This window comes from Ciconia boyciana, chromosome 3 (genome assembly GCF_034638445.1).
Source record: "Ciconia boyciana chromosome 3, ASM3463844v1, whole genome shotgun sequence".
In the NCBI taxonomy this organism is placed as follows: Eukaryota; Metazoa; Chordata; class Aves; order Ciconiiformes; family Ciconiidae; genus Ciconia; species Ciconia boyciana.
Window position 1 is genome coordinate 57821550 of NC_132936.1, and position 144179 is coordinate 57965728.

Here is a 144179-nt window from a genome sequence, read left to right on the forward strand (position 1 = left end):
TGGCAGCTATATATGAGACTTACTGGGCACTGTAAAGGAGGATGAGAATAATCTGTTATTTTCACATGTAGCATCAGTTATTAATAATGAAATGGTGCTTTAACACCCCAAAGATGCATCAGTGAAAGAAAATAGCTGGAAAAGAGGCCTGAGACATCTTGCTAGCTGAAGGTCTAAGATTCTTTTCTAAGGAAACCTGTTTTTTTGCAAGCTGAGTAATTTCAGACAAAGGAACAATGTGTGCGCTCGCACCAGTTTCCCTGGCCAGCTACAGCTTCTTTGCTGAGAGTTTACAGAGGGGCCCTGTCAGCTTTTTGTCTACACTTCTTTCCCCAGCTCTGCTCCTTGCCAGAGGCTTGGAGCTGAGAAGGTCTCTGTTCTCAGGTTCTGCAGTTCTCATATACCATTTCCGGAGGTAGTTTAATGTTTTATATTACTCTTTCGAATAAGACAAGTAAAAACTTCCTCTACACTTGTGATTATTATAGTTTTCAAAGTTTATATCAAAGGCAGCAAGCAAGATGCCTTTAGAACCATTTCAGAAATTTTAAAATTTTAATCTTGCATTTCCCATCCTTGAACTTTTACTGACAATGTGATTTGGTCTTTCACCTGCCTTCACCAAAAATGCTAGTCAAGCATACAGAAAGTTGTCATGTTACTTGGATAACTGATTCCTTAGATCAGGCCAGTTGAACTGCAGGAATTTTTGGCTGTCTTTTTTGTCTGCTGGAATTTTCTGTTTTTCTTCTGGAGTAGCTTAGTTTCTATTAAATTAAAAAGAGCTCTAATGCTCCTTGTTGTCTCTACTTTGTTTCTCTCAGTGTTCATCATCTGTTGATGATGAACATGTTCATCAGTTTCATCAGAAGCTGTTCAAAGAAACTTCTGTTTCTTATTAAGGTTTCCTGAGACACTTGCAAATTAATTAGGCAGTGTAATTTCTCCTTGTGTATCTCAAATCCTGATTGTTATTTTGACAATTTTTTACAGAACCTATGTTGTTCTTCAAATACCTTTGAAGAAAAGCATAGAATAATTTTATAGTTAGACATATCAGGACAGGTTCTCTAAAACAGGGGAAATAGGGCTTATGGACATCTTGCCTGTCTTCTTCTCCCAGGAGGCTTTTCTTTTTGATTTAGCCCTAAGATGTGATTTAAGTTGGACAGCTGAAATGCTTTAAATCAGCTGCCTCATTTAAATGCCATACTCTGGAAATCCTGACAACGTTCAAAAGACAGTCTTTTTGGCCTGAAAGCTAGCACGTAATATTTTATTTGTTGGCCCAGTAAAAGGTATTGCATTATCTACCTTGTCAGTAGATCCTGACATTCATAGTGCTTGGCCCTTACCCTAGGACACATAAAACCCTCTTGATAAATTACTTATGAAAAGGCTGTGTAGATAACAGGCACAACGACAGTAGCATATCTCTCTTCCCTACCTCATTTGAACAGGAGAGACAGTGTGTTTAGTTTGTCCAGGGATGTTTCAGAACAATTATAGTAATTGCATCTGGTAGTAGACTTGTGGCTTTGCAGAACTATAGCGATGTTGTAAAATAGCATTCATTATTTTCTATCTTCAGTCTCCTGCAATGGCCCCCTCCTCTTCCCACCAAGAAGAATACCACTGAGGTAATAGCTTTTATATCTGTTTTTGTATCTGTTAAGGAGTTAGCCCTTAAAGTGCACATCGGATCAGCTCTTTTATGTGCATATTAGCTTCCCACGGAATGTGAAGACCAAGTCAGGGATTCAGCATTGTCCAGACTGTGTTTTCAAAGCCATTCCTTGATACCTGGAGTTTCAAGATGGGAACCTTGTCCTAAAAGTCAGCTCAAGCGAAACAGAGGTTTCTACAGGAGAGTAGAGCTTGGCCATGAGGAAGACAGAGCTCACCGGCTGCTGGGCCAATGCAAGGCAGGAACATTCTGCACTGGTGATGGGCAGGGCTTACTGCTCAGCACCATTCACTAAGAAAAACCCAAATCTCAGGCCCCACTAAAATAAAACATCATGCAGCCATTCCTCTGGAAAATGGATGAAAGAGTGGACACAGTTTATGCAGCTGATGGTCTATAAATTCAGGGACTGAAAAATGCTTGGATGCTACAGTGAACTGTATTTCTACAGGTCCGTGGAGGAGATGTAGTTTCAGTATAGGCTTAAGAATCTATGTAGATTCAAACTGATATATGGAACTACTCTATGCTCATCCCTGAAGATTTACACCCTAACCAGCAAAGTCTGAGGTATAGAATGATAAGAAAGAAAATTCATTAGCTGCTGAGAAACCATGCATTTCAATAGGTTACAGAGAATTGATCTTGTAGGGAAAAAAAATCTACCTTCTTAAATCGCTCAGGTTTTTAAGGATAGGTATGGATGACAAACTTGTTTTTCAGAAGTCACTAATATTCTAGGTGAAATATTTATAACCTGTTTTGTGGGTTTTTTTTCTGAAGAGGTTCTTGTTCCTTTTTCCCCCTCTACATATTTTAATTAAACAAGTGAAAATGGGGTAGAACAACTTTAAAACTATTCTTGTGTCCACAGAGATTGACTGAATAGGAATGTTGTGGGCTTTCTTGGGTTGGAAATGCAAAAAAGAGATTATTCTTTTAGTACCCAAATGTTCATTTAAATGACATGATTCAGTCTATAAAATATGGCAAGAGCTGTATAAACAATTCATACATACTAAAGTTCTACAGTATTGAGTGTTAGGAAGAAGTTTTTATAAGGGAACTTGGGGTTGAAAGAAATGGGAATTAATGAAAAGTGGTACTCAGAAAACATGTCAGGGTGAATTCATATAACAATGATGTGAAATAGTCTGATTGGGTCCTACAGAAACCTTGATGACCTTTCAAAGAATCTCTGATCAAATTCAGCTTTGTAGGTTGGAAAGTGATGCTCCTTAAAAAGGAAATCTGTAATCTATGAGGGAAACCATTTGAGTACAGAAGAAAGGTTGTATTTAGATTGTGACTTTCCTTTTGTCTTCTCTTTCTGGTCTTTCAGGCCTTGCTCAATCACTGTGCAAGGATGCAGAATGAATCAGAACACAGTCATTTATATTTCATTTGAATGCAGGTAGTACATTTTGTGCTAGAGCCTTGGATTTACCTCTGACAGTGGAAGATAACTTTGGGAGTACTGCGCAGAAAGTGCAAGCCTGTAATAAGTAAAGATTATAAAATATTCTTCCGCTTGCCTCATTTCTTCAGTCCAACTAGCTGCCTATCTGTTCTCCACCTCTTGTAAATGGCAGGGAGGGTCTCAGCTGATCTCTAAGAGAGAAGTAAAATATTAGCTATTACTCCTCTTTACTTGGTGCAAGAAATGTTCTAGGGATAATTCCTATATGTTGTTTAATAGACCAAAATGTTAGGGAGGAATGTTTCTTGCAGAAAGTTTTGTCAGAAGAAAAGTCCTTAATTGTACTACATAAAATGCCTCTTTCTGGTAAGCTGCTGGGAAATTATTTTTTTTTAAATATATGCTGTCATCTGCAATGTCAGATAACAAGAATGGTTCATTTTTTTTGCTCAAAGCTTTGTAAGACCTCTTTTTTTTTCCTGGAAATAATACCTTTGCACTTATCTGAAAGGCCTTTGCATTAATTTAGTCTCATAACTTTCTTACAAGACAGAAACGTATTAGCCTTCTGTCATGGATAGAAGTGGGTTTCAATGTATTTTAAGTAACTTCTATCAGGTCATATATGGAGTCACTGCAGAGTCACCATGATGCAAGATATTCTGAACATATTCTTTTCTCTTCATCTGTTGTGCCTGTTCTCACATACAGACCATATTGCCCCCCAGGAGCATGGAGACAGATATATCAGTGGGAAGCTTTGTCTTCTAATAAGTGGTAGATAAAATTTTGAAAAATATGTATTAAATGGGGCAGTTTGCTTCACTGTGAAGGATGAAAGGAGGAAGATGATATTTCTGCCCTTTAGAGCAACCAAACAAAACGTTTGGCATAGCAGGAATCCTATGACTAATTAAAACCAATGATCATTCATATAAGACAGTTTTCTTTTCATGAAAGAAAGAAAATAACAAAAGAATGGAAGAATGAAAGAACAAACTTAGGAGTGTAGTCCAACCTTTCTGATACATGAGTAGGAATAAAAATAGGATATGCGTAAAATGAGTGCTCTTCTCATGGAGAATTTCTGTTAGTGTTTGGGTTAAAAAAAGGGTTGCAGTTTGGGCAATGATTTCCATTTTATGCTATTACATTTAAGAGTTGCATGTTGAAGCTCTCCTCTTGCAAGTTCATGTATCATGTATCATGTTCATGTATCATGTTAATTTTTTAAATAAATTTAAAAAAACAGGCTCCACCTGCAAAATGCATTTGGGGATGAGAATGAGTGATGGTAGGTTATCAGTTCACTGTGCTAGTGGTTCCCTCCTGTGCTAGCACAGGCATGGTCCATGGATGCAAGAGCAGGAATCTATCAATGAAGATAGTGAGATGTCCACAACTGAGCACACTGAAAATCTGGAAAGGGTTTAATAAAGAAATCAGGCAATTTTAGCTCTTGGAGAAAGAGAAAAGAAAAAAACAAAAAAAAAGAAGAAAAAACCCAGCAACAAAAAACCACTAAAGACTCCACTTTAGTGAGAGATCTAAGAAACCCAGTCAACTTAGTGCTTACTTTAATTTAAAGCAACTTAAAAGGTGAATTGATTACAGTACAGAGCTACCTAGCGATTGGGATTTCTGAAAGTGAAGAGCTTATTAAATAGCAGAAAAATGCAAACCACTAAAGAAAGGCTGAGTTCAACCACATATGTTTCCGTAAGTATGAATATACTGCTAGTTTTCACTTTTCTTAAGGATGCCAAATAAATATGGCCATCAAGCAGCATGACAATCCTTTAATACTTGAGCCTTAAATCAAGATTTAGATATAGATCAAATAGAAGTTATTGGTTGGGTGAGGTGTGTGGCCTACGTTATGGAGGAAGTCAGTACTTGATCATGAATTATTTGTTTGGCCTGAAGATTTGTGACTTTTCTGTAAAAGCAGTTTTGTTATTAGTGCTTTAATGCATATTTCCAAGGAAAACAGCTTTTCCCTTTAATCCTCAATTTATCTACAGCTAGGTTTGTTCAGAGCATTTATGTTGTCCTTTTTGGAATGCTCCCAATTGAACACTTACGTCTTAATTCCCTCAAAATCATCTGTCCATCTCATTAGCACTTTTGAAGGTAGGAGTGTATTCTGTGTATCACTAGATGGATTTGGGATAGATTGGGGATCAAGTTGCATGGCTCTTTGACTATGTAGCAGTTTGGTTTTGGGGTCAGAGATGAGGAAAGGTCCCCACAGAGCAGTAAAGAGACAAGTAAACAGTTGCCTGAATGTCCAGAACCGGTGTATTTTCCCTGACCAGATGTTTGCAGGGTATTTGATGCCACATATACTACTTTGATCTTGGGCAGCAGTAAGCAGATCTTTCTTACTGGGCTTATTAACTTTTGTTGGCCAGATGTGAAGGTAAATGTGTTGTAGTCCAGCTCTTTGCTATCACCGTGGAATAGAACGGGAACATTGTGGATGGCTGGACTGTGTAATCACTACACAGAGCATATAGACTGACAAGCGATGTTAACACAGGACCTGTTGTCCTCTTATTCCACATTTTGTCCATACAGATACAGATACGTGTCTGTTTGTCAGTGACTAAACAGGACAAGACCATATCCTTTCATTGATGTATTTATTATTCAGCTGCAACAATAAAAATGGAGACCAGGTGACTGCAGACAGTTTTCTGTTGAAGTGGGTTTGTGTCATACCCAGTGTCTAGGGTTTCATCTTAGCAAGTACATTGCCACATTTCTATACGCAGCTAGTATGTGTCTGTCCATCAGTGGAGTCAATGGAGGCCTGGCAGTTCACAGATTAAGTGACAGCTAAAAGACATGGTCTCTATCATCATTTAATTTAGCTCCTGATGGATGAGGTTTGGCCAGTTTTCCTTTCATTCCAAGATGAAAATCTTTTAACCACACTTCAAATAGAAGAAAGCTACTCACTTTGTTTTTGACAGAAAACCCAGCAGAGAAGAATAATTTTTGCAGTGGTAAGAACAAAACAATCTGTGCCATCTTTACTCACCCTAGTAAGATTAATTTCTTGCAGATCTATGCATTACACATCCAGTGGCTGAGTATCAGTTCCGAAGGAAACTAGAAGCAATGAGTAAGTCAGCTTCATTTCTTTACAATGCTAGCATCATTTGGGTTTATAGTACCCTCGTTAGCTAAATCAGAAATGCCACATAAGTCTAAAGTTATGACATCTCTTCCCCTGGAAACAGGAGGAAATCACTTGTTTTTATAATGAAATATCATTTGCCACATGGGCTGTGCTTTCTAGATGTGGCCTGAAACAATTTTCATAGCGGTTAAAATCTCCTGTATTTATTGAGTGTAAGGGAACTAAAGGCCAAATGCACTACGTCTTTTCAGCTGAATTCAATTTGTGATTCTAGAATGGAGACTAGGCTTTTACTAATAAAGCTTGTAGTAAGGCTAAGAACAGAAAAGATAAGCCCTTTGCTCTTTTTGCTACTAATTTCTGGGACTGAAATGTGAAGTCTGAACTTTTGCAAAGGTGCAGAGCAGCACTTTAGGATTTCTTGAATAGCCTATTCTTCTCAATGGGCTTTTAAAAATCCTGTTCTGAGTATTTTTCAAATTGTAGCCTATTTCAGCTTTTATCTAGCACTTCTACCTTTACTCCACGCTAACTCTCATCGTGATAGCCAGAGACTGTCTGCATTATATATCTGTGTTTCAGAGGAAGGCAGATGGAATTTTTTTTGCTTTGTTTTTTTACCTAAGGCTTCACATCTTTTATTAGAATACCAAGGCATTTACTTGCTTGAACATACTTGTATGTTCACATTGCTTATTGCTAAAACCAGGGTTCAAGTTTAATCCTCATTGCAGTCCTAGGAGCAGATCCTCGTATGGGTTAATTTTTGTAGTTGCCAGAAATTTTGATGAAGCACTGACCACTTTATGTCAACAGAGCATTGTCTCTGCTCAGATTTAATGTTCCATCCATCTTGCTGGGAGTTTTCTCATCTCTTCTTGAAGGAAAAAGGGAGTTATAGGAAAGAGACAATATCCTCTCTAACTGTAAATCATTGTAGGATTGATTTTGGAGGGAGGAGGAGATTGGGAGACAAAGGTATAATGGTTTATAAGAGTTGAGATATCTGGCCATAATAGGCAGACGAAATAGGAATTCATTGCAGTACAGTACCATATATTCCTTCTCTCAGGAAAGATCTTTCTCACACAAAGGTGGCATCTATACGAGTTTGTAATGCGTCCAGACTGCATGCACTGCAGTGGGTGAGGAAACTGTGGGGAGGAATTGCACTTAGCCCTACCCACCGCCTGTGTTCTGCCCACAAATTTGGCCCTGTGAGGACAGTGGGAGCTCAATTCACTAGAAAATGCCAATGAGCTGAATTAAAGTCAGGAAAGGGTGATTTCCTCAGGAAAGTGTGCTAGACTGAACAGAAAGGCATCAGTATTCAGTATGAGATGATAAGAGGTTTAAAAGATGTAGTATAACCACCACTGCCAGGAGACAGCATAGGAGAATCATTCCTTGTCTGCTGCTGTAGAATAGAAATTACGTTGTCCCAAAAGGCTGTATAGAAATAGAACTTTGTATTTGTGCTTTGTGCTTTATAAAAAGTTGTGATACTTGGAGATTGCTGAACCAAAAGTTTCTTTTTGTTTCTTTTTTTTTTTTTTTTTTTAATACCTATCTGAGGAAGTGGGAGAAGTTTTAGTATAGCAATATTTGCTAACAGGAGTTGTTGAAGGTGTCAGCATACTGTAATGCCTAGAGCAGGAAGCAGCAACTTAAACAGCCTCAGGGAAGGCTTTTAAATGGGCTCCAGGATACCCAATAGGCTCTGTTTTGAGGGTTGCTTTTGATTTTACTGACGTTAAAGAAAGAAAAGAATGAAGGGAAATATTTTATCAGCAAAGGTCTTTCTGAGTTGACCTTATAAATGTCTTACTCTCCAGTCTCTGCTGAATGAATAGCGAGATCAACACTGTCAGTTGTGATGCATGCAAAAATAAATAACAAAATGTGAAAGAGAAACAGTTTTCAGTAGTTTAGTTGAGTATTATGAAAGTTACAGAATTATATGAGGCATGTAGAAATCTGCACTGTTTCTTGGAAGGAGAAACATAGGCCGGGAGCCTATTTCATTAGGTCTGTTTTTACTCTGACTAGCTTTTAAGAGTACAACAGCGTAGCATTTGAAACCCACAGTCACCTCATAATGCTGTGCTACTATGGAATATCACTTTTGCATAGGTGATGTAGACTGAGGTGACCATTGCTCACTGGCAAAGGTCAGGAAAGGTCTCAGCTATGAAATTTGGACCCTGAAATGGTAGTTCATAAAGTTTTTTAAATGTCTGGGAGTCTTTTTAGTTTTGCATAGAATCAGCTCGTATAATGAGATAAACATGGAGCCATAATTTAGCTTCATTGTTATTACAAAAATAAATCAGAACTTACTTAACAATAATGAAAAAAGGCATGATTTCTTATTCTTCCTAGGATGCTAAAAATGTATAGAAATTTTCACTTTTAACTTCTGTTAGAATTGAGGAGGAGGGGAAATTTTCACATTTTTGAGACTTTTACCCATGTATTGTAAAGATTTCTGCATGCACTCATGATGTTCAGAATCATAACTTTTATTTACAGAAATGTCACCTTTCTGTATATTTGGTAAAGACCAGTTTGATTCTGAGTGAGGGTAAGGAGGGTTGATCTAGTGAGAGTCAGTTATGTTCACAGCAAATAATAGACAAGTTGTAAATGAAACCTCCCTGGAGAGTGGCATCAGTTCTTACATGGACAGGGAAAGCAATATGAACAGTTCCTTATTTTCCTCATCTGCCTTTTTAGCGGTCTGTGTTAGTTTTGCAATACCAAATCAATTCATCAGGAGTGATATTCTGCAAAAAGAGTCTCATTGCCTATCAATCATGCACTAAAAAACCTATTGTTCAAGATCACAATGTCAGGCAAAATAGACATATTCTATTTTGCTCCTATCTCAAAGGCTGAGCTTCTGATGATGACTCTTACTTTCTTAAAAAGGATTATGTTTCAGGTATTTCTGGACGCACAGAGAAACATCCTAAGTACCTCAAAGAGGCTAAGGCACCAAGTCACTCTCTATCAGTTGAAGAATGATCAATTCTTGTAATCTACAGGAACCAAATGTCAATTTTCCCTGACACACTGCACATCCAGCATTGATTTATTGCTCACGGAGTCCCTTTTCTTTCTCACTGCTGCTATTAGATTACCAGGCATCCTCACAGAAGAGTAGACCATTTTATTCCACATAATGGTGTGTAGTAAACTCAGGTAGGATGACATTAAAAAGCTGGGGATGAACTAACCATCTGGGACCTTCAAAATTCCAACGCTTGGCGGAGCTGACCTTGGTCTGGGTGCAGGTATGGCATGCTAATGTCTGACTCAGAGCTTAGGACTGAATTAGAGTTAATCATTGCAGGCAGCATTGCAAGGCAGAGAGAACAAACAGCGACATTCAAATAAAGCAAAATAAATTTGTGCTAAATAGGGAAGGATTGAATGAGTGGCTCTTTTTTTTATTATTTTGCAATGAAAAATTTGGGTTTGTTACTGACCTATTGCTAAAGCCAGTATCACTAAAGTGGAACTGGAATATTAATAACCTAAGTATTTATTTCTGATGATTCAGGCTTAACGCACCTTTAATTCAATTTATTGGAACAAGTGCTTTGCTTTTCTTGGAAAGGTGAAACAATGTTGATAATGATCCATTGCTAATTTAGAGATTGCATTTTTGTAACAATCAATGCAATTAGTGAAGGCTGCTTGGATAGTTTGAAGCAAAATGTAATGTTAGAGCTTTGAAATGTTTTCTGTAATCGTTTTACATGTGTCACTCTTAGCAGGCTGCTAAAATAAGACAGTGGTAACAGTAGGATGATTGTTCCTTTTTGTTAATTTTCTCAATGCTTTCCCTACAGCCAGTACTGCCAGTAGTATTTAAAAAAAAAAAAAAGAGTCGACAAAGGGAAACCAAAATTATCTTTATTTTTTCCACTTTATTGCTGAGCATGTGAATGATATGCCACTAAATCTTACCTTTTACATACAAATAAAGGTGGAAAAACAAGAAGTGAATTATTGATGCTGTTGAAGTTGATGGGAAAACTACTCTGACTTTATCAGAGGCCTGTGTGAACTCAGAATGAACTCTAAATGGCTGAACGTTCAGTTCTGGCAGTAGCCACTGAAAGCACGGCTGGCTGGCTGATATACCTCAGCATCTCACTAGTGACTATTCACTTGCCTGTAACTTGCAGTCACGGCTTAGATAACAACAGTGGTAGGGTAATGAGCTTGGATAGGATCTGCTCCAGAGGAGGTATATCCCCCTCATTTGCTATTTGTGTGGGGACAGTGGGGGAGGGAAAGCAGAAGAAAACAGGGACGAATTGAAACCTTCTTCTGAATTTTCTTTTTCTAAGCGGAAAGAAGGTATATAGGTGCTTAATGAGTGATGGTAGATTCCTTTTGGGGTCTAACACAAGACTCTGTTTGTGTTCAAGAATATAACTGGGGAAGTTTTTCCACTGCTCCGATATCTGTGGGAAAAGAGAAAAAATTGCTAGGAATATTGCTAATGCAAAGGAGCTTCTGTTCTCATTAAAATCCCCCCCATGCTGGCATATAGTGCAATTTGCTGTTACTCAGTTGTATTTCAATACCTGACATGATTCATCAACAGGGAAAGAATCCTCCTGAACCATAATCACTGGGCTATGGCAACGGATGGTGGTAATGACTCCTGCAGGCTGTGTTTGTAGACAGCATTAAGGGCTGCTGTGGTGTACCCAGTATTGCTTTGCTTAAGACAGAAGAGTTCGTACCAGTAAGATACCTTTAAAACAGAAGAACTGGTATCCATTAAGATACCCTTTGTAAGATACTTCTGTTTTTTCTAGACCAGATGCCAACCAACCTCAGTGACAAGGTGCATCCACCTGTGAAATACCTGTTTGGTTAAGATTAAACTTTGTTGCTTGCTGGGTGTTTTGTGAAACAGAAATACCAGTGGCACATCTGCTTTCCAGGTACTCTTTGGTCAGGGAAATCAAATGTTGCCAGATGTCATTAACTGCTGGTGGGCTGGGAAAGATTTTAGCTTTGGGAATCTACATTCTTCCATGACAATATAAATGATAATAAATACATGCGTAATACTGATAGATGTTATAGTGAACTATTAATCTATTTTAAAAAATGTGTAAAGGAAAGCAACCTCCAAAATGTGTGAAGAAAACCTTTAAGTTCCTGTTTACAGCATGGTGAGAAGGAGAGAGCTTGGGCTGGAGGCAGAAGTACACTTAAGTGTATTCTGCTGATGTAGCAACATTGTTAACCAAAAAGTCCCAAACCTAGTTTTACTTGTCCAAACAGTATAGTACACAGGTATGGATAGGCATTTCAGGAAGAGAGGAATATTATAACCTGAAAAGAACCAAATTCAAACACATATTAATAAAGTTGACATAGATATTTATAATGAGTAGTTGAGGCAATATTATATATAGAGATCCTTTTAATGAATCAGTTATACAGAACAAATTTTCAGCTGCCCTGTAACAAGCATGTGTACCAGTCATCAATAAGGTGTGCTGAAGTTGTCAGAAACCAGCTCAGAGGAAACATAATTTTGAATCGTTAAGGATGTCAAATGACAATCCTGGGATGATAACAAAAACCTTGAAAGTATACGCACGGGACCACAGAGAGGCCCTCAGACTATAAACACAGATGACTACTTATTGATCAGTCTGGATGCAACCTGGAGAGAAACTGGTCTTAGAGCATAGCAAAAACCATATTGTTTGGCTTACCTGTGCTGACTGAAGGCACTAGTGAGGCCGAGGTGTGTATCCTGAAGAATGTTGAAAACAGGAATCTCCTGCTGAAAGAAACTGTATATTGTGAAAAATGGTAAGGCAAACCAGCAAATTTCTGTTAAATCTTTTGCCAAGTACTGTATGCAGGGTTCAGGTAGCTTAATCATGCATAGCATTGTGTATCAGCCTGTGAAAATTTACTATAACTCATTATATAGGTGCAAGTGTCTTTCTTTAGACTGTTTTTGCAAGTCTGCAAGTCAAATTGCTGGGTTCACTGTTACCATATTTCAGAAATGAACATGCAGAATTGGTCAGTCTGATATCCTGTACTGTACTAATACACATGCAAGTACCATCACTAAAGAAAATTCTAGCTGGGTATTCTGTTAAGGTTTGGTTGATTACGTTTTGATCAATTAGTTTGGTTATATGCCTTTGAGGACTGGGTATTAAATCTGAATGCAACAGGACTTTGGGAAGGGCTTCAGGGTTCAAAATTTCAGTCTGTATACACTGTCATAGACATTTTTTTCTCTCTAGGTTTGGAAATAATGCCTCTTAATATAGCCACTGTGGCAAATCCTGATAGTTATCTGTTCCGCTGATCACGCATTACAATTTGGTTTATCCTTTCAAGGGGGATAGAATAAATGAGATTTTCCACAGCTGAATTCTTAAATTGTCATAAGCTGAACATAGGTATAGTTTGTCCATTGATGATGCTGCAAAAATGGTGAAAGTCTCATCACACCATTCATCAGTATACCAGGAAAGTAACCATCTGAAAGGATGGGAATGAGGTAAATGTTATCTGTTTTTAAAAAACAGTTACATTATTTACTCCACTGTTACAAAAATGGGGAAAATACCAGAAATAGTTGTTCATTTTCCTAAGTGGAAGACAAGCAAAGAAGCTGTAACATCTAAAGACAAAGTTAGTATCTTATTTCCTCCTAAAGTATGGGGAAAAGGTGATTAGCAATATCAGAAAAAACGACATTGCGGTGGGTTGACCTTGGCCAGCTGCCAGACCCCCATCCAGCTGTTCTTTCACTCCCTCTCCTCAACAGGACGGGGGAGAAAATACGATGAAAAAGCTCGTGGGTGGAGATAAGGGCAGGGAGATCACTCACCAATTACTCTCATGGGCAAAACAGACTGAACTTGAGGAAAATTAATTTATTGCCAGTTAAAAATAGAGTAGCATGGTGAGAAACAAAGGTAAAATGAAAACATCTTCCCCCCACCCCACTTCTTCCCTGGCCCAACTTCACTCCTTCCTTCAATCCTTTGTTCCCAACTCCTCTACCTCCTCACACCATGAGTGATGAGTTTTCCCTCGCTCCTCACTGCTGGGCAGTGTTTTGCCCTTCCTTACACACGCTTTCCCTGAGGTGCCTCCATCTTGGCTGCTGGGCCCAGCCGTGCTCCGCGGTGGGTTGGCTGGAGTCGGCTGGAACCGGCTGTGTCCGGCACGGGGCAGCCCTGCAGCCCCCCGCCGGTACCTGGGCACCTGCACCCGGTACACACAGGAAAGGGATGTTGGAAGGAACAAAAAAAATGAAAACAAGAACTTTTAGCATATGCTGGAGAAGAGGGGAGGAAAAAGCAGGCAGAAAGAAACTGTAGTATTCATTTATATGGATATCCAGAAGGGATGGCCAAAATATTCTCACTGCTTTGTTCTCGGTGTGGTTTCCACGGCAGGCTGCTGGAGTACCTTCCTTGCTGCTTTCCGATTTTTAAAACATTAGCTTTGAATGCAAAATGTCGAGTTCAGTTTTGGCAAAGGTTCAGAAAGACATTTTATAAAAAAACTAAGGACTTTTATGTTTCAAACGATCTGCTGGAAACTCAGCAGGGTTGAACCCATGTTGGAAACGGCATATGCTGTCATGGAGCCCCTTGCAAATTGGGGCCTCACCCAGCCTGCAGCTCTGCACGCTCCTGCCTGGCTCCTGGAGATTAAGCAGAAAAAGAATGAGTAGAAATACTACTCAAATAAGTGTTTATCTAAGTGCTAATATAATTTTGGGTGGGTCATTAGTTATAAAGCTTATGTCAGAGAACTCTGGCCTGTAATGAATTAATCTCTACTGCTTTAAATTTCTTTAAGGTATTCATAAGCCTACTGCAGCCCTGGTGTTATTGGGCAAACTGAGCTTGAGGGAAACTGAAGCAATACAAATGAGGATCAGTGTAATGTGCACAAGCAGTATGGAAAAAGAGGTAAAGTTGAAAAAGTAATCATAGTAAACACAGGAAGAGTGTTATCAGTGGCCTTAGGTTGTGAAAAAACAGGTCCTTAGAGTTTCTTTAGAAATGTTATACATGTAGTGGTAGTAGCTGGTATAAATTTCTTTTGCTGACCTCTTTTGTGCACAAGGCAGGCAGGCTGAGATTACACCCAAGAGTTAGGTATTATATGGTAAAGATTTAGGAATTATGGAAGAGCCAGGTGTAAATTTTAGAGTTTTAGTAAATCTAGAAGGGTTGGATTTGGTTTGGAGATCTCCCTATCTGAAATTTCAGAGGCTGAAGTGTCTACAGCAGTGAGATCAGCAATGATCTTTACAATATCAAAGGCAGATTAACCAAAAGATTCATAGGTAGTTGGGTCCTAATTCTTTTGGTATTGTGGGAAATGGCCTATATTATAATATCACAATCATAAAGTATAAATACCTTTCTCCTACTGGCATTAGACTTAAAGTCATATCAGAAGAGAAAGAAAAAAATCACTATCTATCACCGTTTTTATTTATTCTTGGTGGTTTAAGGGCTTTTAGTTTGTTTGTTTTCTTTCACTTCTTCCCTGTCCAATTAACTTTTGGTGTTTACTGGGAAACTTAAGAAATCAAGATAATTTACAATTCTTCTGTAATTCCTCTTTTGCGAACATCTCATCTGTATCAGGTTCTAAGACTGGTGTTTTGCTTTCAGTCTAACATACAGCAAGGAACATGTTCCCTATCAAATTGGGCATGGGCTTAATCCCTACGTTTTTGTGAGTGAAGGTGGTTAATTTTTTTTCCAGTCTGAAGTCCTTCTCTTTGATGAATGGCCTATGCTGCTTAAGAGCTTTTGTACCTTTCATCTCTAGACCAGGTGGAGTGCTGCATTGCTGCATTTCAGCACAGATTTTCTCTGACAGTGTTCCCTATTCACAAAGAAATAAATAGCTCTTGCAGAGTCACAGAAAAGCAGAGTGGAGAGATGGGGTTAGTCACAATTTGAAAATAGTCAGAAAGAAAGCAGTCTCCTGAATGAATGCTTTCCTACTGTATGTGGCTAATTAAAATCCATTACTGCTTTCTGCTTTGCAAAAAGCAGTTGAGAGATTATCGGTGGCTTGTGGATAAAGCCTGAAGAAGATCGTATTGAAAAGCAGTGAACTATTTGCAGCTAGACATTGGACGGTAATGTGTCAGTGATGTGTATCTGAGACTGACTGTGAATGACCAAAATTTTTGAAAGAAACTGAGCAAATTCTTAGGACACACACCCATAGCTGGCAGTGGAACATCTAAACACCAGTTTTAAAGCCTTAGATCCTTCTAAAGATGTGAGAAACATCTTTAGAAGGATCTAAGTACATATGGCAATTTGAATGCCTATACAAAGAATTGGATGCCAAGTATTAAGTTCCCCAAACTTTGACACAAGTATGTTTCTTTAAGCTAATTCCCAGGATCTGTTATCTGTTGTAGTGCTCTTGGAATACCTTTACCTAAACAAATGCTTAGAGCTTGGACCTCCAGCTGGTATTTTTTAATTGTTTTTTGATTGAAAAACCTGGAACTATTTAAGCACTTCCCTATAATAAGAAGGTGTTTAGAGCTTGCAGTTTCTCAGTGAGAGTGGAACTGGCTGGGCTGACATGGAGATGTGCAGTTATGTGCTAACTCAAAGCTGATCACTCTTGCCTGGAAGTTGTATGGACATAGCATGGGGACATGTGCATTCATGTCTCTAAAAGGCTTCCCAACCTGGACTGGGCTGTGCCTTGTTAGCTTACAGCCTGGGCAACCTTATAACACCTTATCTGGTGTTACAAGATGAGTACTTTCTTGTTTGCTTCTGATGAGGTTGCCAGCATTTCCAGAGCAGTCAGGTTGGGAGGGTGGGAAGAGCTTGAGATCAAGTAAGCCAAGCAGGGTTTTTAAAATACCTGCTGTGAGTTTATGGAAAACCCTTCCCTGTAAGATGTTTCAAAAGAGCTGCCTAAGCTCTTCCCCTGTAAGATGTTTCAAAAGAGCTGCCATACACTGGCAGTTTTAACAAAATGGTTCTGTCAAGAAATTGTTAGCTGTGTAAACACAGGGCAGTATTGCACAGAGGACACCATTCTGCAGTAGGGTGAGAGCTCTGTTGATTTCATATACCCTTGGGGCTGATTTTTGTTGCAAGGAGATGATACTTTCATATCTATCGGAACTGCAATTTTAAACTCAGATGGTCTCTGTTGTGCTCTGATTATTTTATGAAGGGCCTTGCTTTCCAGCTCCATGCTGGCATACTAATTTGATAGTTATTTCTTTTCTAATTTCTTAGTCTCAGACCTAATGTTTACACTCCCTCTAATTGTTTTTTATTATTACATTTACTGTTTTAAATTCTGGTTTCTCTCCATACCTTAAGTAGCTTGCTGCCAGTTGCAGCATCTTTGCTACACCACTGTGCACACAGTGTTCACTGTCTGCATTTGCATAATGAACTAATCTTTGTTGGCTGATTACTTTGTGGAAAGAATTTAACATTTAACTGATAATAATTGCAATCTATCAAACTGCACAGTCACCTCACAAATTATCACTATGTTTGCTAAAACTTCTGCTGAATTTTATGAGCTCTCACTCTCCATATTGACACCTGACTAGAAACTTAACCTAACATTCAGCTCTACCAGAAGAAAGCCTGGGCTCTTATCAGGTCAGTTGCTCTGGAATTAATAAAAGCAAGAGATTTCTCAAAAAAACCCCTGTTCTTTGTCAAAGGTAATGACATATCTTAATATAATGTTAGTTTGAGGCCAACAGAGAAAAGTATGTACTTTTCCAAGCTACTGTTTTAAATTGACTGCCCTGCCTTGTTCACTGAGCTTATAATTCTAAGATTTTCTTTGCAAGCAGAACACCTAAAGCTTTACTTTCTTCAGCCAGATTAAATAACTCTGAAGTTACATATTAACTTAACCATCACATCTAGCCTAAATTCCTCGATCTACCTTTCTGCAGAAAAGATTTAGCAAGCCTTAGCATGGCTTTCTGTATTCACAGATGAAACTTTTGAAGTTGAATTTACAAATAGCCTAATCTAATATCAGTGAAATTATCACTGGGACTAAATAAAACACAGATATGTCAACATTGGCCTCTACTACATGGCAGAGTGGCAGGGTGGCAGTTTTTCTAAAGTGATAAAGTGCAGCTAGGTCCCTTGGCCTTTGTGAGCAGCACATTCTTTTTGTGACTTTGACTTTTTCATAAACATAAACCATGAGACTGATACTGTAATTCAAAGAATTCTTCATACCTTCCTGTCCCATGTCCTGAAATGTTTTGAAATTGCAATAGAAACTGCTAGTACAAATACTAAGGAGGAGGCTCTTTCCTGAAGATCTTGCAGGAGCTAAGGTGGAGAGGGACCGAGTATTATTCTCCGTGTTGTACAGCTGTGGATCTGCAGCATGGAGAACTTGTGATTTGCATACCATTGCCCATGGGGAGGGACGTGGAGTGAGGAACTAAATGCAACTCTTTGTCTTGAGCGTCTGCTGACAAAAGACCTTTGAAGACATATATGTAGAGCTTCCTATATTGCTCATACTTTTAAGTAAGTAACACTCAGTTAGAGATTATATTTAGAGCATTCATTTCAGGGCAAGCTTCCAGACAGATTTCTGTCAGGAGCTGTGAAAACTTTTAAGCGCTAGCAGGCTGTGCAAAGCCTTGTGCAAGGAGCCTCTGGCTGCAGCCAGGGAAGCTGGAGAAAGGCTAAACCTGGCTGATGAAACTAGGTTTAATCAAAACCATCATGCGTTGACTGTATTGTCATTAACCTGGAATTTGCAAGTAATGGTTCAAGTACCCCTTTATAGTTACTAGTTTGAGTGCACCCTTCTGCTTGAAGATCACAAACCCTTTAAAATGAATTCCTGATCTTATGTTATTGCAGTCATTGTATAACTTTGCTATTGGTTTTTAAAAAAGTGTAAGTAAGTGGTGGGTATACAAGGACCTTAGGGATAGACACTGGAAACTGTGGTAGATAGTGGAGGAAAAGGACAGGTCAATCAGCAAGCTGAAGTAAAAGCTATGTGCCAAAGAAAATTTACTGTGGGTCTCAGCTGGGATTTTCCCAAAGGAAAACATTTGCTGTCTTGTAGGTGCCGAGCTTGTTTTCTCAGTTAGAATAGGAGAGAACATTTGTCTTTTTCTAGTTTATTGCCCATTCATATCTTCCAAAAGGCTCATTTGGAAGACCAGGTTCTGACATTTACCTTCTCTGCTCTTTAAAGTCAAGTCAAACTGGCTGCTTACAATCCAGACCATGGTATACCATAAAGTATGTTAATGTATTTCTTTAAATCTTTCAAACTTCTTCTTCAATAGCTGAAATTTATAGTAGGAATACTTTCATGGGGGGGGACACAAAGTATTCTTACACTGGAGTTTTGACAGTTTCATCTTCTCTACTGTAACAAATAACAGTTTCACTGTGCATGACACAAGTGGAGGAGAGATTTTTCTGTGTGTGCACTCATGTTACAGGTTCAGCCTGCAACCCTAATGGGGCTGCCACTCCCCATCCGAGCATCTAGAAAACAACCCCTACAAAATAAGAAGATGTCCTTCTGCTGTTTTAACGGTATAAACCAGCTAGTGGAAGGATCTGGTAAGAATTAGAGTGGTGCAAGGAGTGGGAGTATTTCATATAGGAACAGGAATTATAGAAGGTCGCAGGCTGTTAGGTTTTTCTAGCTGTGTGTAAGAGCATGTCTTGTGAGTTCTTCATGACTCTTGTTCTCCAAGGAGTGTTATATTTGAAATAATTCCTTGTTATTTTGGGGGGCAGTGCTGACAGAGAGGGGGGCTATTTTTATGGGAGACATTTAACAGGGTTTCCTTCTCTGAAAAGAATCACTGTGCTTTTGGAAAATATTTGATGAAATCTGATGCCAAAATTTTGTTGTGGCAAACAATTCCATTATTATTCACAATAGAGAATGAGCTAGCAGCTTGCAGATGGAAGATGATACTGTTTTCCTCAGCATAGCATGTTAGTATTGCATGATGTTGTCAATGGCTTTTTGAAACTCTAGCCTCACAGCTGAAAAGCAGCTGGCACTAAGAACAGCCATGGTGGTAGTCTGCAGCAGCATTGCAGAATAAATCCAGAACAGTGGTTGTTAAGTGCTACACTGAGATTCTGCCATTCCTGCAGTTCAGGATGTTTTGGAAGCTTCAAGTCTACTGCATGTTGAAGGTGAAGGCAATTATTCAGGATATAAAATTAGTTTCTCTAAGGGAGAAAGCTGTTTGGCTCCAAGTGATTTGGCTGAAAATTATTAACTTTAATTTTCATGGGAGTCTGAAAGGGTTGGGGTATCTAGAGGCCATGGTTTGCCCTCACCTCCAGGATCTGTACAAAATGAATTTCCTATGAGTATCTGAATGACTCCAAAGTGATTTAGACAGATGGTCTAACTGGCTTCATGGGTCTATAATTTCCCTCAGAAGGAATGCCTTGCCAAAATTGTATTTGTTCCAAACCTTGGTTTCCTATTTTCTAGCAGGAGGCTTTTCTTTGTTGATTTAGAGCTGGAGAAAAATAACATTATAACTAAACACCATCCTGAATCAAAATGGGGAATAAGTTCTTTTGGACCTGAAAGCTTTACCTAGACGGTCCATGACACAAATTGTGACAGTATACCACATTGTTCACACCAGTGGGTTTTACAAACCAAGAAGAGGTTGATCTGAAAAAAATACTTGTAATTTGACTTCTAAGTGAAAACTGTGCTGCAGGAGGTAGTCTTGATAACTCCAGAAAATGTACCTTATCTAAACCATCAAGAATTTGGAGGAGAGGGAAGTTCAAATAGATGAATGCAAATATGACGAAATGGGCACAGTGATTTTTTTTCATCACTTTTACTGCTTTGCTTGAAATGTCGTCTTCTACTCTAGAGAAATTGATTTTGTTATTAGGCTCCTTCCCCTTTCAATTAATGTCCATTTTATCAGAATGGCGAGACCATCAGCCTCCTGGTTTTATTAGGAATAGTGCTTTCTTTCAGCAGTGACCTCACCTGCAGCCATGGTGCAAAGGAATGCTGCAGTGTAAATGGATTGTTGTGTTGGCTTATGAATGTCTGTATTGATTTAAAGCAACATTTTAAAAGTTGAGCCCATTTTAAAAGCAGCTGATTCCCACATCATGGATGAATCTGATACCATGATAGGCTTTGAGTTAGAGCACAGGAAATACCAAGAGCAGATGAAATCTTTTGAAAGAGTAAACACTGATTTATTTCAAATGGTTAATTTCCCTTGGAGTTTTTATTTTTGTTGTGTTTGTTTCTTTAAAAATCTAGCACAAAAAAGCCTGCTTTCCCCATTCATCATTCTAAGTGAATTTCATGTATTCTCCTTTTCTCATTCTATTTCTGAGGAGGAAACTGACCTGATGAAATATTAGTCAAGTGTCAGTTCCCAATTTAACCCCATCTAAACTAATTTTTCAAACCATGTTGATACCTCCCTATGCACCACTGCATTTGTATGCTAAGCTTTAAGACCTTTTTTTTTGTGATGAAACAGAATCAAACAGCATCATGCTCTGGAGCTGTGGGGCTTTTTAATTTACTGGTGGTTTGGCATCAGAGGAACAGGGAAGGTGGTTTTTCCCTGATATTCTGCTGAGTATACAAAACTTTTTGAACCAGTTCTTGTTAGGTGAAGTAATAAAACTGGTACCTCGTTCATGATCTGAAATGAAAAGATTTGTTCTGCTTTAGCGTAGATTTTGAACAAAAGTGAAATCTGAAAGGACATGGTCTGTGTATCTGGAAATAGCATTTTAAATGATTGGAAACTAGGTTGAATAATCTAGCTTTGAAGTAAGAGTCATACCTCTGTCTCCTTATATGTGATCAGTTAATAAACAAAATGCCAGAGGTGTCATGAATATACTCCACCGATTTGCAGAAGCAGTACAAACATTGCAGCTCTCCAAATGACTTCCTTACAGGAAATAAATGATAGTTACTTCTTCTGACACAAATACAATGTTATATTTCAAACAAGTTTTGATTTTCTGTCTGCTCAAACTAGTTAAAATGTATCTTTAGTTCTAGTCCAATGTGGTATATGAGTATATATTATAATTTGAAAGGGAAAATGTGTGCTGTCATTACCATCTATTCTTAACTTCTTTATCTAGATTTTTTGCTGTTCTACGTCAGATTTGTCCATCTCTAACTCCTTGTGTTGGTTTTGTTTGGGTTTTTTTGTTATGATTTGCCTAAAATGCATCAAATGCGACCGTATGGGATTCTTTTGGATAGCAAACTTACTTGTCTTTGTCACTGTCCTTTCATAACAAAGTCCTTCGTGTTGTAAACATGATGTTTTGCCTCTGTTGAGATATATGACCTGGCAGTTGGCTGTATTAAAATGCATGCATTCTAATTAGCCTGCTTCAGCAACTGACCCAGATCAATCTCCACCACTTACTTATCTCAGTCTTTATTTACCTCTCCATCAGTTTTGTGGTCATCTGGAAATGTTCTGAGAGAGGGTGTTATAATTTCTCCCACATCACTGGTTTTGTTGCAGTTTCTGCTGGTGCAATTCCTGTTACATGTTCTTGCCCTGGTGCATGGATAAGCCTGGTGAACCTGCCCGTTTCCTTAGGAAATGCAGCCTAAAGTCATTGCTTTCAGTGGTTGGTTTTCAGTAACGATCGCTGATAATGTACCTTTTTTCTGAAATGTTGTGAGACTCTCTGGGTTTCCTTCCCTGGAAAGCTGCTGCTGTAACTCACTAGTGAGTGAGGGACCTGCTGTAATCTGAGCATTGCTTTTAGTAGGGACAGAGAACGCGCATATCCTGAAACTCTACCAGTGCTAACTCCATTCTTCTTGCCAAATTTCTTGCCATCCTTGAAGCATCATTCCTGTGTCAGAAATGCAAATGATTGAATTGAGTACATGTGCACTGCTACTACCTGGACAAGCAATAAAGGATGATTCTCATGCTGGAGGTGATGAAATGCAGAAAGGTTGGCAACGAAGCATTGTGTCACTACTGTGCATTATGTGACACCATAGCTTTGCCTGTAGTCTGGCATTTTCTAATTTCCTTCTGAATGTCAACTCAGCAGTGCTTCTGCTTTTATTCTGTATTGTGATCTCTTGTTATTAATGATAGCATGTAATACTGAAATTCAGCCTATTTACTGCGATCTTTTAATGTTACTCAAACTTAGCTCCTTTTGAAATCTATGGAATATTGCTATGGATTAGCTAGAAGTTACTTTAAGACAACACAAAATGGTTTAGAGAAGCTGAGACTGTTTATCTGTTGACTTAGTGATTGAGTTGGACATGTTAAAACAGTGGAAAACAGTTTAGAGTGTAACTATTTAACTTTGATCTATTTTTTCCTACCAGATCTAAAGGACTTTTTTTAACCTTTTAGTTGCTTCCACTGCCAGTATTTCTCTTGTTGCATGAACACTATATATGGTAATGAGGAAACTGTTCTACCTGCAGAACTGTCGTTTTTACAAAAGCAAGTAAGCATTACTTGTATTTTTTCAGATAGGTACTCAAAGTGTTCGGAAGTAAAATAACTTGGCAAAATGCAACATGGCAGACAGGAACAGGTGAAAAATGCTTTTGCAGATTACTCATTTTATCCCAAAAGGCTGAGTCATGCTGCAGAGGCTGCTGAAGGAGGTGGCCTGGAAACTGCATGTCTTTTAGGGATAACACAGATGTTTCTATTCAGCATGGCATCCCAGCTGATGGTTAGAGGGATGCAACAGACAGGCAGAGGCAGCAGTGCTTAGCTCCCAGTAGGAGACTGGGTCAGGACTGCTGACAGCTTATTTGGGGGGTCATGTCTTCCTACAACTGGTTTCTCAATTTTTCCAAGTTGGGGCATTATTTAGTGGCTTTGGGGTTTTTTTGTTTTGTTTTGTTTTCCCCATTATGTTTATTTTAAATCATGTTTAGTTACACATTTTAGGTACAAGCAAGGAAACCCTTATCCTTCAGTGCTGGGACTGTCACTGGGGATTGGGAACAATGAGACAGCTGAAAATAAGAGGGGAAAAGCCTAAGAGAGGTAAATACAATCAAGATGGAAAGCTGGGAAAAAGAAACTGGAAGGGGCAACCAGAAAAATACAAGTAGGTTTAGAGATAGAAAATGTCTACATCTCAGTAGACTTTAGTTCCCTAAAAGAAAACGGGGAGCTGAGTGAAGGGAGAAATTTATATATAAGCCAGCAAAGCTGGATGAGGGAGTCTTCAAACCAGAGCTAATACAGCATGTGAGCATGTCTTCAGATATCTGTTGCTAAAATGGTCATTAGTTTTTAGACTGTCATTGATCCAAAGAAGATGCCATTGGTTTTCCTGACTACCATGACTTCAAGCTCTGTTTGAGTCTACCTGTAACATGTGTCAATGTCCTGTTTCTGTCACAGGGCACAATGGAATTTTGTATTATTATCAAGTATTAAGATTTAGCATTTACATAGAATTTTCATGCACTAAATGTTGTACAAATATTCTCTAATTAATCATCTCAGCACCTACATGGATGGTATGAAATTGTAGCTATTTTGCAGATGGGGAAACTGCAGCTGATTGAATTGCTGGAGGCAATGCAAAAAGCGCTTTTGTCAGTAGCAGCACTTGGTACTCAGGATGTTTGCTTTATATTTGTATTCGACTCATCTTCCCGATTATTGTGTACTGTACCTCTTTGCATTGATTTGATGCAATATTGATGAAAGCCGTTGATATTAAGGGTCAGCTCTGCAGTGCCTCTCTCTTCTTTGTTGGGGGATGACGGATACAATGTGGCTGCTATTTAGATGGCAAGACTCCCTGGGTTACTCCAATGCCTAACACAAGAGCTCATTTTCCTGACAAATATCCGCTGCTGATAAAGGAATTGATGGCTTCATAAAAATGCATTCTTCATTTGTAGCTTAATCAACCATGGTCTCTCTAAAAATGCATAGAATGTCTAGAAACACATATATAGTAGTGTTCTAGTGTTATTCACCATCTGGATGTTTGTCATTTGGTTATTTTGAGATATACACCAAAATAGTTATTTTAAAAAAAGAGACTGCTATTAAGGTTAAAAGAACAGATTTTACGGGAGTCTTAGCATTCTTTGACCCTGGTGTCAGGCAAATACTTGGTTCCATTAGTTGTTGTCATAATTCTTTCCTCATACTTGCCAGCCTCTTTTATTAATGCGGGTGAGCCAATACAGTTCACAAAAGCCGAAAAATATTTAAAACATTTTTTTTTTCTAGATAGGAGAAAAAGCTAAACCCATGAACTTATGAAATGCAGAGTCAGGAAAACAGAAATTAGTGGCAAAACCTTTGTCAGCGTTCACTCTTAGGTTGCATATGATTACAGAAATTTCACTGCAGGTTCTACTGTATTTTATAATTTGAATTTGCATATGTGCTCATACATTCATTTTATCTAGTGAAGTTGTTTTTCAAGAACTTTGCAGTAATGTTTAGTTTGTCTCACAGAAATGTGGCAATGATATTGAGTAAGTCTAAATTCAACACCTGTGGTTTCTGTTGGACTTCTAAAACATTTATTATATCACAAATTCTAATCAAAATATTTTGAGATTCCAGACTTTCTGTAAAGAAAATGTTATTGCAGGTGTTGATAAAACATAATATTTTCCCCGCTTCTTTAACTAAATGAGGAACTACTTAATGCTTAACTTTCACTATGTAACATCATCTGGTAATGTTGCCTACATAACTAGGACGCATTTGGGGAATTTATACTGCTTAGTTACTAAAGTAGCTACAGCAGGGACTTGACCAATTACGCTGGCTACTTATACATCACAGTGTAAAGACTTCTTCCTATAAGAATACAGATGATAAGTAACTTCTTGCTAGAGAAGCTGAATCTTGTTTCATTTGATAAAGAAGCAATGTCATTGGAAACATCAAGGTACTAAGGGCCTGATATTACAAGCTACAGGGCAATTTTCCAACTTTCTATGCAAAATAATTACCAAGACCAAAAATCTCTTTAAAGTTAACTGCAGGAACCGGGCATTCACTCTAAATTGAAGTAGTGCAACAATTACTTTGGCTGAAATGAAACTGAAATCCTAAGAAAGGACAGATCTCCTAATAAAAGGATACATTCAGTATTTGCCTTTTAGAAACTCTGGGTGGTTGAACGAAGACGCACAAATTTCAAGAAACTTCAGAATTATTGATGCAAATTTACCCAGGGAAAATTAGTATCTCAGAGTGAGAACAGGTTTATTGTCCAAGACTAAGCCAAAAATAATTTTGTTTTCAAAAAGCTGTTTGATAGGAACTTGATACTGATGACACTAGAGAACCTCTTATACTCTCAAAGTAATAACCTAGTATTTGCTGTTTTCTATGGAGTAGAACTTCTACTTCATCCAATTGCAAAGCCTATTTAGATGCCACCACTGAACATGCCATTAGTGAGTGACACTAGGTTCCAACACAGGACCTGAAATGGAAGTTAAGGCAGTTTCATGGAAAGACTTTGTAAATCCAGGTGCTGGATAAGTCTTGATCAAGGCTGGGCTAGATGAGAGCATGGGTGTGTTAAGTCTGAGTTTTTGAAAGATTTTTTTTCAAGGAACACAGTTTGAAAATATGCATTAATAAAGGGCATGTGTAGGGGAGAGAAGGGGGGGGGCTGTCTAGAGACAAAGCCTTCTAAGCAAAATCTCCACTAAAGCCATTACTTCCTTTCTTCCATTAAGTCAACTTTCACCTAAGATTTGCCTTCTGACTGCAATACTTCTGAAAACAGACTGCTTCCCATGTCTAAGACAGGAAGAGAAAATGACAGTCACTGCCTAAGCTGCTGCTAGTGAGCCAATTCACAATACATGAGTAGGATTACTTGGTAGGTTTCTTCACAGCACCCAAAAGGAGCTATGTACCAGTTTCAGAACGTATCCAGAGGTCCCTTGGGCCTTTTAATGTAAAACTTTACCATGCACCATAGAATTCTTAAGAGATAACCCAGAAAAAGACAACATCTGTGAAATAATTACAAAAAGACAAACCCAGCCTTCAGACCAAAGTCAGAGATCATCAGTCAAAACTACCTATATGGATGTATATTATAAAACATCAGTACTGTTACTCTGAGTGGAAGGCTGTGGGGCCAGTATGCAACAAATGCCAGTTCTGCACCTAGTGCAGCACAGGAGAAAAAGCAGGCAAGTGTGTCTCACTTAATGGATGGATGCTACTGCTCTGAAATGCTCCCAAAAGTTTTGCTCCAAGGCAGTCTCTAAGCCTTGTAGGCTGAGCTAATCCCACTGTCTGAACTCTTTCAACCTTCTTGATACTCAGACAGTGAACCTGGGCAACTCACGAGACAGAGCTTCAAGCCATAAAGTTCTATTGGTGAGGTAGTATATAAGAAACAGATGGAAGTCCACATCACTATAATGCCTCTTGTAGCAAAAACAAAAAAAAATAGGGTAGAATAGAGGTTGTGACAAATGGGACTTAGTGCATCTACTGAGAGAATACCTTTAAGCACAGATGAAAAGCCCTGAACAGAAGAGGCCAACAAAATACAGAAATGAGAAAAAAAAAATAATCTGCAAAATGAAAAGAACAAGCAATCTACAAATACTATGGGGGGTGCATGAGGGGGACAGGAGAGGAAGCTTGGCTGGCAATGGGTAGGATGTACTAAACAGACCATGCTTTTTCTCCTCTTCCATTTCCAGACATTAGTATAAGAAATTCAAAAATAAATTTTAATAACTGTTCTAATTTTAGATTTTCTTTCCATGTGACTATGAATTTCTGCAGTTAGTAAGCTATCATCTTAAATGTCTACTTTTCATCTAACCTCGTGGGTATTGTAACAGTTACATTTCGACTTGATATTTTCTTTTTTGGAAATTTTGATGCAGATCTGATTGGCTGTATGAAAAATATTAAATGGACACAGGATAATACCTTGTCATTTTCCATCTACATTCTTTGATTACTTGCAAATACTGAAGGAAGCCCTACTGCTTGCAAATAACTATCATTTTATTTGCCATAATTCAAATCAAATACAAAGGCATTTATTAATTTTTGACAAGCCGACTGTAGTATTCATTTTAGGAATATGTTGTCATCTAATTGAGTATTATTTATTGAGTCAACATCATGCCCAGTGCGTTGAAATTTGAATTCAAAACCAACTATTAATTGATGCACAAATATATATTGATTTCTTAAATAATATTTAACAATGATATAACATAATATGGAAAAGAAAGCTGCTAGAATGTTTCCTCAGCTGCCTACTGACCGTTTCCTAAAACCTATCCTTACAGCAAATGGGATGCAGCGCTCCTCAAGAAAACCATGTTTCTTTTGAAACTGGGAATTTCAGTCAACTTCAACAATGGTGAAATTTCACCTACGCTGCACTGGTGTTAGAAAATACCTAGCAGCCTTAATTCTTGCTTTTCATTGATAATGAAAGGCAAGCACAGATGAAGCTTCTTATTAGTTTTCCTGTCTGAATGAAACCAGAATCTTTAAAAATGATCATTTTCCAGAGATATGAATAGCAGGCCGCTCAAGGACTTCTCATTCACCTATACAGGCAGAGAGTGTACAAATGTTACAAACAGATATTTTATGACATAAAATGATTTATTTTATTTAAAAAAAAAGACAGGAATATCAGTCTTTTTTCATTGCATGTATCTAAACACCCCATTTTCTCAACCTTATCCACAAAGTCAGAACAGCTGTGTACAGGGAATTTGTTTTTCATTCGTTGACTTTTCATGCATATGAATACACACTAGCAGTCGTTTCTAAGAAAAATCACTTTGTCAGGCCCTAGCAAAATATGAAGGTTTTAGGACTGTGCTACAAGGAGATGACAATAGTGCAATGAGTTGGGAACAGGTTCAAGGCTTTATAAGGAAGACTTGTGTTCTAAGGAAGACACTTCAGCATCCTACAGGTGGGTTCTGAAGCTGCCTTCTGCTAACTGAAAATGAGGCTGCATATATAGCCGGTCTGGTAAAATGTGGTATTTTAGGTCATCAAACTTAGATTTTCCTTTTGCAAAAACTATAATCTGAAAACCCTCCTTATTTATTTTACAGTATGTACATTTACAGAGCATGACTTATTTTAGGTGAGATTGATATATCAATCAATCAGCATCCTTTTAAAGGATGTAACCAAAACTGGAAAATAAAGTGCTTGTTTGCTTCATCTATGTATTCTGCACTCTTATGTTCCTCATGTCTTTCAGCAGCATAGGTCTGTAGATCGCCTCCAAGCTTTCCATGTATTCTAAATAATCACTCACTCGAAATCCATGGAGTGCTTCTTCCTACACAAATACACACAGAAAACATTTATTAGCTAGGAAAAAAAGATGCACAACTCAAATTTAATGAATTCCAAGCTTCTAAAGATAGCTCATTTTGTTCTGCTTGTCACAGCCTGGGTGTTTAAAATACACACATTTTATTACATTTCATTTAGAAATAAAGAATTGGTACTATCTGCTTCCAGACAGTTCTTTCTAATTACAGTCTTGGTAACAAAAAGCTTTTTCAGGTGGATGTTGTTCATCTCATTTTTGGAGAACATGCCATATGAAGATTTTTAAGGAAAACAAAGTAAGTTTTAAGAAGGCAAAGCTAAGTACTAAAATATTCCTTTAAAAGATTTCTATACCAGCACATGGCATGCTAAAAGTTTGTTAATGTGGCTTTTATATCCAACTAGATTCTTAATAAAACCAGGAGAGTAACAGTAGATACTTGTTTTTAAAATCAATTATAAAGAAAGATCTTTATGAAGTGCTTAAATAAAAACAGAATAAACACTTCTGCACCACCACAAATGATTAATTCTTACTAATTCCAAAACATAGAGTAGAAGAAGGTGCCCTCAGGAAAAAGAAACAAACAGGCCATGTTCCTTCTCATGGCTACTATATTAGAGGAAGAGGGAGGATGCACTGCAGAAAGCAGGATCCTGAAGAACAGTCTAGGTAAAATGGGTGAATTTGTTGCTGCTTTGAACTGGAACAACTTGTGTGCCCACCATCTACTAATCAGTATTACTACTGTTGGCAGCATGTGCTGCAAAAAGCCCTGTGGAGCCAGACAGTCCTTGTGGACACGCTGTATCTGCTGGTGTATTGAGTGTGCATCTCTGCTAAGTAGAATTCTCCTGAGAACATCTACTCAGGCTTGGAAGGCTGCACTTTGGCATCTGAACAGGAATTCAAGATGGTCTTTATATTTCTCCTCCCCTACTCACAAGTGAAAGCAAAGGCACGCTTTTACCTTCCAAGTTGCTCTTCATGCACTGTGAGAAGGTTGACTATACAGTGGAAAAGAAAACTGTCTCCAATAGAGAACTGTAATAGGTATTTAACTCTTCTTTTTTTTTTTTTTTTTAAGCAGTCAAATCCTATATTCATTGAATGTGTGCATGTATTAAAGCATTGGTCAACAACTTAGGTGTCAATAATATGGCCCATACTCACAGAACATAAATTGAAGAGTAGCTAAATTACTGCTAGAAGAGACTGACATACTGGCCTACATGTGCTATTACAACAAGTCACAAACCCTGTAGCCCCAGTTTCTCTATTTTATCCAAATGAAACCAAGATAGTCAAGATGGGTTTACTGAGGTGGCAGGTTACAGTATTCTTGGTTCACATATGGAAATTACAAAGCTATCCACCTTCATCCTTCCATGAAAGGATTAATAAAAGACCAAGCAATAAATTTAAAATTCAGTTAATGCTGAAACTTCAAGATATCTCAAAGGGATCATAACTGTTAGTAACCCATCTCGGCCAACACAAAGAACCAGAAAAAGGGAAAAAATATTCATGGACAATTTGTTACTTCTTCTTTCCCCTTGGCACAGAGGAAAGGTAAATTATAGAGTAGTTGAAGATGATCTCTTTCACAGGTGGTCATCTGTTTTTTATCACTAGAAGGATACATTGAAAGGGTGAATGTTTTACTTATTTTAAGTGCTAGGCATAATGTAATCTGAATTGGCAGCAAAGTTGTCTCCAACTTCTTTTTTTGTGTGCAAATGAAAGTATATTTATATTTTAAGAAGAAAATGTAATAGCTAGCTGGAACTACTTATTAGATAATACCAACAAAGGCGTATTGTTGTCAAATCATCATTTTTTCATTACAGATACAAAACATGTTAGAAGCTTAGAAACAGAAAGCACTATCGGTTCTTGGAAGGAAAACAGACAGCAGGACTTGTTCGTATAGCAAATGACCGTTGCTAGTATGAAGTTCAAGATATGACATTACATTAAAAAATATAAAATGAATACTCAAAGGTTGTAGGTGTGTTGGTTTTTTTTTTAACTTGGATTATGTTCTCAGAATAGGTTATACTTCCACTTTTAAGAGAACTGCTCCACTACAGTAATGCAAATTTGTGAATGTTGTGCTGAGAAATAGGCTAAAACTTGAAACTGAATTTGGTTATTTCAATAAAAGGGCAGCTGCCTAATGCCTTTGCAAGTATTAAACCCAAATAACCTCACACGATGCCCATAATATAGCTAAAATTTAATGAATACAATGACAGAATAATTTTTTTTCTTTAGATGAATTAAGAGCCATCAAAAGCAAGAGTACAGTTTAAGTATGCTATTAACTCCTCTTTTTCTACAGTAGTCACTCAATGAATTGTAAGTACTTCAGTAGTGCATTAATATACAGTATTTCTCAATAATTTAACAGTACTATGTCAAATCTTTGGCCTGTTTGTTTATACTGTAGGTGACAATACACAAACTCTCTCTTCTATAATTTACAAAAACTATCCCAATAATGCCATCAAGATGAAGTAGTTTTTAAGCCACATTGACCAAAACCAGGTCAAACAAAACAATTCACTCATTAGACTGTGTACCAAACATTTTCAAGGAAAATGATTGAGCTGACATATTATTCATATTTAAGAATATGTATGTGGGATGCAAACTAGTCAGAAGACTATTGTTGTTAGGACAGACTAAGATGCAGATATATGGCTCTCAAAAGAATTTTGACTGGAGGGAAAAAAAAAAAGATCAGAGAAAAAAGCAAAAATGCCTCTGGGAAGAAGAGTCAAGTATTTGTATCTATTCATGACTGTATTTATAGCTAAGCTGTTTCCTGCAAAAAGTATCCAATAACCAAACATAATTTATAATACGGCAAAGAATATGAAATTGTGAGGCTGGTTGTATAGAAACTGCCTTCTGTTCAAAATAACAGCTCACTGAGCTTTGTGCCACATCTCTTCAAGTTTCAGTAGGAGACCACTGTGTAAACACACCTTTCTGGAGAACATCTAGTTTAATGAGATTGGGGCCACATAGACAGAACTGAATCAAATGCCCTAATGACTTAATGTGGCTATTTACTTTGCTTACAAAGGGAACTGATCAGAACAAAATGCGGGAAAGCTATTCTCTGGAAAATACTATACCACAATTTCCTGCCGGGAAGTAAATAAAATTAAAGTATTATTTCACTCACTTAAAATCAATAACTGAAATTCAGTAAGAGCTTCAGATTAAGTAACATACATATTTTTAGTATTGAGAGCTTTGCTTCCCTTCAGCAATTGAAAAATTAAAAAAGAAACCCTTACTTTAAGAAAAAGCTGGAGATCTTGGGCTTCAGTGTGCTTCAGGATGTCTTGCTGTAGGTGTCTGAACACAGAAATACACATATATATTTGATAATCTGGACCAAGGAAAATACATATAGCAATGTAGTGACAGATCTCACTCCAGTCCATGTAATTCCAGAAACACTGAGTTATCCATTGCAGACAAATCTAGATGAGAATGAAATTATATATAATTAAATTGCTGTAGACATTCAGCCATAATTGATCAGCTTTATCTCTTAAATTTTCTCTACTACAGACCCTTTTTTCTATAACATTACCCTACTTATGAAAATAAAAGGGATAAAGTACAAAAGAAGCCAAGAATCACTATTTTTTTAAATCACAGCCTCTGAATAGACTTTCCAGTGAGTTCTGCTAAACATAACACCCTGCATTCGTGAAGCTCACTTATTTGAGTACATTCTGGCAGTTCCTGAGGTTGAGAAATAAAACTCAAAGTCCAATGAAAGCGAAGGTGTTTTTTTAAAGATTTTTTTTTAATGTGGCCTAAAGGGTAATGAGGGCGATGAAGGTGTGTTTAATGTGGATTTTCCTTTAAATTGAAGTAGCTCTTTGCCTTATAAATGAATGTTAGGCCCTTCCCTAAGACACGTTTTCATTTAATGAAGTGGGCATGGAACACACTTACCAACTTCTTTTTCCAGTTCTAAATCACAATGTATTAAGATGTGTACAGCACATTTCATTTAGTTCTAGACCACAAATCTTCTGCTAATCAGTGCTTAAAGTGTTTAAAAATATGCAGCAGCAGAAGTAACAAGATTCTAATTAGATGACAGCAGCCATACTCTGGCATTAAATCTGTTTTCAGGTATTTATTGATGCACACAAGCACTTAAATACATCAGAGTTGTTTTCACAGTTCAGGGTTTGTTTGTTTTTAATCCTGCAGTAGAACTGCAAAATCACACAGAAGATACAGTGGCACCCACCAGTGGCATTTCAGTAACACATTAAATTAAAAAAAAAAATCCTCAAACTAAAAACCTTGTCAGCAATTTAGAACAATAACTCCTCTATCATGAATTGAGTGCAAACAATAAAAAACCCATACAGTATAACTTACACAAGAATAGTTGAGGAAGGAGTGACTGTCCCCGTGTGTTTTCCCACCCCAAAACAGGAACCTTACTATAAGCACCTCATTCCTATGCTGAGATAAATTCCCTCATCTGCCAATCTTCTCTCCTCAAAGACCAAAACCCAAGCTATTTGAAGCAATATCTGTACCACACTGGCATCTGCCCCCATTAAGAAGTCTCTTAAGCTGCAGATCTTGTGGCAAAAAGGAATTTTGAAGGCATAAGATGAAAAATTTTTAATATATATTTTTCATATAAAATTAATTTTGCTCTAATATCACCTGAACTGCTTCCTATTACACACCTATCCCAAACAACTCATTTCACTCCTACTGAAAATTCAGAAAATTATTCCAGGGAACAACACATTCTATTTATTTGTAACGATAAATCTGAGGTTTTACTACATATTCTTTTATCAAGTTTTCGCCATGAACATGCAATGGAAAGTCATCCGCTGCAGTACACTGTCATTATTCTACCAAAGTCAGTTGCCTTCTATTTTCAGATGCTCTAAGTCACTATGCATTCAATACTATCTCTTACCCCCGGTGTCATAACCACCACACAAGTGCTGTATAGAAAACCCATGGTAGTTCCTGAACATTCTTGATTTTGTGGATTTAAGTCAAAAAGTTGATGATACTTTGATACACTTTCATCAGTTACCTGGGATGAAGTGAAACCAGCCATGTGGAAGGCTGAAAAGACAAGTGGCAACTCAGCTTTCAGCAACATTTCAATGTGGTGAGCACTGCAAAAATAGACTGGATGGATGCCAGATTCCACTGTGGTAACAGGCAGGTGCATCTGATTAACAACAACATCATCAACAACAACAAAATTGAGGAAAAACATTACAGACTACAAAAATGTGTTATTTTAAAATACGTTGCTGAGAACGTTATATAAAAATATACACGTTTACTTGTAAGATAAGTCATCCCAGTTATTTTAGACACAGGAAACAGAATAAACAAAAAAGCTGGTACTACCATTGGGAAAAACATGTAGTTAAACTAAAGAAAATTAAAAGTTAGAAACTGTTATTAAATATATCCTGACTATTCCTGTGCATTAGCAATCTAGTTCTTTATTGCAAGTAAGCTTTAATTGTCAAAACAAGGATGGAGAAACCATTGTGATATTTTAACCAAAGAACAGAAGGAAAAGACAACCAATTTCTGTTGGATTTTTTTTTCCTCATTTATTGGTGGATAGAGTGAAACTTCTATGGTATTTGAAGTTGTTTTCTGTGTGCATGTTTCTTTGCAGTATGCGTGGCTGGTATGAGTGAAATTCTATTTTGTGCAGCAAAAGCAACAGAGATTTTATCAGTATGGAAAGGTCTGGATATCAGTGCCTGGTTTCAAGGTAAAGAATCCTTGGCTTTGTGCTAGAAGGTCAAGATACTTCCTTTGGAATTTTCCTCCTTCCTGAGGTAGGTTCCATCACAATCCAATGGCTGAATAATTCCTCATTCACGTTTTGACATTTTATTTTAGTTTACATTGCGGTAGTTATGCAAATAGGTTAATTATTGAATTTTCTCTTTGTGTTTTTAAGATGTATTATGAAAGATAAATCATTTAGGTATTGAACATCAGAGAATGAACATTAGCACTGCAGCAACCTGCCTGCAATGCTGGCTAGTTCTTGTATGGAAGACAACAGTGAAGTTCTCAGAGCTGACGGTGCTCAGCACGATTATATTCACACAATGGAGAAAAATTTCATTGTGCTGGAACAACCTCAGGGCCAGACTCAGTGCTGTGAGTGGACCAATACAGTCACTTCTGGTGACAAGACAGATCAATTCATATTAATACAGAAGCCTGCATGCAGAAGAGGTACGGAATCTAATCTGTGCTTCTTATACCCCAGAGTTCTCTAGTAAAAGTTACAGTTATTTCATAGTTTATGTTCAAAACTTTCAAGACAACGTGACAATGTACAAAGTCAAACTGGAAGTGTTTTATTTTAAATAGATGGAATCACCCCTAATGAAAGACTGAAATTACATTTCCTATACTACAAACTTGATCCAAAATACTAATAATTTAAAATTGTCAAGCATCAGGTATTTGGCCAGTAATAATTTTTAAAATTATTATTATTTAGTTTTACTAAAAAAATCAAAAGGATGGACTTGTACACTGTAATAATAAAAAAAAGGTCATTCAACAGTATTGCAGCCTTCACACAGAATTTAATGCCACTAACAAAATTTATTTTACTGACAGCTTTAAAATTCAGTAACATTGCCTTTACTATCAGTCCACCTGTTATTTCACTACTTTTAAACAACCATCTGAGCACATGTTAAATCTATATTTTTCTGAGAGAATTTTTCAGGGTCACATATTCAGTTAGAGGGCTTTAATGAAAACTTAATGCATTAAAACAACCCACCCAAAACTAAGAAAATCGATAAAGTCTCCTTTAGAAACTTTCAAAGTTGCCTTTCAGAAATAAACAGCATTTAAATTCTTACAGATATATGCAGTCTCGGTAGCCAGAGAAACGCTGAAACAAGAAGACGTGAAAATCGCTGAAGAAACGCCAGTGTCTTCTCCCCGTCCCCTGACATCATGAGGAAGACAGAAGACGCAAACCAGTCGTAGCCAGCATAGCGCTCCTGCAAGCAGCCTGCGTGAGAAGGTTAAGGAACTCGGGCAGAGATCTCCTCCTCACTGCCCTGCAGGAACCGCGGCCCTCCTCCTCCCCAGGCCCATGCACACAGAGGCAAGAGCTGGTCTGTTAGAGATGGCATGAGGGGAATATAGCTGCACAGACGGCAGCTTCTTGAGGCATGGATGCCTCTCAAACTGAATTAAGAGAAACGATTTAAGCTATTTTCCCTATACACTATTTTTTTTCCAGTCCATAAGTAGTCAAGCCAAATCAACAAAAGTAAACAAAAACCAAGTAAATGCAAAAAAACTCTCACCAAAACAAGTGTGCTTATAGTACAAGAAAGGAGAATGGTGGAGGAGAAAAACAGGAGTTGTGAAGATTACAGAAAAGAGACAAAGTAAAAGAAAAGCTGTAAAAAAGAGATTAAGCATATTCTGACTAATATACCTGAAGTGTATTTTAATAGTGATATGCAAGTCTAATACCTGAAGAATATAGCAAAGCTTGTTGGAAAGGGGTATCTGTTTTATTTTTAAAAAAAGTTCCACAGTAGATCTAAAAGGGTCAGAAGTCAAAACATTCCTGTTGATCAGATTACAGCCACATATCATCACATGGGCAATACCATTAACACTGTTAGTATTGTGGGAGTACCACAAATACTCATTAATGCTCAAGGCTGCATTGCTGCAGACTCTTTATCACATACAGAAAGATGTGATCCTACTCCAGAACAGTTTATGACAAAAATGAACGAGACTTGCAATTTTAACAAAGTATGGGAACAAAAGGGTGCAAACTTTCTTGAGTGCATTGGGTGTGCATTTGAACTTAATGAAATTTCAAAGTAAAAGTGCTGCTTTTTTTTTTTTTTCTTTCAGTACATATTACACACCTACGCCACCATCTAAAGCCCAAACTGAGAGTTCAAATTCCACTGGCATTTTTAGGCAATATAATTTATGCCATCAAGAAAGGATACAAAGTGAGGATACCACAGTTCTTTGCTGTTGTTTCAGAAATTTCTCACAATTCATTAACACGAAGCACAGCCCATTTTCAGCATGTCCTTTCAGCAAGTTTAGATATTTTCCATATCTAGCACAAAAAGTTAAAAACCAAAACTGTTTAAAGGTTAAATATTTTTTTTAATTCCTAAAAAGCAAGAACTCATATTTAATAGGCCTGTGAAAGTTAAGCTGTCATAGCATTGTTCATCACAAACACTATGTTGTAGAAGTACACATAAATGGTTTAATAAAACCTATTGTGCTTTACCTAGGAAGGATACACACCAAACCTCTGCTACTCAGTGTAACAATTCCTCACCTAAATTCCTTTTAGTTCAGCTTTAGAGACTGTGGCGGGGAGGAGCAAGTACTCTAACACATACAACTCATTTTCTTCACATACATTATTTAGAATTCCATCTAAGTATATTGTATGTGTAATTATTAGCACCAGAATTCAAATATTATTGCTAACAATCTAAATGCTAACAAACTAAAGATAACAATCTGTGGAAGTACAGACACATTAGCTTTTCCTTCATCACAGCTCTGCATATTACCAGCCAAATAAAATGTTTAAATAGCATATAACTAAGCTTAGCTAAACAGAACCATTTAGAGAAGTAATGTGAGGAAAAAATAGACACATAACTAAGGATAATGTAATTTTATGGTAAATCTTACTAACAAGTTACAATTAGCCTTTACAACAAAAAAGGATAATAACCTACATAATCTGTAAAGATAATTTAATTATTTACTAATACCTTTTTCATTGTCAAAGTTAGAATTCGTTTTCTTAAAGATGATCTTTAGATTTAAATGGTATAAAACATTGAGTTGGTGGATTAAATATCATTAAAGTCATCCCAGGAAAATCAAACAAATCCTAGAAATACACTAGGGAAATATTTTAATACCATGTACCTGACTGTCATTTCAACACCAAGCTGCTGCACAGATGAAAGGCTTTCATTCTTCACATCTGCATCCATGGCTAAAATGCAAGAAAAAAATATAACAAAGTATTACGATAAATATGATTTTAACCGAATACTAATGTAAAGCTTCTTTAAGTATGAATATCAATTCTGGAGAACTGTTTCTTGTTTGAAATGAGTTTAGTAGTGTTTACAAAGGATGCATCAAGAACCTGCATTCTTCATATACGTTTATTTTTTGATTAAGAACACTTTCTTTATATGGAAATCTTCACTGTTAGTATGGTCATCATTAGCTTTACAGCACGATGTAAACAAAAAACATCTATTTCAGTCCCACTTCTTAGTAGAGCTTTATCCTTTCTGGCCAAGAAAGCAGCATTTTCTGATCTACCTTCTTCCATTCCAGTGGCCTTAAGTCTCCTAGCGTAAACCCAACTTTATTAACACAAATTCTATTTTGATACGAATCACAGAAAACTTTGTAACTGATGGATTTAAAAAATCCTGTATTTCTATGCATTGTTCTTTCACACAGTAATATATACCCCATTTTCTGCATTTGTTAAAGTTAAAAATCCAAGTTAGACAAATTGATAAACCATGAATTAAAGCAACCTCTGTTGTAATATTTTCGCAAAATTTTAAATTCTAAATACAATTAAAAATAGGGCATTGTTTCTCTCGTGTACATATATCATCTAAGACAACTATACCTCAGAAAAAAATTACAGTCCAATAATATTATGAGTTACAAAGCTGAGGGCTTAAACCTTTAATATAATTCTTTCAAAGTGGTACTTAAAAAACAACAACAAACAAAACAAATAAATATAAAAAATCCCTAACAACTGACATAATTTGTTAAAAATGTAAATAACACATATATGGCAGCAGAAGTTAAAATATATTCAATGTATATGTGATAAATGTAAAAATCTGATTAAGCAGATCACACAGTAACTTGATATGTTTTTCTATATCCTTCTCAGACAGATAGAGAAATCAAACTGAAGGATTCCTTGGCTACCCATTCAGGTAAATACTCTGTGTTCCTGGTAAGCAAACAGGGACTAAGGTATTAAAGATGAAATATTTACAGTTTAAGGGAGGAAATGCCTCTGATTAGGAAGAAAAGTTAAAGAAAAAAAATTAAGTACTCTGCTCATATGAGATGAAGTAGGTTGAAATTTTCATGAAGAATACAATACAGCAAAATTACACTCGACAATGAAGAGTAAAATTCAGCAGAGGAAGTACAGTAAGAAAAAAACCCCGTTCTGTATTGTAACTTTAATAGAGGACAATGATCTAAGTGTTAGGATCATGAGAAATTAACCTTGTACTTTTGACAAATAAATACATTTATACATAAGAAAAATCAACTGGTCTTTGAGTAAAACGAATTTACTCAATAATCTGAAGGGACTGAAATAGGAAACCCACTTCAGAGAGGTTTTTTAGCCAAAGAACAGAAGTTCAAATATCTTTTGCATAGCATACCAGCAACACAATGTTTGGAATAATACATATAAAATCACAAGGCATTTCAGTTAAAAACCCAGATGAGTGAAACAGCTCATAATCTTTTACAGCTCCTGTTCCAAGTTACCTGTTTACTCAAGCTGCAATCACCATACTAAATCAATTCATTTTCAGGTTCCTGTGTGCAACTGTGAAGGCAAGAGGCATACTTATATCCTAGAAACCAGGGGGAATTTGAATGAATTGGCTATGACTAATGGCTCATTCAGTCCTGACATGACCATATTTAATGGCAGGAGAGAGGCAAACAGTATCACAACCTCTAAGCCACAAGAAAGCCCTGCCTCCATTTTGAGGTGGATCCTCCTGTGGGTGGCAATACAGGAGCTGGTATCCAAGTCCAGCAAGGGTGTAATGAGGAACAGCTGTATCACAACCCACGATCTGAGCCCATTTTCCATTCTGTAACAGTTTACAGCAAGTACTGAATGCTTATTTCCCATTAACATTAAAAGAACACAACTGATTTCATTGATTCTCATTGCCTTTTCTTCTCTGTTGTAATAATTTCTTAGATGCTGAAAAGAGTTTCCTCCTTATCAGTTTTCCTTTTGGTATTTTCCCCTGTACTGTGAAAGAAGATAAAATTAACATAGAGTTTGGATTGAATAACAATTCTATACCACATAGTACCTCATCAAGGCAAAAACTCTTGCTTTTGTACACCACTGTATTTGATATAAACATAGCTCCATACACTAGACAGTCAAGTTGCTGCCAGTCCACAACTCACAATGGGAACACACAAACTGTGGTTCTTTGTCCTGGGCCAAAAGTTTTAATTTTCCATTTTGTTTACCAGTTAATAGACTGGGAAGACTAGGCTTTAGAAAACTATAAAGTCATTTAGAATACACAAAGGACCACTTCCCACTGATTAAAAACTGGACCTAGAAACCTTAAATGCCCTGTTAAGCTTAGAAAATTGTTATTAACAGTAAGTGGAATATTGAAATACTTCATATTGCAAACCATGGATAAAAGTTGACTAGTAAGCTTGCAGGAGTATGTCATGACTGTACTATCGTAATGATGCTCATACCTCTGATTTAATACACTGAATTTAATTTTCTACAAAACTCATTTGACAGATATTTATCAGTACACCTGATATAACTAACTGTCTTGAAACACAATGGGTTTCATAACAAAAGGCATCGACAGATCAATTTTCTAAATAAGAATGCCGTTTATCCTCAAACAAAGGACAGAACACCTCTCTGAACTGTGAATTAGATAACAACATGATACAGCACTGTGGCTATTATTAAATGGAATGAACAATATGCTTTGGCAGCTTCCTTTTTATTTATCTAATAAAAAAAAAAATCTATGTTGAACCCTTCTTTTCTACCCTTCTTTCTTTAAAAACATAAACCACTGTAAAACAGAAATTAAGCCAAAATTAAACTAGTGACTTGAAGGCTATCAGAATTCTCTAGGAGCTGATTTACAATTAAAAAAAAAAATATTATAATAGAAAGTTGACTTTATCTCTCATTCTAAAATGCATAAAAAACCCCACAGCAGTAAGTATGTACCATTTTTAAGTGTAAATGATACATATTTTTTTAGCCTTTTTTAGCCATGCTACTGCTCTTTATATTAGCAACCTACCATACACATTTCAATAAGCTAATCCTAAGAAATATTGGTATGCCTACTCTCAAATCTTTTTTGAAATCCACTATTTAACACAATCTTGTTCATTCAAAAGAGAAAATGCTTTCTTTGAAACACCAAGGACTGTAAACTATTAATGGTCAGTGACAACTTTAAAGAAAAAAAAGAACACTACATGTGAAAAATTTTAGAATATTATCTTTTTCTACAATAAAGAAGTATTTCTTTTTATGACTTGGTAATCTTCCTCTTGTTTCAAACCCTTCTACCTCTAAATCAGATTCAGTGTTCCACAGAGAACCAGAAAGAGAGAATTAGGACCTCTCCTGCTTGAGTGGGGGGAGCAGTGAGTGTAGGGAGCAGGGAAAAAAAAGGCAAAGAGAGCTCTTTGAGCAACTTTTCCCACCTGGTTCCGTTAGCCTAAATCTGGGATTCCTAGGCAAGGCATGCTTCACTGCCATTGCCTATCTTGTCTTCATCTTTAAAGTGAAGTAATCCTGTGCATCCTGGATAGACCCAGATGCAAATCAGGCGATCATGGGGAGAGGTGGGGATTAACTTCTGCTTACAAGCCCTTTCCTTATTTATTTATTTATCTATTTATTGCAGAACAAAACCTAGTGATGGAAAGGAATTTGAAGGTTTTCATCTTCTGTCAGTAGGAAAAGATGGGCTGATTGCCTTCTGTGGTTTTTATCTTCCAGGTCTTCCTGCAAAACTGTGAGCAATCGTAAATGTCAAAAGGGATTAGGGGGAATGGGAAGAACAGGATGAAGGCAAGACAGGGAGCAATTCTTTAAGCAATCTTAGTGGTTCCTTGCTTCGAGGTCATGACTGATCATTTGTACTAACTCTGATCGTGCCCATTTCAAGCATCTCAATGGGCAGTACTTCTCAAAATGTTTTGTAGCATTCAGGAGCACAAAAACAGACATCCTATAAGGCATGATTTGCAAAGGCAATTACATATTACTATTAAACTCAATCTACAGCTACAAACACTTCAGAGTAAGTTAACTGGCACACACAGTCCAGTAGTATTCTTCCTGATCACACTAGACTTCAATCAACTTTACAACTCATTTGAAAGATTGCCTTCTTATTCATTCTCCCTCTTACCATGAAGAAGCTTTTATGTGTTTAAGTCAGAAAATGGGCTACACTGCATTCATACTGAAATTACAGGATACCAAGCTGAAACAGTTTTATGGCATATTTCATACAACTTGTATAGTCTTTAGGTAATAATTAGTTTATTACCCTGTTTAACTGCTGTTACCCCAAAGAAACTACTGGCTTCCTTTTTGTGTTAAGTGAAGAAAATAACTAAAGCTGTTGCTCACGTTATTGATTTAGCTTTTACACTTGCTGGTGCCCAGGCCAAATGTTTTTATGGCTACATAAATAATCTTTGCAAAATGTTAACAAATGTTAAATTTTAACTTCAGTGATGGTAAGTAAGATTGGTTTTCTTCGTATGGATGGAAAATACTTTTGATTCAAAGGAACCATGTAAGTAACAATACTGCAAACAGCTGAAAATCCCATGATGGCCAGAGTCACCTGCATAATTCCTGAATTCAAAAATCTTTAAAATATGTAGTTATGTTCGCTATGAGATCTCTAGTCCTTGGCTTTGTCCATATAAACTGAAATTGTGAAACTCACAAAATCTTTTTTTTTTTTTTTAACAAAAAAGCATGTTTTTTACTTACTCTTCAACACGTACCTAAACATTGACACTGTCAGTGGGTAGGTGCCCAAGCAGTCAGTATAGAACTTCATGTTTTGTCAGTACCTATCATCTCTCTTTCTGATGTCCTTATGAAAGTTTTCTCTTTTAAAATGTTATTTGGAGTTGGGGCAGAGGAGAAGTCATACGTTTCTCACTATATTCTCTTCTGCCATTTTGCTACCACTTTTTGATGGTGTAATCTCTTCCACCAGGCTACTCATTGAGAGCACTTCTGACAGTCTGAATCTCATATTCATTGTTTGAATTGTCTATAAAAAAATCCCATTTCAAAGAAAAGTACTATTATTGTTGGATTTGAACTGTGAATGGAGACAATGTAAACAAGATCCAAGAATAATTGTTGGAGAATGTTGCTGGCTTCTCATCAGAGCTAGGTAATCTCATGTGCAATTCCACCTTGACCATTGAAAGTATGTTATGTCATCAGTACGCTTGTCATAACAACACAAGATCAAAATATTCATATCTAGAACTTCTTCTTTATGTATTGGTCATCACAAACATTCAAGCTATTTTTGGCAGCAACATCGTTAAGAATGAACCACATTTTCAGTCCAGTTACATATAAACTGGCAAAGGGCAAAATGCATTTTGCTAACAGCATCTTTAAAGTGGGCACTCATCTTTTGGGGTTGTAGTCCTGTATTTCTCATTTGCTACTCCGTCTGATCAGTCTATATTGATAGCTTCCCATTGGTGTTTTTACATTTCTCAGGTAATTACCCGATCCACCTGACCCTTAGAAGATTAAGAGCTCATTAAATGGTAGAAAGTTCCTATGAGATTTTGTTCAGACAGAGAACTAAGCCTCATCTAGAGAAGGAACACACCATGACATTTGAGTTTTACGGCCAAGACCTGAAATCCCTGAGGTTCTGTCCCTTTGGCAGTACATGGCAGAGCTATTTCAGAGACAAAATCCGGTAGAAATAGAGAACTCAACTGCAAGGTCATCTGCACAACCAGAGCTACCTAAAAAATCAGTTGATCCTGAAAGGCTGTAGCATTCCCAAGTTTGGGCAGTCTGCAACACATGGTGGAGATCAATTAAGAAGTCCAAACACCAACATATTAGATGACTCTGCAAGTGGAATTCTTTGAGACATGGGTTTGTTGGAACCTTGAGAAAGCATACATTTCCACAAAGCATTTATGTTGCAATGAACTGGAATTTGCCAACAGGAAGAGCAAGTGGCTATTTTAGGAACTTCATATCCCTAATGGGTAATGCCTATTCTACTACTACAGCAAATTTCAGTTTCTTGCCATCCTATTGCCTATTACAGCTAGACATCAATGATTTGGTTTTCATTGTTTTGGGTTTTTTTAATAATAAAGAAAAATAAAAGCGAACTAGAAAGTATTAATTCTGGGAAAGGGATAGACAGAGTTCATTAACATTTAACATACATGTTGTATGTTATCTTACTCATTTGAATCCACATTACAGCAGTATCATTTGTGCTAGCAGAAAGTAAACTTCAAGTAAGATTTGTGTTACTGTTTATAATTAAACACTGCAACTGCATAGTGGTTTATCAGACATTTTTCCCTCTCTCTTATCTTGAAAATGGTAACAGCCTAAACTAATTTGATTTTTCCATATTTGCAAATTTTATAATAGACTGAAATCCTGAGGGATTCTACAGCAGATGGATGACTGTGTTATTCTAATTACAACTACCTACGGGTTCAGAAAGATGTCATTTTTTAAGATAATCAATTTCTCATTTCAAGAAACATGATAAACACTGAATATCTATGCATTGTACTGAATCCACTTTCATAAAAATTGTGGCTTCTCTTCATTAAAATTAAATAACTATTAGAAACTGTTTTTCAGTTCCTCAGACCCAAATTTATTCAAGAGAATGGCGGACACACGCAATTGCCAAGTGCATGTTTGGCTTACTTAGATGTGCAGCTAGAAAGATGCATCTGGAATATAGTTTACCTTCTAACAACTCATTAGCTTTACCCAATTCAGAAAAATGTCTCTACTGTAATAGTAGTTTTAGGATTTAGCTTAGATAGTGCTTACACATACGTACATGGAAAAGATACTGTGAAATAACATGGCATTCAATAATTAATTGTTCTCCTTGCAGAAATTCCAATGCTTCACACACATCAGCAGAAAACCCTGAGAAACGTATACAAATCTGATCAATCATTATTCAATCAGTAAGAAACCTAATTTTAAGTAAGTAAGGTCTGACAAAGATTTGAGCGTATTTTATTTGTCCCTTCTGTACATAGGAAGAGTAATACAGGCTTGGGTTCTCAAAGCACATTCCCTATCTTCATAGGAATGCCACACTGTATGTTTTATCATGTAAAAAAGAGCCTGAAATGAGTGTAAATTTAGCTATACAACTGATTCTTATAATCAAGCCCTTTTACTGTTCCAGAGTGGATTATGATCATAGATTCAATTTTAGAGCCAGATTTTTGTTTCACTTTCATGTCAATCAGCATGAATTTATTGGTCTAAACTAGTTTCCCTGGACAACACTCTTTGCTACATCTGTTTGAAAAAGGTGCTACGAAATTTTAGTAACTATTTTCCTATAAAACTTAAAAGAAACCCTTGATGAAACATATGCTGTTTGCCTGAGCAACACTCTTTCCTGGACTGGAGAACTCTTCACAAAAAGAGTCTGTGATAATGGTGTTGAGACAGGGAAAGAAAGCATTAAGACAACACCAGCCCTTTGCCTACATTTCACATCAGTTTCTTACCACCACACTACTGACTATCTTTGAGAAGGCTTCTCACTCTCCCATTTCCAAGCTTGTTTTCATTAAAGCACATGGAGTATCAAAAGCATTTGCAAATGAAAATTGTTCATTAGCCAACCCTTTAAATTTTGGGGCTTTTATTTGAGAACTGAAGAGGCAAACTTATCCAGAATTAATGTCCAGTAGTGCCTGTATAAGACTGAATGAAAAAAATATTCAGAAAGTACAAAAAGGAATGTTATACAGACGGGGTTGGTTTATCATGGAAAGAAAATCTGTCAAGCTCAAGAAAATCAAGAATTGAGGCTTTTACTATGTTATTTTGTTTTGTTTCTGTACCTATTCTTTGGGATTTTCTGTTCGAAATATCTAATTTAATGTATGCAATTGTCACAGGATTTTAAATCCCTGTGTTACTACAAAGTTGGCATTAAATTTTAGATAAATAATGTAATGTTTTTGCCACCTCCACCTAATCGATGGTTCATGATGAAATCAATAAAGTAGAAGATCCAGGTTGAACCTTCCTGAACATGTTTTAAATCCTAGCTTTGAACAAAAGCTTGAGAAGAGTGGATTGAAACTAAGGTACTTGACATCTAAGTGAAGAGAGTATGGACTACTGCTTCCCTTCATTAGAGTTCTTCCACACTGGATGGAAGCAATTAGCTGTTATGATTAAGAAACAGCAGGATGCTGTCTTTGCTGGGCAAGGCATCCACTTGGAGGATGCACAGTTAGATGTCTGTTCCTCCTCTAGTTAGTTTTTGCCTTAATTCAAACCAAGCGGGTTTTCCTGTTTTTCTAACAGGAAACACTAAGATAACCTTGAAAAGTTAGGTCTGCAGGCTATACTGTTCTCCAAAGAATGCAAGATAGGCATTCCCCACGACAGAAAAGAAAACTTCACCTGGGCCTTTCATATCATTGGAGAATGTGTGATACTTTGAACTGCGACCTAAAAAGAGAGATGTACCAAGAAGAGCAAGAGGGGCAGTCTAGGTGTCAAATAAATCATTTACATCATGAAGATGTTATGTAGGCTTTTAAAGGAACCATCAAAATCATAACTTGAATTGGGAAGTGTCAGAAATATGTAAATAGCAAGTCGTATGAGTCCATGAAAAGATTTTTATTGCTCATTATGCCTCCTGAGAAGTTGAAAAGTAAATGATAAACTGATGCAGGACAACAAAAAAACCTTTAAGGATCTTGTAAGGAAACATAAAATAGTGACAGAAAGAATTGTCACTTCAGCAACTCCCTTCATTAAGCAAAAAGAGAGATTCTCAAATAAAATTAAGAGTATTCCATTAGCAAGCTTTCAGAAGGTAAAGGCCACTACATAAAAGAAAGAGATCCTCTAAATTACTAAAGGGGTTTTATGCTTTGAAACTTCAAAGGCAAGTCTGAAGTCTCCAAGGACACTATATTTGCATCCTATGGATATGAGAATAAAATATCAGTATAAATAACAGACTCTCCCCAAAGCAGGCTCGGTTCTCCAGAGCTAGTGGCAGAATAAGTACTCTAAATGACTGAACTACAACCGAAAAGTCCTGGACAGATAGTAAAGAATGAAAGTGCATTTTCCGGCAGATACTATCAATGCTTCCAAATCTTCTAATTTTGCAAGTGCTCCAAAATATTAAAATGTATTACTTTACATTCAGAATAAATTAACTTTACCATTCATCCTTTATTCTTGTCTGTAAGCACAACATCTGTACAAAACTAACACTCAGGTTACTCTGCCAACAATAGCAGTTCTTTAATACATATCCTTTAATGCAATATAAATTGCATACCTTTGGGTTGATTATATATTATGGGGCTTTCAAAAGGTGAGCCAGATTGCTTACACCATCTTAAATGTTTATGCCACCAGCTTTGCAAATCATTCTATAACAGGTGTCAACAAATACTTTGAATCATACCCTCACCTGTTCTGCACCTCCATCTTTCCATTACACATACAGAAATGTGAAAGCCCATCACTAATAATTATCTGTACTGTTTACTCAAGCACATCATCTTTTGCTCCAAAGTGAGGTATTTCCCACCAGTTAAATAATGAATTTCTGAGCTGTTAAAGAATGTTTTAAACAACCCCCAAAATGCTACAGATATAATTAAAAGGAAGGTAATTTAAATATGAAGAGGCTGCATGGCAATAAATTATTAGGAAACTGACCTTTATAGTTTCCCGTGCTGAAATAACAATCCAGACGGCTTTCTGAAAGATGTGACACGAACTTTTCAATTAATTCTGCCAAAACTGCAAAAAGTAAAAGCCCATTAAAACATTAGAGGCAATGAACAAAATGTGGAACTACATTACCTAACAAAATGACAATATGTGAGAAACTAAAACTATTTGAATTCCTGCATGTTTATTCATGTTTTTATGGGGGAACAATTCAAAGCATGCATTGTGCTTTTGCATTCCTAACACCATTCCTAACTTAAATTAAATTTTAATAGCTTTACTGAGAATATATTCAGTGTAAACAGAAAGAGAATCCCGTATTATCTTTATATCCTCCAAGGATTACTTCAGAATTTGTTACATGGTTTCAATATGAAATGAAAATTAACTATAATTAAACTACACTATCTTACCCCATTTGTCTGTGAATGTAGACAGGGAAAAAAAAAAAAAAAACAAAACACCAACCCCCACAGAACAAAAAACCTACACCACTCCAAAATGATGCTAGCAAAAGTAAATGAAGTTCTAAGGGCTGTTTCCAAAAAAAAAACCAAACCAAAACCAAAAAACACCTATGCCATCACAAGATAAAAATTATTCACTTAAAATTAAGCATTTTTAAGGAGCATTTCCTTTGGGAAATTCTGTATTTTATGGTGACCATAATGTCCTTATTCAGTTCTTGCCATGGAACTTTGAGTCTGCAGATACTGCATAGATAAGTCAGATGCTGGCATCTGGTCACTATGTAGGAAATCGCACCTCCCACCTTAACAGGATGTTAGCCAGGAAGTTAGCGAGAGTTGTCTCAATGACAAATCATTAGCAAAAACTGTTCCTGATTCCTCGGTTCTGCAAGTTTGAGGCTACTGCAACTGAGCACACTGCCACCTTACGGGTTTAAACACAGGATACAAGGAAGCCTTTACCCATACTGCATGGAGGAAGCCCATATTGAGATAAGCCATATTAAGAATTTAAGATAGCAACAATGAACATTTTTTAATAAGTAAATGCTATCCTAAAACAGCTGGTGTTATCATGATAAACAGAATGTAAAGAATAGTAATATAACCTTCTTTTCATAATAATGCAAAGCAAGGAAGTGTATTTAGAGAGTAACGAGTGCTGCTACCCATGGGGTTTCCTGTTTTAAGACTGCATGTTACAATTTTCTTGGCAGCCCCTCAATTTAATAGCACTGAAGCTTCAGCCCCTGGTCCCCCATTCCTGCATATAACTCCATGCACCCACAGGTGGTTTTGCTGGTTTTAGACCAAATAATTCCACTGCACCATTTTAACAGATAGCCGTACAAATTTGTAGCAGCACAAGTAAGGCAGAACAATCTGTGGTGGAGGTGGTAATGGAGAAAGCTAGAAAACTCTTGAACTAGCCTTGCTGGCAGGAAAACTAACACAGGAGACCTCAGTGCAAGGTCTTTTGTGTGTGAGGAGGAGGACAAAGAGAACCTCCACCCACAGTCTGATGCTTGTTATGCCAGAAAAATAATGAAGAAAAAGACATCATAAAGACAATTAACAAATCATAAAGACAATTAACTCTTCTTCCAACCATTTTAAGCTAACATATATTAAATCATGATTTTTTAACTTGATTAGTTGTCTAAAACTTTCACAGAAATTCAGTTACACTGAATGAGTCCAGAAAAAGTTTTTAAAAGGTTGAGTTTTGGTAATACTATGTTGATGGGTAGGACAAAGGGGAAAAAAAGTTTCACTGCAACAGCTAAACACGGATTTACAGTTAGAGTAGCCAACTCCAACAGTTACAAAATTAACTTTGCATTGCAAAGGCCTACTAAATCAAAACAAAAAAATTACATGTGTAATTTATATTCTTATGCATTTTTATGCAGAGAAGAAACTGCTAATTAAACATAATATAGCTATTTTTAATAATAGTTAATAAACCACATGGGGCTAGAAAAAGCAATTTATTTTATAGAAGAGTAACAGTTTATTCATTTTGTGAGAATAAACAGAATAAACAATCTCACTAATCTTCACTAATATGCTTATTGGAACTTGGTCCACAAACAATATAACAAATATTTGTGTAAAATGAGAGAAGGTGTCTATACGTGGAGCTGTAGACAGTAAAAAGCAGAAATTAAGCTTAAAATTTGTAACTAGCTAGATGTTTACTGCATGACTATCAGTATTGTGATTACTGAAATATGCCATACTATAATAACAAACAGGAACTATGTTCAAAAGATTAAAATACCACATAATTCAGAAAATTTAAAACTAAGTCAGAACATTGTACATTTCTTCCCTTTTTGTTGGAAGGTATCCACACGCTTGACCTAGCAGTCGAATATTTCAGCTCAGTGCTTTTGAGTTAATGGGACAAGTGACAGCTCAACTGCTAAGCAGTTTTTGAAACTCAAGCACTAAATTGATTTCCACCATTTGAAAGTATTTATCTAAGTGCCTATCAGGATCTTTGAAAAGCTTTTAATCAAGCTTGAGAGAGGAAGACACACATAAGAGTTTATCAAAACAAATTTGGCAAATACACAAATAGAGGGTTTTCACAGGACATTGTCTCTTCCAAAAGAATGCTCGTGTGAAATGAGAAGTAGTTATTTTCATTTTTGTCTTTTAATACTAAATCATTTAGCTGCCATGTGGACACTCCCTGAAAATCTTTATAAAGGTGGAAACTGGCTCAGTGATTTTTCATTTAACTGGAAAAGTAGACAAAAGAAATTTAGGAAAGTTCATTGTATAGTACAGCCGGTATTGTAAAAGCACACATTCGCATGCAGAGGTTATGTTCAGAGATAGAGATTAGTGTTGTGGCCTACCAACTCAGTGAATATGTTGATTTTCTTAAATTACGGTAGCTTGGCTATATTAACATGGATGTTTTTAAGAGACTGGCAATTACCTCATGCAAATTTAATCCACACATCCAAAATAAAGAAAATTTTACTTTACGAGTGTGTAATTATATACACAATAAATGAAAGGGGGTTAAAATGCCGTAAACAATTGCAGTATGCTCGTAAAACAGCTGAATTTCTGCACGATGGGTTTTTTTCCTTGAAGAACTAATGTATAAAAGGAAGGTAACTGAAATAGCTTCTGAACTGCATAAGAACACTGATTAAAAAAATTCATGTGATTAAAACTGTTTTAATAGGTAACCACCATGAGAGGTTATCTAATTCCTACTCTGAAAGTTTTAAGCCAAAAAGGTCAAAAACTGTGAAAAGCATCAGATTTTTTTAGATCCTCTAAGGTAACTAGTGTTACTGGATCATATTCTATACCAACTCACAGATGCTTCAGAGCAGTTTAAAAGAAAAAGAACTTTCTTAAGAGTTAACAGTAGTCCTACTTGACTTGTGTTAGAGGTTAAAAATTCAAGAGTGAAAACCTTGGACAGCTGACTACTTTGTAAGGAGTAGTGTTAGAAATTTTCAACTCCATCAACCGTACTTCAGTTTAACAAATCTATGAAAAGCACGGTTCGCAATTCCCTTCTTAATGGCAACAGTAAGGAGGACTTTATTGAATTCCTAAGATAATGGGAGAGACTTTCAATTATTGTACATTGAAATGACAAAGGAACAACCTGCATTTTCTTTGAAAAGAAGAAAACAAGATAATAAAAATTCTGACAGTGCTTCCATTAGAGATGAAGGTTGCATATCTTACACCAATATACAAGTATCTTCTTTATTAATGCCTTTCAAATCCTAATCAAATGTCATAATCCTCACACACATGCAAGCACATTCTCATGCACCCACACTGCTTACAGGATATTCCTTTGGAAGTTGCTCCAAACTGGTTTTGGGGACAGATGAAAGAAGTTTTGATCTGCAAATTGTTCTTCCTGTGTAACACGAAAGACCCACTGTTCCACTCTAATTCTGAAACAAACCTCCTTGAAAAATCAAGTAAGAACATAAAAAAGTAAACATCTTTTTTGTATTATTCTAAAAACCTCTTTTGCGAATGCAGTATTTTTAAACTGGTCATACTAAAAAATGAGAGCAGACCACATGCAGAATCTAGATCTACTTGAGTGATCTTCGAGGCAGAAGATTTGGTCCATATTTAAAAAGATTAAATTGAGCTTAGAGAATCTATGTTCTTCTTGAAGAGAAGAACAGGTTCCTCTGAGGATCAATTCAGAATGGAAATCTAACGCAGTTACCCTGATTTGTCTTTTTGACATCACAGCCTAGAGAATTCTCTCCCACACACTTAACAAGAGGGACTATGGAAGACTACTACGCAAGACTAAAGTTAGTCAAATCTTCTTTAGCTGGACCTAATGAAGACTGAAATTTAAATAATTTTCTCCTTAAAAGAAAGAACAACATGCTAGTAATGGCTCTAAAAATGTAGTATTTCATTGTCTTTGAATCCAGAAGATCCTTTTCAACAAAAACTAAAGTCCCTATTATCTTTACATCTATACACAGGCAGAGTGGTGACAACTGAGATACGCTCCTTGTTGAGATTCTAGTAGCTGTAAAGTATACCTTGATATAAGCTACATTTACAATGCCTGATTAGGCTATTTTGATAAACTGCCAAAGTTTAGCATTTTATCCTGAATAAAAAAAACCACAACCACACACAACAGTCATACCTACTGAAAATATCCATCTTTTTGGTTCTTCATCCCATGGGGAAAGTTCTGCAGTTACTTTCAACTTTTTGCAGCAATTGCTAAAGGCTGTAGCATCCAAACGTCACAAACAATGACACTGCCTCAAAGGACCACAGTATTTTTCGTCAGCATGTTTTGACAGAGCTACCTCAGATGATGCAGAGCTCACAAAGCATTAATGGATTGCAGAACACTGTGTTGATCACAACCACTCTGCTTTCATTAACCATTCTGCTTGTAAAAATGAAAAAAATCCTGTGTTTTCCAGTAAGATCTCATATGCAATTTCAAGAGCTGCTATGTTTCTTTGAAGTCATCAATAGTTGCTGAGACTAAAAGAATAACTCCTTGAAGATGAAAATTACCTTAAAAAGAAATATGCCTCCCACATGTATGTATTTGTTTGTTTGTTTGTTTAAGAGAGAACGTTTGGGAGGTAACTTAATAGGCCCTAAAGAATATTGGTAATCTAAGTCCAGATTCCTGAGGGAGATACGCCATGGAAACTCTGAATGACTCCACAGAGCAAGTCACTTTAGCTGAGTTTACTATCCCTATCCATATCCACACATGGATATAAAGCTTGAGGAGAACAAGTAGGATTTGGGGACCGACTGCCTCTCAATTATGAAGAGAAGAATGTTAGCATATAATTATATGATCTCTGCAACACCCTCAATTTCTGTTACTTAGAGTTTAAAGTCTTTGAAGAGAGGAGAGGATTAAAGGCATTGAATCTGCCCAGACAGGAAAGAGATCAGCTGCTGACACAACACTAACTAGGAATAGATAAAAAAGCAGTTGCTGATGCTGAAAACAACAGAAATCTATTCTGCAAAACCTGAAGGATGAGAAGGGGGAGACAACTGAAAAAGGCATGAATGAAACAGTCAAGCCAAGACCACTGGTTCAAAAAAAATACTTCCCAACCATGTGAATGATTTGAACTGCAGTATACTAAGCCTAGATTCACAAAGCCCAATATTTTTCTACATAAATCTAAGCTGTTTCTCAGAGGAGTTGCTTTGCCTGTTTTTCTTCCTGCCAAAACCTAGATGCCAATACATAGAAAGCTCTTATCTAGATGTATTACAGATGCTTCAGGGAGCCCACAAGCATTGCAAACAGTAGTCCAAAAGAAGCCAAGACTTACCTGACCAAGGGCTCTATCCGTGGTTCTCTAGCTGATCTAAGTGACCCAAAGACATATGCAAAGATGCTCAACAACCAGCAGCTATACCCCTAGCATCCACAATTCTGTGGCACCTTTATAGAAGGAATTACTTTGTCTTAGGCTTATTGTGCTTAGAACAACAGAATGTAGAAGCTGGTTGTCTACAATATGATTTGCTTTTAGATAACTAAGAAATATCCCACACTTTCAGTCCTGCCACACTAAAAACGTACAAGTCTGAGGAAGGTTTGTATGTCCTTGTAGTGGTTCAATAAAGCCATTCAAAACTGGATCTTGATGTTTGACCACAGAATTGACTTAAAAGCTACAGTCAGAGGTGATGCTTTAGTAGAGAAAACACCAATTTAGGGATAAAGATGGGCATTCCCAGAAGTAATGCAATACTGTAGCATTTAGCACAAAAACATTGACCAAGTCAATGTGATGGTAATCAACACCACAAGAGTGAATTAAACTATATTGATACTATACAGTTTGCTCAAGAGTTTTCTGATGGAGTTCAAGGAGGTTCTATAGATTCAGCATCTGGTAATCCTGACACCAGATCACAAAATATTTTAAAAATCAATACACGCTGCACTATACAGTCATTGAATCCAATGACGTCTTTGCTGATTATGTCCTGGTTCAACTGCTGTTAATGTTAGTCTCCCTTAGAAAGTGCCCAGTACAGGAAGCATAAGTATGCATCTTTGTTCTGTAATCCTTGGAGTTTGCTCCATCTGTAACTAAAGAGAAAGTTTTGATTTCTTGGGATGTGGACTGAAGCCTCTCAGTCCTCTGAAATTTGGAAGAGCTTCACATGCTGTAAAAGATACATAGCAGCACAGCTGTCTCTCAGAATAGTTTCAGTGAACATGATGTTGTCTCAAACCACACGGCTGGCAGATATTTTTCTGCTTCTGAAATATCTCCAAGCATATATGCATCATTTGAACAGCTTTGCATCCACCTTAAATTACCAGTACTTACACTTAGTTTATAATATTACTATTCTTTTGTAAGGTGTTTTTATTTATTTATTTAGTGTTTCATTATGCTATTCTGTTTCTATTTTCATACTTTACTTTTTGTGCAGTTTGTGAAAGCATTTGCAGAAGTCTCTGTGAGGCTTAACAACAATTCCACAGATACTTTCTTGCTGACTTTTACTCCCAGTTCCATGTCAGCTGGAAACAGTTATTCAGAAGCAAGCATAATTTTTTGCTTTGGGTTAACAAATCTTAGTGACTCTCTATAATTCTTCATTCTAGCTTCCAGTACCTCCAAAAAAGTTACAGAAAACAACCTACACGGGTATTGAGGCTGTGTATGGATAACTACAAAGCACAAAAGGAAAGACTTTTCTTTTTCTTTGTAAGCTGCCTACTTTAAATGTATGCTCTGTTTTTTGTAAAAATATGTTTTTTCAACGAATAATTCCTTTTAGATACAGGAAGACAGACTAACAATTTTCAGCAAAATTTCATATAATCCAAGAAGGGATCAGTCTAGAAAATATGCTCTATTCATATAAAATTAATTTTACAAAGACTAATTTATTTGTGCTTCACAATATGTAACATCAAAAAAACCCCTCATGGAACTACTAATATCAGAGTCATGCAAGAAAAGTAAACATACCATTTTGCTAGAAAAATCTAGGGTTTTTTTAATTGCTACTCTTCAATTTATTTTTCTTATACTAGCAGAAGCTCATATAAAATACATTCAATTGTTTCTGAATGGTTATGAATATTTGTTCACCTTTTTCACAACACTGTCTGAATGCATGCATTTGTGGATGTGTACAATATAATGTATAAGTGCATATATGCATTATATACAAATACATATGTATTCTGTCTACACACACGTTCTTCCAAATGGAAGGTAAAAGCTCTAATTTACAATCACCTGAGACTATAGACTCAAGCTTGTTTCAAACAAGCAATAAGAACAGAAAGCTCTGAGAATTTAGAAACATTCAATAATTATTGACTTTAACCACATTATACAAATGAAAAATTTCTTTATAACTATTTTAATATTAAATCAGTTCCTGTATAAATTACTTCCTTAAGGCTTCTAAAACCGTCCTATAACTTTTATATTGCTATATAATTCATCATAAAATTCAGGTGCCTCATGTAAAACACACATGCTGGGTTACTTTGATCCCATATAGAAGATATTTTGTCTGTCTTCACTGTCAGTTGTATTAATTGCTTCAAATACCTAAGGAATTCAAATACCTAAGGAATTTGAAGAGAAACCTTTGGCATCTGTAAACAAAAAGTTAGACTATGTACTCACCATCTGACCATAATCAGAATTCTTACAGAAATGAAAGCCAGCAATTTCTGAAAACACCTAGCTTCTTCATTGCTACACAAGTTTATACAATACTACAAGTGAATTATTACATCTGATTTCTGATGATTTGTCACATGGGTGATTGCTGGTTTTGTTTTGGCTGGTTTGTTGTTTTAACTGATCTATAGCAATGCTCCTGCATGAGCACACTCCTCACTAGAAAATACATATGAAAATTAAGAAAAAGCTGAATGAGTGGGTTCTTTGATGTTTAGTATGGCTTAATTCTGAAAATGTTTACTGAAATTGGCCATTAATATAATTTCCCAACCTGCCTTAAAGTCTTTCACTGATCTTTGGGAAATGTCTGATTTCTCTCAGGCTCTCTTTTCCATTTTCTCAGCATCTCAGTAATGGACCCTTTAGAGATCTGAAACAAAGACTTATATTTGAGCCCTCTTTCTGTGTCAAATTTCACTGAAAACAGCCAACACAGAGGGATGATGGCCATAAAGAGGAAAAAATAGGACATGAGGCATAAGCCTTGTTTTCTCAGGAAAATCCCATTGAAATAGTTTTCATAATCAACACAAAATTATTGACTACTTGTATAAATAATGTAATCCTCAATGAAACTTTAAAGAACAGTTGCTTACTAGTGGCCTTCTGTTTGCTTGCTTGCTTTAACTCAGTAAATCATACTCACTTGTTCCACTGATGATATCTGGTCTGGCTTTCATGACTTTGCAGAACTGTTTTCTACAAATTTCTGTCCACCCAGTTTGCTTCTCTGGACTTTTTAAGAGTGATAAGAGCTTGTCGAGATCTTTATCTAGAAGAAATGAAAAATTAGTGTTATCCTGTAATGATGATCTTGGCTCATTTTTTTTCTTCCTTCTATTTTTTTCCTTTTTTCTTTCTTTTGAACTTGCTACATAAGTAATAAGAAGCTATTAGTTACAGAGTACCAGAGACAGGTAGATGCTTTCAGAAACTAGAAACCATTTCAATGAAGAACCGGAAAGTCAGATACAGCTGAGAGCCCTGTCATTGCCTGGTATTTTTGGCAGACCTGATACCTTAGGAAGAAAAGACTAAATAAATATCCCTTATCCTATGACAATTAAACTGGAGAAGCAGTCCTAAAGCTGATGACATTCTGCTTTATACAGAACAGAAATATACATTCTACTTACTGAATCATAGAATCATACAATCATTAAAGTTGGAAAAGACCTCTAAGATCATCTAGTCCAACCATAAACCCAACACCTCCATGCCTACTAAACCATGTCCTGAAGTGACACTTCTACATGTTTTTTGAACTCCTCCAGGGATGGTGACTCCACCACCTCTCTGGGAAGCCTGTTCCAATGCTTCACCACCCTTTCAGTAAAGAATTTTTTCCTAATATCCAATCTAAACCTCTTCTGATGCCCCTTGAGGCCATTTCCTCTTGTCCTATCTTCCTCCTCCCTTACTTGGGAGAAGAGACCAACACCCATCTCTCTACAACCTCCTTTCAGGCAGCTGTAGAGAGCGATAAGGTCTCCCTCAGTCTCCTTTTCTCCAGGCTAAACAACACCAGTTCCCTCAGCCGCTCCTCAGAAGACTTGTGCTCCAGACCCTTCACCAGCTTCGTTGCCCTTCTTTGGCCGTGCTCCAGCACCTCAATGTCTTTCTTGTAGCGAGGGGCCCAAAACTGAACACAGTATTCGAGGTGCAGCCTCACCAGTGCCGAGTACAGGGGGACAAGCACTTCCCTAGTCCTGCTGGCCACACTACTCCTGATACAAGCCAAGATGCTATTGGCTTTCTTGGCCACCTGAGCACACTGCCGGCTCATGTTCAGCCAGCTGTCAGCCAGCACCCCCAGGTCCTTTTCCACCAGGCAGCTTTCCAGCCACTCTTCCCCAAGCCTGTAGCACTGCATGGTGTTATTGTGAACCAAGTGCAGGACCTTGCACTTAGCCTTGTTGAACCTCATACAATTGGCCTCGGCCCATCGATCCAGCCTGTCCAGATCCCTCTGCAGAGCCTTCCTACCCTTGAGCACATTGACACTCCTGCCCAATTTGGTGTCATCTGCAAACTTATTGAGGGTGCACTCAATCCCCTCATCCAGATCATTGATAAAGATCATTACTGCTGGGTTTTGAACATTTAAGACATTACTGAGGCACATTTTATAACTCCCCTAAAGTTATTACTCCCCTATCCTGAAATAACAAGAATTGGAAAGACATTTTAAAGAAGGTAGTTTGGTATTTCCATGTAATTTCGCCACTCTGAGGTCTAAAATAGAAAAGATAGGCAAAGATCCTCCACCAAATATCATTGGTTTAACAATAAAACCAAGAGGTGGCAGCACTATTTTGTACAGTATGAAACTATTTTGTAGAGCATGATAAGACAGCAACGTAATAGTGTTCCATAGAAAATTTCTGCTTTTTTCTGTAAGCAGGTTTCCTTCAGATGCTTCTGCTATGGACAGATATTATGGCATATATGTGTATGCCTTCAGGTTACTAGGCATACCTATTAAGTAAATTTTGCGAAAATACATTGGGTCACCCACGCTATGAGAATTTTTATAATAGCTTTGCTGATAATCACCAGCATTTCCGAACTTTAGCACAAGGACTTAAAATTGGGACAAAGGTTACACTAAAAGTATACTTTTGCTGTCACTGAAATGTCACCTTGCAAGTTTTGTGTTAATATTCAGAGAAACTTAGAATTTTAAATTGAGTTTTGTGAAGAATCTAGGTGCACCCAACATGCATCAGCCCAGGGCCACAGGCTCTTTGTCGGTGCTGTCAGAGACTGCAACAATATAATTCAGGCATCTTCTAACTTCTGAATGCCAGACTTTTTACCTGAGCACTATTAAAACACAGCCTTTTGGTACAGTTGTTATATATGAAGCACAAATGTATCAGATAACATTTTTTATTATATGTTCAGCTTGCTTATAAAACAAATTTGTGGAACAGTTTACATAAAGATCTTTATGAAAGATTCCTTTTAAATGCAAAGAAAGAATTTCAAAGATTGCTCCTTACTGTCACTTTTACCTTGCTATTAAAGACACATTCTCTCTTTACAATAGGGAGACATGCCTTCAAAATTAAAATTGCTATTGATGCAATGACAAAAGGACAGTAAGTATGTTCTCTTCTCTGTTGGCTAAAGTGATTTTTTTTCCCTCTATTTTCTGCTAAGTTAGAAGAAATTACACATACTTTACCAATTTTCTAGAATAAAATATCACAGGCTAAGGCAGTAAATTTCACAACAAGCTGAGTCTTACAGAGGTTTGAAAACAGAAGAACCATAGTGACAAATGTAGAATCAGCATGTGTAATCATACATGAAAACGTTAAGCTGGCTTTCAACAATACAATGTCGGTACTAAAAGCCTTAAGAATTTTTTCTTTAAATCAAACATCTTCTGCAACCAAAATGCCTATCTTGGAATTCACACTGAACCATGAATATTAGCAAGCTACCATAACACATGATGACACAGCACACAATAATATATGCAAGGTAGCAATTAAAAGAATGCATACATATACTTTGGCAAATCAAAAAGGACATAATTTCTTCCCATATGCAAGATTTGTTAAAAAATGCTAACATATTGGGAAGGGCTGACTGTTTGAATTCTATTTTTCTGAAGGCAGAACAGATTTCAAGTTCAAATGCCAAGTCATTTTATAAAGTAATTTTATGTAAGATAAAACCAATCAAACTCAGTTTTCTAACAGAAAATCCTGACCCTACAAAATGGAAACAATCAATTAGACTGCCTCTCCTCAGGAAACTTGGTTCCCAGAGTACTTGATGCTGCTATGAAATATTTTCTGGTCAACTTCAGAGGAAAAATAAAGGTGGTATCTGTAATGAGGTAAATGCACACGCACTCACTCCAGCTGTGCACAATCCCTTTGCTATGGGACCATGCAGTTCCCATCATTACAAAAGGACTGTAGCCTATACTACTACTACTAACTATTCACTGAGGTGATGAAGGTTCTTCATACCTTGCAAACTCTCCTTTGTTCTGTTTCTACATTCTGGAAAAAAAAAACACCATAGAAATGAATTCTGTCATGAAAAGAGACTTCTCATTAAAGATTCAACAACTGTTTGAGCCAGTCTACAGCTATTTAGAATACTTGCTGTTACTTTTACTTCTTTCAAATATTTCAGTATTCAGTTTTCCAGTAAAACTTAATTGTTTCCAGAAACAAAATACTATTTTCAAATTATCTTATTCTTTTAAGATGATTAGAATATTTTCAACAGAATTATGATATTGCATATAATTTATTTTAAGCTGGTCTAAAGACCTTAATGATTTATAATCAGTAAATTGTATCCCTGTCACTGGAATTTATTATATGATACATAGTATTTTAAAAAAAGCTGATTATAGTAACTTAATTATTATAATTAGTAATTATTCCAAATTAACTAACATGAAATTCCTTTGTCACCCTTAAATAACTAAATCCTCAGTTAGTATTTTTCCAAATAACATGCACTGATGCTAGGAACAGCTTACGTGAGTATGAAAATGTAATGTGAAGAAGGATTTACTCTTACAGTATTATCAGTAGGATTTCTAGTTCTTTCTCTGCCCTTTTCTGTTACTTCTATAACAGGTGAAGGTTGAAGAAAATCTTAAAACTGCAAAGCAACACTCCTCTACAAGTTAAATAGTTATTTTACTTCCTAAAGGATTGTAGTAATTCAGTTTGGCAGATGAGGCTCAGAGACTACAAGCTGTGATTTAATCAGTCAATTTACCAGAAACCACAGTGAAATTTTGATTCATCTGAAGGAAATAAAACTATGAAAAAAAATCCCCCAATAATTTCAAGAAAGTAGGACTTCAAGACCAAGGCCCATCCATCTCTGCAGCCTCCTCCTGCTTCTTGATTTGACCCCTATTTTTCTTTGCACAGTTTGTCTCTCTAATATTCTTCCTCTCCTACAGGTTTTAAAAAATTAAATCTTTATTTTGTGATTGCCGAAATGCACACTTGCTAGTATCTAGCAGTGTCAATGCATCCAAAATTGTACTGTTTAAACATGTAACCTTTTACAATGTTAATTTATGCTCTAACAATAGGGTAAGGAAATAAAGGCTATAGTATTACAATCTTCTCTGAAATTTTGCATGGACCACTGTATTTGACTTAAGGTTCCTCCGGGAAGGTAGTCTTTAACAAAAAAGGGAATTTAAGCAACTTCAAATATGTACCAAATATAACTAATGCAAATATGTATATGCAAGTCTGCAAAAAGTCTAGAGAAGAGACAAAATCCAAGAGTAAATACTCAGGAAAATACGAACTCCCTACTTATCACAACTGCTAAGTCAACACTTAATTTCCGTCCTCAGAATAGAGACAGGCAAGCAACCTACTGAAAACAAGAACTTGTTTTTATATAACCAATGGATTTTTTTTCCCCAGTCAAGGAGGATACAAGACTTAGGATCCTCAGAGAGCTCACAGGAATATTCAAACTGAAATGACAGAGAAACAAGCTTAAGATCCATGCAACCAAGATACTATAGCATAACCATGTATTTAAGATATCCATTACATACTGTAACTGGTATCGTATTGTGGCAACTCAAAGTATCTTATTTTCTTCCAGCTAAACCAGTCACTTCTCTTAACAGCTTGTCATTAATCATGGACTATCACTTCCTCCAGCAGGTCATCACAGTACAAAAGAGAGAACCTTGGGGTGTTTTTGGAATGAAAATTGCTTCAAAAAACCTCACGATACTAAATAAACGCCAGCTCACTTTCACAAGTTAGTAGGCAACTATAACTTGCCCAACAGTATTACCACACAGCTGGAACTCCAACGGTCCTGGGCTATGCATATTGCTTGTTACTGAGGGTGAGCTTTCACACTATCGCTAGAGGTGTTCTAAACTCATGCCAATGCCAAAAGAGAGAAGTCCTGCTCTTCTTTCTTCTCTTTTCTGGTACATCACTGAATGGGTTCACTAGTTGTCCTAGATTAATGACTCAAATTTTTTTTTTTTTCCTGGAAGAAATGCCAGAATTGCTGAAGGAGGTGAAGGACAGAAGGTGAGGGAACAGAGGAAAGAAAAAAGAAAAACAAGCAATAGAAAGAAAAGAAAAAGTGAGGAAGGATATGAGTAAGACCTTCCTCTTCTGATGATAGTGAGCTTTTAAATATGCTTAACCATAACAAGAAATCATACCCTAACAGTGTGATTGAAGAGAAGCTTATGTCAATTTAACTTATCTGCTGCAGTCCTGCCTTCTTCCTCATATGTGGTTATATTTTGCCATCCCATCCCTTCCTTTGTGCTAGCACTGGTTACTTTGCGTAGCCTTGTCAAAAAAAAAATAACCACGTTTACTACTTTATGAAGCTATGGAACTGCACTATAAATAACCTACAGTTACCTGCATGTATGAAATCTGAACCACCACACCATAACTTTCTGCAAGTTTAAACTGATCTCATTCCCTAAAAGATGCTGCCTTATAATTCTTCAAATAATTCTTCAGCTAACTTTTGTGTCTAAAGCAGGTAAGACCTAGGAAAATTCATACATGTTTTAGAAAACTTCAGAAATGCCACAAGCCCTTTCTCATCTGATTGTGTTTTGTGATAGAAGTGTTTTTCTGTGACTAAGAAACTAAGATCTGTAAATCCAGGTGTATCTTATTCAAAATCTAAATTTAGAGATAATGAATAACCTGACTATATTATATTTGACTACTACATGAAAACAAATCCATATAAGGATATATATTTAGGAAAGCCCATGTACATTCCCAATAAACCTGTCCACTTACTTCTCTTTCATCTTTCATTAATTGAGTGGACTTCTTAAAGAGGAAGACAACAGGCTCATACATGAATACTGAACCAAAAATAAGAAGGAGGACAAGTCAAAGAAGCCCAGGTGACAAAGACATTTATGTGAAATTATAAGGGATAACAGGAAAGCTAATATAGCTGGTTCTTTGACAGAGAAAGTTTAAAAAAAATTTTCAAAAGAGAGACTGCTAGTTTCAGGCAGATATCAAAAAAAACATGGCTGAAAAGAAATCTGATTAAAAAAAAAAACAAACCACAAAACAGAAACATGGCAGCATGTTCCCATTCAAGTTAGAATATAAAGCAAAGAACTCAGAAAACAGTGGCTGAGCTAAAACATCAAAAGACTTTAAGAACATTATCACAGAAGATTTTTGGTAGCAATTCTGGACTGTACGAGTCAGGAAGAGAGTAAGATTAATGAAAGATGGGGCGCCTATGTATATGGAAATGCTAAGCTGTGAATGCATCATTGCAGGACAATTACGGACACTATTCTTCAGTCACACTCATCACCAACTGTCACAACTGCAGAGCTAGGAGAAGAAAAGGAAAATAGATCTTCTGTGCAAATAAAAGAGTGAATATTACAGTTTAATACAGTTCTAAAAAGTTTAACTTTTAATAACCTACAGTGTAGTTAATATTACAAGTAAAAAAATCATTATTTCTAATACTTGTATCCTGCATAACAAAGGACTATATCACTCTGTGAAAACCACTTAATAGGTCTTCCTCAAATTATCTTACTGAAATAATAATCGAACAATTAAGACAAAATAAAAGCAACAGGGTATCTTGCTGCAGTGTAAACAGGTGGAAATGGCATAATTAATTTCCACATGTAAATAATGATCCACATAAATCATTTCAAGCTTCACTATAAATGATCTTTGACAGAAGTGAACCATTAATATACTGCTATCCAATAGTTTTCTAACTCTAAATACTGGCTGAAATAATTAATGCATATTAAAACACAACCCAGCAAGTTTATTTTTCCATATATCCTTTCCTACAGGCACATATACCATACAGGCAAACACCTAACATCTGCAAAACCAGGGCAGATATTTGTAAAGAGTGATGCATGTGATGGTGTGCTCCCCCCACCCCCAATCTGACCTTTATCTCCCGTAACCCTGCTCAAGCAATAACCACCCGTGGCAGTCGCAATGGATGCATCTGGTCGTGATGGCTGCATCTGGCTCAAAGTGGATTCAGGGGAGACAGATAACAACACAATAGCCAAGGGCTATTGTGCGATGCACCCACCTAACCACAGTGAAGAAACTAAAATCTGTGGTCGGTATGCAAATACGACTATGGGTCAATCATCTTACCCCCCATAAACAGTGAGCAGCCCAAGAGCCCTTTGAGCTCTCCTGCACGGCAGCGGGCTGCACGCCAGGATCTCCCCTTGAGCAGGGATGCCTCTCAAGGTTACTCCTCGAGACTGAGAGATCCCTTGCCGCAACAGACCCTCGGTAAGTGACTAATAGCATGCTAAACTTTGAAATCTTAGCTAAGTGATATAAAGGATTGATTGTGCATATATAATCCTTTAGATATAAACCACCAACCAAGTCTGGGACTAGGACTGGATCCAGCAGCACCTAAACTCTTCTCTGAGAAGGAGTTTAGAAAGCAAGGGGATCCTTTCTGAATCTCATGACTCAACAGGAGGGTCTCCCTGACAGTTTCACCGTGTTCTCTATGCAGTAAATAATCAAGTGTACCTTGCCATCGAATCTTGTTAAAAACACTGTTGCATTTATCATTGAACCTTGTTAAGTCACTGTTTTATATAAATAAAGTATATTTTTGCTTCTCTCTTACAAGTAAAGTGCATCACTCCATCCGTGACAATGCACTACATATCTTCCTCAAATACAAATACACGTTTTGGGTGCATCTACCCATTCAAAGTGTCATCATGAAACAGAGGAATTACTCCGCTACTCCAATTTAGTTACTAATTTTACCAGCATAAATTATGATAGCTTCATTTTCGATCCAGTGAGGCAAAATATCCAGTTGCCAGTGTTTGTGAGCACTATATCAGCACACAATAACAGCAAGAGCGTTAAAAAAAGTTCTCTAAGATGCAGCCTTCAGGCCTTGGTGCTGGGAAACACATGTTCCAGACACTCTGCAGAACTAGCACTGCTCTGCTTTTTCTTACAGCTAATTAGTCCTCCCCCTTTCCCCCCAAACTGAAAAACCAAAAAGGTGCTAGTGCTGCATGTTTACCACTGTCCTTCAAAAGAATTCAGAGGGAAGAAAAAAAAAATCTATTTATTGGGTTTTCTTCATAGAAAACTCAGTGTGAATAAGTCCTTTTCAGTGACCACCCCTCATACGCTACTTTAACTTTTATCTACGGTTTCCATTACACTAGATACATTCACAGGCTACATGATGTCTAGGGCTGTGGAAATGAACCTTCCTGTTCCCTGACCTCTGTAGTATATAATCTTTTCAGCAAGCAACAGCCACACTAGTTCCAAAATATTCAGTGAGTAATTTCAGCTTCCACTCAGAAAGGCAACTTCCATTAGTTGAGAGACACCCCTGGGAAACAAAGGTTCTGTTATTGCATCTGTCCTTCAACTCCATCTAAAGGGAGGGTCAGAAGAGAAACATGTTCAGAGACAGCAATATCACCCTTTTTTTTCCTCCCCCCCCCAGCCATCTCCAATATCCATTCTATAGATGTATTTAAAAAAAAAAAAAAATCAACTTAGGTTATGTTTTTACAGCTGACATCACAATTATGTGATGGACACAGGACCAATTTTCAAAGGAGAAAGAAAAGGTAAGCTTCTCTTCAGGTGTCCATGTTTATTCTGTCAGTACAGACAGAATAAAACCTACAGTTGCAGCCTTTTCAGCCAAAGAAACTGTACATTCTATAACAGTGCTAAGAATCCAGTAGTCTTAATTATTCACGCAATAGAAACACCCCAGAAAGATGACAGGAATGATACTGCACAGGCTACACAATGAAACAACGCTGCATGAAATCTGAATGCAGACAGCTTCAGGGAATTGCAGAAACATAGTGCTGGCCCTCCATCCCTGGTGACAGGTATAACAAAGCAGTCATGCATTCCCACTTATATGATGTACAAGTGTTTGCACAGCTGCAGAACTCGTGCTGTTCAGAAGTCTTTGTGAACCCTGTCCATCTCCTTGCACTGAAGCAGACTTAAAATTTAACAAGTATTTGTCTAAACTCTTTTTTAAACCTCCAAGCAAGTTGTGTAAGTACCACACAACATGAATTCTGAATATTCACACCACCAAAGAAGATGTTCTTAAAACCTCCAATGATGATTTCACGACTTCCAGATGTATCCTACTGGATTTTTTTTTTTATTAATTTGTAACAAATCTTTATTGCCAAGTAAGCCAACTATTGCTTTTTCTGCACAGGGACATAGAAAACAATCAATCTGCCCTCCTTGTAACTGCTTTTAACATACTAAGAGACTTGGATGACGTCTGTCTTTTCAGCATCAGTCAGTTCCAATTATTTCAATCTATACTTGCATATCACATCTCAAAGTCACGATCTGTAGCTGTGCTCTAGAATCCCTCAAACGTATCTATTTTCCTTAGACTGCAGTGCCCATGCTAGAGGTACTCCACCCAAGGACTCACCACCTTCAACTGATAAAGATCATCTTCTGTCTTGTATAAATGTAACTCACAGATCTGTCTCATAATTCTAATTTTAACCTCTCTTGGGAAGGAGCACTATCACTGCCATACTGTAGTGCTGAAGAATACAGTTCAGATACTCCCCATCTTCTACTCATGCTCTTGATTTCTTTTTTTCCAAGCACTGTAAATAGCATTTTATGAATTTCATTCTTTTTATTTTTGATCTATTTATTCTGATACTTTCTTTCAAAATAACTTACACATCCTGAAAGCTTCAGTCTGGCAAATCAGATATTCACAGTTTGGTGGAAGAATCTTTTTTTTTTTTAAATGAGAACTGAAATTGAACACTTTCGATGTTTTGTTTTCCTTTTTTCATTCTCAAACAGCAAACACAAAATATTTTGTTTGACTATGAAACTAAATGTTCTGTTCATTTTTCAGTTATATGGTCTTTTACTTCAGTTACCTTTAACATAAAAAATGCCATTTCTAATAAAAATATTTCAATACTTCATCACACACATTTGAAAACCTTTGAAACTTCATTTCAGCAAATTTACTGTTAGTCAAAAAATTTTACCCTAGCTTTCCTGGCTAGTCGTCATCCAGAAAAGTGACAACTACAATCTCCATTCCATTATCCCACTTGTTAATGATGAGCAATAGAATTGCTCTGAACAGGAGAACAGGGAGGTGAATATGCTTTTCCAGTCCAAGAGCAATACTACCTGCCTCCTTGAAGGCATATTTAAAGCAACTGGGCACACACTTTACGGTGATTTGATTGTTGTCTTATGAAAATTGCCTTGGGAAGCCTGGAACAGTACTACCAAAGCTGAGACACAGAAAACTCCCTTCTTTTGTAACTACACGGCCTTTCCTCTTGTCAGAGGAGGGAATCACCTTTTTTTTTTGTTTTTTTTCTAGATATTTAAACAGACTATTTTGTATTCTACAGTTAATGTAGAATTTCTATCACTTTTGAAAATCTATATCTGCTAAGGAAATTCACAAATAATTTCTAATAAGTACATTTCAAGGATACAGCAAACATGAACAAACACAAAGACTGATTTATTTACTATAAACCCTTCATCAGATTCTTTTGCATTGTCTATGCAAATTAAAACCTTAAAAAGGTTCCTCTGTATGAATTAAACTGCTTTGCCTAGATAGTTCTTCAAAGGATTCTTCAGTCTGCCCACATTCCAAATTGATGTTCAGTGTGGAAACCAACTATCCTAAACGCTGTCTATTTCACACACCACCAAGCTTTGTAAACACAGGGATCTGAATCACTAAAATAGCGTACAAAAAATTTGTAGCTTAACCATACTGTCTTGCTTCAGTTACTAGAGAGATGATATAAATACATCTCATGAGTCACCCACCTGAGATGAGCCAAAAGGTTAATCTTGAAGTCTGCATAAGAATTAGATTACTAAACAGAGCTTTGCAGATTGACAGTTGCATAAAGCCAGACAAGCAAAACCAAATGAACTTATTTAGCTACAAATGCAGCCAACAATAAAAAATCCTTAAGTACTTATGAAATTATAATCTGGGGGGTGGAGGGGTGGAGGGTGGGGAGGAAGGAAAAAAAATTTAAAATCGACAAAGATGCTTGTTTGACATACATACTGCTTGTATGCTTTGTATGTACCTTGTCTGAATTCAGCTTTCATAGGAATTTCTGCAAGATAGCATTTTGGCAAAGGGAATGATGAAAACATTGGCCAAGGATATGGATCACTGCCCTAGAAACAGGACCAGAAAGAAATTAATTTAGGAGAAGAATTAAGAAGCACTTGCTCAATTAACACACAGGTAAAGTTCCAGAATTATTGCCTATGCACCAAAATTATGCTTGAGAATACAATTTGCAATGAGATACTCCATAACTAAAAAAAAAAAGTTAAAGGATACAAAATCCAAAAAGCATTTGAGCCAGATTTTTTTCCAGTATATACCACTGACAGTTTTGATTTTACAGTTCTTTTTTTCAACCAAAAAGGAAATTGCAGTTTTTATAAAAATAAAAAACCACAAAACTGTATTTCCAATTTTATACATTGATCTAGCTGTCTTTGCTGTGCTGACAGTAATTTGCATTTCATCTTTATAACACTGACAGCCAGTGAGAAGCAGAACATTTAAAGGAGCTGCTTAACACAAACTGTATTGTTAGAACATCGATGAAAGCTCCAGGTATTAGATACTGCAGATGAAAACCCAAGCACAGAAAAAATATCAAATAAAGGGAAGATATAACAAATGGAAAGCTAATAAAGAAAACACAGAAATATATAAGTAAAAAATAGACAAATTGCATTCACTTTTATAGTAGGAAAAGTAACACTGAAATGGAGCAATGTAAACATTTCATCTGAACGTGATATATCCTAGGCACATGCCAATCCCCAGATAGAGGGAACAATGTATTTTTTCAGTGTATCACTTCTTAAAAATTTTAGCTCTTTATAAAGCTAAAGGTAGACTGGTATTTCTTAATGTTAAATAATTTTCCACATGCTGAATTATCAGAAAAAATGTTCAATTAATGAAGGCAGGAGCTATGGAAAGAGAAACTGTTAAACTTTATATTCTAACCTTATCTAGTACTCTCAAAGGCAAAATCCTTTCTTGTGGTCCTCCAATCAGATTTATCCTTACAAGAACATGGTTTCTCTCCACTGATAGGCCATCAATTATAAAATCTCTGGGAAAAAAACAAACAAAACCCAAAAAACTCCACAAAGTCAGAACCACTTTGATTTATGAGCTCTTTAATTCAGAAAACTTTAATGAGCAAGGATACCTTGAGAGACATATCAGAGTTAAAACACAACCTGGAAAACACATAGGCATCAAGAAATAAACAGAAACATAAAGTACTTTGAGATGTCTGCAAGCATTATCCTAACTTTGTACTTCCCTACCTACTGCTGATTGGAAACATCTGAGCAATTACTGGACACAAAAGAGTAGAAAACTTCACAAGCTTTGTTATGCCCACATGCTCAGAATTAGGGAACAGACAGTTAATAGACCATCAAAATTTACTCCTTATTTGGCCTACCAGCAAATTTCTGCTGTCACAAATAAGCAGTTATTCACAACTTAACACGCAGCCAACTTGCTGTCTGAAGCCCAAGGTGCAAAACTTTTTAAAAGGAATAAAAATCAGTTTTTATACACCAAGTGTCTTACAACTTTTTCCTCAGTAAGAAAATAGTAGGTTTCATCCTCAAACAGTATATAACAATCACCTATATCTGCTGAGATTTCACCCATACTGTTTGATTTAAACTCTGTACTGGTCCCATATAGCAAACAGTAAGTAGAAAGTTCTCAAAATTCAGCATGCTGAGAGAAAGGACATAAAGTCTGTGACTAAATGACTGTCCACTTCTGTCCCAAAAATACACTTTTCCTTTTGAAAGGATGCATTGTGCAATTTTATTTAGAAGTCAGCAATGGAAAGTCACAGGAGAGTCGACTGACTTATAAATAAATAAAAAAAAACCCAAACCCAAAAAGCCAAAGTATTGATGATGCCTTTAATTCATAAACATTAAAGCAATACCCTAATTTTGTATTATATTCATAACATAAAAGAATAATATAGAATAAAAATAAAAAGGCATACTTACATCCACAAATTTTGCACTCTTTTTTTTTTTTAAGAAATAAGATTAACACAAATAAAAATGAGAAAAATATTTGCTTTTTTATTTCTTAATGCTTTTGAGGTGGACATGGGAGAAAGAACAAGACTGTTATATCTTTTCATAATTTAAGATTGATGACAAACCTGCATGTAAGTAAACTTACGCACATTAGAAGCCAACTTGAGTGAGAGCATTTGTATGTTTAAAGCCACCAAGGACAAAAGTCTGATAGTTAAAATAACATTTACATTAGTCACTTCTTACCCTGGTCCTTCGGAAGTTTCTGTGACATTTTCCTCCTGAGCAGTTAGTAAAACTTGTGACACCTTATACTGAGTCTCCAAGAGTAAAAGGGTATTGAGCTCACAGCATAGCACATTTAACAACCTGCAGAAGGACACATTGAAATGATAGCACATCAGTCAGGAATCCAGTAATGCAGAGTAAGACAAAGGCGAACATGTTTATGAGATCTCAAAATAAAAAAAATAAAAAATAAAAAAAAACAAAAAAAACCCCAAGAAACCAAAAACCTTGAAGTGTCTGAAAAATACCCAGAATGAACTGGGTCAGGAACACTTTTATATCCTTTTTAGCCACTCAAGTGGCACAGCCTTGAGCAAACAGGGAATGGTTCCCAACAGAGTTTTGATGTGCACTGAACAATCAGAGAAAATATTCACTGGTCAGCTCAGTCTGCTTTTGAGTTTATATCACAGAATAACAAAAGTAACACAGACTTAATGGGACATTCTACGTGAAATGTGAAGCAATTATACAATAATAGGTTGGTAAGGCAACTCAGAATCAGGTTGTCCGAAGGGTGGGGGGGGTGGGGGGAGATAAAAATACATTTTTCCTTTAGAAAACAGGCTTTTAAGCACTTCTGTACAATCAAATTTAACACAGTTCAAAAGCAGTAAAGGATTTAACACGTAACAAAAAAAACCAAATTAAGTCTGATCAGCATTATATTTTGCATTCACATAAGACTTGATATGAACTAGAGAACACATATTGTTTGAAATTTGTAGTCTGTTAGTCAATGCTTATTTTCTTCCATGTAATTCCCAATATGCTTCTACTGACAATAGCAAAAAATTTGCAAGCCATTCTCTGAATAATTTAACACCTGCAAATTCACACAATTGTGGCCAAGGATTAAATAGTCAAGATGATAATATGTCATCTTTTTCTCTGTTGCTTTTTTAATATAGCTTGATCTGGTCCATATCAGTCCTCTTTAAGTTTTATTTATTTTACGTTAACTATTTCCTGACATTGATTTGTTCTCAGTACTCTTCTAAATCACAGAAGAAGAAATGACAGTTCAACTATATTTTTTTTAATTATTACATAGAAGAAAAATCCACAAAAAAAGCACTTGAAACCATTATGAAGATGGACCATTTCTTCTGTTAAGTATGATGACTTCAAATGGCAAAAGAACCTGTTTTCCATCAGCTAAAAACCACTTGGGAAAAGACTGATGGCTGAGAATGCTTATAACATCTCCTCTGGTACCCAAGGCAGAGAAAAAAAATAAAACAAACCATAAGCAAATACAATTAGGTAGAAGAGATAGTGGTAGGATAAATGACAAAGTATATGAGATCTAACATGAGCAGCCTCTGCTGGGGCATTCAAACGAAATTTTCATCTACATGGAAAAATCCATTTAAAAGTGCCTTCACTGAAGTACAGATATTTGGTTAAAGGTAATATTCCATTGTTTTACCTTCCAAAGTCATAAATGTATAGACTAAAGTTTGAAACAAAAAAATCACATTTTATAGTGTGAATATTTGTGAGCATGCTTGAATATGGCTGTGGAGTTGGGTTTTTTTTGTTTTTAATTGCATTTGGAACATAAGAATTGGATTAGGCCACCCAGCTCAATATTCTATCTATAAGGAGTGCATCGTTATGAAAAGGTATAAAACCTTACAGATATAATACAATAAAATCAAAGCATATCTGAGATATATTTAATTTTTTTTTTAAAAGGAGAAGATAGAATTCCCAACCTAAATGTTGCTGAAAATTGGAAGATATGCTTTGACGTAAGGTCTTGTACCTGACAAGGTATAACGCCATGCAACAGTACAGGCCGGTGACTGACCAGTTGGAAAGCAGCTTTGCAGACAAGGACCTGGGGGCCCTGGTGGACAATAGGTTGAACGTGAGACAGCAACATGCCCTTGAAGGCCAACAGCATCCTGGGCTGTGTAAGGAAGAGCACTGCCAGAAGTTCATGTGAGGGAGGTGACCCTTCTCCTCTGTCAGTACTGGTGAGGTCATATCTGGAGTGCTGGGTCCAGTTCTGGGCTTCCCAGTAAAAGAATGACATGGACACACTGGAGCAAGTCCAGCAAAGGGCCACGAAGAGGACTAAGGGCTTGGGCCATCTGACATAGGGAAAGAAGCTGAGAGAGCTGGGGCTGCTCAGCTTGGAGAAGAGAAGGCTCAGGGGAGATCTTGTCAATGTACAGAAATACCTGACAGGAGGGAATGAAGAAGATGGAGCCAGTCTCTTCTCAGTGGTACCCAGTGAAAGGACAACAGGCAATTGGCTTGGATTGAAACACAGGAAATTCCATTTTAACATACTGTGACAGTGGTGAAACAGTGTAACAGGTTGCCCAGAGATGCTGCAGAATCGCTAGCCTTGGAGATATTCTAAACTAGACTGGACACAGCCCTGAGCAATGCTCTCTAGTCGAACCCACTTTGAGCAGAGCAGTTGGACTACACAATCTTCAACCTCCCTTTCAATCCCAATTCTATAATTCTGTGAAAATTACTAACAAGATATACCATATTCCCAGGAACAAACTGCAATACAGGTAAAATAAAAGGCTATCTGAAGGCAGTCTTTTATAGAACAGTAATTTTTAAAAAATTCAGAAAAATCAAAATACATATCATAGTTGTGAAAATACGGTAGTAATAAGTAATTTTGTTTCTGAATTCTGCATTTCCTGTCCTATGTCATCGCTGTCTTTCTTGGAGGGTGCTCCCTGGATTCTCCCCCTTCACCTATAATTTTACAACTAATACTTCACTGTAGAAATCTCTAGTCTGAAAGAAGGCATGCTAACTAGTACTTGTATACCTATGTAAACTGACTATCTCCTTGGTTTTGGTAGGTGGAATCATAATGACTTCTTTAATTACGGCAGAACAGAAGGTCCTTCACAGGATATAAAACAGCTAGTAAATAATTCCAGCTGCTAAAAACCCCTTAATTTTATGTTGCCTCTCTAAATTTTTTCACCTGAAAATAATATAATTAAACCACCTATGAATTTCTCCAAGTTGCTAAAAACACCCATATGAGGATAGCTTATTATCATATTTCTCAATATTTTTTCTATGAGTTCCTTTTAAGAACACAAAATAATATTATATTCCCTGTACTCCCATTTTCTCAGTTGTCTTTTTTTTTCCCAGCTTCAAATCATACCCCTCTCAAACACCACCTTTATTATGGTAAACCCAATTCTAGTTTTCTGCAGTTCTCACCACGCTCCCATAGATACTCCCTTCTTCCTTACTTTCATAACATACGTTCTTTCCAAAGCCAACCTGATGCTCTGTCCTCACTTCAGGGATGCCTGCAAATGCTCATCTGGCAGTGAAAGATGCAAGATACTGTTCTTGGATACAGTAGTTGTAATTGTCTGTGGTGGGCTGACACCAGCCAGCAACTAAGCACTCACCCAGTTGCTTGCTCACTCCCCACCTCCCACAAGCAGAGCAATGCCTACCCAGTCTCTGAGCAATGGCTACCTGCAAGACCAGCCCCCCACCCCCCCAGTTTTTATTGCTGAGCCTGATGTTATATGGTATGGAACATCCCCCTGGTCAATTCAGGTCAGCCGTCCCAGCTCCGTTCATTCCCAGCCTCTTGCACAGCCCTAGCCTACTTGCTGGGGAGTGGGGGGGGGGGGGAAAAAGAAAGCCCTGTTGCTGAACAGTGCTTGCGCAGTGTCAGCCAAAACACGGGTGTGTTATCAATACTGTTTTAGTCACAAATCCAAAACAAAGCACCATGTGGGTTGCTATGAAGAAAATTAACTCCATCCCAGCCAGTACATAGTCCTAGCTAAAGAAGATAAAATTTCATACTATAAGCAGAAGTCCATCCACCATACGGAAGAAAGAAACGGGCACATCCAAAGTAACCTATACTGCAATCTCAGTAATATATGTGTTCAGGCAGCGTACAGTGGCTAACCAAACCTGAAATGCTTGTGTCTATGCTGTCTATAAGGTGTTCCAGTGATGTGACCCCAAAATGGTGGGCTAAACTGGTCTTTAGTAAAAGGTTTTCTTTTGGCTTGCAGTTACTGCATTCTATAGATACAGGCATGGCTGATTCAGGCCACTGCAAAATATACAGCATGACACTTGTAGAGAGCTCAGCTATGGGACAAGGTAAGGTCTTTCTTTCTCTCCCAGAAATCAGTATTAAAAACGTAAGCGGGAAAAAAACGAGGACTGGAACCTCTTTGCAGTAGCAGGACCTCCTTCTTGCTAAATGAATATGTATACCGACAGAGAAACCCAAAGCAAAATTATCATTAAATAATTTCAGCGTTGTCATCATGGAGGACAGCCTCAAAATGTTTAACATCAGAGCCTACATTACCAATTTGATTTATTCTTTATTATGCTTTGAGTAACAGCCTGAGCTCCAATGAGAACGCTGATCCAAACAGCAAGTGGCAATTACTATCACGTGTGCCAGACCAGTAGGCAAAGGCAAATGGCTAGCAAAAAAAAAAAAAAATCCAAAAGCTACCTAGTCAGCGTTAGAACACAAGGGGCACTTAGAAGCTTCAGCCATGCAAAGCTTTGCATACTGCCTTTGCAGACTGAACAAAGGGCATCAGTAATGAGCAGAGAGAACGTGCCTCTGCATGTGGTCTTTCTAAAGAATCAAGGCTTTTAACTGTCCCACTGAAGGCAATGCTCATAGTGGTTTTGAAAAATATGAGATCTTCTGGATACAGAGTATTTATCAATACCCTGAGTTACACCTCCGATGCCTGGGGCACTGGAAGCTACTACCTCAGGGCAGTCATGTTTCTCCCAGTAAGAAAACTCAGGGACTAATGTATTCCTTACAATGTTTTCCACATGAAAAGATTTTCAAAAGAGCACCTCCAGCACTTTAGCTACCCAATGTACTTCCAAATCACATGTAATGTGATTGCTAATGGTAAAAGAGTTTCCCTAGCTAAACAAAAATGCTTTTCATGAGCATCACTTGCCAGCCTAGAGGACTCAGAAGTGAAGCAGATTTTAAATTGCAGGAAGTGAAGCGTTTTAATTTCCCTCAGTGAAGCAAAGAAAAAAAACATCAACAAATACGTGACAATCCTATCACAGAATCTGCTGTTCATATTTTATTATTTATAAATTGTTTTAAATTAATAAACCTAACAAACTTCTATTAACATGTAAACTAACAAAAAACTGAATTAACTGTATAACTACAACTACACAATGTGGAAGCATGCCAACATAATCCTGTTGCAAATGCCCATCACTACTAATGTAGACTCTGTCCTCTTTTACCTTTGGATTATTAAACAGGGGTCAAAGATTTACAAGACACATGCACTCTCCAGTGTTCACTACTGCAGAAGTCTTTTCCCTCACACACATCCAGCACGCACACCTGGAAGGAAGAGGTTCGTTTCCAAATAACTGTATATCACTTACTAAATAGAAAACACACTTAAAATAATAGAAAAGGGCTCATTAATTAATTATTAACTCAATCAATTCTCCTTATTTAATTGAAAAACGGTTGGTAGGAAATAACTGGAGGACTACATAGTCTTTCATGCTTCCATCACAAGAATTCAAATCTGGTAGATTCGGAGGAAGAAATAAATACTGTCAGGCTCAATTCCTCCTCTCTCTCACCACACTCCTCCCTCCCCTTGAGAGGAGGAACTCTATGAACATGGCTTTCTTCTGTTGACAAAGACATAAGGATGTTGAATGCCACAGGATGTGGCATGAGAAGGGTTTCTTCAGTACGTCCAGCCAATAGCATCATAAATGTTGTTGCAAGAGCAGATGTACCAGCCAGTTGTTCAAATGTTAGTGATCAAAAAGATTCACCAGTGACATTAGACAACACTGTTCATGGCCTATGACAGTATATTTAAAACAAAGATACGTGGAAAGCAAGAGGTACAGACTTGTTTCTGGTTCTGCAAGGAAGATGGAAAAGAAAATATGAAACTAGTAAAAGAATGCCATGTTTTCTAAAGGGGAAACTGAACTTGTTTAAAACCAGTTTTAAATAAAAAGTCTTGCTTCAATTTATAATGAATGAGATTTTAAAGAATTACATACGAACATCTTCAAAAAGCTTCTGCTACTCATAATGCTTTTTAATAAAGAGAAAGAGGGGATAAATCTAAATAATCTAAATAGCATATTGACCTGAGGAAAAGGAATTATCAGGGTTTGTATCTTCTACCTTTAGAAAACAAGATAATTAATGTTCCTTCCATTGTGTTGCAATCATTAAAATCACACGTTCTCTTAATTAACAATACACATAATGTAAGTACAATTAAGGGAACAAATTATTTCATATGCTGAAGCTACCTCATTATTAAAATGCAATTATATGTAAGAGGGTGTGTTTACAATGCAGATGAAAACATAATGGAAAAGAATGCATGGGTGTTTATTATCTGCATTTCCTAAACCCACAAAATTGTCTCTTGCCTATCATGTTTGTTCATCTCCCAGCTCCTGTAGGATTTAATTCATTCACCTGGATTTCACGGGAGTGCAATAGATGAAATTTTGACTAACACATACTGCTTTGAGGCAAATTTCAAGATGCTGATTGATTTTGATGTCAATATAGTATAAGCCATTTAAATTCTTTTTCCTAAATCTTCCTCTAACTAGTTTTGTAGGCCAACAGAAATAGATACAATGCATTTTTATAATCTTCTGCACCCATTCAGCAAGTAAGAAAATGAGTATTATAAGAAAAAATATATTCACCATGATATTTCATATGACAACAAAAATGTGACTTAACAATGTCAACATATTTATTATACAAATCTGAAAATAACAAGCCAATATTATTTTTCTATCTGTAGCAGGCTCTGTAGCTCTACAATCCTGAGGCTGATATTGATGAACATGTGACTTAGACTAGTATTTACAATTTTCCATAATTCCACAGAAACATAAATGCATTTAGAAGATTCACACAGAGCACTATAAGAAATACTCCTTTTTCAGCCTTACCTTACACAGGCCTAAAATAAATCTATTTTTCATTGCAGTTCAAATTACGATTCTACAAAATAGGTTATCTTCAGATATCTCTAACGCTAAGCAAGCACATTCTGTCTTTAAAATCAAACAGTCCCAATTTGCATATCTGAAGGAAAAGTATTTTACTCTCAGAGTTTTCCAGGTATTTTCCTGCAGAAAGTCAAACCCTTGAACAGAGTGCTGTCATTGCTTTGACACCCACTAGCGTGAGGTGTTTCAGTGAACAAGTGTGGGGCTAACAAAGATTCTTCTGATTCGGAATGCACATACAAAAGATCTTTTGACCTCACAATATTTAGGAGTTTTGTTGACTTATGGCCAAAATAAGCCACTGGGGGAAAAAAAGGGGAAAAAAAATTCGATAGTGGCATATGTATATAAGATAGCCAAAGGAAGAAAGGGTTGTTTTTTTTTCTTTAAAGTATTCAGATGCCTATTACTGCCATATTATATCAACAAAAAAAAAAAAGGGAGGGGGGGGGGGAATTCCAGGAACAGTATGTGTTATAAACGTACTTTGTTAAATGAGGGGAATTTTTGCAAAGCTGCCTGTAGACCAGCTCTGATCCCCTCCCACTGCCCACAGCCTATGTCTATTCCCAGTAATGCTGTTTCTTCTGTTTTTTATGCAAGCCAACACTGATTGAGTATCTTTGAATTTATTCTGGAATATTGGTACTTTTTAGGGATGAGGGGTTGGTTATCGAAGGTAAAAATTTGGTATTTTGCCACGCTTTAATCCAGCTAACAACACAGTGTCACTAACATTCACAGAAAATTCAGTTTCTGAAAAGACAGAACAGCAATATGTAAATGCCTGAATAATGCTTTAGGCAGAGACTTTGACAATATATATATTATGCATATATTTTCTTGGCAGGCTGTAAAAACTCACAACTCATGGATGTATTCACTGTACTGAAATACTAGATAAGTTGCCTTGATGCCATATAATTTATCAGTCTGAAAGAAAAAGTATGTTATCGCTGTTTACTTAATTCCTTTGTTAATATAAGTTACAGAGATTTAAAGAGCTTGGCCTTGAAAGGGAGGTGGCTAAGACCTCCAGTGTCACACCTTTATGAAAACTGGTCTTTCTCACATCCAATAACTTATAAGATCAATGGGTACACCTGTATCAGAGAAATAAAGCTGATCATTAAATTAAGAAAATTCTCTGTGTTTAGTATGTTAAAAATTTATTACTTTGATTACTGCTGTGAATTCCCATTCTCTAGGATTTGTGCTCTGATGGCAATTTAAATTCAGAATCTTCTGAAATAGAAAGACTATTGAGAATTTTTGCATCAGTTCCTCTGCACCAAGATTTTCAAGCTGTAAAAAAGAGTGGCTCAGACAGCCTTCAGTATTCTTTTATCAATCAATATTGGCTGATTGAGAGACTTCCTGCTTCTAAATAAGTACAAATCTGCTTTGAACTTGAAAGTTTAACTGACAGTTTGAAAATCTTTCTTTATACAAGTTAGGAACTATTTATATACTGCCACTTTTCTATTCTTATCTCCAACTTCTTGCCTAAAGTTTTCCTTTAATAATTAATAATAATAACAATAATATTTTTTTAAAAAATTAGTTGAAAAGGACCTTCAAATGTATAAATCTTGTCCTAGAAGCATGCAATACCCACAATTAAAGGAATACCAGACCAGTGTCTGTGAAACTACTGAAGAAGAATCCTAGGCCAAGATACTTCCAAGTTAAGAATTACAAAAAAACAGATTCGTACTAGGCTATAGCTTGCTGTGGAACTCAGTATTTCACCTTGGTCCCACAGGACCTAGTCTGTATGAATGCACCCTAGGGAGCATTCTTTACAGACTGAGAGATATTGGCTATGCAAAACCATAACTAGCTTCCCTATGTTTTCCCTTTGATTTCTACTGCATGCACACTGCTTTTCAGAGCAGGCAAGCTTGAAAAGGAAAGTTGACAGCAGAGCCTCTGCAGGACTGTCCTTCAAAATATTAGTTCAGCATTCATACTTATTCAAAATGAAAACAATCATCCACCAGAAAATGCAATATTAATATTAAAAACAAATAGATACACTTGTGTTTTTTTGATTAAACAGACTGTGGAAATACCTATATATTTTAAGTTTTGTATGTAGTTACACAGATAGTAACCAAAATAATTTTAAGTCACTGAAGCACAGTATACACATGAAGAAAAATGTAGTTGTTAATTGCAAACGTTGCTTAACATTCAAGTAAGCAAATTTGTAACTCTTTTGAACAATAAAAGTGGGTTACAGGACCTCAGAGTATAACCTATAAGTTAAACAGATCTGAAGTTCAGCACTCAGCTCTGGGTGAGCCACATGTACAATGATACCTGATCAAATAAAGTATATGGCTGTGTAGAGCTGTGAATTATTAAAGAATGTGGGTGTGGCTGTACTATTGGCATTAAGTCTAGCAGAAAAAAGTGTTCCTAGACAAATGTTTCACCAAAATCATTTGGTCACACAAGTGTTCGGTTTTTCAATGTTGCAGTTAACATAAACATTTAAATATTTTATTTCTACATAGCAGCAAAGAGAAATGTAGATCTTTTGCTCTTTCTAATTAAAACTTTCTAAATTTTCAGATCTGTTAAGCATCTGATATTATTTGATTAACTGCTGCTGAATTTGGTATTCTTGATGGAATTTGGACAAGGAGCAAACCAACAACACAAGGCAAGGTTCGCTTTAGAGGACACAGATGTCTGCAGTCAGCAGCGCTCACAGAAAAGCTCATGGAACTTGGTTTCAAAAGGTATTTAAAATGAACTGTATACCTCTCATATTCAGATAATATAGCCTAGGGTTTCTTGCATGCCTTAATACTGTAAACAATACAGTAAGCATGACAAATTCCAGAATCATCCAGAATTCTGGTATCATTTTAATAGGGAACTTTGAATAACTATGTAATAATAAAAATTCTCTTTGTGCAGGCAGTTGAAATAGTCATAATAAAAGGCTTATATGTGGAAATTCTCCATTATTTGCAAAAAAACATTTGTACAGCAAGCCCCACGCGCTCAAGAGAAGCCATTTAATCAATAAGAAAACACAGTCTTACATTATCTGTGGTATACACAGGCCCATACTAAAATCCCTAGAATTCTATCTTCCTTTCTTTTATAGGAGAGACAATGAAAGGCAGGGGGGAAGGGAATAGGGCTTTTGAAGAATAAAACAAAAAAGACTGAATCTGTTAAAAATGAAGTTAAATATGAGGTCCTAGGTATCACTGAGATTCCAAAACTCCCTGCAGAACACAAAGCCTCTATTGAAAATTATATTCAAATGTTTTAAATATTTGTCCTTTATCTGATTACTACTTAATCACTAAGATATCTACTTTTTGAGTAGGTTTCCACACTGAAAATACTTCTTAGTCTTTGCTTGAAATCTGGCAGCTTAACTGGATTTTCACTTGGTTTTTGACTTTGTCAGCGTCCAGCAGAAAATGTCATTACCGCAGTGAACTCTGAAGCTCACCTTATCTGTGTAACAATATAGCTTCTTTTACATGGTTACAGGTGAGCTTGTTACGTTACAACGCTCATATGTGTAGTTATGGGTAGCTCTGTTGCTTCACAGGGTATAGGCCTTGTTGAAAATATTGTAAGCATTCTACACAACTTCAACACATGATTCATATGTTTGTGTACGTCTCTGTCTTACAGCATGGAAGTCAACGCTTATGCAATCAGATTGAATAATTCATTTTTGCCTATACCTTACAAGGGTTCCTAATATCATTGTAGGAGAAATCTGTTCTTTTACGTTGAAAAGGTAGAACACAATCTAAAAGCAAACTATTGTTTTAAACTGTAAAACATCTCATTTTCCCCTATCCCTAATTAAATAAATGGGAGTTCTGTCAAGCTTTTTATGGAATCAGTATAATTCTAAATGAAGAATAATGTCTTATTTTTCAAATTTCATCTTAGGACTTCTCATTCCTACCCAACTAGTGATTTCCCCCAAAACAGCATTTATAAATTCTGATTTATACAACAAAATTGTATATCTTCCAACTCCAAATTCTGCCACTGTCCATCTCCTCCATGCTCATCCTTATCAGCAAATTATACTGTATCTTATGGTTATTAATACATAGTATGAAATAATTTTACTGTGATATCAAAGTACAAATACAGCTGCAGAAAGCTAATGTTGCAGTACTTAATCAATCAGGCTATATCTTGCACAAGCAAGGTTATAAAAGTTTTCCACACTATGAAGTACAATCCAGCAGATCTTTATTTTCAATTGCACAAAATATGTTCATCACAAAAATGTGAATTCAAGGATTTAGATATTCAACTTTGGAAAACAGAAAAAAATGCAAAAACTAATTTCAATGTTAAAATATTATAAAGCACTTAATATTACAAAACATGAGCATGACAGTGCGATCATATTTTAAGTGTTCCTTCAGGTTCTAGAAATATTTGGGATCAAATGGTACTCTCCTTCTCAAAATAAGTTTTGGTGAAATTGGTGATAATTAAAAAAATACATTAAAAAAAATTGTAATTACAGGGAGACTAGATAAACCCAATTGATATAAACATGGTAAAAAATACTTTGTTAATTTTACTATTTTGGTATGATTTTTGTTTTATGCACTACAATGAATGTACCACATGTTCTTTTCAATCAACTACGCAAAATAACAACATGCAATTTCTATTACTGCTTATCATATTACTATATATGCGTTTACAGGTAATAAGATTAGATTCATTGCCATTCTCATTTTGTAGGCCATTTTTCATTTAATCTTATGTTAAAAAAAGGGTGAATTTCACCTTCATGCATAATGAAAACCAAACAATGTTATCTTATCAGAAGCAACACATCCAAGCATGTTATATCCTATTTAGTTAATGTGACCAGAGAATAAAAAATGAACATCTTACCTCAGACCAAAGATATGTGACTGTTCATAACTGAATAAAGAACGAATTTTAGCTTCTGAATTCAAAATTATAAGCCTGTCAATAATATCCTGCCAAAGGAAGACAAATGTAAAAAACTCATGTATGATTTTATATATTATGCACACAGTAGTTTCATAGGGATGTTTACTATAAAATGAAAAGTATTATTAAAACGCACATTGAAATTATTTCTGTAAGAAGAGGTGCTTTCCACCATAAAAGTCAATGGCAAAAAGAAACCATACAGAAGGTTAGGGGGGAAAAAAAATCTCAGTTAAAAAAAAAAAAAAAACACTAAACATACAAAAAGATCCTAGCATATCAAGTATCCTAGTTCTTATTTAGTACTAAACCACAACAAAAATGTTAAACAGTTTGTTGTATGTTTGAAGTGTGTATACACGTATTTTAATGAAAAGAAGAGCAAATCCTTTAGGATAATACTCTTTCTAACACTGGTTAGTACTACATGCTTCAAAACATGGCCATTTATTCTCAGTGTAGCAAGGCTTGGCTTGGATGTTGAGGCTTACATCTTTCATCCTGCAGCACCTCATGTAATAGACAACAACCTGTGGCTGCTTCCCACTTCTTCCACAAATCCAACCTAATTATCTTCCCCTCTGGTTCACTGCATATCCAAACTGCTTCTGAAGATACAGTTTCATTAAAAGACTAACAAATGCATAAAAAACATTCACTGATGTTATCATCTCAGAGCCAGATTGCTGTGCTATGGTCAGAAGAAACAAACTACAAAGTCCTTATAGGCTTTATTTATTCTGGATTAAATCCAAACTTTTAGTTTCCATATTTAAGAAGTATAGTCTCAGAGACAGCAGAGAGAGTTATTATTCAACTGCTTAGATCAATGAGTCATTTCAATATGATACGAGAGAAAAGTTAGGATCCCTACTTTCATGAAATCAACCAAAGCTCTGGTGTTCAACACAGAGAAAAGTAAACACCACAAGTAAAACTCCCAGTAGTCGAAAAAAAATCTAGAACTTGTCAAAGTAAACTTCTTCATACAATGCATTCTTATTTAAAATACAGTGAAACCATATTAGATTTTTTGCGGCAGTAGGGGAGAGGGCTGTGAAGAATGCACTTTTTCCACATAGTATGTTCACAATAAAATTCACAATAAAACAATTCAACACAGACCTCAAGGCTGTTCATAAAATCGGTAATGCAAGCAATTGATTTGTTTGGGGTTTAAGGCTTTTTAGATACTTGTATATATAAAGAGTTAAATGCCAAGGGATATTTCTCTGCCAACAACCTCCTCTCATCTATAATTCAAAGCCTGGAGCCTGCAAAAGAGTATAAAGAGGAGGCACAGAGAGAGGACTATTGAGAAAGCAGACCAATCTCTGATTTGGGATATTAGGAAGGAAGTTAATGAACAAGGTCCAACACAAGGTCCAATCAGAAAAATGTGCAGATAGATCTGCACTGCTCAACTACAGAGCATAGCTTAAATATTACAGGTAGGATGTCATCTACTTTGAATACTTAAGATACACCACCTAAATATAAGATTCTCCATAATTACTGCAAAAAAACCCAACCAATTCCACCTGCTTTAACATGTCTGTCAAAGCTACAGATCTGTAGGGTACCTTCCAAGCTAGATTCCCTTGCATATGTGTACTGTAGAACCTCTCAAAGGAAGAGTGGAGACAGGCAGAAGGACCCCGATTCATCTGCTCCATTTTCTAAAATATTTTTATATGGCAAAAAGAGTAAAAAAAAAATTGGCATGTATTAAGAAAAATTTTCCAAAGGGCACAAAATAACAACCTGATTAGTCAACAGTTAAAAGTAGTAAAAGCCCAACTGATAATCTGTTCAGTCAATGATGCAACAAATTAGCCAAAAATACAAAGGAGGAAAAAAATGTTTAAATCCTATGTATTTAAGAAATAAAGGGCATACAAAGATGACTAAGTTCTGTGCATTATCAAATACAGTTCAGCATAAATATTACAAGTCAGATTCTGTGGCAATGTGACATGATTCAAAAATATAGAAAAACAAAGCACACAGAGCAATGAGGTCTTCTAACCAAACCTTCTAGTGGCACCAAAATTGCTCTTACTTTGCTTTCTAACCATAGTTACATCTGGTCAAACCTTTTATGTTTAGCTTTCTGCAATCACTGCCCAAAAACATGGTTATAACAAATCTATATGTCTGCTTAACCCCAGAAGTTTTCCAAGTACTTAGACTTTGCCATTATATGTTAAATTAACATTAGATGAACTATTTCCCTTCTGTTAACTACATAATCTTGGATGTCCAGTTTAGGCTTACAAAACCCACTGTTGCACAGTAGTTAAGTGAGACAAATCCCATCCAAGACATCTTTAACTGTTCAGGGAACTTCGAACAATTGTGACAGTATTGCTATTTCTGGAAACCTAGAGAATTCCATCAAAACATTGAAATGCCTCAAAAGCCAAAACAACATAGGCTTTCAAAGTCAGAAAAATCATTACTTTAAGATCCACCCCAAGCTGAAAGGTCTCAAATATGTATCACCTTCAACATACATCTATCTCCCCTACTCCCAGTGCCTCAGAAAACTTGATGACTGAACAGAACTATCCATTGGTGGACACACCAACATTGAGTGGATTGGAGAAATGAAATTTATCTTCCCATTTCCTCCTGAAGTCATCAAAACAGTATTATAAAAAAGAACTACAAAAATACCTTCCAAACATAACATACACTATTATGACGTACTCTGTCTAAACAACTTAAACTACCACCAATCCAGAGCTTGTGCTACACAAACACTTTAACACAAGAGCAATGCAAAGTGCTATCTCATTAGAAAAAAATCTGATTTGAACTGCCACTCGAGGTCACAGATTAAATTTGCCTGTGCTTTGTAGATGAGAAGAACTAATGGATTGCAGTTGGACAAACTAATACAAAATAATACTAAATAATACTAATGGTAATACTATTTTTCTTAGAAATGAAATATGCCTTAATCAGTAACTTTCCCATTAGTGATTTATTCTGTGTGTGAATCATCTGTGCTATTAAGAAAGCCTGAGGTTTTTTGTTTATTTTTTTTTTAAATCCACAGATAGTGTGATAGAGCAATATTATATAAAATACAAGTATAGATATCTTCCAGCATTTTCCAGCATGTAACTGCATGCACATACAGAGGTGTTTATGTGTGTCACTTGTTTTATCATGGAAAAACACAATTCCAACACAAGCCAGGAAAGATGATCTTTAAATTAGGCATCAAATTTTATATTATCTTTAGGATTTCAAAATGAAAATTTAGGTCAACATGAAGTGATATGTGCATATACTGCCCTCATGCTGTATATAATACAAAATGCAGAAAATTTCAAAATCTTTCAGTAAGAAGAAAAAACTTATTCTATTATTACAGTAACATTTTCTCAGGAAAAATGTCTTCACAGAGTATTTATTTTTCTTTCAAAATAAAAACTATACTTACAATAATATCTGTAGGTACTTCGCGGAGTGAATACATTGGTTTATTTGGTATGTCTTGTTTACTCAGGAGCTCAAAAACTGCAGGGTAAGTGAGCAAGTTTATCAGAGTCAGAAAAGACTAGAGAAAGAAAAAAAGGGGGGGAAAAAGGGAATGTTAATCAGTTAAGTATAACCAAGTAAATGTTAACAATTATTTGCCATTTCCTTTAAGTTTGTTCTTATTCTTCTTTGTAGGCTGAACGTGACATACATAGAGCTGCCCAAACTAAGACTGCAAACCCTGGCAGGTGTCTATATAATCTAAAAGGGCTGTGAAATAAAAAGTGTCTGTAAAATATGTATTATCTATCAAATTGTACATTGACCTATCTATCAAATTGAAAATTGTAATATTTTCATTATCACATAATTCTAAAATCTAGAGACACAGCATACTCTAAAACACATCACTCTCCCTGATCTTACTACAGTAATCAAAGACATGAACTGATGGCCAGTATTTTAAGACTTTCACTTTTGTCATGATTGTTATTTATTATTTTATATTGACTTTAATGGATCCTTAGCATTGTGACCTGCCATACAATGCAAGAATCCTTTCAATCAGTCATCACTTGACTATTGTATTATACTAATTTTGCCCCACATATCAAGAAGCAGGTAAATTTGCAATAAAAATTTACAGAAAGGTATGTATCATCCTATGTGAAATACAGCACTTTTTTTTCCATGCCAATACAGAAGATTAAGTAATTTCTCACCTTCTGACAGCTTTGGTCAATAGCGTCAACTGGAGTAGATTTGGGTTGGGTTACTCTCAAATCATCTTTTCCACACTCCAAAAGAGCCCATAATTCAGTTACAAGTGCCTTTATAAAGCCTAAAACAAATTTTTGTTCTAATCATGAGAATGGCAGGAATACCAGAAAAACAATTTTTATATTAAAAAACATTTTACACCACAATTCTAACTCAGATTCTCAAATTTCTCTATGTTGTGGACTAAAATTTCACAAGACAGACTGCCTGAGGGTTACTCTCCCTGCTATTCTCAATCCTTTAGTCAAACTATCTTTCTACAGCGGTCTGCTTATATTCAATCGAAAATCTACAGCAACAGTTTGCAAAGACTATTATACTAGAGCAGGATGATATTTAGGTATCTTCCATGTAAATGAGCTGCTGACTTTCTTTAACAAGTTATCTGCTACAGATAAAGGCTTAGCTAGTATTGGCTCTGTGATTTTAAAAATACAGATTTACTATAGCTCATTTATAAATGAAAACATATGACAATGAAAAGTTAAGGACTGAAAAAATCTTTTTAAGAGAAGCACTACTAGCTGAATTTAAAATGTTAAATATTAAAATAGAAGAGGAAAGAGAGCCATCTGACTCTGAAATCTCCAAATGTAAGTTACAGGCTTAATACAAACTTTACATACATTACACAACCTCCTCTCAGGGTTGAAAAATCCATGTCGATTACTTTTGGTCTACCATTTGTCTTTGACGGCAAGGCCCATAAGAAGCAACTCGCCTGAGAACCTTAAACAGGACAGGTGGGTTACTCCTCAAACAGATCTGCCCCCTGTTTTCTGAAAGATCCCAGAGCCATAAATAATAAGCAATTAACAGTCAGTTTCCTTGACTGGCAGAATTTGCTTGCATTTCTGACAGTCTTCCAGTCAAGTCATTTTTATTACACACCAGCCCCTTCTAGATACTCAGAGAGAATATTTGTAACTTATGGACTTCCTTAGCAACCTAAGATGGTACCTCTACTTTATTGATAACATTCTAGTTTTAACATAACAACTACCTAGACCGCTGGGTGGTATGGCAACAGTTGAGTTATCTGAGAATGAATCTGAAGGGACTTTGTGGTATAGGCTGACATATGAGAAGAATCATCAATTCAGACAATCTCAATTCCATCTCACTATTGTATAAGACCGCTGATGAGATTCAGGCCTTTGCAGTTTCTCACTCTTTGAGCAGTCAGTAACCATGGAAACATACATACAAATTACAGAAATCAACAGTTATTAATTCTGATCTGTAGATCAATAAGAAGAACTTGCAAATTGTTAGCAACTTATTTTTTAACAGATATAAATGTCTTCATGCACATACAGGAAATTTCTGGAAACCCAAACCAATTTTGCATAATGTAAGGAAACAAAAAAAAAAACCAAACCCTGCATCAAGGTAAGTGAATGACTTAAAAGTTGGAAAGAATAAACTTCCATCAAGAAGAAATCAATAGACATTTAAGTGGTCTTTGCTAATACTGCACAATTATTCCACTCAGTTGATCATTTTTAACATCTTTCTCACCATCTTTTTCTAATATGCAAGACTACAGCATGTAACCATTCATAACAACATCATTCTTCAATTTACCTGAACTCTGTAGAGCTACTGCACCTCTTGGTGTTGTTGCCATTTGTGTAACAATCACTCTATTACCAAACTCTTCATACTCATTTGTCTGTTAGTAACAAATGCAAAAGCACAGTGTTATTTATTCAGAGGGCACAAAACTCTCAAATGATCTCTTAAATATTGATCTTTCCTACACTTGTTTACAGAATTTAATCCACTGTATGGTTGGACTTGAACAGTTCATGGATATTACCCTCTACAGACTTACCAGGGTCAGATTCCAAACCAAACATCTTTATCAAGTATCTTATAAAAATTTAAATGCAAAACACTATGGTTGAGACACGTAACATCAGCAAAGAATAAAAACACTAGTATTATAATGTTTTTTGCACACATTCAGTAAGATGTCTGTAACGTTTTTCTCCTAAAATGCATATTATCCAATTTTTGGTTATATTTCAAGTATCATCTAGCATATCTAGATTTCAATATCACCTACCAATTTGGTCTAGAAAAATCTGCACTTAGGAGAAAAAAAGAAAAAATATTTGCTTAGCATTTCAAAATTTACAGTAAAAAGTCAGAAAAATAAATATATGACTGACATTCTGAAGATGAGTAACATCCAACAAACTTAAATCAGTGTGGCACCAATATCAAAGATTATAAGCTACATTTTAAATTCATTTCAGCAAAAATTAAGTGACAAAATGGTTTCTGGATTTATTTTCTTTCTTCTTTTATTTATTATAATCATTAAAAGAAAGAAAAGCTGTACAGACTCTGTAATGCTTACCTGGATTTTTTTTGATAAACTGCTGAACATAAAGTTCACACAGTCATTCATGGCACCTGTACTATGAAGCAGAAATAGTCCTTTGGGTGTGGCAGAAAAATTTAGCAAGGCATCTAACAAAGTTTCTTCCCATAACAAACTGCAAGAGTAGCAAAATAATAATTAAAAAAGATACGTAAAAAAGCATGGGAAAAAAGAAGAACTACAGTTCCTGACTTTGAAAAACAACAACACTTCATTCACTGGACTCTACGTTTACTCTATATATTTACTCTGTGTTAGTTTAAAAAAAGCATTTGGGAAAGTTATAATATGTATTAGACTGTATTTTGTACATTCAAACTCATACTGGCAAAACTAAGGTTAGGTAGGAACACAGAACAGAAAGATGATGCAATGGGGAACTCAAAAGACCCATGCCATCCTTAAATCTGCTTATGACTTACTATCTGACTCTAGACAAGTGTTTTAAGGTATTCATGTGGCAGTTACAAATTGGCAAAGCAGGCACAGAATTCCTCACTGATGTAAAAACACTAAGAGGAACTAATAAAAACTCACAGTTGAGGAGATAAAGGATCCTGCTAGAAATTAGTACAGAATTATGAAAATAAGGTGTTATATATACGCAACAGCTTCACGTACTAACAGCAGTAAATGGAAAATATTTTCTACTGACATGGCAGGAAGAACAGCAACTGCAAGAATAAAGTATGATGACACCCTCTGCCCTACAAAATATTCTATGCCCTAAAAAGAAAAGTGAAGCAATTACATCACCTTTGACTAGGTACCATCCCTGCAGGTATCACTAGACTCTTGTGATTCTGCTTGTCTAAAAGCAAATTTACTGGATTCTCATCTCTAGTTCTCATTTCCCATTTTTGACTCCTATCACCAGCAAGCAGCATGCAGCTTTTCTCGTAGCAGTCAACCATTACCCCAAACTTTAATCACTCCTGCAGAATCCCTGCCATGTCATGTTCAGAAGCAAAAATTTCACCCAGAAATATATCAGCATGACTTGTTCCATCGTTAAATGAAAAATCTAGATGCTAGGAGGAAATTGTAGCTTATGTCAATGGTAGTCATTAGTGACAACCTCCTCACTCAGGGCTTTGCATCCCTAGATTTCTTTTTACCACTGGATTTGAATTGCTATAACCAGTTCACATGTCACCACTACAGACTACAGTAATAACTGTTGAGGTATCTTTGCAAATTATACATGAAATCTCTGGTAAAGTACAAAGAAGAATCTACTTAATTAACTAGGTTCAGCACTAACACCAACATCACCCCGAATTTTCAGGCTCACAAATACTTGTATATTTCTCATGTTAATGCATACAAACATCTATAAAGGGACATTACATTTTAGTACAAAAGGAAGGATGTCTCAATATGCATCAGGCTTTCAGCCAGAATGCTGCCAATTTTGCTACATAATATTCTGAAGTGTAGATACCATTCAGCAGAACAGCATTTTAAATTAACACCACATCAAAGACATAAGATAAACTCTGACAGCTATTTTGTTTTATGCTTTCTAATTCACATTTTCCTCAAACCAATTCCTGTAGTCAGAGAGAATCAACTGTAAGTTAATTTTACATAGATTAGACAGAAGTCTGTAAGGCAAGAAAGTCCTGAAAGGTCAAGAACAATTTTGTTACTCTACTGAGACCTATGCTAGGATGACTTCACTCCCTTAACCTACCCCTATGCTTTTGGAAAAAAAACACAGGGTTGTAAGATGCCTCAATTGTGGATAAAGTAGCAGTGTGTGTTCATACTTGTGCATGTGCATAAAGTAAGCATCAACTTACATGTTTTTTGACTCTAGACTTATTGATGAAGTCGAGTCCGCACCAGTTACAGGAGTGGGTACTCTTTCTGAAAGCAAACTCGTCTGTGAAATAAAAAAATAAATAAATACCTCCTTACTGTTTATTTACACCATTTTTAAACTCCAGATCTTGCTCGTTCTCTTGTTATATATTAAAAAAATAGCAGTGGTCAGGTTGCAGTCTAGCCTTTGGCACAGAATACACTATTCCATTACATTTTTTATTCCAGAAAAGCTTTTTTTATAAACCGTTTTAAAGCTAGTACATTTTTTTAATTATTATTAAAGTTCTTAAAATAAAAAACTCTTTCTTTTTCCTTTTTAACTGGAGACTCCCAAAGCAAAAAATCAGCATTAAAAAAAAAAAAAAAGGTAAAAAAAAATCAGAAAGCAACTCTTTACTCCACTTCTGTCACAGGTAATGGAAATAACAGCCTCTGGAGTCACCAACTCAATACCAAATTTATTAAGTAATTCTGCCAATTTTTATTTTATTTATTTATAAATTATGTAAGTTTATCTATATCGGTATGGATATAATTAGAGCTACAGACATAGATAAATCTATATACATATTTTTATATTTGATAGTTTCTAATTTAAATGATATTTGAAAATAAAAACACTGCATATTTAAGATGAACGATTTAAGCTGTTTCATATTTCTAGGGATAAAAAGCATATTGCACCATTCAAATGAAAGTGAGCAGTCATTTACTCTCTTATAAACTTGATATAATAAATCCACAAAAGAGTCCTCTATTAAACTAGTCAGTTGTCCTGGATCTGTTAAGTTCCCCTTTTATTATCATCTGTACAAATTCTGTCCCAGAATTCCAGCAGAATCTGCCAAGAAAAAAATTGTTTCTCTATCGGTCTTAAAACTCCAGGAGACATGTAAAATAGCAGGAAACAAATTACCAGTCTATCCATTAAAAAATTGTCACTACTGAGTCCACCAAAGTACACCATTTTTGCTACACTATACATGGTAGAATATTTTATAAACTGCAGATGTTTTAAAATTGAACAACGACAGAAAATAATTTTAAAAGTAATCAAGATGGCAGAGTTGAAAATGTGCCTTTCCTGTACTAACTTGTCGATTCCTGAAGTCCTGAATATGTAGATTCCACTTCGGTCTCAATTTGACCTCGAAAGTGATGTGAAGAAATGGCATTTTGTCAGTTAAATGTTTCATGATTTTTTTTAAATTCAGCCTACTTATCTTGCATGTGCCAAAACAATTTGTCTAAATGATGTTCTATACCATAATAAAGGATTTTAATGTGCAAAGAAGTCTTTTGTGCATGTGCAAATGCTGTGGTGCTTTAGAGCAAATAACTGCAAATGCCCATCAAAAGCATATAACAGTCTGCCTGTGATAAACATCAAATAGAGTAACAGGTTAGTTTAAGCAAGACTGACTAGTTACACAATAGAAAAGCACAAAAAGACAGACAGATTGTTGAGTTATGTAAATTACAGCATGATTCAAGTGAACTAAACTCCTTAATTCAATAAAATCCTAAAGTTCTCAATGCAAGGAAGAACGTAAGTTTCAAAACCAGCGTTCTTTGATGAGAAACAGAGTTTACTGTGATATAATTATGACTGTAAGTAATAATATGTTTTATTTTCAATCAAAATGTATGCTTTCATGATAATATTCATATATAAAAGCAGTGAGAAATACCCACAAGCTGGTGATTTAAGTCTCTCTTCTATTCATATTCTATTTTTCTGATATTTTCTGCTTCAGTTTACATTGTGACTGTATTTTTTAAATTTCTAATCATAGTAAAAGCATACAGCATTTGACAGGAAGAATAGCTGTTCCATTCTCTTTCCCTTGCATTTAATCTCTCTCCTGCTTCCTCGCCTCCGAAAAGAATCTTTAGGTTTTTAGCCAATTTTTCCTTCCAGCTTGGTCTGATCCTTGTCTAAGAAAATATTTTACAATCACTGGAGGAAAAAAAAAGAGGTGGTTCCATTTTTCAGTATGAAGTGAAACAACACAGCTAAATTTTGGTTTTCCACTAAGAGTTCTAACAACTATAGTTTAAATACGCTTTCAGTTTAGCTGGAAGCCAAAGTTGAAGCTTTGTATGCTACCCTTACTTAAATGCTGCCAATGTTACGTTAATGATTCAAATGTTTGTTTGAATTTTACTTCACTGTGAACTTTTTGAAAACTGCTCTTGCAGCATCTGCTGTCATTTTTTCATCTTAACTAAATTTGTATAGTAATACATAAGAATTTTCACACTGCATATGGCTATCAGAATAATGAAAACAGAAAAGTTTAGTGAATAAAGCAGAGATTCATATACCTTGTTCAGTAAACTTATAACAGAAAGCAGAATACGCAGAACCGTTGGACCCAATCTCTTTCATGCAGAAAAAGCATTAGACTAGCAATCAAACTCAAGCTGAAGTACAGACCCTACACTTCATAAGGTATCCAAGTACACAGGTAAGACAAGAACTCCTGCCTCGCACTTCTCATTATGGTCTCTTGAGTATATTTCAATGGCATCTAACTATTTAAGTCAAATATTTGGAATCTCCTTTTTTTCTCTATATCTCCCACCAAAACTAACTAGTTTAACCTAAAAATTACTAAGACCACATCTCAGGAGTTTCTCCTTTCAAGATATCCCAAACCAAGAGTGAAGACGAGATCTGTGATGGACATTGGCTATCATGACATCAGGTGACAATGTTTAGCTTCAAGGACAATGTTTAGAAAGGAGTTGATTATGAACGATAGGTCTATCAATGCATCTTTGAGAGTTCCTGGTTTAATCTTAAGGCACAGAAGGCTCAAACTAAGCTTCTGCTAGGTTCACATACAGAAGAAAAATTTGAAAAGTAGAACTTCATTTTTAGAACAATTCCAAGCATTATCTCACTACTTAAATATAAGCAACCTGAAGCAAAGGATAACTATTACATAAGCTGAACCTCTTACAGTAAGATTTTTTCCAGTCTTCCCAATCCAAAACAAGATTTACCTTTTTCCAGGCCTCTCCTATAGATTCATGTAAGCCATAAGGAATTAGCATCTGCAGGCCTTCACAAGTTCTGTACATCTGACGACATACAAAAATGAAAGCTCCTTTAACAACTGGCAAAATCTCGGATCCAGATAAAAGAGAAATGTCGTCATGAAGAAGTTTCTTTGTAAACTGAACAATTACATGAACAGCTGTAGGACTAGAAATAAAATAACACTTTTAAAATGTTGTTTTGTAGTCATCAATAAGCCTTGAAACAAATCCTCTGACTAAACTTATTTAAACTTTTCTAGGGGAAAAGAAACTATAGAAAGAAACTATGGCCCACTATGGAGGGGCCAGCTATAACTTATAACACCAGTCAGAAGAAAAGAAATGTACAGCAAGTGATTTTACTTTGGCTAAAGGTCTACATAAAGCAAAAATGCATCCACTGTCTTCCATCCAGCCCACAAGGCCATGAACTACACAGACTGCATGTTTTATAGGAGTCCAGTGGAGAAGAGTAACATGACAATCATTTTAGCTTCTGCTTAATCAGTGTTAGGGATATCACTACAAAGCACAATTTGTCCTTATTCTTCCTTTTTCCTATCTGAGAACTCCTTCTGAAGTCTTCCAGGCTTGCAATGCAAAGGACAACCCTTTCTCCAAAATACTATCTTTTACTTCCAACACCCCTTAAAAACATGCAACTTCTGACATTCCTCCACTTAGATGACATACATTACATACATTTTCATGACCTGCAGCTTAGATATTTTTAAAGGCTAATCTCAATTTTACTGCCCTGTTTCAAGTTTTAGCATCAGCTAACAATATACTACCTATAGGATCACACAGATCCTAACTTAGGTACAGTGTTACGAATGTCAGCTTCTGATACAAGATCTGTCTCTACTAGATATATTGAAAAATTAATGCTACATTAAATCTATTCTTTCAATAAATTAGGTTGGTTTTTAATATTTATTCTAAAAGCAAACAAACAAAAAACAGAGAAGACAGGCCTTTGGCCTGAACAACAGCACTATGAATATAATGGAACTACATTCAGAGAAAGGAAAGCTCTCACGTGAATAAGAAAAACAAGTAAACCATGGTAATCTCCCTTAATAAAAGTATTTCTTTAAATTGTCATTTCACCTGGTTATACACATAAATGTCTCCCTAAGACATTCTCTAAAACACTTACTACTTTACTTGATAATCAGGTATTTTACTCCAAACATAAACAAAACATCACGCTATAGATAAACGAAAAACCAGAAAATTAGTCTCATAAGACTAATGTAATTCATTGAAGTACTCACTAATGCTATTCATTAATGCACTCTTACCTATCTTCTTTGGCAGTTTTTTCATTTTCTCCATAAAGAAGAAGAGAAAGACCATCTTCTACAGCTGCAATCCTTGCCAAAATATCAGCTACATCAATTAAAGTAGTTTCAAGACAATTTATATACACCTATTTGGAAGAAAGAAAAAAAAAAAAGGTTTTGATTCAATGCTTTTGTGAAAGCTGTTTATTCAAGTCTGGCTTATGTATGCAGAACCTGAAGGTCACCTTTCTGATGATTGCTTAATGGCTTAAACAAAATAAGTAAACAGCCCATGTTCAAATGCCATCACATAGAAATCTTCATCACAAATGGCAATAATCATCACTTTTAATGATTATGGCAGAAGTTCAATGACTGCACAGATACAGGAAACAGACACTTCTAAACTCCTTTTTCTCTTTTCCCACCGTGAATGCGGAAAGGCTCTTGATATACCATCTGGGGTATAAGAGCAATTTCAAGGTGAGAAACATGCTAACTTCCTCATTGCTGCATATGCATTGGCAACTCTTTGGCTAGAAATGGAATTCTAGTTCCCAGGAACTGTGTCCACATCACTTCTAGGCTGCAGTAGGCCCAAATAGCTTTGGAATCATGAGGACAGTCTTCCCCACTGGAGCAAAGCAAAAGTTACCTGCCAATTCCTTATTCACTTCAGAGCACTGTATAGGCACAACTAGGCTGTAATCAGGCAGACTAACATTTAACACTGGGATTCAGACTGTTCAGTCTGGTACCATCGCTAATAAATGTACTACCCGAATTAATGCTAAATTGGCCATTGCTCATTAATAAGTGAAGTCAATATTCCAATAGCAGACAAGCAGAACACGGGTGCTCCATGAAGAACCTGTCAGGGAGCAGCAAGGGCAGGATGCTCCGCAAGGGACGAGAAGCCAGGAACTGAGCGTGATAATGAGGGAGGCAGAGGCAGTGGCTTGCCATCGGATGGGCGGGCAGTCCCACCATACCCAAGCAAGGTGAGCAGATGAGGTCCAGTGATTGTAACTAGGTTCATCCAACAGTCCAGATCCCCTCCACAGTGATGAGGGAGGTCGAAGGTTAAGCCAGGAAGCCGAGTCAGTGAGTCAGGGTCAGCTCCAGACACAGTAACCAGCGTCAGACACAGCCCAGTGATCACCATGCAACTGGATCTATAGTGACAAAGCAGGTCTGAGGCAAAGCAGGTGAAAAAGTCATGTCTGTGGGTCAGGGTTCAGATCAATGGGACACTAGGCTTCCATTCTGCTGCAACATAGTACAGGCAGGGAATGAGGACAAGAATCTCAGCTTAAAAAACACTTCTGAGTGGAAGGTGGAGTGAGTCCACACTGAGGCTTATTAGCAGAGTCACCTCTAGGGGGATCTCTGCTGCGGCTTCCTAGCAGAGCTTTCTCAAACAGCTCTCTTCAAGGCTGGACACCCACACTATTACCTATGCTGGCCCCAAGCTCAGGCTGCCAAGCCCAGGGGAGGGGAATTAATGGGGAGATGTGCCAAGGGTCTGACAGTAGAAAGCAGCTGTAATTCTGCAGGACTTACGCAGTGTCCTAAAGGTGCTCACCAAAACTCTGTTCCCGTCTATATGGCTCAATAATTTTGTCATGAGATAATCAGAGGGTACGTTCTCACCCAGGGACTGAGAAACACTCCATACACAAACGTATTTACAAAGAAGAGGGACAGTTTTCAAAGTGAGAAGTCCTCTTTGGTAGCTTACCCCTACCCACACCCGGGACAATAGAGTGGAGTCAACAGTAAGATGAGCTAGGGGGGATTGCTCTTCCCAACAACACTTGTTAAATATCTCGTATGGCAGAATGGGGAATAAAGCGCCACTCTCCTGAAGTTGAAGTCCACTGTTTAAATCTTTTCCACTCTTCTGTTATTCATCAAGGACAGCTGGACTTACAAGAGAAATTATTTTTAAAATGCTATGCAATCCAGCTCCTGCTTCTTCTCTTACAGGTAGCTCTATATTTGATATACTGCACAGAGGAAAAATAAATAGTCTTCCTACTTTAAAATTTAAGGAATTTACTATTGATGCTGGTGGTCAAAGTAACCCAAAAGAAAAATACCATTTCGACTTTGTTTTTTTAGTTAAAATTTTCAGTGATACAGAGGGTTAAAAATCTCCCTGACCTTTTATTTTTAGGTTACTGGGTATCATTGTTCAGGATTCTAAGAAAGGAACATACTGTGCTGTCTCTGTTTCTTCAAGAGTGTTACGATTTTGCTTTCCCTGTGCAACACCAAAAAACCACCCAAAACACGGTACTTTGTTTATTTAAAATGTGAATGCAATGTTCTGCACCAGCTATGATTCAGCAGCAACTCAGAGGCTACAGAGCGAAAAAGGTCAATACTCCTGCCCACAAACTGATCCTTCTGACAACTCCTGCTTATAGCCACCGAGTTTTTCCTCCGCCCTCTACTACAGATACACAATACTACTCTGCTTAAAAGGCAAGTAAGGCTTGCACTTATCTGAGTGAATTCAGAGCTCAAACGTAAAACAGCAGCACTGTGTTTGCTCATTAGGCCCACTGTACAATCAAGGAGCACCGTATGCAGCTCCGGTGCTACCCACCCCCCAACCCCAGCTGAAGAAAGATGCGTGTGTGGCCATAGCCTTCCTCTCGAGATAGGGATGGTCCAGTATTAAAGTTCAGTATTAGGATTCCTGGCTGTCTAAGAAGTGCCAATGGTTTGGTTGGGAAGCAAAACCAGTTCAAATTCTTGTAAAAGAGGGTCTCTCTGACTTGGTCTACCTTTTCCAGCTATCGGTTTGCCAGATGCAATACAAAATAATTTGCACCTTTGTTAGAATAAATATGACATATTCCAGATTCACAACACATAACCAACCTACTACAGCTACTGTGCATTAAATATTCCTGAACATGACCTGTTTTTTTAAACAGACCAGTTGCTAAGTCACAGGAGGGCTTATAATTTGTTAAGAGTTAAGCTACCTACGAGAGACAGCTGAGCATGGCAGAAACAAAAAAAAGAAAGGGAAGAACTATTAAATGTTGAGATAATTTCTTTTTTAACTACTAATGTATAATAAAGAAGAGAGACGGTTGTATATGCTTTAGAATACCATGTGACCATAGAGATTGCCTGGGGGATTACACAGGCCTCCATCACAGCAAATCAATGAAGTATTGCCTTAGTACTGTTTTTAAATTTGACTATCAGTGTTCAAAGCATATGCAGGCTCCATCACTTTTTGTACTTATAAAAATTTGCACACAATTTTTGCAATGTACAGTAAAAACAAGACAACTTAAAGTGTTAATCTTGCAAAAGCATCCATAGATAGCTTTATAATAAAATGTATAAGTAATGCTACTGTACTTAGTACAGATACCCACAGAAGAGCTAAATTATTGACATGATCAAGTTTTTGAAGGACTATGGTTTTAAGATTTACAGAAATCCATACTTTAAAATATTTACTTGGAAATTGATTTTTTACACTTTTGAAATAGCATTGGAATATTTTTGTATAGGTAAAAATATTTTCAGAAATTAATATGAAGAGTCTTTTCTGAAAACGAAACAAACTGCTGTGAAAAAATAATCAGAAAGCTACTAACAAAATTCAACTTTAAGAACCTAGATGAGGTATTTAAGTTAGGAACCCAGACTGTCTTTGCAAGCATGAGTCTCAGGAAGTAAATTCAAAACTTCTCAGCCATTAATTTCTCTCAAAGTCTCTTTATGTAAGACAGCCCAGGCTCCTCCATGGGCATTTCAGACCCTCCGCCTCTCTGTCTTGAGAGTTACAGTCACCTAGATCAATCAAATCATCTCAGCCAAAACAAAAACAACAGGACAGGCTGAAACTATAACTGGACTCTCAAGTACCCAGAGGTAGGTAATGTGTCCCAAGATTTTTCCAATTCTTATAGAAATGTTTAAAAGAAATCCAAAAACCAAAAAACAAACTCTTCCTTTTACCAATTCAGAAAATAATAATTTTCCATGAAGAATTACATATTTTACCTATATTAATTATTGAGAACACTTAACTTCAAGTTGCCAGCTGAATTTCAAAAGGAATAAAAGTAGATTGCCTTTTAATTAGCAGGTAGAGAAAATAAGCATCCAAGAAATATCCAAAAGACACACAAAAACATAGGAAGAAAAAAAAAAATTAAGCGATGTGATTTTCCCAAGGGAACGGTCTCACTACAGCACAATTTTTGCTACTATTCAGAAGTTTTCAAGAAAACCACGTTTGTCAGACCAATCATGACAGGCTACACTATTTAAGGCATAGTATAATAGCTAACGTAGAAAATCGTACAGAAGTTACCATGTGACTAAATAAATCTTCTACATAGAAAATACAGAAAAATGGTAATATTTTATAAATTTAAAAATTATTTGGAAGATCACTACAAACCTCTGTGCCACTCAGTAAACTCTGAACAGGATGAAGCAGGGCATCTATCACTGCATCCGTATATAAACATTCAACAGCACATCCTGTTTGATCACAAAAAACTTGCAGAATCTCCATAACAAGACTTGCTGGAGAATAAGTGTCTGGTGAACACAAGAAGTATTTGTTTATATTTTAACTTACACAAACATATCTATATGGCTTATGTAGATGCTTCTGAATTATAATTTTGTTAAGCACTGATTTAACATAGTTAGAGGGAAGAAGGAAAATTAAGGAAGGAAGCGAAGAGAAAAATCTGCACAAATAACAGACCCAAATTAAAAATTGCAGAAGTTACCACATGCCTCATTATAATTCTATATATTATTAGCATATATTAAAAACATTTACCTGCATGCGCTGCCAAAGCTGTCTTCGGGTAACTTGGAGAGTAATAAATAAGCTGAGTAAATAATACCAACAGATCGGTTATGGATACACTATCTATTAAAAAAAAAAAAAGAAGAAAGTACTCTGCAAATTAAAGTGAAACTTTAATTTTACAGATAAAATGGATTTTGTAAATATATGTGAACAATGCTCTGCTTTATTGAGGAAATCCACATATGTACAACTGATAAAGCAAAGGACATGCATGTCCCTCGGACTATACCAAGGTATTTCATGATCAACTTATAAGGCTTGATCTTGCTCCCAATTTAGCCAATTGCAATTTTACCATGTCTTCCATTGAAACAAATGGCAGGCAAAGTCTGAGAATGCTGAATATACACAGCTGTAGGAAAAAGCATTACCTTGCTATTAGATTAAGTGAAACAACTGGAAAAGAGACAAGCTGTCAGAAAACTCTTCCTCAGGTCTGAAACAAAAACAACAAACATGTAGCTAAATGCAGGTTGGGAACTATTGCTCCAAGTTTAATGTAATTATGTTAATAAATCAGACAATTTGTGAGGAGAGATTGCTATCTATGAAGCTGAGAAGGACACTATTAAGAAGCCAGACAGTGAGATTGTTACTTTTGTAGGGGAGAGAAAAAAGCAACCATCACCAATGGATCACTGAATGGTGTTACACAGATAATCCATAAATGACAAAAGCACTCAATTGGTAGAGGTTTCTTCCTCACAACTGCTCTACACTGGATCTATTAAGTCCTGATCCTCAAACCAAAGGGACAAAATACCTTCAAAAGACAAGTCTCAGAATTAGTATCCAGTAAGGTTTTGAATTCTACACTGAATTAATAAAGATATTAATGTAATGGAACACTGCAATTGTTCTCACCACTTGCATTTGTCAATCCTGCACAATGTATCACCATATGCAGATTTTTCTGGATGTTCAAGGGCTTTTCCATCTCGTATCTTCTGTCCTTATTAACACCTCTGTTCCACAGGTACCAACCTTTTCCTCTACCATTGTTTTACCTTAATTATATTAATAGGTTAAGAGCAATTGTTTTCAATTTGCAATTAGCTTGAAATACTGATTTTGTTTCACACCTGAAAAATAGTTTTGGACCCTGGACATGTCTCTCTTCCAACCAATTATATCAACTGGTTTGACGAATGGTATTACTCATACCTAGAAAGACTGAATCACTCACACACTGATCCAAATCTCCTTCAACATGAAATTAATATATTAAACGTAAAGATAAAAGCAATCTATTCAACCACATCCATCAAAGATTAAAAAACTGTGTTGATTCTCAAAATTATCTATACCATCTTTTAAGAAAGGTTTCCAGGCACAGAATTGCTGAACAGAGTATTGTCCTATAATGTGCACAATATTGCAGTGGAAACATATATCAAGTATGGATGAAGTGTTGCTTAACAGGTTCCATTTTCCTCAGCCCTCCCCTTACCTTTTTTATTTTTCATCTGTACTGGAAAGAGATTTCGGCCTTGCTTATAGATCAACAATCTTCCTAAAAGGCACAGTGAATGAACAAAATAGACGTACTGCAATTCTGGTCCAGTGTAAGAAAAGTTCTGCTTATCACCTTTAACAATAAAACCAAAAAAATCAGAATTTGACTCTTTTAGTTTACTCTACAGTACCTAGCTACTACCTGCAATGTATGTGGATCATTTTGTATATAAAGACAGATGGCTTAAGTAACTAACCACTGCTATTAGTGTTCTCTCAAAAGATAGACATGCAATATTTTGGGAAGAAAAAGAACAGACAGAATGTCTTCCTCTTGAGGTAGCATGCTCAAAGACCTAGAGAATGTGGATGTATGTGCATGTAATGCAAGACAGGCAAAGATACTTACTACAATGCTGGTGGGAAAAGTCATTGACTCTGGAATTTTTATTAACTGCTGCCTTGCAAAATTCAAAATAATCAAGACATTGCTGGACAGCTGCATTAATCTGTGGAAAAAGGCACAAAATAATAAAATACCTGGTATTTTACAATAAAGTAATTCTCTCTTGTATCCAAGTACTGTTCTTTAACACAAGAACCTAAATATCCACTTCACTGCCATTACCTCATGTTTCAGTGCTTTGGATGGGTTAACCAACAGGAGGCAAAATTTTACGGGGCTATTAAAACACATTGCCATTATTATTACATTATCACACTACCAGCTCTATAAGCATTAAGGCAATCTATGAAAAAGAGAATAGAGAACATGCAAGTATTTTGAGAAGTTAATGGCAATCTGTGATTGCCATATTGTCATTACTATGGAAGATTTTCATTTTCCACATGTGAAAAATTTTGTCTTTAATACACTTACTAAACTGTAAGTTTGGTTGTTGGGTGCTGTCAGTGCTATTACTGTTCTCTGCAGAAGTGTTGTATCATTATCACAGCATTATCATCTAATCAATGCATATAAAAGTTTAAAAATTATCAGCATGGATTTAGAAACGAATCACAAATACAGCATATGAACAAAGAAGTACATTTAGATTTATTACAGTTTGGAGCTGCTAAGATTTATTCACAAGTGTAAGTAAAATATACAGACATACGTAATAAAAAAAAAATCTAATCAGATGTTTACTCTATGCTTATAAATTAGATTAGACTACCCTGATCATGGACTTCCTGTTATAAACTTTTTGTTGCATGGAACATGCTTTATTCTAGGCTCTGTTCTATGCATACAGATAAACAAGACAAACGTCTTTTATAGTTGTCTGTATCCTTGTCTCTCATCTTAAGGTTTTATCAGTCACATATATTTTACATTATATTTCATTTGTATTACAAGATTTTACAAAACATAGCCAAAGTCCTGCCTATATTAATGGATCTCACATCTATATTGATCTTACTGAAAAAAATGAAAATTCCATCCCAGTGAAGAGATCCGCCCATACAGAATATGTGATAGGATTAACACCTACATTACTAAAGATGTTTTCCCAGTTTGACTTATTTTGCTGAAACTTTGAATCCTTAATGTGTCATAACACAACTTAAAGAACAATGGTGGGTTTTTAGTCTCTTTCTATCAAAAATCCAAATTCAGCACAGAGTTTTTATGATATCTTTTCATGCACCATTTGCTACTTTTATATATTGTCAGAAATAATTCTGAATATGAATGCAACATAAGGAATTAATAAATAATAATCCTAATTAAAAATCTGCTATAAACATCCAAATTTCCCTTTACTCAGAGCTGGTCACATAGCCTTCTTTGCATTTAAAAATGATTCATTTAAGAAAAGAGAATTTAAAAAAAAAATTAAAATCAAAAAGGCTCATCTATCTAAACAACATGGAACAGCTCTGAAAACAAGGGGAAAAAAAGGAAAAAAAATGGTCAAACCACAATGTGCAAAGCAAGAACAAATTCCAAGTAAATTTGCCTTGGGAAATACTTACCAAAGATTTATATTTCTTTTCCAAAAGCCTAAGTACCACTGTTCTGCTGTAATACGCATGCTAAAATGACAAAGACAACCTAATGTCAACGTCAAACATAAAAGTTTTATTTTTTAATTAAAAATTAGAAATTATCTCTGATTCTATTCTATTAGGGATCCTGTGCACGGTACATATTCACTGTATTGAACTCCAGCTTGTGTAAACCAGTATTATACTCAGCTGAGCCTTTTGTTTGCAGTACATTTAAGAGGAAAAAAAAAATTATGTCATTAGAAAAATGAGTAGCAGAACATGCAATAAACAGAAAAACAACAGCTACACTGAAATGCTAGACTACATGTTTTGACATTGCCATGTAAATCCTAAATTATAAGTTTATACATGGTAGGCTGTAAAAAGCTCTAATGTCCCCTGGAAGTTAGCAAGTTGTGTGCAGCATATCATATATGTAACTGTACTTTCATGCTGATCTCTTCTTCCAGAAAAATATTTGCAACTTTTGATGGCTATCAGTCAATTACAACAAAGGGACTGAAGTCCCAAAGCACAGTAAGTTCTCAGAAATTTTATGAAAACTAGTAACTGAATAGAAATGGAGGTAGAGAGTAGTGTTAAAGGGCAAAGGACACAAATGCCTAAAAAAACCCCAGACGTCCTTAATCACAGGACTCATTATAGGTTGTTAACAGGTCACAATAGGTCTGTGGTAATAACAGTCATAAAACAAACTTTTCAAAATACATGTCAGACATGAACAACTTATGGGTTGTTGGGTTGGGTTTTTTTGCTTACCGTCCACTTTTTAAACCATACTGCTTTGATATCTAACAGAGCCAAGAAGTAGACTGGACTCAAAAAATCTGGAGAGGCAGGATGATTAGGCTCGTGTTTTACTGACAAAAGTGACAAGGTACTCTCCACTACTTCTTCCATGTACCTTATGACACAAATAGGAAAAAATGAACAGAAAACAAAAATCACTTAAATCTTTCCACCAGTAATACTCAGGAACAAATTTCTGGTAAAACCTCATTGTTCAGATAAATCATAAATATCAACAACATTATCTTTAACTTGATCTTGTAAGGATATTAATTCTTTGTATTACCGTGAATAAAACTAATAACAACGTACATGTGTATTCTCCTACATGATTACATATTTTATTACACCTGTTACTTTGTAAAACATCCAAATTATTTCTGTTAAAAAGCACTTAGAATACTTCAAAAGCTAAGTAAGGAGCTTAATATGACCCATGACTACTCCTATTCAACTTCCATATTCCACTTTTTGCACCCTCTATTTATATTCCCCCCCTTATCACTGACCAGTCACCTGTGCATCCTGTAATCAACCTTTTGCTAAAATTATATGCATCTAATCATATGTCAAAAACCATCAAATTAAGAAAGTGACAGGTTTTTGAAGACGACATACTTTTCTGGATGACGAATCCAAGAAGAGGGAGCTTCCTTTTGGTACTCATTTAAAAGGCGGACCTGAAAACATAATTACTAAAATTAAAAAATAAATAATGCATGATATTTCAGTAATAACAAAAAAGGTATGGAAAGGTCATTTATACCTTTTTAAGTAAACGATTTACATCTGTGTTAGATACATCCAGACCAGCTGAAATACGAAGAGAATATTCTCCAGAAAGAAAGTACAACTCCAAGTGCTTTGCTAAAAAAGAAAAAAAAAAAACTCACCTCCATGGCAATAGTGGCAAAACAGACTGTATTATACAGCTTCATTATAACAGTTAACTGATTTTCAGAAAGTATATGACTCATGAAGTCTTAAATGTAATTAAATGCACATACCTAAACTTGTATAGACTTCTCTTGTCATATTAAATGGAGAAGAAGAAAAGGTTTTTGCATAGAACCTAAGAATTTTCTCCTAAGGGAGCAAAAGCAAACAACGCATTAGTCATGTAACTGTGTATTATTATTGCACAATAATCAATATGTAGTGGCATTATTCTTAATATTACATATTGCTCAGATATCTCTACAGATGTGAAGCATATTTTATAAAAATATACAGTTTGGGACAACAGAAACCTACAGTGCGAAGGAAATTTTTCTCAAATACTTAAAAGCCTCACTGAGATACAAAGAAGCAGATCAGTTAATATTACTGTACTTTTCCATTAGCATTAATGTTTTTATGTTATTAAATGTACCAATGACTTGTAACTAGCACTGTTTCAAAAGAAACTGTAGACCTTCTAAGCTGAAAGAGAAAGACATTACAGCAGCTGGGACAACTTTCATATTTATTTGATAATCACTTTAAAATTCAAAGAAAAAGAAGAAGAAAAAATGGCTTAATTGACATAATAAATAATCTAAAAGCAGTTTAAACAGCTGCCTTTTTTTTTTCCTCATCAGTGCCTGTGGTAATATTACTGTGTATCATTTTCTCATCATCATGGAGCATATACCTGACTTAAATAGGAAATATTAACATAACATTATAACATTTTACAGAAGAGTTTTGTCATTTTTTTTTACGTGTGTTTGCTAAAAGACATTGAAACCCCTTCATTCCCATTAAAAAATATGTAAATGAGTACTCCAGTCTCTAAAAATCCTACTGAAATCCTGTTGTAATCCTTTAAATCAAGACTTACTGGAATCATACAGTTCTTTTACTTCAAAAACAGTTTATCTGATACATACACAAATACTAAAATGTCTTGAGACCCTGCTGGACTACTCATAATACATACGTAACTTCGTATTCCTCTTCAGAACTCTTTACTAAGACTACACATATGATAACTAAACACAGAACATTAGCTTACACTGAATGTTGCATCAGGATCTGACAGAGACATCGTTAGATGCTCACGTAGGTTTGGCCAACTCTCAGAGTTCAGTATATCAGAGGGAGGGGCAAAGCACAGTGTCTGCAATGCTTCTTGGCGAACCTGAAGTGGTCAAAAAGATAAACATCACAAACCCATTCACAGCAACCTCTCAAATACGTAATTTACAACATAATTTGGAGGAGGAAAGGAACAGGACCTGGCTGTAGAACAAATAAGGAATTCCAGAATACTTGTCTTCTGCTATACTTTTATGGTGACTTAGACAAAACACTACATCACTGAGAAAAAAAACCCCAAACATATATTTGAAGCAACAAAACCATTTTATATAGGTTTTCAACACTGGATGCAAGGATTATGTTCTACTTTCTGCTTGTAATCAAGTATGTTTTTATCAGGGAATATAGGAAATTATCACCAAATACTACAAATGTGCCTAGCAACTCTCTAAAAATCAGTAATGGAAAGTGGAAACAGGGTTACTAAACACTATGTTTTACTGCTGAATTTTCATCGGCATTATAATCTACATGATTTCAAATAACTTTTTTTTTGTTCTACTTGTAGACAACTGTAATCTATAGTAATTTATATCATATTACTGAAGCAAACTGTAGGAAATTTTAACAATGTTTAATAGCATCAGACTTTTTACTTGGTTTTCTAAGAAAACGTGATCACAATGTTTATACCAGTTCCCATCTACCATGCCTTTTTCAACTGTCAGACAATCCCAAACAAATCTTACTGAGACAGCACTCTCAAAATGAAGTTTCTCCAAGCTTAAAAAATACCAGCAGCTGGTGCTGATTGGTGGTTAGAGACCCAAATCGGTACTGCCACTGACAGGAAGGCAAATCTAACTTGGACTTTATATATTCCATCTGGCAGCAGCTTGTTGGCAAATCAGCAGGCATTTCTCTCTTCTGATAAGGGTAACACAAGGACAACACAGAAGTTACCAAGAAGGGCAAGGGGCACGTATACAAGAAAATAAGCTTCCATAACTTTATTTCTCACAGAACAACTTTTTCCAAATTAAAATGCCCATCTATAGCACATAAACTCCTAAAAAAAAAAATAAGATACTTGCTGCAACGCTAGCTTTTGAACCAGATGGTTATGAACAATGAAATACTGCACTGCAGAGCAGTTGCTGCACTGAAGCCAAGATATATGAACCAACAAAGACAAGATTCCACTTAGGTACATATGAACTCTTATGTACATACAGTCTGTTTTCCGATATGCCATAAATATTCACTTGTATTAACATTTCATTTCTTCTTTGAAACTTACTTCCTTAGGCTGAATAGGGTCAAGCCTTTCTACAAGCAGCTGCAACTGTTCTTGACTCATGAATGTGTAACTCTGTAATACACATTATAAAATGATCATTAGAATATTTTATTAAACTGAACAGCAGAAGATTAAAATCATCAGTCTTTCTGATATCTAACTTACTTTTAATAATTAGGACTTCAACATTTATACTAATTTAATATTAAAGTCAACATTCTACATGTTTTCTGCCGTTTGCCCAAAGTTAAATTTACAGCAACAAAATTCTCATTATATATTTTGCTTTGCTTTACTTAAAGGTTTCCTGTATCTTCATAAAATCCCTTATAATAATTCATTCAGTAAGTAATATAGCATAGTGCAGTAGTCTGGAAATGAACTGCACGTTACTTGGCTCCTTAAAGTAAAATCACAATAAGTTAAAATAATGGTAAAAGCAATACTTCATCTAACTTTTTCTATGCAGTACTTCCATAGGTACTTTAGAGCATATGGGATCATATTCATCTCATCTAGCATATGCTGTCTAAAGATTAGACAGCTAGTATAAGCTTAGTACTTCAGAGTGAAAGAAAGGTAATTAATTTATTTTAAGATATATCAACGATAGAAAGGATGAATCTTTTTCTAGGGCTGCTTCTCAATCTCCACTGACAGAAACTTAACAATTTTGCAGTACTATGCTTATTTTGTAACATAGAGAGAAAACACATTGTACTTGGTTGAACGAGGAGTCACTGTCAGAACAGTTGTCTGTACAATAGCCACTCTGACGTTCTTTCTTTGTTTTACTATCCAGCTCCTTATTACACATCCGATCTTCTTCAAACTTGTTAATCAAAGATTCTACCACAACCATCATGACGTTCTTCAAGGCGTGCATCATTTCCCTGTATCTTCAAAGTAAAGATGATTTTAATATTAAAGAGCACAAAAATCACTAATTAAAAAATAATTAAGAAATCGTGAATAACTGAATATGGCATAATGCTACTTAGACCCAAACTCACTGGATTTACAGAAATGACTGAAAAACAAATGCAAATCCAAAATGAGCAACAGAACATGTATCTACCTTAAATGTTTCAGATAACAATATTTTAAAATTATAATAAAATTCCTTTTTGCCCTTCTAAAACCATTCAATGAAATACCACTAACATAATCCTGTTCTGGGAGGTTCTTAAGAAAGATCAATGTGAATCCACCAAAAGGGAGAATCTGTCTCTGAGAAAACAGGCCAGTTCTCATCCTTGTTACTGTTCATGTTTCTTCAGGTTCAACATCCAATTTTTCTTCTGCTATAAGCCTTGAGCAGAATCAGTAGAAGAGAACACATCACCCTGATTCAAGATCTTGAGTACAAGTCATGCACACAAAATAATTTTCTTTCAACAAAACCAGGGTTTTTCTAAGTTACATGAATTAAATAATAATATCCATAAGGAACCAATTCAAAAATAAAAGCTTCTTCAGAAAAACATCCTATTGTAAAATGTTGATATTTTATTTCAAATTATTTTTTACTTTAAGGCTATTATTATTTATTTTACAGTCACCAACGATATAAATTGCCATATTGTGCTTTAATATCCTCCTACCTCTCAAACTAAAAATATGATACAGACATATTTAGTTCATTGGAGCTTCTTCTACCACTTTAACAAGCACAAGAACCCTAAGGTCCTGATCCTTGAAACAAAAAGACACAAACAGCATAATTTGAAAAACAGTCATCCTAACATCTATTTTCTAGGTGAAAATAAAAGCCAAATGTAGTTGATTAAGAACTGCTTTCTAACATAAATGACTGTACTAGGAAAATACAGAATGTATCACTAAGGAGTTAAATCCCTTAATACTTTTTTCTCCATAAATACCTTTAAGCGTACCACCTACCACAGAAAATGCATAATTGCAATGAACAAAACTAGAACGTGGAATGATCCTGAAATTATATCAAGACCATCGTAGCGAGACCCAATAATGCTCAATCAGAGTTCAGAATGCTTGCAGACAGGTGACAAGAAAAGGACCCTATAAAAGCATGGTTCATAAAACATATTTCTGTGTACTTCTAGATAAGAAACCTTCTGAAAACAAACAGAAAATAAAATCTTCTAGAACAGAAACATACACTGTTTTTAAATTCCTTTCTTACTGAGGACACATAGTAAACAACAGGCATCACAGTAAAATCCTAGTTCCACTAAAAAGAGAGATGGAAATGAAGTTAAGATTGTGCAATAAAACTGAGTGAAAAAAATAGTTCAGCTGAAGTAGTGTATAAAATCATTTTAGTGGCTAAAACATATGAGAGTCAAAAATTGTCTTTTTTGTTTTCTTCCTCTGCAACACATAAAAATGACCACTGATGCTAAAATAGTGGGGGGTTGGTTGGTTGGTTTTCATTTTTCAACATTCACCGTTTCGGGTGCTCACTTTAATTTCATTGTTTTCACATTGTCATGGTTGTACCTCAGTAAAGCCCCCATCATGGCTCTCTGACAATTAAAAATAGAGAGGCAAGGACCTGATTCACTATGACGACAAAAGTATACTGTCTGTTTTAATTAAAGAAACAATATTTTTAGAACTGCTTTAAGCATTATGATGTAGTTAGGTTTTGTACAGGAAATCCAAAAACTATGTGATGCATAGACTAAACTTTTGAAGTTTCACATATTTTCTGTAAATAACAGCTGTATATACTAAAATCCATTTTATAAGTACTGCTGACCACTGCTTTAAAGAATCATGGCAATTATCTGCCTATGCAAATTCAAAATCCAAAGCATGAAAATTCAGTAAGAGAGCTACCAGCCTCTGTATTCCAAGGAAAAGTTATTTTAATGTCCATAGAAAGGTGAATAAAGCTAGTAGGGAAGAGATGACCAAGAAAATAATTTAACTGGTATTCACAGAGGTTTTTCTATTTAAGGCTTCTTTACTAAATACAGCATTCAAAGCCAATTAATCTGGACCATAGACCCTGTAATATGCTGATATGTGGTTTTGCACACCTACTGATTTCTAGCCGTCTGACAGTCTGAGTCAAAAAATCTTGGATAATTATACATAGTTGGTCCACATACCAATTCTACATTACACAGAAAGCACTGCAGAAATATCTTTGCATGTACACTAAAATATAAAGCATGATAGCTCAAACTTCAATTTTTGAACTAGTCAATGAAAGCAGATCTGACTAAACATACTACTCTCACAGGCCACCTGGCTAGATCCTGAGGAAGCAATCTTAAAAAATATACACATGTATTCTAATTTATATTTTTAAATTTTTTTTAGAAAACAACATTGTCACGCAGACTCTCCATTTATGTCTAAGGAAATTATCAAACTTTAATACCTGATAAAACCAATTTTTCCTTTAGGCCAACTTCTGTACCACAACTGAATTTAATTTGCAGCTAGTGAAATAGTATGAAGTAGTGATTCTTCTCTCAAATCTCACCCCTGCCCAACTCCAGTCCTAGATACCTCAAAAACGTCACCGATCTTTTTATGCATTAGTTCACAATCTTAGTTCCAGAGTGAGACAAAGCATGACAAATTGCAATGTAGGGTGGGAATATCCAAATTGCTTAGCACTGATTTTTGAAAGCAAAGAATCACCTTTGTTACCCATTGGTTCAGAATTTATTTTTTCAAAACAAGTTCTGGAAAGAAGAAAGGAAGACAAAGACCAAGAAGAAACAAAAATGTGAATTACGTGTATATACTCACTCTTTTGATTCACGGGTCTTCTTAGTAACATGTTGGACAAGTGTGTCATAGCCAGATACTTCACCCTGATTTTGAGCAGAAGTACATTTTTCTGTTTCTTCTTCAATCACAGATCCCACAGTATTATTTATATATTGTCTAAGGTATTTCACAAACTCATAGCTGCAACAAATACATGAAATTATGTAACAGATTTCCTTGAGCTCACCATCAAATATTTTCAACATTATATTAATATTCGCTGTCTTCTTTCCCAGCAGACCTCTTACTTTAAGGTAAGGCTTTATGACTTGCAGAGAAATAAACTTCAATGGTGTAAAAAAACACAATAAAGTTTGATGTTCTTCAATATGGTCATTATCAGCATATTCCAGGAAGAAACAATACCAAATAGTTTCTGATTTCCTTTTGTGCTTCTTCTAAATGTAAAAATCTACTCAGGCAAAAGGTTAAGGTTTTGTAGACAAAAATCATAGAATGTCAAGAAATCTCACATTTAAAATTCCAAAAGAAATATTACTTGGAGCATCCTGAACATAGCTCTGTCTTATGATATATCTATCTGGTATTATTACTTATGCATTAGACATACAAAATGTGAAGAAACACAGAAAATACAATTTATAAATTCTAGCATATGAGCATGTCTAAGGCTTATGAAAGTCCGTGCGTCATGACAGTATGCAGAAGATCTCACTCAAACTGACAAACTAGCTGTCTGTGATTACATGTACATGTTAAACGTAAGGAATTTGGCACTTTGCGCTCTTATTATTAGATACTCACAGAAACTTGTTTAAACAAAAGAATAATCAGAGCAGGATTTCAAACTAAAGACTCTCGCTGGGTCCTCAGACTCTGTATTAGCTAGAGAAATTGCTAAAAAGTAGTGCCCATAATATATAAACATTTTTTTTTTGTTAGTCTTCTGATTTGTAAAAAGGACAAGGCAAACAGAAACGCACAAAAAAGTAACCAGACATAAAGCGTAGATGCATCATTATACTGTCATTATATCAAATGCAGATGTGCAACTACTTAGTGTTAATTTGGATACAGAGTGAGAAAATTTCAAATAAAAAAGTCAGTTCACCATGTAGGTACAGAGTCCAAAGCTATAAAATGCAAATGCAAATAAAAGCAACTGTTACAACAGGCAGCACCTTTTGCCTTTCTTGGATATTTAAAAAAAAAAAAAAAAAAAAAATCGGACTAAATTCAAAATACATTAAAAAAATAAGCACAGAAAATTGTGTCTTGTATCATGACACATACTTCATCACTGGATTGCCTACCTCAAGTTCCATCACGTATAACAGTCCTTTTTTTTTTTTTTTCCTTTTCATTTCCCACTTATTTCCATTCCTATATCACTTTTGTTCTCAATGAAAGTAACAGAAATACATCTCAAGAAAGACGCAAACATGTTTATTTGCATTTTCGTTTGTCTTCAAGGCTGGCTTTTTACTTCTGCAATAATGAAATTGCAGACGACTCTCCACTGAATGAAAGCTTTCATAAAACTTTCTCCCATTTGTTTTATGACAGTAACATTTCCAGGGTATACATTTTTGCAGTGACTGCTTCACTCTGAAATACACAGCAATCACACCATTATTCATGCCACTAAGTTTATGTCTGCTTGATGTCCTAGCCTTGATCTTTTGCATGATTCTTCCACCTTAAAAATGTTTTGTAACAAGTAAGTGTTTCAGCAGTGATGGAACTACTTCTTCACATACAGAATCAAGTTAGACTGATCTGGTTGGGCTTACAAAGGAAGCACCAGGAAAAAAAACAGTGTTAAAAAATCTCTAGGACTTTAAGGAAAAAATATAACAGAAAACGTGCTACTTATGTAGTTAAAAATCCTGATTTCTACTGCTGCACATAACTTTTGAACTTAATTTAATTTTCCTTTATTAGCTTTCTGAGGATCCTGCGTTTCTGTCTTTTCTACATCAAAGTGGGAACAAAGGATAAAGTAAGGCCTTAAAACCTGATAAAATTACTGAGGCAAAATAACCATGAGGCAGACACAGTGCTGATCAAAACGCTGAGCTGAACTAGCGTATTGGACAATCCAAAAGCACACAGTACCAATAAAGGAGCTTGCAGTCTGGATGGATGGGGTAAGGGTCAAGGAGAAAGCTTCTTAATGGTCTCACTAATAAATCGCCATATGACCTCTCTGACCCTCCAGGAAAACCAACCTATACTGCCGTGGGTCATGAACAAGACTAGAATACCTCCAGAAATGTTCCAGCACCAGACAGTAATGCTCACAGTCTGCATTTAAAGCATCATTTGATTTTCCATTAAATGTAAGTTAAAATTTTTCTCATTAAAAGAAAGTATCTTTAGGATCACCAATTTTTTAACATACCAGAAAGAGTAATGGAGCCATGGTTTCACTGTTCTAAAGGGGAAAGCTATGTATGCATTGTTTCCACCAGTTGTAGACTTCACTCCCTCATCCTGGGTATTCTCCTAATAAGTCCTCAGAAGAAATATTGACAGAAGTAATTTCATAGGTTTTTGGTTGTTTGGGTTTTTTTACTGTATATATCTTCCTTTAAATAAAAATGGTTTTCTTTCAAAACTACATGGAATTTTCAACTTTGATATGTTTATAACCAACTTCTTTACTCTCACCCTTGTAACCTAGTAACCTGGTGCTCAAAGTTCGCAAGACTGTCAACAAAAGTGTTACCTGATACAATCTGTAATAGAAATTGAAATTGAGCTAAAATACATTTTAAAGCATTTAGCATCTTCAGAAGATACAAAAGCATGAAAGTTAAAATTACAGTGAAACTCTAGATAAACCCTAGTTCTATGTCACTTATTTACTTTTCCCTAACTTCTACCACTGACAAAGCAATGCTAAAAATTAGACAAATTTGAGAACATAGATAGTGCCATTTCCAAAAAAACTGTCAGGGAACCAGCTTTCTCAGAAGTCACGTCACACAACTCTGGTCTTTATTAAAATGTCTTCAAGGTCATTTTAGCTTGATATTCTCTTGACTTGTCATACATGCATACTAAAAATCTCCCATGTGGTAAAAAAATAAACAAGTTAGAATACCATGGAAAGGAAAGAGGAGTGTGGGCTCCAGAAACCTAGATCATATGTAAGTGAGGTCACACTGTCAAGTCTGATTTAACAGAAGTGTGATGGGGATACATTTCTACTTTATTCAAAACATAAATTAAAAGAACGACTACCTGATAAGATATACAAGCGTTCAGTAATATAAGCCAGACAGAACAATCAAATATGGAAGTCAAGTAGCCTTCTGAAAATTTACCTTATTTGAAAAAAAAAATTATATTGTCTAGCATGTGTCAAAAATACTGTCTGACCGCCTTCATTGAGGATTTCTTCTAGCTTCTGTTCGTCTGTGCATTTAGTACATTACACATACACATGCATCAGAGTTGGCTAAGTTGGATAGTTTTGTAAGTTCCTCTCTCACAAACAGCTCATCAATTACTACTACAGTAAATATATATTACCAAGGGGGGGTGGGGGGTGAGGGGGAACAAACAGAAAAATGGCAAAATTAATTTTATTCTCTAAATTAGCATCTTTTGAGAGTTGATTAGTGACAGCAATATCTATACATAGAAATATATACACATTCACACAGCAATATAAATTGTAAACATTTCCCAGGAATAATATAGTTCAACACATTTCACCTCCTTCAAAATATTAAAAATAACAAAAATATTTTTACTTGTGAAAATTCTCATCTGTTTCCTCCAAATGCAAGAGAATCTCTTCTGCATATTCTACTGATGGGGCTCCAGTGATTTTTTCCTTCACACTCTGCAGCAACTGTCTAAGCATAGACTGTAAGAGAGCTTCATCTTCACTTGTGAAGTGAGACATCTGTATAAAGCAAATATAAGAATAACAAGCTCTCATAGTTTTGGGTTTTTTCCTCCCCTCAAGATGCTAAGAAAAGCATAAATCCCTTAAATTGCCACCTTTTTCCTGGTATCAACAACATGAGATTTTTTATCAAAAGACACCATCACAGACAGGAAATATTCAATAGAGCCTATCTTCAAACTGGAAACAAAATAATCAAATCAGTTTTAATAAACCTCCTGTTATCTTAGTACTATATTCTTAAACAAGATACTGCATTGAGAAAAGTCTGAATATTCCTGTTCGTAGTTGCTTGAGGACTTGCCCATCAAATAGGCACAAGACTACACCGTAATTTAAAAAAAGGGGGGTTTTACAGATGTAATGACTATATCCTGATGAGAAACTTATACAAGTCTCTCAGCTGCTTCTCATTCACTATTACTACCCAGTTCTGATTTTTGGATCCCTCTATTCAGAGTTGTTGCTGTGCCCATGATCGAAGGTGCTGGCAGCTTTTGCAATGGCCAGGTGGAATTATCAGAACTGTTTAATTTCCCTGAGGTAATCAACTGCAGTGACCTGACAGAGTCCTGTCAATTTAACCCTACAGCTACTGGGAAAAACTGGGAAGAGCAGCAGCAGTGAGAAACTGGAAACATCTGTCAAGTCCAGAAGACAGTGTCTCATCAGTTTAATTTTCAAGGGTTGCAAAAAAACCCAAAAGCTCAATTTCTATCTTGATTAATTAATTAACCTAAATTCATGGCTTAAACTTCTTTATATGCCAAGGAATACTTCCAAACCCCGTGGCAGTTCTAGCTTAAATATTTTTAGTCTATTTGAGGAAGAATGATTTAGAAACCTTTGACTTTTTTTAATTAAAAAAAAAAGTCAATCAAAGCCTCTCTAAGCACCTGTGAATAAACAATATGCACACTTGGAAGAAACAATATAATAAATCACTTCTTCAGACTTAAACACTATTAACTAACAAAAAAATCAAAGCCATATAGCACCAGCTGGAGGAGCTACTCTTTATGAAAGGTAACGGTTCCTTGAGTTAGCAGTTCTCTGTGGTAAGTAGCACAGTTGCTGAACATTTTACTTTGATCGAACATAATTCAACATTAACTCAATCATCTTACTAGAAATAGCATTAAAATAAAATTAAAAACAAACAAACAAAAAACCAAACACAAATCCCTTGTAATAAATCCCTGATTTGCAGTCCTCTTTCTTATAAATTAGAGTCTCAAGATACTTAATCAAAGTCAATGCATTTTTAGGTCTAGATAAACCACTCTCATAAGTCTGATGTTTTGACCTTAACATTGAATAATATCCTAATCCCCTGCAAAAAACTTCACTAGTATTTTCATATAACTAGGAATTTTTAAAAGTGCAAGTATCCGGACACTGGTTGGCAATTAGTGCAAAGCCCCACTCACATTATTCATAAAGACAAATCACAAGGATATTGCAGTTTCACCTCCAGTTTGCTTTGACTTATTCGACTTATGTAATCACTCACAGAGATACTTATCTTAAAATTAATCTGTAAAGGTTTGTGGTTGTTGTGTTTGGTTTTGGGGTGTTTTTTTTTTTTTTCCCCAGCAGGCATATGCCCCCTTCCTTTTCCAGGCAAAATTTAAATGATCGTTTTCTCCCTAAAAAACCTAACCCCAAGCCCAGTTTGTGCCAACTTTTCATTTTAAAATTCATTTTCTCGGCACTGTCCCACAGCTGCAAAGCCTGCCCCAAAACCCACGGGACGATTCAGAGGCGGCCTGTGGTAGCCAGCACTTATCCTTACACAGGCCTTTGCCTGAGCACGGCTTTGAACAAAAAAAGTGGTAATTTTAGCAACGAACCAACGACGGCAGTTAACAGAAATACGAGTAGTGTGAGAATTCCTAACCCCTCTCGATTTTTATTGTCAGTCATTCAACTGCGTATCAGTTTTTGGCAGTAACCAGACTCATTAGAGACAACTCATGTATGAAAGCAGCTTGTCTTTTTAAAAGCGTCAGGGAAGAGGCTAAACCTGACCAGGTCCTTCTCTCACGCTATCGCTAAAAGCACAGAGAAGCGTCGACAGGACATCTTGGACACACCCCAGGCACCGGTTTCGCACCGCTGCTGCCGCAGCCGCCCGCGCCGCTCTCCCCCGAGAAGGTCTCCGAGGCGCCCCCCGACCCGGCCCGGCCCGGCCCGGCCCCGCCCCGGGGCCCCGCACTCCCAGTTCCGCCCAGCGCCAGGCTCCGGGGGCCCGGTGGGGCCCCGCCAGGCCCCGCGGGTTGTGGAGAGGGGCGTCGCCGTGCGCGGCCCTCGCCGGCTCTCTGCCCCCGCCCCGCACCGAGCCCTCCGGGCCGGCGGGAATCACCTTGAGGCGGCGGCTGCCCTCCCCGTCGCGGCGGCCGCGCGTCTCCCCGGGCGGCGGCCCTTAGCAACCGGCGGCGCCCGCTGCCGAGTCTCGCAGGGCCCTTAGCAACATCGCGAGAGGCCGGCGGGACGCGGGAGGGCCGGGCCGCCTCAGCCCGCCGCCTGGTACCCCTGCCTGGGCGGGGTAGCCGCGGTCGCTGACACAGCCCGCCCCGAGGCGGCGGTTTCGGCCCTCGCTGGCTCCGGCTCCCGGCACCCCGCCAGCGCCCTCCGTCGCCGCAGCCTCCCCCGTCCGCGGGGGTGGCCAGCGCGGAGGCGGGAAGGGCGGGAGGCCGGCAGCCCCAGAGGTGCTCGGGCAGCGGCTTCAAGCGTGAAACGGCCTCCTTTGCCGCATGGAGGCTGTTTGGCTCTCGCGGTCCTTCTTTACAGCGTGTCTTGGTGGTCTCTGCTTTGTCGGCCAAATAATGTAAAACGAAGGTGCCGAGGAATAGCACTGACCTAGGAAAAGATTGATCTCCACTTTCCTCTCCTTTTCAGCGCTGTGATGAAGTACCCTGCGCCCAGGCGATGGCAAGGGAAAGCCCATGGCTTGGGTAACTGGACAGATTTATCGATAAGGGTCCCCCCCAGCAAAGCTCATGAAACGTTCAGGCGCAGCTAACTTGGCTCTCCCAGTCTTCAGGTTGGGCTGTCAGGGCTCACCTCTCTCCGGCCCCCGGTGGCCCCCAGCCTTCTGTGTGGCACAGGTTTTCCACTGAAATCAAAGGAATACACTCATGCCCTCACTCCCAGTTTACATCAGCAAGGGAGCAGATTGTCTCAGTAAATAAAAATAAGAATGGCAAGATATTTTCCAGTGCTCTTTAACTCTCCATCCCCTCCTTGCATGGAGGAAATATTACAAAAAGAGCAAAGAGGATTCTTTTCAACAAATAAAAGCATAACAGAAAACAGCGAAAGCATTTTGATTTGAAATATTTTTCAATTAGCTTAGCGATAACAAGCAGAAATGAGTTATAATAAACACTCATAATGATGCTGACAGTGCTAGCATGTAAGGTGGCACATTGTACATTCTTATCCTTTATTCTTTACATCAGTAATGCTAATCTTCCATGATGAAATGTTCCTGTAAGTGGATCTGTAGCCCCTTCAGTTAATAGAGGTCTACCTAAAGGTCGGGGTCCACTCTCTCACAGTAGAACTACTAGCACATTGGGGCCAAGCCTGTAAAATACAGTATTTCTATTGAAAAATGATGATTCAGGAATTGAAACAGAAATCCATCTTACTGTTAGTTCCTCAGAAAAAAGATTTTGAGTAGTAGCAATGGAGTCTGTGGTACATTTAACGCTGTTCCCTTCAGCACTTTGAAGTGGCAGGTACCCTCAGGTACCCACAAAACAAAAACTGGAACAATTGTCTGCTGGCTGCTGCTTGCAAAGGGTCCTGAGTAGACTCACCAGAGTCCCCTTAGCTCGGCTGTGCACTCTCCACATCTTCTAAGTTGTCCTGGTTTCAGCTGAGATAGAGTTAATTTTCTTTATAGTGGCTGGTATGGGGCTATGTTTTGGATTTGTGCTGAAAACAGTGTTGATAATACAGAGATGTTGTAGTTGTTGCTGCACTAGTCAAGGACTTTTCAGCTTCCCACGCTCTGCCAGGTGCCACTATAAAGAAAATTAACTCTATCTCAGCTGAAACCAGGACATAAGTGCATTGTTTGGAACAGGCTACCAGTGACAGCAGCTTATTCTTGGTCCAAGCCAGGCTCCTCTTTCATGGGCAATAGAGAGGTTTGCTTCTTTTCTGTCCCCATCCCAACTGAGAAATGCTGTGCTGTGGTACAACGCTTCTAATTCCTCTCTCACTTCACAAGCGCTGATTCAAGTAACAGCACCTCCATTTCGTGGCTGGTATGAAATAAAGAAATCCAATATACATAACATTCAGCATTCCTAGTCCTTACTGGAAAAGCCTCCATTTTAGCATGCCTTTCCTATCTTATAAAACACCTTGTAAGGCAAATTGCAGTTGTAGTGGCATCTCAGGAAGATATTTTCATGGTACCTATGGTGCTTCTGAAATCCTTCCATTCCTTTCTACTTTCTTCCACCTTCTGTGTTTCCTTTTGCCACATGTTTTGCAGCAATTGGAACCTGGAGCCCTTTCTCCTAAGCCAAGCTGGCAGATCTCAGGTGCCATTTGGCGTGATCATTGGGGTGCATCCAGGCAGATACCTTCTGAGGGTGATACTCTAGAGTGAGCAACACTATTCTGAAGTGCATTATGTTTACATGAATGGATGACAGTCACATGAGAGAGGTTGCAATCACTGTGAAATTGCTCATGCGGATTTCACACTGGTGAAATTCCACTGTCTCTTAGACAAAGGTGTCCTTTTCAATGACAAAAATATTCCAGATGTTCTCTCCCAGTTGTACAAACAGGAAAGCCCCTGGCTCCAAACCCTAGCTCAGGAAGACATGAGATACAAACAAGACTTTTTAGGATTTCAACATACGTAGAAAGTCGCAGTGCTGACTTCTATAATTTTAGAAACTTAGAGGAAACAGCAAATGCACCAGAATGTGTAGCATATAAGGCAAGCAAAGTTTCAAATTGTGAAATATTATAGGGATGTGAGTCATTTAAGTATTACAGAGAAGTTTATTTTTCATACCTGATGATTAATAAGAAGATTCTCTCCCCATACCTTGAACATGTCCCAAAATTTGAATTACTAGTTTATTCCAAATTTCTGTAAATTTGAAATGTTCCTGCAGTGTCTCCAGCGTAGCAGTTCGGAAAGGAGGAAACCGTGGGCAACAAAGAAATCTTCTTTACAGCTAATGGTAGTAGTAGGAACATCTGGTCTTAGTGCTAATGTCATTACACCAGAGACATAATTTCTCTCCTTCCCTCCCTTTCTGCTCTGTTCTGCCCTGCCCTCTTCTCTTTTCCTTCATTGTACCCATCCACAAGATCACCCTTTTGTGGATGGCACACAAAGGTCTGGAGAGATTGTGATTTTCTGTAGTTGCTGCACAGCATTAGTGTCTCCAAGGATGTTTAACTAAGACTTTCAGCAACTCAGTATGTAGGACCTTTGTTTTAGCAAACTAAAGGAGTTGTTTTTTAGTATCTGATAGAATAACTTACTATAACCATTATGTATTGAAATCTCACTTCATGTTTTTCCCTGGCTGGTATGGTTTTTAAAGGAGTATATACCAAAGAACTAAAGGGGAGGGGAAACAACACTTGATAAAAAACAAAACATACGTATCCAACTTTCTATACTCCATTCCAGAGTTAAATCAAGACCAGGAGGAGCCAAGATATCCCCACTTTAGAGTTTCCCAAACTAGGACTAAGATAGATGTCAGGAAAGGAGAAATAAGTCTGAAATCTGGCTCTGGAGATAACACAAGAAGCCTACCCCACCTTTCTGAATACTCTGACATCCCTTAAGTGGTGCTTGAGCCCCCAAATAAAAGATGAAGACACTTCATCAACCCTTTTATGACCACTGTGGCATTTGTTGCCCTCACATCATTAATCATGGGAGTTTCCCAAATTTGGAGGAACAATGAGCATGTTTTGAGAGTTCATTAGATCATAATCTCATCATAAATATAAAAAAGGAAACTGCTTAAAATATTACTGCTGATGGGAAAGTATTTTTAAATAAACTCCAAAGGAAATTTTCTATTTTGGAGACCATCTGTCCTTTCCTCCCTGTGCACTCTGGGGAAATACTAACCCATTCCTAGATGCTTCCGTTAAAACAAACAATGAGGAATCGGTGGGTAAATGGGCATGAGGGTCACAGGCTGGATCACTTCATACTACCAGCTCCACTTGGAAGGCCTGTGTTAAAACATACCTATACAGAATTTACATTCATTCCATGACAAAAAAAAAGGAAGTAAACTGCCATGACTTTAGTCTAAAGTTACATCAGATGAGTTTGTACCTTACTACTGAGAGCTAAGCCATTATAAACCACGTGTAAGCTCTTACAAGAATCAAAAAATAAAATTGAGTCCATTTACTTAATTGGTAATTAAACTTCAGTTATGCTAACATTTCATAAAGACTGAAGCTCTTACATGGCTATTCCTGATTTCTTTCATCTCAGAAAAAGAAGTGAGAAACTGTCAGGAAATCAATAGGTCTCTCGCATAACATTGTAAAGCACCAATTCAGAACCATCCTGCCTGATGAGAATCAGCAATGTTATTGATTAAAAATTTAACTTAGTGAATATATAGGGTCTGATTTTTTCGTCTATATTTTATGATGCAGTTTTCAACAGATACTCTGCATGTGGTTGTAAAAGTAACTACTGGAACTGAGCTTCAGTACAGGCGATAAAAATCTACACTGCAACACTAAGTAACTGCCTCAATGAATCAAAGACAAAATAAGCTTCAATGACAATATAAATATCCAAATGCCAATAAAATGATTTTCTGATCCACAGATCTTTCTTGGTGAAACTTCAAGGAGCTAAGGACATACATGTCACTGGCTCTGATTGGCCTTAGGCAAAACTCTTAACATTGGACTTCTTTATTGGAAATTGAGGACAATAAAATTATCTTTATACGCCATTATGAAAATTAAATTCACAGAATTACAATATAATAACCAAATGGCATCATAAATCTCTGATTTATTTGCCATTTCCTGTTTCTAATTAATATTTTGGTCTTTTTTTTATCATGTGTTTCCTGAAGGTGGCAGCAATATTCAAGAGTTGTGTGGATGTCTGACTTTTGAACCTATTGACCTGGAATACAGCATTTCTTTCAATGTAAATGTATTTATATTTATGGCTATTTATAACATGCTAAAATCAAACTTTGATGGCATAGATATTGTAGTTGTGGACATATGATGTACAATATCACCACAGAATATGAAGAAAATATGTTGACCTAGGGTGTTGGGATTGCTTATTCTTTTGTTTAGTAAAAATTCAAAAGCTAAAGGAATATTCCTAAAGTATTAAATACTTTTAATTAACATTTTACTGTTGCTTGCAGTTAAAGTTATCCATTTCATTGACTTCAGTGAAGTCTGGATCACTTACGTTTTCTGAAGTGAACTGCTAGCTCCTTTGTGGGCACTACATTAGCACTTCAAAACACTACAAATATTATCTGTGATCACTGAGGGAAGATTATAGCCTGTCTATAGGGTTCCTTTCAGTTCCATTCCTCCATTTGATCTTAATCGTTTATAATCACTGCTAGAGTCACTCAGGCCAACTGTATCTCACACCAGCATCGCAGGGTTTTAATTCAAAAAGAATCTTTAACACCTCTCCTTTTGCCTTAGAGTCGATACACTTCTTCACATTATTGTGAAATGTTTTTGCTACTGAGGAGAGGCAGTAACATCAACATTAGATATAGGAAACAATTTAGAGAACTGTCTTCTTTCATTTTGCTAGCAGTTGCCGGGTCAGGGACTTGCAGATCCCAGCTGCAGTCTGAGTGGAGAATCATGGAAGCCAGCAAAGACATCTCTGCAGCAGGGCTCTCCTCCCCTTCGTCTTTCACCCCAGGACTGTATAATGTTAGGTGACTCTCATGCCTGCGAGTCTTCTGTCGGCTCCAGGTCTGCTCTCACAGTGCATCCAGGACAGGAGCCCAAGTTCTGGTACTGCTGTCCCAGAAAGGCCACTTTTGAGGAAAGGAATTGCATAACTGCTGATGGTCGTGCTGCCAAAGGAGGTGCAAAATGGAGGCAGAGGCTTCCCTGTGAGTCTTCACTGGTTCAAATGGACTTCCCAAATCCTCTTATACTTTCAGAGCTCAATGTCTCATCCTGAGAGAAAAGTAAGGAAGAAACTGCATTTGTTTTAAGTGTAATCTCCCCACCTAAATGTGCATGGAACACAAAAGCTAGAATTTTAAATTATGCTAACAGAGCTTATTACACTGTGCTTCCTAAGGAGTCTGCTCAGCAAACCTGGTGGCCTTTTTTGTAGTTGTACATGAAGACTGCTGTGCCTTAGAATTGTCTGTCTTCTTGTCCTTCCCAATTACTGTCTGTGCTACCTTGCAAAATGGTACTTTGATATCCTGAAGTTGAATATTTTTATAATTGCTTGATTTTATGTTCATCTTTTGTGCGGTGTCGCTGAAGTAACTTGCTTCAAATTTCTTGCCAAGATTAGCATTAATTCCTGCACCTGTCACACTGACGTTTCAGAATTCATTCGTCAGCTCTTCTGAGATGCTGATGTGGTATTCTGCTGCAGACACCGACTGATATTCCTTTTTGGGTTTCTATCTGTCTTACATTTCCCTAAAATGTGTCATTGCTGTCACTTCCTTTATTGTACCATCTGTACTATAAAGCCTGTGTAAGTGGTTTTCTGTTGAGCCACACCTTCTCTATCCTCTGTTTTCCATCTGTCCTCTGCAAATTGTATCCGTCCAGATAAACTACAGCTCTCCTTACCCAATGGCTTATCCTACTATAGTTCTGACCACCACTGTCAAACACAATACCATTTCCTCCCTGCACCGTCACACCAAGTGCTTTCTGTAATCTTAATATTTGCAGGGAGTCAAATACTTAAGACATTTGCTACGTAAGCTGTTGTTTTATATTCTTTTGTTAATATAAGTTATAGTCTTGTTTTTAAGGGTTTCTTCTAGAAGTGCGTATTAATCTAGCCAGATATGACGCATAGAAAACTTTGTTCTCTTCATTTTGGGAATGCTGTAAAGTGCTTGAGAAGTAAGCAAATCATGCTCTTTGCTGCTCATTTGAAGATACACTCTTTTGTAAGACTTGCCCAGGAGGACAGAATTTGGCCTGTACCTTGCCATGCTTTATTCCTCTGTGTACTTTCAGCATCATGAGATGTGTGCTTTGTTTTTCAAATATTTTGTGTCCTAGCAAACTGTGACCTCCTCAAACATCAAAGTGATGTTTTAAAGGAATAGTTAAAGCATTGCTTGGTAACAACACTGTTTATTTAAATTGCAGAAAGCACTTTTTAAACTTTTTCTTTTGTTTCAGTTAGATAACGTCTGGGATCGTAACGTAATTTTACATCTGAGAAAAGTTTTTGGAGCTTCTCTGAACAAATCCTGTGTCTGGAGTAAAGAAAGATGGATGAAGAAAAACACCAGTCCTGAATGTCTTCCCACAAAAAAAACAGTGTTTTAATGAAAACTGATTTTAAGATTGTTGTGTAACAGAATCTGTTGTGCAATGGAATCTCACTGGTAACACGCAGACATCCCTTAAGATAATGAACCTCATTTCTTTGGAGAAGTAAAAAAAATATGTGTTATAGTTTTGTATTATTGAAGTCAATATGCCACAATCATCTCTGGTATAATTCCAGTGAATTTTAGTGTTAAGGATGAATTTGATTCAGTAAGTCTGCAAATACATTTCTCTGACATGAATAATAATCTCTAAATAACAACCAGAATACTTAATATTTTCATTGACATTTATTTTAGTGCTCTCCTGGCATGAGTAAAATTCCAATAGAGACAGGGTTTTATCAGTGAAAGTCATTTCAGTGAGGAATAAGACAAATACTTCTACATCTTGATACACATCTGCAGTTACTGTTACAAATTTTGTAACACAGATTTTATACCAGACTAAATCATTGTCCCCAAAAGATATTGGCAAGTAAATAAAATATTAGCCATATATTACTTTATTTTAGTATTTTGAGAAAAAAAGTAGTTTTCATGAAAGCCATATGGCTTGCAGCAAAATGAAGAAATCTATCTACAGGCCAGGCATAACAGAAATTATTAGGGCTCTCTGCCAGTGCTTTAGGATGCAAGAGTGCAAAGCTACATTCAGTTGGACAGGTCTTTCCTCCCACTAACCAGGACTTTGAATGTTACAGCCTGTTTGACATGAAATGTCCTGATTTTTTTAATCTCTATCTGTAAACTGAGAAGAAAATTGGACAACCTGAAAAAAATATATCCCCCTCCTCTTCTTCAGTTCAGAAAACTCATCTCTTCAAATTGTTTTTAAGGGGACCACCTCCTCCATCCAGGCAATTGTACTTACGCATACTTGTTTAGGGCAACTGCCAGAAGAAACATACACCAACTCCCTGTTCTCCTGGGTCAGAAGTTTATTTAAATCCGCAAGGTGGGATTCGGGTCCCTTGATTCAGGAGGTACCTTTTTTCCAGACTTCTCAGTGGTCTTGCTTACTGCACCAGACCTGCAGTGTACAAGTCAGTGCTGCTGAGGGGGAAAAGGGCTGTGATTCTGGGGTGAGAGAAGTCAGCTAATGATGGGGGTCAGGAGTGTAATCTTCAGTCCTTTCACATAATTAATATCTCATCTGTAAAATGGGTTTGTGAAGTTGTAATGACTCGATTGAAGACTGATTATTCTGCTTGGAATCCTTGGAGTGCTCCTGTAGCAATGCAAAGTATGCTAATAATGTGTTAATTACTATTTTAAAGTCTGTTTCCCTTTTGGCACACTCTTTCTGCTTAACTTGGCTTCCTGGGCTTGCACTGGAGAATAATGCGATAGCTGAAGGGAAGAATCCATGTGGATATAGACTTTAAGCTGGCGTATGTTGATTAACTTGATTTATGCTGATGGATCTATGTTAGATTACACCAGTGGAGGATTCAACTCCAGTTTTAAGGAGGATGTACTCACAGCTAAGTAGTTCTTGGCAAAGTTCTCAAAAAACTTTAAAAATACATTCCTGCTTAGTTTTCAGCATAATTTTGCTAGATACTCTGATGCTTTATAGTGTTTATAGCACTAAATAAGTGTAATGCCATTGTGTTTCTACTCTTTATTTTACTGCTTATGCACCATATGGTATTGATGTGTATTATATTGCATATAACTCAATACAATAAACATAGCATTACAAAACAGAGTTGCTGCATTTTTTTTATTACAGGCAGGTTACCTACTGTGATGAAAATAATATAAAAATATAGGGAAATTATTATTCCCTTTCTTCCTACTTTTTATTCAAGAAATAACCCATGGTAAATTAGGTGCAATTTTCATGAAATTTTATACAAACATAGATCTTGGTATAAAACAGTAAATAAGCTCTGCTAGAATTTTATGGTTTTTACACCTGATTTTTTAAATTAGCTTATGTTTGTAATGCTTTGCCTCAGAGGTTACTTGAAGATCAGTCCTGAGGGTTATTGCACATTCTCAGTTGTTTCTGAAGGCAATGGATGCCAAGAATCTCACTTTGCAGAACCGAACCATTTATTCTTTCTCTTATTTACCCATATGTAGAATTTTTTGCATTTTAGCCAGGACACTCCAATTCCTATCCATCAGAGACTCAAATACTTAGCTAAGCTTACTGAGATGAGCTGTCCTCTGCAGATGACTGTAATTACCTACAGAAATATACTCCATGGCTCTCATTTTGTGGACTTCGTTCCAGAATGGGACCTGATATCCAAAAGGGACCATTGAAATAGCATTTTTTAGGCAATGCATGGGAAGATTCAGTGTTCCAAGGCCCTCAGCTCATTCTTACTCATTTTTTTGCCTTCCCCCAACATACTGAACAAGGAAGATGCAGGTAGAAAATATAAAATGAGGGACTGTCCCTCAAATTCTGCTTTGGAGCTTAGGTGCTTTATTCAGGGCTGCAGGTACGTACCTCTCTCTACTTTTGGTATCCAGAGTCCATATTCTCTCCTGAGACTAACTGCCCATCAAGACTGCTTGAATAAGCTAGGCAAAGCTCCTGGTGTCTTTTCACAGCATGCCCCAGCTCTGCCTGAGGAGAGATTAGCATTGCTAGATCTGCATATTGGGCATCCTCCAGCCTGAGGGACACCAAACCTTCCTCTGTCAGCAAAGTCCCTATCAGCAGTCCGTAATGTGAGCGCCACAGGGATGGGAAGGAAGTTTCCCAAAGCAATGCCAAATTCCTGTAGCTGAAAAGCGCATACAGGGATGGAGCTTGACTGTAGCATTGTGGTTAAGTACTGATGTGGGAGCGTTGGTACTTTTCCTTTTATTACTCTTAAGTCCACTAACTGTTTAATATAAAGTGCATGATCAGTCCTGACGTAGAGACAGTCCCATCATCTCACTCTACCCAAGTGTCCTAGTGGCTCTGCAGAGCCCAGCTCCCCCTCATTGGCTTTCCCTCCCTCTTTGGCAGATCCTGACCTCCTTTGCAAATCCTCAGCAGGAGAAGAGGAAAGTCCTGCTCAGCCTAGCCTACTCCTCACCAGCTATAAAACTCTCATAGGAGCGGGTTTGTGTTGAATTCCCAGTTTCTAGGGCTGAGCTAGATAGCGTCAGTGAGCACTGTGAGACTGAAGCAGAAAGAGGTGTGCAGGCATTTGGGATCTTCAGAGCCAAACAGGAGGCTGCATCCTAATTTTCAGTTGGGCGTATAAAGTTTACGAAGGCCTGTTTATACCAGAGTTCCTTCTGAGTCTGGTCCTAAATGTTTTCCATCTTTCACATGTGCGTCTCTCTTTACTCAATTCTCTCTAGGTCAATGACAGTTCTTATACCAATTTCTAGGATAACATAATAAGGATAGGATGTAGAAGATGTGTTGTATCTTTATATAAGCATAACGCTCTTTTTCAGATTGTCACTTATTTTGTACAAATGAAAGGCTTTTTATTAGACAGATGTTATAGAAAATTACAACCTACATGGGGTACAGAAGGGAGCGAAAGGCAATCTGGATCAAATGCACAAGGAAGTGCTTATATATGCTGTATTTCAGAAGTTTTATTGGAAAAAAAGGCAGCATGTAGGAAAATTTCAACCAGCCTTTCACATAATCTATCTGTCAAAGATAATTTGTGTATTATTTAATAAGTTAGCAGAACCTGTCATCTCCCAACACTACATATTGCGTGTGTCAGAACACCAAAGCCTTGGTTCATAATACATTATGCAGATTAATTTGTCCTGGATAATTTTTCCAATGTCAATAACACTGGCTTTGTCTTAACACTCTTACGATTTTACAGCAACACAAGATCAGTGGAGCTACTTCACCTGAATCCTCCTTCTCTTCAGTTTTATGCTAGCATAACTCAACTATCAGAAGGAAATCACATCAATCTACCGTAGTGTTAGTCACCTAGTCATGCTGGGTACTGTAACAGCCTGTAGTGCGGGTCCCGCCGGCTCAGGCTCAGGCTCAGGCTCAGGCTCAGGCTCAGGCTCAGGCTCAGGCTCAGGCTCAGGCTCAGGCTCAGGCTCAGGCTCAGGCTCAGGCTCAGGCTCAGGCTCAGGCTCAGGCTCAGGCTCAGGCTCAGGCTCCCTGCAATCATTACTATTCAGCCTGCTGCAACTGTGACCCCCCTGGAATTTTAAACAGAGACACTGCAGCAGCTCATTGGGAACAAGTGAAGCTGTTCAAGTGCTGATTATTCCAACAGAGCCTGAGCAAATTAATTAATAATTAGGTGTGAAATTAATGTACACCTTCTGTTTTCCCTAGTACTTCTCCCATGATGCTAATTTACTTCTGCACCACCAAGGGACAAAGTAGATTTAAAGAACATATGTGGGAATGAGCTAAAAGTCTCCCCAGGTAAACCTTGTTACATTTGTTAGCTTTTTTAGTATCGTATAGAGCTTTGTCTTAACTCTTTAAAATGTCTGACTTCTTAAATCCTAAATATTTTTAGTGCCTATTTAAACAAGACTTAATTTGCTGATGAGAAGGAGAAAATAGTGCTTTGTCTTTATATTATACTATATAGATATATAGTATATTATTCCATTATGTCTTATTCTGTATGTTTGCATTTCAAATGCATCGTTTGAGAGCGTTTATATGGGATTTACTAACTGGAAATGGTATGTGTTGATGTTAGGGCTGCAGTACTGTGTACAATGTAGCAATGTGTTGTTGGAGAGGTTTTATATGTTTCTGTATGTTAAGCAGAAGGTTTTACTCACAGGGAGTGTTTTGTGAGTCTTTACAATGAAAAATACATAAATGAAGTTGAGTGGACCGGACAGCCTTCATATGAGCACTTAATTATAGACTGCACCAAAATGCAGTATGAATATTAGAGACATTCCAGTGAAAAGATAGCTTTGACTGTTACCTGCAATATAGGGTGTGGGAAGATCTCTTAGAAATCTGAGGCGACACAAGCTGAAGTTTGAATCTCTGTACCTCTTAAAAGGTGAGGTTAGGGACTTTTTACTCTAACTGGCCATCTCTGGGCCCTTTACAGTGTGCAAGGCTATAGCTATGCCTAATCTTTATCTCATTGCTCACTCTGTTAACTCAGACTGGGACTTTTGTTTTATGTAGTCTTACTGACTTTTTTGATCACTCCAGGCTACTGGACAGGGATGAAGATACCTGTAGTGCAAGAGCAATTACATAAGTGTGGAAACTTCCATGAGAGTATGTAGAAGCAAGTCTCTAATATGACCAGAGTTTAAGAAGCATCCATTACTGTAGGAGCAACACGTAGCAAATAAGACGATGAAAGGTTCTTTCCCTTTTCGTAGAACAGAAGAGAACAGGAAATCCTTCTTTCGTAAGCAGAAGGATGTCCACAGTCCCTTCCCCAGTCTTACCTCTTCCTGAATGTACTTGACCTGGTAGGGAAGCTTAGCAGGTCTTTACAAGATTGCTTTGTTGCTTGTTTTGAATTTGGTGCTATTCAAGTATCTCACTTCTGTTCCAGTCAAGAGTACCATTTTGGTCAGCTAGGAACATCAGAAGGTGAAATGACCTGACATGCTCTAGCAGTCTTTGAAGTAGGTCATTTGTAATGCAGATAATTTCCCAAACTGTTCTTCTTGCGTATGCTAAGCAAATAATCTGAACAAAGTCGAGCTAACTCATCTTGTTCAGATTAGCCTTCTTGCTAGCATGTTAGCAGAGGGACTTTTGTGGTCCCCAAGCCTGTTTATTTTAGTGATGTACCAAAAGGTAGCACTTTACTTTCTTTGGATGCTATTTACCATTAAAAGATCTAGGAATAATCTGAAAGGTAAACAGTTAGGCTACTTGTAAACTGTGTCAGGAATATATGCCAACATTTAGGTTTACAAAGGGTAGTATTTGCATATAAATCCAAAGAACAGTTTATGTAAAGATTTTTAAAAGGCTGATTCATCAAAAATCAGTTACAAAAATACATTAGGATTAAATAGAATCTAAATGTTATGGCTGGACTTAAGTGGCTTGATTATACTTTTAAATGCCTGGCACTGTGTTTCCACAGTCCTAATAAACTGAATTTCTGTTTCTTCCAAAAATTGTTTAAGCTGTTTACCCCAATTGAATAAATATTTGTGCTTGGACTGGCTGGCAGGGGGAGGGAGGCAAAACCCTTCCACTGAAGTCACTGCTCGTGAAAGCCCTGAGCAGCACCTGCCACGTGGAACATGGCACGTGCCCAGGTGAGGGACTGTCCCCTCAGCAGTAGTTACAGAATTGGTCTGTGACAGCCAAGGCTCACCACCTCCCAGGAAGACAAATTTTAAGGTTCTTTCTGTACGGTCTTAGGTTAAAACATTGTTAATGCAAGCTTATTATTATTATGGATGTCACCAGTTTTCTGATGTGGATGTTCTCTTTCTTCCCATCTCTTCTCATAATCCCTTTCTAAAGCCACCCATTCTGCTTCTTCCACGCAGATGGAATCTCCTGAGTAAAACAGGACCATTTATTCCATGCCCATATTTAATCATCTTTTCTGATTATGGATCCTTCACTTCAACCAGAAAGTTTTTTCTGAGCAAAAACCTTCTCTTCAGTGTTAACTTATCAATATATACAGGTACACCTATGGCTGTGTAGAATAGCAATTCATAATTATAATAATATTTATTGATTTCATCATATTAACAAAATTGGCCTTCATTAATAACTCAGATCACGTTTTGCTTTTCACTTTCCATTTGATTTATTTGCTTGGTGTAGGAATGGAAACTGTCCCTCTGTTTAGCTTTGTCTCTCATTTAATATAGTAGGTAGGTAGCTAGATACATCTGGGAAAAAGAAATTTAACTTAAACCTCTGTATCCCACTGAAGAGGAAGAATAAATTTTACTGAACTATCTGGAAATGCTTGTAGTCTGCGGTTGCTCTGTGCCTTCAATAATACAATATGTTTGAGGGCCTGTGGCATGTCATATGTGATTTTTAGTGGCAGAATCAGTTGCAGGCTTGTATCTCTACCTCTGTGAGGCACAAGCCCCATGACAGGGTACAACATTAAAATCCCTAAAACTGAGTAGGAGGACAGAATGTGTGACGTGCTCCGAATTTTCATTTCCACCACTTGAAGTCAGTGGCGTGAGTTGGGGGCAAACAAAGTGGCCGGTCTGAGGTGGGACCCTCCTGGGTGGCTGGCTGTGTGCCGCTGAGTGTGTGTCACCCGAGACAGCGACAAAGGGAGGGAGGGAGGGAGGGGACTGTCCTCCTTTTGACTGCCCATCGCGTGTACACCACTTGCCACCACGCCATTTCTCTTTCTCCATGTTCTGATTCAGTATTACATCTGATTACATCAGATTCAAAAATACATCTCTCTTTGACACCTAGCGGTTACGGCTTTCAGTGGTTGGATGAGAAAAAGAACCAAATGTCGTTATCTACTGAAAAAGATAAAACATGAGAACGTATCTTTCTTCCCCCTCATTTATTATGTCCTATATATTTCCCAATCTTTCCAGTCTCTGTGTAGTATATAGTATATCAGTTTTATAGTATATGCTAGTATAGTAGCAGAATACAAGACACTGCATTTTATATGTCTGTGATTTGCATTATTTTTTTTCCTCATAATTGTCCTTCCTTCCTCTTGCCAGCACAGCAAAGCCTTTCCTCTTTCTCCTCTACTTTTTTGCTTTCAGTTTTGCTTGAATTTGTAATGGAAATAGGAAAGTGGGAGACATTCATAAGGTACATGGAGGATCTTAAATCCCTGCAGCTCTTATCAGAGCTCTGTGGAAGGGCTGCCAGCTGCATTCTTCATTCCCCTCTGCTGTGCCCAGCTTTTCTTCCTCCCTTCTTCCTTGACCCAGCTTCCTACAATCCCTCTTCCCTTCCCTATCAGTTCGGAGCAGAGCCCCAGCATGTATCATTACCTTAGACATTCCTCAGGGGAGAAAGTCCCAAAGTTGCTATTCTTCTTTACAAGGCCTGCCTGGCATCCTTCCTTACTATTTTTTTTTTCCCCTTGTTAGGCATAGAAAGGTCAGGACTTTGTCCTCTGAGCTTTCTTGAACTTTGGGTGCTAGCCATAAGTTCATTTCACTATTAGACAACGTCAGAGTCTATTTAAGTCAGTGGAAAGACTCCCAATGGTTTTGGAGAGGTTTGCATAATGGCTGTGAGACCACAGGATGGGTTGTGTTGTTCAGAAATTCTTTCTGTAGCAACCCTACCCAGCAAGCCAGAGGAACGCCATGCCTCACCCTAATTCCCCAGAACACTTGCTTGCTGTTATAGTCAGTGGTAACTACAGCAACAGTGAGGAACTCTTTCTTGACTCATGTCATGTCTTGAGCTATTTGAAATGTAATTACCTTTTCAGTGATGGTAATATTAAGAATTTTTGCTCCCTTTTCACAAAAAAAAACCCCTTCTTTTTTTTTTTTTCCCATAGAGGCAGAGGCCAACTGATTCATGCAATCCATCTGCACTTTTAAAATGATGCCTCATGTACCCAGTATTCCCAGGCTATGCAACTTCCTCTATTTTTCATCAAGAAAACCCGAAAACACTCATTCTCACTTTTTACTGATATTTAGCCAAATTTTTCCAGCATTACTTTATCCATATCATACTGAGGTTAACATTTTTTTAAAAATATCTGTGACTATGGTTACATTACCCCTCAGTCAACCCTTTGCTAAGTTTGATGTATTTAGCACTTTTAATTGTAGCTTATAATTAGTCCCAGGCTTCTGACCGTTTCTGTTACTCTTCACTGAACCTGTTCTTCATTTTGTAATGTTTTTCTGTTCACTGAAATTAACTTTAAAATTCTCAACCTATTAGCCAAGTTGTCCCATTCAAATTTCAACATTTGACTGGTAAATTGGTGCAACAAGGTGGGCATCTTACATTAATGTTTTTAATGAAGTATTGAAGAAATTACTTTGCAAAGCTTGGAGCTCCTAATTTTCTATATGCACACCTGCCTATTCATGAGTTCTTGGCTTAACTTTCACAAGATCTTTCCTCTGTAAATGTTTTTTGCCAGTTACTTCTGACCTCAAGAAGCAATTTTGCAATTTTTCCAGCCTTTAAGACTAAATCAGAATATCCTCTAGGGTCTTTTATTTCTTCCTAATAACTAGAATCTCATATGGTTTTAAATACTTGTGTGTCATGTTCTGGATCTGTGTTTTAAAGTTATGTCAAATGAAGATAGTACAAAATCCATGCAAGTTGACCCACAAATTATGTTTTGTTGGTTGATATTTATAATCCTTTCCTCTCACTTTATTATGATTTCTCAGCTGTGGAATTTTTCTTCTTCTGTATGTCTGCCAACTTATATGTTCGAAGTAATTTAGTTTAGAAAAAAAATCAGCGTGATCCTCCATCAGGTAGAAAAGGAGTGGCTGTGACAATGATAATTTTGATATTTTAGACAGCCAGAAGTCACGCAGTCAAAGAATTGTAATGTGTGGCAGGTAAGCCGTTTGTTCAGCGCTAACTATGAATTGGAGCCAGGACAGAAGGCACAATCATTCACGTCAAAACCAAATCCTCAAATAATTTATCATATCTGATTTAGATTCCAAGGGAATTGTAAAGAGGATGAGACAAAGGAGATAATCAAACATTTTTGAGAGATCTCTGATGTCATCTCATTCAGGCAAGCAAATGTTGAACTGTCCCATCTGCTTCTCAGTTTCAGGCTTGGATGGGATTCCTGCAGGTCTTACATTTAAAAAAAAAAACAAACAAACCAAACTCCACCCAAACAAACAAAAACCCAAACCAAAACAAACTGTCTTTCTTTAAGACCTGATGAGACCTATATCACTGGAAGTTGAGAAATTACACCAAACAACCTCTGCCACTGTTGCCTTACACTGGGTAAGAAAGTGACACTATGGAGCCTAATACAAAGGAGAACACTTGGCCCACCATTTCTATCTAGGTTAGTCTGGGGATGAATTTGGCCTCTTTTCTTATCCTCATGAGGAGAAGCTGCTAATGTGATGGTCTCTGGAGAATGCTGTGTGTTAATAACAAGATAGTGTGGGTATTTTTGTAATAAAAAATTCACGTCCAAATGTTGGCAAAAACCTTAGTGTAGTTTGGATCGTAGAATAATAGAACAGCCCAAGTTGGAAGATACCTCAAAAGATCATCTGGTCCAACCTTTCATGGAAAAGGAAGCCTAGATGAGATTATCTAGCACCCTTTCCAGTCATGCCTTGAAAACCTCCAGTGGTGGGTTCTCCACCAATTCCCTGGCAAGGTTCTTCCAGTGAATGATTGTTCTTACTGTAAAAAATTTCTTTCTTATACCAAGATGAAACCTCTCCTGGTACAACTTGTACCCATTGCCCCTTGTCCTCTCCATGTGGCTCCTTGTGAAAAGAGAGCCTCCATCCTCTTTGTAGTCACCCTTTAAGTACTAGAAAACTCTGATGAGGTCCTCCCTGATCCTTCTCTTCTCCAGGGAGAAAAGACCTAACTCCTTCAGTCTTTCCTCATAGGGCAGGTTCTCCAGCCCTTGAATCATCTTCGTGGCTGTCTTTTGGACCCTCTCCAGTCTGCACATGTCTTCTGAATTGTGGAGACCAAAACTGGACACAGTACCCCAGGTGTGGCCTGACAAGTGCTGAGTAGAGTGGGATGATCACATCCTATCTCTGCTAATAATGTCCTTGTGGATGCAGCCCAGGATCTGATTTGCCTTTGTTGTTGCAGCAATGCACTGCTGACTCACGTCCAGCTTGTTGTCCACCAGGACGCCCAGGTCCCTTTCAGCAAGACTGCTTCCCAGCCACACAGATCCTAGCCTACAATGGACTTTTTGGTTATGTTGTTCCAGGTGCAGGACCTTGCACTTGTCTTTGTTAAACTCCATACAGTTCTTGCTTGTCCACCCTTCCAGCCTGTCCAGAGGCTCACCTTTCTGACGTGTCCACCTCACCACCCAGTTTAGTGTCATCAGCAAACTTGGTGAGGGTGTTTTCAATCCCATTTATGAAGGTGTTGAACAGTGTGAGACCAAGTATTGATCCCTGGGGGACCCCACTTGTGACAAGCTGCCAGCCTGAGTAAAAACCATTGATCACCAGATTATTCATTGATCATCAGATTGTCAGGGTAAGAAGAGATTCCCTAAAATCTTTCTCTGTCACTCTACCCTATTACTGGTTTAAAATTGTTTAGCAATTGACATCTCTGATTTTACTTTGATATATCTTTTTGCTGTGTCCCCAAGCTTTCTGTGATAGCTTCATAAGAATAGTGGGTAGAACATGAAGTGCTAGATCGTGCCTTGTGAAGGTGGAGGAACGTTCCTTCCTTCTTTTCCTCATCAGCAATTTGCCTTCCTTAATTTAGGGCAACTTCATTTATGAAATTCGTTTGAGAGTAAGGAGCCTACCATGCAGTCTCTCATTATTTTAGTGAGGAGTTTTGTTTGTTTGTTTAATCTCCTCATCAAGATCCCTGCTGGATATCTCTTCAGTAGTAGCCTTGGGTTTGGATATGGCTCTGAGAACCAACATTTGGAGAAAAGTTCCCTATTAAATATAAGGCTTTAAAACTGGGAAGCTAAATTGCCATCTTCCTTGGAGTCCAAATGTTCTGACAATATGTATGTAGTGGTCTGCAGCAGTTTTTATACAGGAGAAAAGGAGACACCACTGAAACATGCAAGGGAGATGATAAAAATTGTTTCAAGGCTATGAAAGCCAAGAGATATTAAAAAACTAAACTACCTGAATGATCAGACCAGGTGGTTTACCCATAGGCAGAAGGTAAAGGGATATGAAGGATTTTTTGTCTGTGTCCTGTTTAAAGCCATCTTCTTGAAAAATGATGAACAGATTACACGGGGGAAAAAAATGGAGAGATGGAGATGTGAACTGAATGGAAAATAAAAAGTTATTGTCTGGAGTTAAAAACCAAATATTTTCTGCGGAGATGTTTGCTGATTGTACTTCTTATTTGGTGCTCCAAAGGTTGTTGGTGTTCATAGAAGTCACTATTGATTTTAAATAAAATGCTATAAAACAGCATCTTTTGCAGTTTTGTCCATTTTGTTTCAAAAGTTTTTGAGCAAAGGCACCTTTGGAGACCACACCATTGAATTTGATTCAATAAGATAATTCCAGGCATCAAATTTAACCTGTTGGCTCATAAACTGTCTTTTATCAAATTCCTGTTCTAATTTAAGTCAAATGAAGGCTCTTCTTTAATAAATGCGATGTTGAGTATTGCTGAAGCACATCCTTATTTGTGTTGGCTAATGGCACAGTTGCAGATAGCCTTCAGAAATGTATTTAAGAGTTACTCTCCTTTTACTATGCTGAAACTCAACTAAATCTTCCTAACTACAAAGTATTAGGATGCTGCCTACCCTTATCACTAGAAGGAGACCCAGGCAAGTAGGGATGATATATCTTGGCTTTTTAACACTTTCCATTATTAACATTCTTGAAGCTTTTTCTAGAAGACATTTTTCTTTTCATATAATTTGCAGGAGGATGTTGAGAAGGAGCAATTACAGTTAATGAAATATTTCTTTGTTCTGTTAAATTCTGACAAAATTCTGCTGAGATGTAAATGCTTGATATTGCCATTTCTCTTCTTTCACCCATGCACCACAAGGGAAAAAATACGACAGCAAGCTGAAATATTCACAAACCATGAAGCTCTGTGGCTGGGCTGATAGAAAGCCAAAGTAGAAAACAGTTTTCTTTCTAATGCAATCCATGTGTGATGCCAAAATATGCTGTTAAAACAGTGGAGTGAGATTTGACTCCAAATCTGCTGCAGGACCTGCCCAAAATCCATGTGTTTCCCTGCAGTATGATATAGGAAGGAAGTATGATATGATATAGGAAGGGAGGAGGAGAGAAGAAAATCCAGGTTCTTCTTAACTATCTCCCAGGCCCGTGTATGAGCAGACGAGGTAATTACAATCCCCATTTCATCATATGAAGCTATATGGGTATGGAGAAGGGAAGGAAGAAAAGAGAGTTATGGCAAAAACTGGGCACATAACCTAGAAGTGTCTCAAAACTTAGTAGCTATGTTTATCTGTTCCATATCCTTCCCCTTCACTGTTGCTAGGAGCCTCAGTCATTCACCAGGGCTGCATTGTCCCAAGTGCTGTCTAAACACGGGACAGAAAGACAGTCCCTGTCACAGTCTACAATCACAGCATAAAAATAACGGGAGCAAGCAAGAAGCCATATGCTTAAAAAAGATATGTATTTTCTGAATTAAAACTTGGAAATGTCAAGTGAACTTTTCCTGCAAAACCAGCTTTCAGACACCTCAGTAGGCACTCGTGTATACTAGGATTGGGCATATACCCCAAACACAGGTTTAATACACAAAGCAATGTTAAAGGTAGTATTTCCTAACTTTTTCATGTTTAACATTTCAAACCATAACTCAGGTTTCTTTAATATAGACAGTTAAAAGTATGCAAATAAATGTATACATACAATTCTAATAATAAATGAAACTAAAGGCATGTTTTGATAATGAATTTGCATGTATTATGGTCACCACTTGTCTTCTGGAAAAAAAAGCTTCCCTCAGCTATATTGACAGATTGCAGCAGCTTTGGTGGGATTTTATAGCCCAAGCCTTAAATTCCACTGTCAAGCGATGGACAAAAGATCTCATGAAAGAGAATGCATGGGATTCCTGAAGACACCAACTTTAAAATGAAATTGAGTGATTAACCAAATGTTGTATCCACTCTGAAGATTTCAAATCCATCTAATAGCATAGAAGGAAATACAATACAATTTATTTTACATGGAAGTTGGAACAATTTCTACCAACAGAGTAGTCTCCAGGACACTCTGATACCTGGGAAAACTGTGGAGCAAGTCCTCTTGAAAGACACTTCTGGGCACATGAAAGAGAAGGAAGTGATTGGTAACAGCCAGCATGGATCTTCCAGGGAATATTCATGCCTGACCAACCTGATTGACTTCTATGTTAAAATGACTAGTTTTGTGGACCAGGGGAGAGCAGTGGATGCCATATACCTTGACTTTAGTAAGGCTTTCAACAGGGTCTCCTACAATATTCTTGTAGCTAAGTTGGGACATTACAGTGTGGATGGGTGGACCACTAGTTGTTTAAAAAGCATTTGGATGGTTGGGCTCAAAGGACAGTGATTAATGGATCGTGCTTATCTGGAGGCTGGTGGCAGTGGAGTACCACAGGGGTCTGCCTTGGGACACCTTGTGTTTAATGTCACTGGAGCAGCCCAGTCTGACCTCAGCACTGAGCCCGCTGTGGTGGGGCTAGACGAGGGACCTCCTGAGCATTTTTATGGTATAGCATTTGTGCAACTGGCAATGTCTGCTTTCTGGAAAGGATGTGGTTAGAAATGATGCTAGGTTTTTGCTTTTGATAGCCTGTTCTTATCACATAAGTAACTTCTAAACTACTTACAGGAGGCACCAGACATCACTGAGATCTATTAAGGCTGAACAAGTTACACCTGAAAAATTTCATCTAGTGTGGACTCTGAACACTTCTTAGAAACCAGGTTTTGATTTTTTTGGTTTAAGAAAAAAAGATGACAAAATCAAAGTGAAGTAGGAATAGATCTATTTACAAATAAAAAACCTGCTAAATGGCAACTCTACTTACGAAAACTTGAATTTATTTGCCAGAATGAGCACTGAGTCAGAAAAAGTAATTGTGAAACCAGCTGAACACAAAAAGCCAAAATCAGCACTCAGATGCATTCACATAGCTATCATTGACTGGGAACAGGATTGGCTCAGAGCATGGAAATGAATAAGCCTTTGCCAAGCGAAGAAAAACTGAGCCAAATTTCAGACACCACATCACAGGAGCATTTCCCCACTGTGCCTGTGGTTGTGGTCTGGTGGTCTGCTGAAGTGAGGGAGAAGAGAGAAGCATGAAATCAGCCAGACAGATGTGTCTGCAGGCACCGAACAGCAAGAGGGTTGCAGTGTAGTGGCAAGGCGCCTCACTGACTGTGACTCTTTCTTAAAAAGCTGAAACTGCACTGAAAAAAACTTTATTAATTCTTTACAGTCATTTAAAAAATGATGGATGGGCATGCTTTGTAAAAGTGATACCCTGCTTGTTGAATCATAGATGTACTCCTCCTGAACAGGCATTTGGCTTCACTGCATTGTTTTTTCCTCTCCACATGTGTGACAACAGATAACTTGTGTTATGGGAGGAGTCATTCTATAGACCTGTTTGCACTATGTTACTGAAGGATGCTTTAAATGGCTTTATTACAAGAAGGAAAATGAAACTAATTTTACATGAAAATATAACTTACTGTGTGGTGAATTAACAGTTATTATGTCATTTATATAACTGTTTATGTAATTATGATTAATAGAACTTGTTTTATAATAATTATATAACTGTTTATGTAATAATTTATATATTCGTATTTTCTATAAAACTTTGTTTATATAACAATTTATATAACTGTGTATATAATAATTATGAATATATATCTGTTTATAACAGTTATAAAATGTATATAATTATATAGATAATTAACAGTTATATAATTAAACAGTGGTATTATTGTCCCCATATGAACTGAATCAGGCTGTACAAAGTAGTGGGGGGAAAAAAACCAAAAAACAACAAAGCCTAAATTTGCCTAGACCTTCAGAACAAAACCGTAAATCTAAACCAGTTATTTAGCTAATGAATATTTGATTAAGATTTTGGGGGGACAGTGGAGGAGAATCCTGAGAGAAATTGTTATTCTTAAAAATTACTAAATGATTACTAGACAAGACAGAGTTAATTTCATTCATATTCCTACAATTTTTTCTAGGCTGCAAAATCTTTTTCATTTATTTTCAGTGGGACCAGATAGTAATAAAAGCTTCCACTCTCAGTGCTCCTGAGCAGACCTGCGGATAGCACTTAGCAAGTCTAATGGGCCCGGGGAGATGGTGCTGCAGTGATAGCTGAGCTGCATGTCAGTACAGCCGACAGCTCTGAGCGCAGCGGCTTCCTTTCCTTGCTATTTTTTTTCTGTGGGGAAAAACCCAAAGACTCAGCAATGTGAGTCTATCTTAAGCTGCCAAACTTTATTATTTACCCAAAGGATAAAGCAGGTTATTCACAGAAATGAAGCTGTTCACAGTCTAAATCCTGACTGTTTTCTCTAGATGCAAGGTACCTGCAATGGAAACCTGCTCCCAGGAACCTGGGGCAGGATCCCTGCCTACCCAGCAGGGCTAGAGGCTTTCTCCCTCGGTGATGACGAGCTCTGCCTAACAACGTGCACAGTGCAGCCAACATCATACAGTCATCCCTACTGATGCCAGTGCCTGCGGCCGCTGATCTGGGTGCAAACAGTAGTCATTACGCCCACGCTGACTATGCATGTACTGAGTAGCAGATTACCAGCGAAAGCAACAGCAGCTGCTCTATCTAGTGGTATAATGATGTGAGTGTGGCAGAAATACTTAGGAAGAAATAGGTATTTCGATTGCTTTAGGCTTTTCATTCATCGTGGCACCATGCTGCCCCATATTCCTAGTCACACACTATGCAAGTATACTGCCAACATTTTAATTTTCCATTATGTGTATCAGAAATAATGCTTACACCATATACTTAATCTATAATAGTATAACCTTCCCTGCCACGAAACATTCAGCTTGCGCCTGACTGGTATGAAGAATAGAAAACCATGGTCCACTGAAGAAAACAAGCAGGCAGCTGTACAGGATGCAGTAAGCTATATGAACCTCTGCCAGATCAGAAAGACTGAGCATGCGAGCTGGCCATAAAGCTCCCACTTCTCCCACCAAGGAGGACAGTGCTTGGACAGTGCTGCATACTGCTGTGGGTGTTAAGGTATGCTAAGGTATCATGCTGACACCTTACACAGCACATTGCTGTGTGCTGTGTCTGTGTAGTGGATTTAGTAAAAAGTCATAGCATCCTCTCCTCTGTCCGCTGAGGCTGCTTTTCTGTCCCATAGTACAACTTCCATTGTAATGATATAAACAAATGGGAAGCATGAAAAATTGATGAGGTTGTGTGTTCACTTTTAAAAACCACTAGCGTATTACAGATATGTGTAATAAAATGAAATGTGAGAAAACACTTTTTCTTTGCTAATTCAGAAAAAGCTATACAGACGCTGCAGTTACAGGTTGGTGTCCTGGTTTCAGCTGAGAGAGAGTTAATTTTCTTTATAGTGGCTGGTATGGGGCTATGTTTTGGATTTGTGCTGAAAACAGTGTTGATAATACAGAGATGTTTTAGTTGTTGCTGCACTGGTCAAGGACTTTTCAGCTTCCTGTGCTCTGCCAGGTGCACAAGAAGCTGGGAGGGGGCACAGCCAGGATTGTTGATCCAAACTGACCAAAGGGCTATTCCATACCACATGACGTCATGCTCAGCATATAAAGCTGGGGAAGAAGAAGGAAGGGGGGACATTCGGAGTGATGGTGGTTGTCTTCCCAAGTAACCATTACGCGTGATGGAGCCCTGCTTTCCTGGAGATGGCTGAATACCTGCCTGCCCATGGGAAGTGGTGAATGAATTCCTTGCTTTGCTTTGCTTGCGTGCGCGGCTTTTGCTTTACCTATTAAACTGTCTTTATCTCAACCCTTGAGTTTTCTTACTTTTGCTCTTCCAATTCTCTCCCCCATCCCACCCAGGGGGGAGTGAGAGAGCAGCTGCGTGGTGCTTAGTTCCCGGCTGGGGCTAAACCATGACAGTTGGTCTTCTCCAACACAGCTTCCTGATGGTCTTTTCTACACACTTACCTCATTTTTGCATGTTGCTTCTAGCTAAGGTTTGCTCTTAATTCTGAGTTTTCGGCATTGTTCAGTGCAATTGTAACCCTTAGGGAACAGCCAGCCCTTACTGCACCCTGAGAATGTCTTTAGAGGGCAGGGAGAACAAAAAATGAGTTATAGCTACACATTGAGGTCTCAATACATTTCAATGGCAAGACTGCACACGAAGAAAGCAAAATCTATAGCCTGAGTGACAGGACAGCAGTGGTTGCATTGAGGACAGAGGAAAGGCAGGGAGGCTGGGCTTGTGCTTGAATGGCGAGGTCATTTCTGCCATGTGGATTTTGCAGTTGTTGCTGGAGGAAACCAAGGACTTGAAATAAAACACCACCTGATATTGGTTATTTACCGTGATAGCAGTGGCTTCTTTAATGCAACAAGCCACACTGTGGTTCTCCTGTTCATTTTGATCACCTTATAAGTGACTAACTTCAGTGAGGCTGTGTATGGGATAAGGTTCCACTAACAGGAGAAGGGGAACAGTCCTTCAGAGCTCCCTCCCTTCAGAGTGACACAGTGTGAGGACAATAGAATACTAAGACCAGGGTTTTCCAAAAAGATGGATGATTTTTGGGGTGCTTAAGCATTTTTCAGGAAACTTTGGTGGGGCCTGCTTTTTAAGAAGCACTGGGTATCCATGCCCTGCAGCTCCGAGTGTCTCCTTTGCACACATCGCCGCCAACCACTGCTGCATTTCAGGCTACCTACTTGCAGTCCTGTTTCTCACTAATACTGTCATCAACTCTGGGTGATGAGAGAAGCCTCCCAAAACTAACTAATTAAAAGAGCCATTGCACATCACAAGAAAAAACATGTGCTGTGAATAAAACACTCCAACTGCTGTTTGTACTCCCTTCCTCTCCAACTAATGGTATCTGTTCTGTGAGTGTGCCAGTATATCCTGTGGTGCTTGTCCATAACAGCAGGAAATTGAAAGTTGAAAATTCTATATAAGGAAGCTGAATAAAGAGTTTGCATTCTTCCAGTGTAACTGTTTTTGAAGGTAAAGCCACAGATGGAGTTTACTCCAGTTGGCGGCCGGTCACAAGCAGTGTTCCCCAGGGCTCTGTCTTGGGGCCAGTTCTGTTTAATGTCTTTATCAATGATCTAGACGAAGGGGTCGAGTGCACCCTCAGTAAGTTTGCAGATGGCACAAAGTTGGGCGGGAGTACTGATCTGCTTGAGGGCAGGAAGGCTCTGCAGGGGGACCTGGACAGGCTGGATCGATGGGCCGAGGTCAACTGTATGAGGTTCAACAAGGCCAAGTACCAGGTCCTGCACTTGTGCCACAGCAACCCCATGCAACGCTACAGGCTTGGGGCAGAGTGGCTGGAAAGCTGCCTGGTGGAAAAGGACCTGGGAGTGTTGATCAACAGCCAGCTGAACATGAGCCAGCAGTGTGCCCAGGTGGCCAAGAAGGCCAATGGCATCCTGGCTTGTATCAAAAATAGCGTGGCCAGCAGGACTAAGGAAGTGATCATGCCCCCGTACTCGGCACTGGTGAGGCCACACCTCGAATCCTGTGTTCAGTTTTGGGCCCCTCGCTACAAGGGAGACATTGAGGTGCTGGAGCGT

The 144179-nt window shown here is 37.0% G+C and overlaps 1 protein-coding gene across 7 annotated transcripts; it reads right to left on the bottom strand.

Moving 5' to 3' along the window:
- Positions 1–27975: 27975 nt before the first annotated feature.
- TBC1D32 (TBC1 domain family member 32) lies at positions 27976–117679 on the bottom strand. Of its 7 annotated transcripts, XM_072855764.1 has the most exons (36): positions 117587–117679; positions 115064–115218; positions 111318–111479; positions 108289–108466; positions 107568–107639; positions 106242–106367; positions 105253–105331; positions 105012–105112; positions 104864–104925; positions 104216–104360; positions 103421–103480; positions 101850–101949; positions 101436–101573; positions 99953–100045; positions 99560–99702; positions 95137–95264; positions 93794–93995; positions 90757–90839; positions 88928–89066; positions 88147–88234; positions 86502–86620; positions 85742–85858; positions 83871–83966; positions 82225–82313; positions 72453–72527; positions 70219–70341; positions 68894–69002; positions 67947–68040; positions 56430–56555; positions 47557–47640; positions 37683–37752; positions 36728–36843; positions 35603–35757; positions 33778–33918; positions 31982–32170; positions 27976–28673 (listed from the first exon to the last, which is right to left on the bottom strand). In XM_072855764.1, exons 2-36 carry the CDS (start codon positions 115216–115218, stop codon positions 28554–28556), a joined length of 4077 nt encoding a protein of 1358 aa, XP_072711865.1. In that variant the 5' UTR covers positions 117587–117679; the 3' UTR covers positions 27976–28553. The 7 variants fall into 7 exon arrangements, 6 of the variants coding, with proteins under 6 accessions (XP_072711865.1, XP_072711868.1, XP_072711866.1 ...); XM_072855767.1 differs by lacking the exon at positions 83871–83966; XM_072855765.1 differs by lacking the exon at positions 72453–72527.
- Between the last annotated feature and the right edge of the window lie 26500 nt (positions 117680–144179).

What these genes read in the sequence shown, in the direction of transcription:
- TBC1D32 (XM_072855764.1), bottom strand. Translation starts at nt 115,218, where the DNA reads ATGTCTCACTTCACAAGTGAAGATGAAGCTCTCTTACAGTCTATGCTT. An exon ending in GTGACTCCTCGTTCAACCAA is followed by an intron (nt 107,640 to 108,288) that starts GTACAATGTGTT and finishes TGTGTATTACAG; the next exon opens with AGTTACACATTCATGAGTCA. An exon ending in TGGATTCGTCATCCAGAAAA is followed by an intron (nt 104,361 to 104,863) that starts GTATGTCGTCTT and finishes TTGTGTCATAAG; the next exon opens with GTACATGGAAGAAGTAGTGG.